Below are 130,092 nucleotides of genomic sequence, written 5' to 3' on the forward strand. Positions count from 1 at the left end.
AGCCAGGCGCAAGCAGAGGCATCATTCTAGGTGGAAATTTACCCGTGTCCATTTTATCAATGGAAGAAGAATATAGCGAGGCACAAAGAATCCCTTTTCAGCAAAATAGGTGCATTCCAAAAGAGATATGGCCAAAAGATTGGGCAAGCTGGAATTATACAAGCAATCATCCTCACTGGGAAAGTGTCCGGGCAGCAGCAAAAGAATATCAAATCCCATACGAAGTCATCCGAGAAAATATCTCTCAAGACATTTCCAGGTTAAGGTTGCGGATTACATCTCTCAATCCAAAAGAGAAAGAGCACCGCGAAGAAGGACCGTCAAATTCCACGCGTTACTACACAAGGTCTTTGAAAAGATGCCTAGAAGACAACCCTAGAATCAATGAAGAATAATTACCTAAATCCCTGCTAATCCCACCATAATCCTAGATTAGCCACTAAAAAACCCTCAAAAATATCCTACCCAAGCCAAGACAAATTTCCACATCTTTCCATATTATCCGGGCCCCACTTCAACTTGTTTTCACATGCTTCCACATGCCTCCACATGATTCATCACATGCAACACCATACTTTCACATGGCGTCACATGCTCCCACATACTTTCACATGCTACACCATGTATATTTCACCCCTTTCACATATTTTCAGGTGTTTTTTAGTTGTTTTGCCTAAAGTCCTTCACATGCTTAGAAGGACCCACTTGTAAGATAAGTTTGCCATGTAAGATAGGTTTATTTTATCATGTAAGTTTGTCTTGTAATAATATCCTAGCCCTATATAAAGGAGGTCTTGTAGTAGTTGGAAGATCATCTTGCAATCATCTTGTAACCTTTGTAAAACTTCTTGTGATATATTACATATGAGTGCTTTCTAAATTTCCCTCTTGTTCTTTCTTTCGAATGGATGGAAAGGCCGGTCCATGTATGAAAATAGAGTAAGAATACTCTAAGAAATCTAGCTTATCGTAGTACGAAAGTTTTCTGAGTTATAAACAGCTAACGTTGGTTATAGTACAAAAGTTTTCTGAGTTGTGTAGCTTGGCAAACCGTCCCTTATGGGTTGTTGAAGCCAGCCCCTTTGTAGGAAAACTTTTGCTACTATAAGCAAATTAACTGTTTGTGTAGCTTGGCAAGCCGTCCCTTATGGGTTGTTGAAGCCAGCCCCTTTGTAGGGAAACTTTCGTATCTATGATTTAGTTTGCTTTCTTGGAGTCTCTTGCTCTGTTCTTTATACTGTGAACATAAATAAGTAAAGATTGGGTTGGCGAATAAAAGAAACCTTGTAAAAGAGATTTGAAATCAAGATGCTCAACTAGTATTTGATAAAATGCTCAAATGAGCTGAAACCATGAATACCTTCCTAATTTGTGTTCAATTTTGTTATGTCTCAAAGTAGATTGGGATTGCTAGAATTTCCGGAACGTTTTAGTAACTTAAGGAAATCTTAGACAAGGTATGTATGGCTAAAACCCCGTCTTTTAGAAATTGAGCTCCGTCGGTGTTTGTGTGAATACGGTAAGATTAAAGTTGAATTGTTAAATTAATTATTGTTCCACATGAATTTGGGGTTGCTACCTTATATTTGTGAAAGATGTATTCCAATGTGATCAATGTATTATTCTTGATAACTTGAAAAGGTGCAAGGAATATGAATCATGTATTGAAATGCTTAGACCTTAAATTGAGATTGAAGCTGTATATTGTGCCATCTATGTGGAGTCTCATCTAAGCTTACAATTTCTATTTGCTCTTGTGTGCACCTACTGTCCTAAATGGCAAGGCTAGTATCGAAATTGGGAATGATGTAAAATGTGGCCTAGTGCCAAGAATGATGTGATAAGTTGTGGCCCCAAGTGCCTATGAAATGATATATGTGAAATGAATTGTTTAATGAGAAGGGAACAATGCCTTGGTAGGTGGCCTAGCCGATCGGGCCGAGATCGGACTCCGCTCTAGATAGCGGTGGTGTTGTTAATGAATTCTGGAAAAAGGGAAAATGAGATTGAGATTGAAATGTATGTCTCAAATGAGGCAACCTAGCCGATCGGGTCGAGATCGGACTCCGCTCAAGGTAGCGGTGGTATTGGAAACAAATGATGAATAATATGGAATGCCCCAAACTAAAAGCTATGGGAGAATGATGTGAAAATTTCATGATTCTTTTATTTGATAATGTTGTGATCATTTAAAGTGTTTGAGTTGTACTTGTGATTTCCTTATTATTGTACGAAAGTTCTTTCTAACTAGATGGTGTTTAGTTATACATACTAGTGCTATTCGATGGCACTAACGTCCCTTTTGCCGGGGGCGCTACGTCTTTAAATGGATGTAGGTGTTTCTATAGCAGGCAGTGTTGGTCGCAGCTAGTGCCGCATCATCCTTTCAGCTGATTTGGTGAGCCCCACTTTGTTTCGGGGTCCTGTCTCATATGTTTATCATATACTTTGTATTTTGAGGTATAGCCGGAGCCTTGTTACCAGCATTTCCCTATTACATTACTCTTCAGTTATGTTTAGAGGCTCCGTAGACAGGTTGTGGGTAGTGTCGGGTATTGGAATTAAAGTAGAAATATTGATGTTTGGCAAAGATTTATAAAAACTTGTAATATTTTGATAATTATGATTTAAGCTGCTAATGGAAATGAAATGGAAGTTGTTCATGAAATACTTAATAAGTATGATTAATGGAGTCCATCTCCTATTTATTCATGAATTAGTTTGGGTAGAATGAGACCTAACAGGCTTGCTCAGTCGGGTTTACTCGATTGAGCGCCGGTCGCGCTCTTCGGATTTTGGGGCGTGACAACAACTATGAAAACCATCTCAAGATATGGAGTCACAAGTACATGAACTTCAAGAGTTTTCTATATATACTGTTTTGAAATAATTATAACATTGTCTGAAATAAAATGAAAGCAGTATAATAGAAGTAAGATGATGACTCAAGGTCCGCGAACGGGATGTAGCTCTACCTCGAATCACTCACCCTGTATATGCTAAGCACCTCTTGGGACACTGCCGGTACCGATATTCGGATCTGCACAAGAAATGTAGAAGTGTAGTATGAGTGCAATCGACCCAATATACTTAGTAAGTGTCGAGTCTAACCTCGACGAGGCTAAGACAAGACACCTATGATAAACATGTGCAGTTATGTACCCAAAGAAACGAAATAATAGATAAAGATTCAAATATAACAACGGGATGGGGACATGAGAAAGGGGTAGCAAACAGAAATATAAAAGTAATGTATCACTAAGTCAGCCTCTTTCGAAAATAAATAGCGAAACCACAATACCAAGTCCACATTCCAAATATCAAGGTAAAGAGCAATAAAATCAATAAATTGCACGGCATCACCCTTCGTGCTTTTACTCTCATCCTCATATGATAATATAAAAGGAAGTGCACGGCATCACCCTTCGTGCTTTTACTCTCTTTCTCACATAGAAACATAAAAGCAAGTGCATGACATCACCCTTCGTGCTTTTACTATCTTCCTCAGACATCATCCTTCGTGCTTTTACTCTCTTCCTTACATAATAATATAAAAGCAATTGCACGGCATCACCCTTCGTACTTTATCCTCACGTTCACTCAAGTAATAATAACAATATGTAATTAAGGTATGGCAACACCCTCCGTGCATTTCATTCTTCCTCACAAAGCCATCACAACAACACAAGACCAAGCAAGGTGAGAAGCAAATTCAACATCAACAATAGTATTTGAACACAACTCATCATATGAGAATCTCCCAACAATTAGTGCCAACAACCGATCAACAATTTCCACGATCTCAACACCTAATATCACAATAATCTCAATATAAGAAACATCATGAAAATATGTAATCAAGGAATTAAAAAATCTATCTAAAGCATGGAAGACATAATACACAAAATAATATGGTACAAGGAAGTCTAATTCTACCTGAATGCTTATCCCATAGCCAACGCATATACACTCGTCACCTTGCATATACGCCGCTCCCAACACATAGTTCACATATCAAGTAGACTCGATTCTACCTTATTTCCCTCAAATCAAGGTTAACCAAGACACTTACCTCTTTTTTGGAGCACAATCAATAATCTTACACGGCTTTATCTTTAGAACAAGCCTCCACACCAATCGGATTTAGCCAAATATTGTTTAAAATATCCAAAACAAGCTTTAGAAACTACCCACGAATAAAAAATGTTCGATCTTTAACATAATTGAAAAAGTCAATAAAAATTAACCTGGCCCCATGCGGTCGAAATCCAAGATTAAGACCAAATACCGATTATTCATTCACCCCCGAACCCAAATATGTAATTTAATTCGAAATCCAACCCCAATTTGAGGTCAAAATCTCAATTATACATGATTCCTAAATTCTACCCAAAACTCCCAATTTCTACTTTGAAATTCATAGATTTGATGATGAAATTCATGAAAAAGTAATTGAAATTGATTAAAAACAAGTTAAAGTTACTAACCTCTGAAATTGGGAAGAAATTGCTCTCCAAAAATTGCCTATATGGAGGCTAGGGTTCAAAATTTTTTGTAAACTGAGATAAGTCCCGAAATCCCCACATTTTACCCAGCTATAGAACTTGTTTGCAATTGCGATGTTTGCAAATGCGAATCACTGACCGCAAATGCGATCGGTGTCTCAGTGCCATAGATGTCGCACATGCGACCCATCCTTCGCATTTGTGAAGCTGCCTTACCCCTGCTCATTATCGCAATTGTGACACACATGTCGTAATGCGATCATCCCTTGCTTGCAAAAGCGACCGACTCTTTGCAAAAGCGAAGCTGCCTGCTCCCAGTCCCCCTTCCCAAATATGATCCTGACATCGCAAATGTGAGGATCGCATTTGCAAATAGGTCTTCACAAATGCGAGACCTGCAGGTTCCCAACATCAGAAGTTTATCAGCAGTTCCAAAACCATGTGCAACCCATCCAAAACTCACCTGAGTCCCTCGAGCTCCAATTCGAACATACACATAAGTGTAATAACGTCATAGATACTCACTCGCTAACTCAAATAATCAATATAACATCAAATATCACCAATCGATCATTAAAACTCAAAATTTTCAACTTCAAAACTCATTTTTCCAACTTTTCACAAAATGCGCCGAAACGGCCTCAATCATCCAGGACCATATCCAAACATGTGTACAAGTCCAAAAATATTATATGAACCTATCGAAATTGTCAAAATGTCGAACCAAGTTCGTTTACCAGAAATGTTGACCATGATCAACTCTAGCCACATTTAAAGTAAAAAATCATATTTTCTTTAAGATTTCACATATAAGCTTTTGAAAATCGATACGGACCACGCACGCAAGTCATAAACCATAAAATTAAGCTATGTAAAGTCTCAAAACGCAGAAAAAGTAGTTAGTATTCAAAATGACCTATCAGATCGTTACATTTTCCACCTCTAAAAAAGCGTTCGTCCTTGAACGGACATAAAAATGTGCCTAGACTGGGTAAAAAGTATGGGTATCTACTCCTTATATCGTACTCGTTCTCCCATGTAGCCTCCTCAATCATCTAACCTTTTCACTGAACTTTAATAGAAGAAAAACTCTTAGATCTCAAATTTCGAATCTGCCGGTCTAGAATAGCTACTAGCTCTTACTCATAGGTCACATTCTCATCAAGATGTACTGTGTTGAAGTCTAACACATGTGACCTCTCTTCATGGTACTTCCGAAGCATGCAAATATGAAATACCGGATGTACTTTTGCTAGGCTAGGAGGTAATGCAAGCCTATAAACAACCTCCCCAACTCTCTATAAGATCTCGAATGGGCCAATAATCATCGGTATCAACTTTCCTTCTTCCCAAATCGTGTCACACCCTTCATAGGAGACACTCGGAGAAGAACCTTCTCACCTTCCATGTAAGACACATCTTGACTTTCTGATCCGCATAACTCTTTTTCCTAGACTGAGCTGTTTGAAGTCGCTCCTAAATCACTTTCACCTTTTTCAAAGCATCACGAACCAAATTTGTGCCCAAAAATCTAGCCTCACCGGGCTCAAACCAACTAACCGGAGAACAACATCGCATCCCATATGAGACCTCGTACGGAGCCATCTGGATGCTCGTCTGATAGCTATTGTTTTAGGCAAATTCTGTCAGAGGTCTAAACTAGCCCTAGTGACCGTCGAAATCTATAGAGCATGCCCGCAATATGTCCTCCAACATCTGAAGAGTATGCTTAGACTGTCCGTTTTTCTAAGGATGAAACGCGATACTCAGCTAGACCCGCATGCACAAGTCACACTGCACAGCTATCCAAAAGTGTGAAGTGAACTGCATGTGTCGTTCTAAAACGATGGAAATAGGCACACCATGCGGGCGGATAATTTTCTGGATGTAAATCTGAGCCAATCGCTCTAAAGAATGGGATGTCATCACCAGAATGAAGTGTGCTGACTTAGTCAACCGGTCCACAATAACCCAAACAGTATTATATTTCCTCAAGGTCTGTGGTAAGCCTACCACAAGTCCATATTGATGCGCTTTGATTTCCATTCCGGCATCTCCAATCTCTAAGTCAACCCACCCCGTTACTAATATTCATACTTCACCTGTTGGAAATTCAAACACCAAGAGACATGTCCAACAATGTCTTTCTTCATCTTCCGCCACTAATAGTGCTGCTTCAGGTCACGATTCATCTTTGTGACACCCGGTGAATGGAATACCGTGAATTATGACTCTTCTCAAGGATCAACTCTCTCAACCCATCAACATTCAAAACACAAATCCGACCCTGGAGCTGTATAACACCACCATCCCCAATCACAACCTCCTTGGAACCACCCTACTATACCGTCTCTTTCAACACAAACAAGTGAGGATCATCAAACTAGCGAGCCTTGATGTACTCCGACAATGATGAATATGCCACAACACAAGCAAGAACCCCACTAGGATTAGAAACATCTAACCTCACAAATGGGTTGGCCAAAGCCTGAACTTCTATGGCAAATGGCTTATCCACTACCGGTAAAAATGTCATATTGCCCATGCTCTCCATCTTTCTACTCAAGACATCAGCCACCATATTGGCCTTTCCCGGATTATATAATATAGTGATATCATAGTCTTTCATTAACTCTAACCATCTCTGATGCCTCAAATTAAGATCTCTTTATTTGAATAGATGCCGAAGACTCTGATGGTCGGTATAGACCTCACATGGAATGTCGTACATATAGTGCATAATGGCTGCCAACTCCAAATTGTGAGCGTGTGAACAATGGATTCCAGCTCCAAATCATGCACGAGGTAATTCTTCTCATGAACCTTTAATTGACGAGACGAGTAGGAAACCACTCTACAATCCTGCATCAATATCACGCCAAGTCCATCACACAATGCATCACAATACACAGTGTAAGATCCCGAACATGTGGAAAACACCAATACTTTAGTGAAGGCAGTCTTGAGCTTTTGAAATCTCTCCTTACATACGTTGGATCATCTGAAAAGAGCACCATTCTGGGTCAACTTGGTCAATGGGGCTAAGATAGATGAAAACTCCTCCACGAACCGGCGATAATAACCCGCCAAACCCAAGAAACTCTGAATCTCTGTAGCGGAAGTAAGTCTAAGACAATTCTTAACTAACTCAATCTTCTTAGGATCTACCTTGATATCCTCAGAAGACACAACATGACCCAAAAATACAACTGAGTCTATCCAGAACTCACACTTCAAAAACTTGGCATATAGCTGAAGATCCTTCTTAGTCTGAAGTAAAATCCGTAAGTGTTGCTCATGCTCTTCTCTTCTTCGAGAGTAAACCAGAATATCATCAATGAAGACAATCATAAAGGAATCTAGATTAGGCTTAAACACTCTGTTCATCAAAGCCATGAAGGTTGTTGGGACATTAGTCAAGCCAAATGACATTACCAAGAACTCGTAGTGATCATATCGAGTCCTAAAAGTTGTCTTAGGGACATCTGATGCCCTAATCTTCACCTGATAGTAGCCAGATCTCAAATCAATCTTGGAAAACACCTTAGCACCCTAAAACTGGTCAAATATATCATTAATCCTAGGCAACGAATACTTGTTCTTGATAGTGACCTTGTTCAACTGTCGATAATTTATGCACATCCTCATCGATCCGTCCTTTTTCATCACAAACAACACCGGTGCACCCCAAGGTGAAATACTTGGTCTAATGAATCACTTGTCAAGTAAATTTTGCAATTGATTCTTCAATTCTTTCAACTCGGCTGGAGCAAATACGGTATGGTGGAATAGAAATAGGTTGTGTGCCCGAACCAAATCAATGCAAAAGTCGATATCCCTGTCAAGTGGCATACCCGACAAGTCTGTAGGAAACACCTCGAAAAACTCACTCACAATCGGTACTAATCCGAAGAAGGAACCTCCGCACTGGAATAACGGAGCCAAATACGCTAGACACCCCTTCTCAATCATACGCTGAGCATTCAGCTATGAAACCACCCTGCTAGTGCAGTGACCGAGAATCCCTCTCCACTCTAATCTAGGGAACTCCAGCATGGCAAAAGTCACAGTCTTGGCATGGCAATCCAAGATAGCGCGATATAGGGACAACCAATCCATACCAAAAATAACCTCAAAATCCACCATATTCAACAACAAAAGATCAACTACAGTATGAAAACCATTGATAGTATCAATACAAGACCTATACACCCGATCAACTACTATGGAATCTCCAACCGGTGTAGACACAGAAATAGGAACATCAAGAGAATCACGAGGCACACTCAAATGCAAAGCAAAATATGAAGACACATAAGAATATGTAGAACCCGGATCAAATAACACGAATGCATTTCTACGACAAACTAAGATAATACATGTAATAACTGCATTGGATGACTCCGCCTCAGGTCTAGCTGGAAATGCATAATAATGGGGTTGAGCCCCACCAACCTGTACTCCACCTCTAGGACGGCCTCTCACTGATTGGCCTCCACCTCTAACTGACTGGCCCCTACCTCGGGGTTCCAAACCCCCGCCTCTGACTGGTTGTGAGGGTGGTGGAGCCGTCGGTGCCAAAACCACGGCATGAGTACCCTGTTGTGGCATACTGCTCTATGACCTAGGAAAAAATTTGAGACGTGCCTCAAATCCCCACATGTGTAACAAGCCTTCAGCTGTCATGACTGTTGATCCTGAAACTTTCCATGTCAACCTAAATAACCACCCCGGTAGCTCTATATCGGAGTTGCACTAACCTGAGTTGGAGGTGCACTGTATGCTAGCTGCTCGGGACGAGATCCATAAGTACTGTGGCTACCTGAAGCACTATGGTCGACCTATAGAGCTGACTGAACCGGCCTAATAAAATGGCCTCTACCGAAGGATCCCCTGCCTCCAGACGAGGAACCATTGAATCCTCCAGCATAATGGGGCATCTTGTTAGATGTTGCCTCCCTAGCCTGGCCTCTGATGCGCTTGATACTCCTGGCGATCTCCACTAACCGAGTAAAAGAAATCTCATCCTCGGTCTCTCTGGCCATTTAAAGTCTAACGTTGTAGGTAAGACCATCTGTAAATCTCTACACCTTCTCCCTCTTAGTGGGGATTAGGATAGCTGGCATGATAGATCCACAAATCTAGTCTCATACTGAGTAACGGTAATGCTACCCTTCTGAAGGCGCTCGAACTGACTGCGAAACTCCTCTCTATGAGTGAAGGGAATGAACTTCTCCAGGAACAACTGTGAGAATTGAGCCCATGTGAGATGAAGTGATCCCGTTGTCCTGCCTTGCACATACACCTGCCACCACCTCTTAGGAGATCGTGCATCTAAAGTACTATGAAATCAACTCCGTTAACTCCACTATACCCATGTTGCGCAAAATCTCATGGCAATGGTCTAAGAAACCCGGGGGGGGTCTCAAAAGGTGTACCACTAGAGTGAGGTGAAAACAACTTGGTGAACTTGTCCAACCTCTTCAGCGCATCAGCTGACATCTCGGGTCTTTCCCCGGGCTGTGTAGTAACAAGCGGCTTAACCACCTCGTTCCCCTATTTATTGCCTTCCTTATGTTATATTATGGTTATGTGACTTGCCGGGGTAGTTTTCTTGGGTGTCAGATGAGTTTTGGAGTGAATTGGGACACTTAGTCCCAAAGTTAGAAGCTTAAGCTGAAAGAGTTGACCGAAGTTTGACTTTTGTGTAGACGAATTTGAAATGGAGTTTGATGATTCTAATAGCTTTTTATGGTGATTTTGGACTTAGGAACATGTTCGGATATTGATTTGGAGGTTTGTATGCCGTTTTGGCTTAAATTGGCAAAAGTTAGAAAGTTACAGGTTTGGAAGGTTGAGAAGATCGACCGAGAGGTGACTTTATTGATATCCGGGTCGGATTCCGATTTCGGAAGTTATAATAGGTCTGTTGTGTCATTTATGACATGCGCAAAATTTGAGTTCAATCGGAGTTGGTATGATGTGTTTCGTTGTTAGTTTTGGAAGTTGGATATTCATGGTTTCAATAGGTTTGAATTGGGTTGCGATTCGTAGAATCGATGTTGTTTGATGTTATTTTAGGCCTCGAGTAGGTTCGTTATGTGTTTTGGAACTTGGTGGTATGTTCGGACGGGGTCCTGGGTGCCCCGGGAGTGAATCGGATTAAAATCGGGTTCATTTGGACTTAGGTTATTGGCTGAAGATATGCTGAGTCTAGTGCAATCACACCTGCGCACTTTGGGCCACAGGTGCGTCATCACAGAAGCATCCTCTGATTCGCAGGTGCGAAGGGGATCTGAGTTGGGTTGGTACCGTGGGTGCAGACACCTGAGCGCAGGTGTGCACCCGCCGAAGCGGTTTTCCTTCCGCATAAGCAGACTTCGGTCAGTTGCTTAAGGACCGCAGATGCGGTCAAGCTTCCGTAGAAGCGGGCTCGTAGAAGCGGGCTCGTAGAAGCGAGCCATGGTCCGCAAAAGTGGAGCCGCAGAAGCGGATTTTGTCCACAGAAGAGGAAAGTTCTGGGCTTAATGAAAATCCGCACATATGATGGATTTTCCGCAGGTGCGGAGCCGCAGAAGTAGCTATTGGTCCGCAGAAGTGGAAACACTGGGCAGAAAAGGGACAGATCGAGGGTTTGTATCACTTTTCATCTTTTGGGTTAGAGACCTCGGTTTTGGGTGATTTTGGGAGAGATTTTCAAATAGTTGATCGGAGTAAGTGGTTTTAACTCAGATTTTACTATTATACATGAATCCATCATTATTTTCATCATTTACTTAGTGTTTTGAGTTGGAAAAATTGGAGAATTTCGTGAAAACTTCCTACACCATAATTTGAGGATTTGAAGGTCGATTTGAAGTCGGAATTGAATAATTTTAGTATGGTTGGACTCGTTATTGAATGAGTGTTCGGATTTTATAAGTTTGTTCGGGTTCCGAGGCGCGAGCCCGGGGTTGAATTTTTGATTTTCTTTAAAGATTGCCACTTTATTATCTGGAATAGCTTCCTATGGCTTGTATCTATGGTAAAAGTTATTTTGGCTAGATTCGAGCCATTCGGAGTTGGATATTCGCGGAAAAGGCTTACTAGTGGATTGAGTTAGCTTGTTTGAGGTAAGTATCTTACCTAACTTTGTTTGGGGAAACTACCCCTTAGGATTTGGATTGACTGTGCTATTTGTGATATGTGAAAGTCGTGTATGCAAGGTGACGAGTGTGTACACGGGCTATATGTGGTATTTGATCGGTTTAGGCTATTTTGACTCTTTTCATTCCTTTAATTGAATTGTCATAGCATGTTATATTTTTCATTGTTAGTCTACCATTTCATGTATTAATCTACCCTCACATGCCTTATTTGACATTGTTAACACTTGTTCCACCTTTTACTTGTTATTTGCTCTTATATGCTTTAGTTGAAGTTATTGTCTTCCTTATTGTATGTTACTTCTTTAACTGTTGAATTGTTTACTTGAAGTTGTTGTTTTCATAGAAATACTTCTTGTTGAGTTATTGGTGTTGAAGTTGTAAAAGCCATGATCACATAGAGGCAAAGTTGTTAATTGTTGAAATACCTTTCTTGTTGAGCTATTCACTTTCAGTTTGCTATTGTTGAGACTCTTGTACACATTGTGGTTGAGCCATGGGCTATGTGTTGCGGAAACATTGATATTGTTGATTCTTTTGACAAGTTATGGCATATGGACACTTGTGGTGCGAATTGTGATTATGTTGTGATATTGATGCGCATGCGGTGGTATAATTGTCACACCTCCTTTTTTACCACCCGAAAGGCTATAAGGGAGTTTTTCCAATTTAAGTGACAATCGAAACGGGATTATTTATATTAAATTCAGAGTCGCCACCTGGGACAATTTATGGTGTCCCAAGTCACCGGTTTAAACTCCCGAATCGAGGAAGTTGACTCTTATTTATGGTCTACAAACACAGAAATCCGGGTAAGGAATTCTGTTAACCAGGGAGAAGGTGTTAGGCATTCCCGAGTTTCGTGGTTTTAGCACGGTCGCTCAACTATTATTATTGGCCTATTTATCTAATTTTAGAACATTTTTTGAAACCTATGTGCATTTTATCCCTTTTAAAACCGCTTTTAATAATCTACGCTTGTCATACAGCTAATTATTTGATTACACATTGTGAATCATGTCACAGGAACCGTACCCACGATCTACAACATATTTATTTATTAACAAGATTAAATTGTGGCCGGGTCACATAAATGTACCCCAGATTTTAGAAATTAAGCATCATAACTACGTCACAGGAACCGTACCCGTAGTCACGATAATTTATTATAAACGCGCCTAAAGCAAGCTACGATGTTTCAACGGTCTAAGTATGCTCCTAGCTATCAAATTCATGAGAGTAAGAATAAGAGAGCAACAGAATTATCTAAGTCCAATTTCCTCACATTTTGAAAGCTAACTCCCACAGATCCGGTATTGTGAAGCCTTAAAGTATGAAGCCTTAAACAATTACCTCTTAATAAAGTGATGAAACATGGAATCAACAACTCAATATTACCATCAGAACCCATCCAGAACAAATTTTCTCTAAACAACGTGCAAACAGAATCATTAACAAAGCAGATATCATTTAGATAACCAAAACCAGAACAATGATATATAGTAACTCATACGATCAACGAATAGAGCGATCGATAAATTAACCAAATGACGAAGGTGCGAGGCTCAGCAAATAAGACGTAGGAGGAAATGAGAAATCAACCTCAAACAAATTTGAAATTAACTGTGCAGCAGCTCTGAAACACAAGCGTTAGAACCACGGATGGAAACTCGAATCAGCGCCGGAAAGCTCGACTCTGCTGCACCTCGACTCCTCATTCTCGATCCGTTCCCTACTCTATTTTTTTTGTTACTCAATCTGTTCTTTATTCTTTTGTGATATGTGTGTTTGTGTTTCTCATTTCTAGCAGTGAGGACGATGGGTGAGGATGATGTGCTCGATCTGGACTGAGGAGGGAGTGTCGCGGCTGTTTTGTGTGTAGGAGATAGGTCGTGTGTGAGGTGAAGCTTCGCCGGAGATGGAAGATGTGTGGGGAACGGAGGTCCGGCGATGGAGTTTTGGTGGTGAGGGTGCGGCTGATGGTCGACTGGTCAGTGTTCTGAAGCTTAGAGGTCTGGAGGAGACGGACTGTAGTCGTTTGGTGTGCGGCTGTTCATGGTCAAGCCATGTTAGGTTCAAGCTCCTAAGGTTTTTCTATGGCTGCTTCTTGGAGTGTGAAGAAGATGGTGGTCTTTGGGTTTTTCTTGGTTCCAGATGATGAGAAACGGCTCACCATCTTTAGGTCTTAGGCATTTTTTTCGGTTGTTTCATGAAGGAGAAAGGTCAAGCTCCATGGAAACAACTGGGGATGGAGCTTTTTTGTTCGTTCTGTTTTTGTCCAAGAAGAGAGAGTTTAGGTGGGGGTTCCCTTATGCTGAAAATGGCTGATTAGAATTCTCTCGGTCTAGGCGTTTTGTCTAGGTCTAGGGTTATTTAAGGGTGAAGGGTTATTTTAGGTTTCAAAATCTGATGGGCTCAGGTATTGGGCTTTAAAACTTGGGCCTTTATAACCAAATTTGCTTAAAATTGACTTAATTAACCAAGAATCTATCCACCCTACATCAACTCTTGCCTATAAAATAAAAAACAAAGATAAAAATACTACCAAAGTATTAATTAGCCCTATTTAAGTAGAAATATCTATTAAAATAAAGCTAACCATTAAAACAAACATATTTTTTGTGATAAAATAAAGTAAAGGAGTCAAAATTAGTTGAAATAGCGATATTAGGCCTAAACTAAATATTTACATGCTAAAATATAAGAAATTTTTGGGAGGGTCAAAAATCATGTCTACAGCTGCCCCTCTTTGACTGGAAACACGAAGAGTTTTCAGACAAAGAACAACGAGCTAGGTTTTTTTTGACCCGACCCTTATTTAGAGAGACCAAAAACTAAAAGAAATGAGAATGTGACCGAGCCCTGGTATCTGAGCTGCATACATATCCTTGGCTATAAAGGAATCAGGCCATATGTAGTTCAGAAGTAGGAATGGTGATGGAGTATACCGAGATGGAGAGCCGATTGAGGTGCCGTTCCGTCGAGATTCCGGTCCGCGATCCTGCTATTACATCAAAATCAAAATCTAAAAGAACTAAACAAATCTATCAGCTATGAGTTACAAGATTTCTATCTATAAGTCTTCTAAAGCTTGATCTTAAGTCTTGAATGGTTCTTCATGCAGACTTTAGATTTGAACCTTAATGCTTGCTAGCTGCAGGCGCTGATTCATTCTTCCATAGCTTCTTCGGATCAAACTCGGACACGCCGTGCTCTTGACTTCAGCCACGTCTTGAGCAGTTCACATCTTTCTCTGCTTCTGCATTTTGGATTCTCTTCTCTTTTTCTTTTTCCTTTTTTTTATTCTGGATTGAGACTACTTCTGTTGGTCATCGTAAACTGTTGACCCGCATTCTTGCCGCGAGTTTCTGCTACTTCTAACTTGAATTGAATTCTGAAATGACTTCCCTTGTTCTCCAGGTGGGCGCCTGCTGCCGATACTTGAAATGAATTCCCTTATTCTCCAGGTGGGCGCCTAATTACCAAAACTTGAACTGTATTCCCTTGTTCTCCAGGGGGCGCCTGATTGCCAAAAACTTGAACTGTATTCCCTTATTGTCCAGGTGGGCGCCTGATTGTCAAAACTTGAACTGTATTCCCTTGTTATCCATGTGGGTACCTGCAATCAAAACAACAAAACAAACAAAATTTTCTGCCCCAGTTTGCACTAGGAAGATTTGTGAGTTGTTAGCAAAACTGTAAACCACTTATACTGTCGATGCAATGATGAGAACTCGACTAGGATGTGCGTCTCCTGTGAGTAAAACCAAGAAACTTCGACTAGCAAATGTGTCTGCTAAACATAAAATCTGAATGACCCAGATTAGGAAGTGCGTCTCCGACGGGTGAAACTTGAATGAACCAAACTAGGGAGTGCGTCTCCTAGGGGTGAAATCTCAATTTAGGAAGTCCGTCTCCTAAACCAAAATATAACTTGAAAGACCTAGACTAGGAAGTGCGTCTCCTAGGGGTGAAATTTCAATGACTCAGACTAGGAAATGCGTCTCCTAAAACAAAAATATAACCTAAAAGACCCAGACTAGGAAGTGCATCTCCTAGGGGTGAAACTTCAATGACTCAGACAAAGAAGTGCGTCTCCTAGGACAAAACTTTAATGACCCAAAACTAGGAAGTGCGTCTCCTAGGGGTAAAATCTCAATTTAGGAAGTGCGTCTCCTCAAAGTATATCCTAAAAGACCCAGACTAGGAAGTGCGTCTCCTAGGGGTGAAACTTCAATGACTCAAACTAGGAAGTGCGTCTCCTAGGAATGAACTTAAATGACCCAAAACTAGGAAGTGCGTCTCCTAGGGGTAAAATCTCAATTTAGGAAGTGTGTCTCCTAAAACAAAATATAACCTGAAAACCCAGACTAGGAAGTGCGTCTCCTAGGGGTGAAACTTCAATGATTCAAACTAGGAAGTGCGTCTCCTAGGAATGAACTTAATTGACCCAAAACTAGTAAGTGCTTCTCCTAGGGGTAAAATCTCAATTTAGGAAGTGTGTCTCCTAAAAGTGTATCCTGAAAGACCCAGACTAGGAAGTGCGTCTCCTAAGGGTGAAACTTCAATGACTCAAACTAGGAAGTGCATCTCCTAGGAATAAACTCTTAATTTAGGAAGTGCATCTCCTAAAGGTATATCCTGAAAAACCCAGACTAGGAAGTGCGTCTCCTAGGGGTGAACCTTGAATGAACCAAACTAGGAAGTGTGTCTCCTAGGGGTGAAATTTCAATTTAGGAAGTGCGTCTCCTACAACAGAATATAACTTGAAAATCCCAGACTAGGAAGTGCTTCTCCTAGGGGTGATTTGTGATCTTCTCACTAGCCTTTGCGTAGGCAGAACTGGGGCATTACACCTGAAAATTCAAGCTTCCAAGCTTTGATATGAACATAGCTTTCATCCCTATTTCAGACAAAGAAAACTTGTGAGTTTAAACATGGTGGTTGGTTTGTGGCCTTGACTTTGCGGGCGATTGCTCCTCACTTGCCATGATAACCTTGATTTCAACTTGAAAGACCTTGCCTGTTTATTGACTAACCACTTTCTCTGTCACCCTTATCACAGAAAATTCCTCTGGTCCGTTCAAACCCAATACCCTTTATCTGTTGCATTGCTCATGAATTGACCTTTACCGAACCTTTGTATTTTACATGAATCTCAAAACACGTTGATTGTTACCAACTCAGTGCGCCTGTTGTTCTTTCCTGACTTATGCCACTTTGATGTGCAAGACAGATTCCGTTTTGCGCAATTGGAAAGCTGGTAGCAAATTTTGAAGTCATTTCTCACTTGTTCTTACCAAACAGACTCAAGAAAAAGAATTAAACAAAACAAAAGGAACAGAGTAAGGGACGATGGAAAGAGATGATACCTAACAAGAAAATTGCAAAGTAGAAACTTATAGATGTGGATACCAACTCTAATGACCATGACATGCACTTTTGGATTAAGTGGCCTAACCTGTCAAGCAAGTCTAATGTTCAACTCTTGTTGTACCTCTGAGCCGTGAAACTGGGCTTCCATGCTCCGATTATCCTATCTGATTCACGGTCCTTATTCGACTTGTAGTGCCCGAAGGGTTTTCACTATCAAGCCTCTCTCATTTTGTTCTTTCTCTTAACTTACCATCGCCTTATGGTGCCTGTGAAGGTTTTCACCGATAAGGCTCTCTCATTTTTGTTTTCCATGTGTAGAACGGAGTGTTGCCCCTGATGTGAATCATACCTCTAACTCGCTTGACTTGGCACTACTCAAAGATTGATCGGAATGTCTTTCTTTGGACCGTAATGTAGGCTTTTGGATAGGATTAGAAAGAAAGGGTATCATAAAGGCTCAAAAACAGCTTAAAAGGGCTCAAAATTACAACTTTTGGAATCAGATCTCTTACAACAACCACAACTTCTGCCCCAGTTTCTTTGCTTGGGGGCTTTTGAATTTTTATTTTGATGGGACCGAACCGTGAGGCTGCTTACGTATCCTTAAAAGGAATCAGGTCAAACGTAGTTGATGAGACTACTTTTTGTTACTATTTTCCGTTTTCTCTTTTTTTCTTTTTCTTTTTATTTTTCCTTCTTTTATTTTTTTTTTTCTTTTTTCCTTTTTTTTCTTTATCTTTATTTTTTCTCTTTTTTTTTGAATTTTCCTTTTGTAATGAACTTTCTAAAATAAGCCTATGGGAACATAAACTTTTTTTTTTTCGTATGACTTTAACTTGATTCCAAAATAGGGGAGGTCAAAGAAATCAGTACAGGCTCAAAAGGGTATCGAATGGTATAAGTGTTTGGGTAGCTGAAAGAGGGCCTCCCAATCCCTGAAAATGCCAAGTACAACGCATGCAACTCGAAAATGAAAAAGGAAGAGCACACACAATATTTCTTTTACAGCTTCGGCATTGATATCACTGATATGCTTTCCACTTTTCTTTAGTGCCTTGTCAAGTACAGAGCTCTTCTTGGGTGTTTTCTTCTTCAAAATGGATGTGCTCCGTCAGTTTGGAGCAAATTCCCTTGGCTTTATGTTGTAGCTTGAGATGCACTTGAACTCAAAGTTGCTTGCTTCAAATTGTCTGGGACGCACTTTCTTGCAACAAATTCGTGTCGTCCCATTAACTTCCCAAATTATCTACCCCAGTTTCACACAATTCGGGCTTTAAATGATCTCAAAATGTCCCAATCTGCACTTATTACCCTCAAATGTCCCTATCATCTTCAAACTTGTTTCATTGCTTCATGATTAAACTAACTTTTAAGACCAGGCCTAGAAGTATGCGTGCATGTCATGTCACTAGAGCTAGCATGAAAAGAACTATAAAATGAGAAGAGAACTAAACAAAAATGACTATAAATAACAGAAAACAGAAAATTGCATTAGACAGACGGTGACAGGGTTTGGACAACAAAGCAAGAAAAATAAACTGGGGTTACAACCCTGGAACAAACCTAGATAACACTAAATGAGTTACTACGACTAAAGGGACTAGGCAAAATAAAAGGATAGAAGAGTTTGAGTCTCAAGACAATATCCGGATTACAACCATGAAATAACCTGGACAACAGAAATGACAACAAAATAAACCACCAAGACTCCTCCCTGGCTAGCCAAGAAAGGAGCGTCTTTCCAATTACCAAGCTCGGCATCTTAGCCACTGAGTTCCGCATCAACAGTACTAGGACCATTACCAATTTCAATATCATTAACTTCAGTCAGCAAGTTCCTCTCATACTCCCTGCCGCCAGGCATCATCCCTACAAAGTGTGCATCATCATGTGCAGGTAAAGGATTCTGCGCGATATTCTGGGTGTCACTGTCCTGGATCACAATTATCCCTTCTTGAATCATTCTTTCTATTTCCCTTTTCAAAGAACATATCTTCAATGCTATGCCCTTGGACATTAGAGTGGTACATGCATCGTACAGTAAGATCAAAACCTTTTGCATATGGGTCTGGAGTATAGCCGAGGAGCGGCTCAATCAGGCCAGAATGCTTTAACTTTTCAAACAAGCTTGTGTAGGACTCCCCGATTGGCGTGAAACTATTTCCTTGCCTTTGTTCCCCTCTCTTCCCCTGTTTTCTAGGGTTGTTGGGTGCTCAAAAATGTTGTGAAGGCAAGAGTGCATTATATGGTGCTGGCGCTTGCCATAAGGAGTGACCCGGTGGTTGGACAGATGACCGGACATTGTTCGGAGGATAACACCGAGGTGGATTATGTGGAGCTCAGGGATAGGTTTGGGGTTGGGGTTGAGGCTGAGTATATTGATGAGGCGGATCCGTCGGACCATGTCGTGATCCTGAGACAACCATGGCAACATCATCATATTCCTTATGACCCAGCAAGCTTCCTGTGTCGTTCTGAATTGCTTAGGTTGTGGCTTTTAAAGCAGAATAGCTTATGATCTTGCTCAACTTCAGCCCATCTTCTACCATTTCTCCCATTTTTACCACATCATTAAAAGGCCTACCCACAGCCGAGATCAGATGCCCAAAGTAAGTTGGCTCTTGAGCTTGAAGAAAGTACTCGACCATCTCGTTTTCTTCCATCGGGGGGTTGACTCTGGCAGCTTGCTCTCTCCATCTGAGCCCGTATTCCTAAAGTTTTCATTGGGCTTATTTTCCATCTTGGTGAGGGACATGCGATCCGGGACAATTTCTATATTGTACTGAAAGTGCCGAGCAAAGGCCTGAGCCATATCGTCCCATGTGTACCACCTGTTAGTGTCTTGGCGGGTGTACCACTCCAGGGCTGCCCCACTCAGAATCTGACTGAAATACGCCATCAATAATTTGTCCTTCCACCGGCGCCTCTCATCTTATTGCAGTAGCCTCTCAGATGGGCCACGGGATCTCCATGTCCGTCATACAAATCAAACTTCGGCATCTTAAACCCAGCAGGCAGTTGGATGTCAGGAAAAAAGCAGAAGTCTTTGTAAGCCACGCTCATCTGGCTCCCTATCCCTTGCATGTTTCTTAAAGACTGCTCTAAGATTTTCACCTTCCTGGATATCTCATCTTGCTCCACTGTCTTAGCAGGCTTTTCAGTTTCATCGGGAGGCTCAAAATGAGGAGCGTGAGAGTATGGATCCGAGACTTTGAAAGTTGGTTCTGGAGCATAGTGTTGGGCATCGGGGACTTTGAACACAGTCTCGTTAGAGGATCGAGGAAAAGTAGCTGGAGGAGGAGCTACAAGAGCATGAGTGGCCAAAGGAGCGGGATATGAGATGGTCTTGGCGGGTAGAGTGTGAAAAGGTTGTGGGGAGATATCAGCAGCAGTGGGAATCTGGATTTGTGATAGTGGTGGGATAGTTGCAGGGTTTTCAGTGTAGTTAGCAGGGAATGAAGGTGGAGGATGCCCCTTGATCCAAGATTGATACATTTCTGCCATCTGTTGTTTCAACATTTGGACCTCCCCTTTCAATTCATACTCCGACTCCACAAACTCCCTCGACGGATCAACGACTCTTGTGTCCAAGTCTTTGCTAGCCATGGCTATCTTGCTCTTTGACCTTGTGTTGTATGGAAGAGTTACCAGTTTAAGAACCACAAACCAACCACCCTTCTGCTATAATGAAGATAACAAAGAGGAACAAAATGAAGTCATCATGTTAGCGTTAGGGCATGCTAAAAATATCACATTGCGTGCAATGCACCTAACAACAATTAACGGTTCAAGAATGACTTCGACGGTCATAAGGTCACTTGGCATCATCCCAATTTGTTCATTTCAATCTCCTCTTTTCTTTTCTTTTCTAGCACTTCTTGGCTTGCTCATTTTGCTTCCCTTTTTTTTCTTTCTGATTATCACTCTTTTCTTTCCTCTCATTTCTCACGTCCCACAACTTCATTCTTTTCTTTTTCTTTTGTTTTTTTATTAATAAAAAAAATAATTCGATCGAACCCTATGTAGGTTGCCTACGTATCATGACGCCACATGAATCAGATCTTTGCGTAGTTCGGGAAAAGTAATGGATAAATTAAACTTAAAAAATAAAATAAAAATCTTTTTTGATCATTCATTACAACTTTTTTTTATTTTCAAATACAAAACAGGAAATATGATAATGAGAGACTCAACTCAACTATACTACGACAAACTCCGACACCAACTAAAAGAATCATTACTACCGGACATGACTATAAAGTACAAGACAACATAAAAAGAAACAGACTCAAAACATAAAAAAGAAATCTCCTTAAGCAACTCCTGGATGCAGCGGGACTGACTGGATGGTCCCGGGGTGTCTATCATGCTCAATCTCCGGTAAATAGATCCACACCTGTATGAAAAACTGAAACCAAATAGAGTTAAAGACTTAGAACACTATGTGAGACAATAACACTCCCTATTGGACACATGCAAGACATGATTGAGGCTACTTTTGCAAAATGGCTTATGTGGCCAAAAGGTGGCTAGAAGTGCAAACTCAACAAAAGACCTTTAAGACATGGAAAAATTACTTTGCAGAAATGACCCATTTTATAGAAATGGTCTATGTGGACAGAAATGGTTAAGCATGCAAATTCAACACAATGGACCTTAAACAGAGAGAACATCTTGTTGTGGACTTAGAACTCTAAAACATGGGTCACTGAACCACTTTTGCGAAAATGACTCCATTTTGCAAGAACGACCGATGTGGCCAAAAGCGTCTAGACATGGAAATTCGACAAGGACAGACCTTAAAGTAAAGAGACACCTAATTGTAGATTGGACAACTCGAGCCGAGGGGGGCTACGTACCGGGAACCAAAAGGCCATCCGGCTTTGTAACTTGTCCGAGCCTATTTCTAAATTAAGGTATGACACTAACAGAAAAGAAGTCAGGACAGCGTGCACTTCCCCGAAGATGAGAAGAGAAGAGCTTTCGCAGTAGTTTATATACAATTCAAATAATATCAAAGTGGTAAAAAGCGGCATTTAGCACATTAGGCCCAAGCATATAATAAAAATCAGACAATAAATAAAAGCCAAATATAATAATTATTCTAAGCTCGAATTCTTGAACCCTGAACCAGAAGTTCTGGGTTCTTTTCCCCAACAGAGTCGCCAGAGCTGTCACACCTCCTTTTTTACCACCCGGAAGGGTATAGGGGAGTTTTTCCAATTTAAGTGACAATCGAAACGGGATTATTTATATTAAATTCAGAGTTGCCACTTGGGATAATTTATGGTGTCCCAAGCCACCGGTTTAAAATCCTGAATCGAGGAAGTTGACTCTTATTTATGGTCTGCGAACACAGAAATCCGGGTAAGGAATTCTGTTTACCCGGGAGAAGGTGTTAGGCATTCTCGAGTTTCGTGGTTTTAGCATGGTTTCTCAACTATTATTATTGGCCTATTTATCTGATTTTAGAACATTTTTTGAAACCTATGTGCATTTTATCCCTTTTAAAACCGCTTTTAATAATCTACGCTTGTCGTACAGCTAATTATTTGATTACACATTGCGAATCATGTCACGGGAACCGTACCCACGATCTACCACATGTTTATTTTAATAACAAGATTAAATTGTGGCCGGGTCACATAAATGTACCCTGGATTTTAGAATTAAGCATCACAACTACGTCACGGGAACCGTACCCGTAGTCACGATGATTTATTATAAACGCGCCTAAAGCAAGCTACGATGTTTATGAATATTAACGGCCTAAGTATGCTCCTAGCTATCAAATTCATGAGAGTAAGAATAAGAGATCATCTAAGTCCAATTTCCTCACGTTTTGAAAGCTAACTCCCACAGATCCGGTATTGTGAAGCCTTAAAGTATGAAGCCTTAAACAATTACCTCTTAATAAAGTGATAAAACATGGAATCAACAACTCAATTTTACCATCAGATACCATCCAGAACAAATTTTCTCTAAACAACGTGCAAACAGAATCATTAACAGAGCAGATATCACTTAGACAACCAAAAACAGAATAATGATATATAGTAACTTGTACGATCAACGAACAGAGCGATCGATAACCAAATGACAAAGGTGCGAGGTTCAGCAAATAAGATGTAGGAGGAAATGAGAAATCAACCTCAAACAAATCTGAAATTAACTGTGCAGCAGCTCTGAAACACAAGCGTTAGAACCGCGGATGGAAACTCGAATCGGTGCCAGAAAGCTCGACTCCGCTGCACCTCGACTCCTCATTCTCGATCCGTTCCCTACTCTATTTTTTTTTTGTTACTCAATTTGTTCTTTATTTTTTTGTGATATGTGTGCGTGTGTGTTTCTCATTTCTAGCAGTGAGGACGATGGGTGAGGATGATGTGCTCGATCTGGACCAAGGAGGGAATGTCGCAACTGTTTTGTGTGGAGGAGATGGGTCGTGTGTGAGGTGAAGCTTCGCCGGAGATGGCAGATGCGTGGTGAACGGAGGTTCAGCGATGGAGTTTTGGTGGTGAGGGTGCGGCTGGTGGTCGACTGGTCAGTGTTCTGAAGCTTAGAGGTCTGGAGGAGACGGACTGTGGTCGTTTGGTGTGCGGCTGTTCATGGTCAAGCCATGTTAGGTTCAAGCTCCTAAGGTTTTTCTATGGTTGCTTCTTGGTGTGTGAAGAAGATGGTGGTCTTTGGGTGGTTTTTCTTGGTTCCAGATGATGTGGAACGGCTCACCATCTTCAGGTCTTAGGCATTCTTTTGGGTTGTTTCATGAAGGAGAAAGCTCAAGCTCCATGGAAATGACTGGGGATGGAGCTTTTTTGTTCGTTCTGTTTTTGTCCAAGAAGAGAGAGTTTAGGTGGGGGGTTCCCTTATGCTGAAAAATGGCTGATTAGAATTCTCTCGGTCTAGGCGTTTTGTCCAGGTCTATGGTTATTTAAGGGTGAAAGGTTATTTTAGGTTTTAAAATCTGATAGGCTCAGGTATTGGGCTTTAAAACTTGGGCCTTTATAACCAAATTTGCTTAAAATTGACTTAATTTACCAAGAATCTATCCACCCTACATCAACTCTTGCCAATAAAATAAAAAACAAAGATAAAAATACTACCAAAGTATTAGTTAGCCCTATTTAAGTAGAAATAACTATTAAAATAAAACTAACCATTAAAACAAACCTATTTTTTGTAATTTTTATTTTTTGTGACAAAATAAAGTAAAGGAGTCAAAATTAGTTGAAATAGCGATATTAGGCCTAAATTAAATATTTACATGCTAAAATATATAAAATCTTGGGGAGGATCAAAAATCACATGTCTACAATAATTCTGGGGGTTAATGTGCATGCGGCTCCATAAGGAGGGATTATGTGCGTGTTGCTAGTAAGGGAATTACTTGAAGCCACGCGGCGACATAAGGTGGGCTAAAGTGTGTGTAGCTATTTGGGGCAAACTGTTTTCAAAACTATCTAAATGTAAGGCTCACGTGGCGGTATAAGGAAAGATTGTGTTTGTGAAATGAGATACAAGGCGGTACCTCGGTTTTGATTATTTTTGCTATCGTTCATTTACCTCACTTGTGTTTGTCTGTGTTGTTCTCTTGGTGTTCTTATTATGTGTTCCTTCTTTGTGCCTTATTTGCCTTAAATTCAGTCGTAGCCTATCTTGTTGTATTTCTTTATTGCCTCACTTCCTTGTTTCTTATTATACTGTACTACACTTGTTCAGCTTATTTTTCTTATCCTAGTAGGTTTCTTGACCTGGCCTCGTTACTACTCTACTGAGGTTAGACTTGATACTTACTGGGTACTGTTGATGGTTCACTCATACTACGCTTCTGTACATCTTTTTGTGCAGATCCAAGTACCTCATACCAGACTAGGCATTAGTGATTTGGTTATACCTCTCAGAGACATCAAGGTATACCTGCTTGGCGTCCGCAGGCCTCGGAGTCACTCTCTATCCTTGTTTCTTTTCTACTGCTCACTCTTTACTTAGACAGTGATGTATTAGGGATGTTTCACTAAATTCGTGTAGAGCTTATGACTCGGTCACATCAGATTTTGGGAGTTATTATCAGCTATATTGTTGGGATCTATTATAATAACTAGATGGTTTAATTTAAAGTTCTATTGTTATTTCTGCTATTTACTTACCTAGTGCTAGAGACTAGGTGTCATCACGACATCCTACGGTGGGAGATTGGAGTCATGACACTTCTCCTCCTCATCTACGCTCTCCACCAGCTTTAAATAAGCCACTTTCTTGGCCTTCACTTTTATTTGGACCTCCCATTCCACCACCAGTCCCTTTTATAACCTCTCGAGTATCCTTTCGCGACCCCTAACACCTCTCTAGTAGCTTCCCAATGCAGTTTGTTGTCTTGGATCATATACCACTTGCATCCCCACTACTCCTCCAGGCTCCCATAGCTAACAACTTCTCTCCCTACTCCTGCGCTTTGTCCTTAGTCAAGGCTCCCCGCTTGATCTTACGTTGACCATAAACCGCTCTCTTCTCCCTCTTTCTCTTGATCTTTAAGTCCATCACCAAGAGCCTATGTTGGGTCGATAGACACTCACTCGGGATAAACCTTGGAATTAGTGCATAGTCATCTATCACACTTCTTGGAGAGAAGGTAATTAATCTGAGTCTTGGCCATCATATTGTGAAAAGTGACCAAGTGATCCTCCATCTTCTGGAAACAGGTGTTAGCTATCACCAAATCAAAAGCCTTAGCGAAGTCCAACGATGAAGTTCCTCCCTCGTCCTAACTCCAAAATCGAACCACCATGCACATCATCATAATCCCTAGCAGTCACCCCAACTTGGCAATTAAAATTACCAAAATCACCTCCTATGAAAAGCTTCTCGGTGTGCGGAATTCCTCGCACCACCTCGTCCAAATTCTCCCAGAAGTACCTTTTGACCTCCTCGTCCAGGCCCATTTGAGGCGCATATGCACTAATCACGTTTAAAGTGAGCCCTCCATTCACTAGCTTAATAGTCATCAACCTATCATTCACCCTTTTAACATCTATCACTAGCTCCTTAAGATTCCTATCAACTAAAATACCTATCTCATTCTTGCCCCAAGCACCTACTGAATACCACAGTTTAAACCCATTTACATCCCGTACCTTGGTACCCACACATCTAGTCTCCTGGACACACAATATTAATCTTCCTCTTCTAGAGAATCGTCCCTGACTCTATAAATTTATCCGTCAATGTCCTTATGTTCCCGGACTCAACTCTCAGCCTAGTGGTTCCCTCAACCCCCCCCCCCCGACTACCCATGCCCCCACCTCGCGCCCCACCCGAGGACATGATCTTACTCTACCATCATTTGCTAAAGCCACTATAGACTAAGGGTAACTAAGATAACACTACTACTATACCAGCAAATAACTAAGATAAGCAAGCAAGCAATATAAACTACGGAACTAAGATAAGAACTAAGGAACATAAACTAAAATTAAACTAAGCCAAATATAGACAAGAAAGCAAAAACAGCTTCAACTAAAGAAACTAAGATAAAAACTAAGGAATATAAATTAAAATGGGCAAGAAATAAGAACGAGAGAAAAATTCAAGAGATGAGCAAACAATACTAATTCAAGAAAGATATAGGCTAGATTCAAGTCGGGGATATCAGACGATGTTGTAGTGCTAAATGGAACTGATTTTCTGTAGTCTACGCGCCATATTCTTCCTCCAGACGGTGGCGCTTTAGTTTCACGTGCCTATGTTTGCCACAAAAATTTGGCCCCGACAGACAAAAATTTGGGAACCGGCGATAGAGGAGTTGTGGGGTCGCAGGGGAAGGGGACGAACAAAAGAGCACCAAAATAACTGAGAAGAAATGGGGAAGGTGAAATAACGAACTTGGAAAGAAAGAGACAATAGGAAAAGAGAGAAAAAGAGGCGTTACCTGTGTTTCTGTTGAATTCGCCGGCGAAGTGCAGAGAGGGTGGTAGGGAAGTACTACCAGAGAGAGAGAGAGGGGGGAGAGAAGGGATGTGTGAAATAGAGGAGAAAGAGGGGACGGACTTACCTTGTTTTCGGGGGGAGGGTTGTCGGTTGGTGGCCGGGGCTAGATTAGTCATAAGGGAGAGCAGACAGTAAAGAAAATATTAAGAGAGAGAGAGAGAGAAAGTAGATCAACTTCTAAAACAAAGACCTTGGTCGCTTTAGATGAAGTTTCAGAGGCTAATAATGACATCAAGCGATGAAGTTATAGAGTTTAAATTAGAGATAATTTTAAAAACATTCCCTCGCGTTTAGCTTCGTTACGCTAACCTCCTTTGTGGTTTACAATATTATGTCTACCTCCCTCATTTTGATTTTCTTGTAACAATTTATAACTTGTTATTTTGGATAATCATATCTTTATAATTTTTCAAAAGTGCCCTTCTCTAGCATTTTTTTTTTTTCAAAAAGGTTTTGCCCAACCTTATTACGTTAAAAGCTTTTATGCTACGTTGCTATTTCAGATCCTTTCTTCTTACCCCTATGTCAGAACCGTTCAACAAAACCTATGATATATAGGATGACTGATGCAGATGAGAGCGCAAGCGATGGTATGGGCTTGTGCCTATCTTGAGGAGATGATTTTCCCTTGACTTAATAGATCTGTTGGATGTAATGAATAAAAGCATGTGTACCCATTAATTATCAAGGCATTTCCTACTAATAAATCCCTCTCAAATAGAAAATTTTCTAAGTGTAATTGGATTATTCATGAACGAAGAGGACAATTTTTTGCTAATCACTATCAGAGAGCTTTCTACATCCAAGTACAGGGAACTTCATAAGAGGACGGGTTTGAAACTGTAGAATTTATAGGGTATACTAATCTATCTTTATTTATACTATATTAAAACCATGAATGCCCTATCGAAATATTCTTCGCTTTTTTTATCCTTTAAAAAAATTGCGTTAGACAAAATAGTCATTCTATTATTATTTCCTAGTATTTAGGATTTTGAAATTAATTTAACGTTGCCTATTAAACATTTCCTTATAACTTGAACTATGTAAAACTCCGAATATTTAGAAATTTAATTCACCTAACCAAGAATTTTTAGATCGTTAATAATTCTAATAAGGTATCCAAATCAATCTAGAACTCTCTTACCTCGAATAAATTTAAGTAGAAGTACATATAACAGAGGCGGATCCAAAATTTAAGGCTTATGGGTTCCTACCGTAATTTCATATTAATATACAATAATAAAGGGGTTCACAGTCAGATATTTACCAATATTTAGTAAATTTTTTAATATAAATACAAGGTCTACGCAAGAGTTACTAGGTTCCCGGGAACCCGTAGCCTATGCACTAGGTCCGCCCCTGCATCTAAGATGTAAATACGTAATAAAAATACTTTTTCTCATCTCTCTTGCTCTTCTTTTATGTACTCTTTTCTTTCTAATAGCTTTTTTATGAGAGGTAAGCTTTTAGTATTTTCCCCCATTATTTAGCTTCTTATTGCAGTTGTTGAACTCGTAATTTTCAATAATTCAAATCCATAAATAATTAATGTGACATTGAGTTATAAATTTAAGTAGAAGAGAATTGGATTCTCGAGGTAGTAAAATCGGTTAGTAATTGATGATACATTCTTTTTACTTTATAGTAGAGATGTAATTTTATTTTTTAATTACTGGATCAAATTTTAATGCAGTCATATATTGACTTCATAATTTTTGGAATATTGTTGATTATTTAATTAGAAATAGAATTCTTATTTCATATTTGTTGTCAAAAATCTTTATTGGAGATAGATTATTTATTTAATGATTAGAAGTTGATTTTCACTTTTGTTTTGGAAGAAATTAACCATAGACCAAGTTGAAGGAGTTTGAGAAGCACTTTGCGTCGGAGCATTAGAGCATTTTATGATAGGTTTTGAAGATTTAGAGAGCCAAAAAAAGCTATAGCCCAAAAACTAGGAAGTTATGAGAGTAATTCCGAATGTCGTAATGTGGTATTTGATGTTTTTCTTCAATTCATTCGTTCCTAATGAAACTTCTCGGTATAACTCAAGGGCGTAATATTTTTTTCTTTAGTCTTAATCGACAAATTATTATTTTTAAATTGATTAGGTATAGGAGGCTCAATAAGTTGGGAATAATTAAACGATCATGTTTTGTATTTGATCAATTTATAAAAATAGTAGTTGGTAAACAATCACTTTAAATTTTTATGCTATGTCCCAGAGGTATATGGTACCTAACAAAGTTTTTGAAAATTTGAATCAGAGTAAAAGTATGTTGTATTTTGATATTTATTTGTTATAGGCATTTTTTGTGCTTGATTTTTTTGTTGTCATTATGTTTTATAATTTGATGGTGTATATATATGTTTGATTAAAATATAGATAATCAATTTTATAAGGAATTTGCAACAATTACAAAAGGATAAAGTCTACAATATACGAGGAAGATTTGATTGATCCTGGGATGTCAAACTCAACGCATATTTTATTTTGAGTGTGTTTATTATTACATCTATTGTATTTTATGCTCGAGCATGTTTACGTGTGTGTATAATAATAAATATGATCGACTTTGTTAATCATTAAAAATATATTTAGTGCTGGTTAAAGTTGTGATTAGCATTAAAAACTCAAATCACCATAGGATTTGTTAATACAAAACATAGGATTTGTAAATCATTTTTTTTTTAATTTTATAGTTCCATCATTATTTTAGAGGAGTTGAGGCGTGACTCCAACCTGTATATATATCAAAAATAATAATTACACCGAGGAGGACATAGGCCTTGGCCTCCAAGACAGTGTGATAGGTGACAACACTCATCCTATGATACACAGTTGAACAAAAGTATTTTGCTTGTATGGGAAGGAAGTTGTGCATCCTAGGGCAATTTGTAGTAACACTCAAGGATGCTATATGCCAAAAGGTGTGAGAAAGAAACTTGCTGCTAGGTGTTGTCATTGATAACGAACTTGTTTTTCTTCTGTCTAAATCTGATGTTAGGGACCCAGTCAACTTATAACTTCATTGAAGCTCTAACATTCAAAGGTAATGATACAGCCTCATTGAAGATAGAATCAATTTTGGATTCTTCGCCCAGGCTAGCAAGCTTGTCAGCAGAGTTGTTTCCTTCTCTCAAGGTGTGACAAAATAGAAAGTTAGCATCCTTGGTCATATTGTGGATTTGTTCAATAGTATCTTTGAATCTCCAGGGAGGCTTCCTAATCCTTTTGATCAAGTTAAGGAGAATCAACGAGTCCGATTCAACTATAACATTTGTAAAGCCCTTTGAAATACACATTTTGATGCCTCGCATCATGGCTTTAGCTTCCGCAATATTACAGCTACACTCTCCATAGAACTCTGCAAAAGCACCAATTAAAACGCCATGGTGATCTCTGATAAGACCACCACCACCTGCCGTACCAGGGTTACCTTTGCTACAGCCATCGACATTAAGTTTAACCCAGCCCACTGAAGGTTTTTGCCAATAAACAGTCTGACAATGAATAGCAGGGGAAAGTTTTTCAATTCTGTTGTACGTGACCTGCCATAGGTGCTGGAGCTGAAGATCTGGGAAACTCGTCTGGATAAGTATATTTGTCATTTTGATCACTTGTTGGATGATGAAATGATGGGACATGCACTTTTCATCAAACCTAGCAGAGCATCTGTTCTTCCAAATTTGCCAGCAAATGATTGAGGGCAGGCACTGAAGAACTGTCTTCTGAACTTTATTTTTGGACATAGTCAACCACCACCTCATAATTCTGTGTCTTACTTGGCCTTGGACCAATCTGATACCACAGGAGTTACAGAAGAAGGACCAGACTAGATTGGCAATATGACTATCACTCAGCAGATGGTTAGTAGATTCCTCAGAATGTTTATTGGGGCAACAGTCACATATAGAAGCAATATTCACCCCAAATCTTTTAATAGCAACATCAGTTGCTACTTTATCCATTAGCACTCTCATCATAAAAAAGGAAATTTTAAAAGGAAGCTTTTTATGCCAAATAGTCATACCTGTTAGAGTAGTTCCTTTCTTTGATCTCAGAGTGTTCCATGCAGATTTGCAAGAGAAATCCCCTGAAGGATCCGGGGTCCATATGGGTCTATCTTCTTTATCAATATTGAAGGTGATGTCTTTGATATAGTTGACCACATGCAAGGGGAGGATTCTCCTCAATTTACTTTGATTCCAAGTATTTTGATAATAGAAATCCCTTACCAATAGTTCTTTTAGGAGTCTTGGTGTTAATCGTCAGGTGAGCCAAGGGCCCAAGTTCTGTCCAAGAATCCCACTAGAAGGAGATCTCCCCTCTTCCAAGGCTCCATGAGATATAAGGTTCCATCTTTTCTTTGATGTCCATCATTCTTCTCCAAGAATGAGATTGGCATTGAGCTTTTCTTCTTGCAATAGGATGAAACCTTTTACAATACTTAGCTTAGAGAAAATCTTTGATAAGGGATTTTTTAGTTCTAAATTTTCACCATATCTTAGCAGAGAAGGCATCACATGTGTCTTTAAGAGATCTGAAGCCAGCTCCCCCTTCCTCGACTGGAAAGCACATGTCTTTCCAAGCAATCCAATGCTTCTTGTTTTTGTTGCCATCCATACCCCAAAAGAAGTTAGAGAAGATCTTTTCAATCTGGGAGAAAGTTGCCTTGGGAGGATGTAACACTGATAGAGTGTGAAGTGGAATAGCCTGCAAAACAGATTTAATAAGAACAGCTTTGCCACCATAGGTTAGAAATTTACCTTGCCATCCTTGGAGTCTTTCGGCTATGTTAGCCACCATGTTGTTAAAATAAACAACCTTTTTCCTTCCTATATAGATAGGACATCCAAGATATTGCATTGGAAAGTGGCAGCGGTTGTATCCAGTAATCTGTTTGATTCGGTTGATTCTTATATCATCATCTTGGAAGTTGACATAAAAATCAGATTTGGCTTTGTTCACTAGTTGTCCTGAGATTTTTTCATAAGTCTCCATCTTTTCCATCATGATCTTCAAGGATTCAGGTTCAGCTGAGGAAAATAAAATTGTGTCGTCAGCATAACATAAATGAGATATAACAGGACCATGACTATCTATAGAGAAAGGGATGAATTCAAGATTATTTAAGGACTCCATTAATTTTGAAAAAAGTTCAGCCCTAATAAGAAAAAGGGAGGGAGATAAAGGATCCCCTTGTCTTAATCCCCTAGAGGAATTGAAAAATCCCTGTCTATTCCCATTGATATTTACAGAATACCAAATATTAGACATAAGTCTCCAAATCATATCAATCCAAGTTTCATTAAAACCAAAATGCCTCATAATATTATAGAGGTATTCCCATGAGACTCGATCATATGCTTTAGCCATGTCCACTTTTAGCACTACATTCCCATGAGTGGAATTTGTAATATTATGGACCATATCCTGAGTCATCATGATATTTTCAGTTATGGATCTTCCTTTGATAAAACCTGTTTGGTAAGGAGAAATAAGTTTGTCCATAAGGGGGCTTAATCTCTGGTTCATTAGACTCGATATGATTTTGCAGGAGAAATTGCCAAGGATGATAGGCCTTAGTTCATTGAAGGCTTGAGGATTATCCACTTTAGGGATGAGGATTAGGCAGGTGTGGGTCATGGCCTTTGGAATTTGGTTACCTGCAAAGAAATCATTGATCATTAGTAAAAGATCATCCTTAATAATATCCCAACAAGAATGATAAAATTTTCCAGAAAGGCCATCTAGTCCAGGTGCACTGGATGGGCTCATGGAAAAAACGACAGCTTTCAGTTCCTCCATAGTAGGTATGGTTGTGAGGCCTGCATTATCCATTTCATTGATAACTTTAGGAATACAATTAAGGATAGAAAAATTGGAGTCTATATGTTCTCTAGTGAATTGCTTTTGAAAGAAGGATATAGCTTCATTTGCAATACGCTCATCTCCTTCAATCCATGTGCCATCACTTAGCCTGATCTTTTTAAGAGCTAACCTCTTTCTTCTACCCTTGACAATGGAGTGGAAGAATTTAGTGTTCACTTCCCCCTCCACAAACCACTTGATCCCAGATTTTTGCTTCCATATAGATTCTTCAGTTTTATAGGCCCTGATAAGAAGAGCATTTATGCGGTTAAGCTCAGCTCTGTTGATATCCGTGTTGTTTGTAATGGTCTTTTGTTCAAGATCATCCATCTTCTTTTCCAGATCCTTGACATTGTCAAAAATATTGCCAATAGATGTCTTAGACCAATGGGATAGGCATCTACATGTGTTTTTTAGTTTCAAGTGGAATTTCCACATAGGGGAACCATGAACCTCTATATCCCAAGCCTGTTTCACCACCTCTTTGAAACCATTTTCGTTAGTCCAGAAATCTAAGAATCTGAAATATTTGATAGTAGGCTGTAAAGTATTCTTAGCAATAGTGAGTAGGGGTGAGTGATCAGAGCATGTTCTAATTAAATGATTGACATTAGTAGAATCATAGTTATTCATCCATTCTTGGTTAACCAGCACCCTATCTAGCCTTTTCCAGACTCTTCTGTTAGGAGACCACCCATTGCACCAGGTAAATTGTGAGCCTGAGAAGCCTGGGTCAATAAGATCACAATCCATGATAAATTGTATCACAGGCATGCTTTTGGACATTCTGTGAAGGTTACCGCCCTGTTTCTCACTTGGATCAATAATACAATTGAAATCTCCTGCAATGTACCAAGGGAGCTTATAATTCTGGGAGATATCCCTTAGGTTATTCCAGAGATGTTCTCTCAAACCAACATCACATTTTGCATAAACAGAAGTAACAAGGATGTTTGTTCCCATCCATTCAATTATACAAGTAACCTGTTAATCTGATTCCTCCACCACATTACAGTTCAGATCATTATTCCAGAAGATCCATAGTTGACTATTCATATTGGCATGAGCATTATCATAGCCTAGCATAGATCTGAACTTATCAAGATGATCTACCTTGTGAAAAGGTTCACTAATAGCAATGAAAGGAAGATTTTGGAGCTAGATAATTTACTTTAGTCTATCAAAAGCACCACTAGAGTTGATGATTTTAATATTCCAATATAAGGATTTAAACATCATGAATCAGTTGGAGAGGTTTTGTTCCTGTGGTATAACCACAGCTTGTTGATAGGTGAATCTTCCACCTCTTCCTCTGGGTTTGTGACTACCCCTCTTGATGTTATTTCTGCCTCTTCCTCTACCTCTAGGTGATAGGTGAGCTCTTTCAACAATCTTATCAATTTCAGAGCTTACATTTATCTCCACTAAAGCATTGGAATTGAAAGTTTCAATTAGTTGTACCGCATGATCATCAGTTGTATGGTTCACAGGTTGATCCTCATTCTGAAAGCTTTCACTGTCAACACTTTCGAAATCATCAGTTTCTTCAATGCTCATATCATCCTCATAGTCACTATCTTCTTCGCTGTCCTCTTCCCCGTCATCCTCAAAGGATGATTCTGCCATTTGAATATTATTGAAGATGTACATATTTTCACTCTCTTTATCCTCTTCTAAGCTGGTACCACTAATAAGTTTAAGATAGGTGTTATGGGCATCTCCTGGATCAATTGCATGGTTGTTTTTGTTGTTGTTTTGTTCTGATCCGCTTCTGCTGTTGCCTTCCTCCTCAATGAGATTGGTGTTGTTCTCACCATTGGTATTATTCTCCTGGAACGAGTGTCTACTGTTTTGATCATTGTCGATGGTAGTGTTGTTGTCTTCTTTGTTGCTAGTATTCTGCTCCGATGGTTTGGTTGTTGTATCAGTTTTCTTGCTACTTGGTTGGCCTTTTCCCAAGGTTGTGTTTTGGAGTTGAGCTTCATTGCTATCGATGATTTGGTTCTTCTTTTTCACTCTGACCCTCTTCTTCTTGTTAATATTTTGATCACTCCTCTGTATGTTGTTTTGTTTGGTTTCTTCCTCCATTTTGTTTTTACCTTTACCAGGTACATCTTCCTCCATGGGAGACATCTGCATCTCGGTAGGCTCATTGATAACTATTCCATTTTTTGCCTTACCTCTCAAATCTTGGTTCACTAATTGATGATTCTGGATTTGCCTTTCATTCGATCTTTGATCTTCCTGGTTATGCTCATTAGGTTTGTTGGCCATCTCGATATGACTACTGTTCTGAAACCTCACTTGGCACTCTTCTTCTTAGAAACCGTTTGAAATTCATCATCTTTTGGCTTATCTCTTTTGTGTTCCTTCTCCTTGTTGAGTTGAGCTTCCTTTTGAGTTTTTGTTCTTTCATCACGGATCTTGTTTCTGCATTGGCTCTCATAGTGACCTTGCATTTTACAATACACACAATAGTTTGGAACCTTTTCATATTCAATGTCAAGCCACTTTCCATCATCGGCTCCATCAACTTATAGCCTAGCCATATTTGATCGAGTCTAGGCTTTAAAAGATCAATTTCGACTTTAACCTTTGCAACATTGCCTTTAGATTTAGAATAGGTTGCCAGGTCCGGAGCCACTGCCACACCAACATCTTGCACTAGTCTAGAAACAATATTCCATTTAAATAGGTGCCAGGGGAGTTGGTGAATTAGGATCCAAACAGGAACAATGGGCGTTTCCTCCTCTGGTTTGAAATCCGGAGTCCACTTGAGAATTTTCATAGGGGCATCGCCAATGTCTATATAGTCCTTAGCAAAGACGTGATTGTAATCAACTTTATTAGCAAAATCGAGGTAAACATGCTTAGGGTCAAAATATGCTATCTTGACCGAGGCAGAGAGTTGGAATTGCCTAATGAAAGTCTTCCTAATTTCCTCCATGGATGGTTTACCTCGATAGAACTTACCAATGATGGTGAATCTGCATTCTTTTGCTAAATTAACAAAGTAATCCTCCGCCTTAAAGAAAACCGCCGGTTTACCAAGATGTGTGCCGTGTTGAATCTCAACCATGGTGTCATTCTCAGGAGATTTGAGGTTGGTTTGGACAGTGGCGGCAAAAGTTGGTTTAGAAACCAGTTGTTTACTTTTGGTGGAAGTGCTCCCTTGAAATCCCTCAGTTTGTTATTTAGGAAGGACGGGGTTGGGTATTTGTTTGCCATTTTGTGTTTGCATGATTTGTTGGGCTCCTTTAGTAAGGTCATTTGTGTGACTGATTTTGGGTTGGGGTTGATCGAAATTAGTAGAGATTTTTGGGTAAGCAGTGTGGTTAGTAATCTGGGTGTGTTTCTGGGTGATGTTATCAGAGGAATTGGGTGTTTGGTTGGTATCAGAAGAATTATGTTGGGTGTTTTCTGGTGGTGTTGTGACTGTGGCTATGATTCCGGTGGTGGTTCCAACGGTGGCCTTGGGGTTATTAGCCGTTGGGCTAGCAGTTAACTGGTCAGAGGGAGTTTTGGAGGGGGGGAGGGGGGTAGGTAGCTGAGTTGTCGATGTCTCCTTTGTTTGGTCAGGAGGTTCAGGTGGATGGGTGGGGTCTTCTTTGGTGTTTGACATTTAGAGAGAAGGGAGAGAAAACTTTTAGAGAGAAGCGTAAGGGTATTCGATGTGTTTGATATTTTGTTTTGCCTACTAAATCATTAAGAGTTCTCATCCTACATAATAGGCTATCAAGTATTTCCAAACCAACCACTATTAGTTGCAAAGTTGTCTTTGTTAGACTTGCTTAAGTATTACTATTGCTAACACGGGACAAACTTGCACGTTCATATTAAATTGTTCACCTTCGCAAGTCCAGAAGATACTTAATTATTTTGAATTCAGCTATTTTGTTAGTTAATATAATAAATAAACATTTTATCTTCTTTAACGTACATTGTTGTTTTACATAATTCCTTCCTCCTATACACAAATTTAATTTTGACACGGCATACACGTGCAACGCACGTACTCTAAAACTAGTATTTATAAGGAGCAACCTAGTCATATTGTAAATATTTTGTATTAATAATAAGTAGTTTAAACTAATTGTTTAAGAAAATCAAATAAGGAAGGTAAGCGTAATATTTATGAGGTTAGTGTGATGAAGTCAAATGCAAGGGGAGGTCTTTGAAATTATTTCTAAATTTAATACCTTAAGAAATAATCAGGCGACTTAAAAGATAACTTTGCAATGTCCCCAGTTAAAAAGCATTTGTTTTTACCAAATACTTACCGTAGTGTTTTCCTATTTCCTTGGATGGTAAAATTGAGGGACAATCTCCTCCTTCTGCTTTGTCAATCTTGATGAATACATACTTGGACATATGAAAGAGACATTATCTTTCGGAATCCATGATATATTCAAGGAGTTCGTACTACACCATTTTTTTAAAAAAAAAATTAAACATCAAAGTAGCCAATACCATTATAGTGATCAAGCATTCATTTGATTATGTGATTACAATATACAAATCTATAGAGCTGAAAATATGTAAAGAACTAGACCAAAACTAGACTCGAGGGAGCTTGGTGCATTCTAAATATTAGAACCAAGCTAACTCTACATTATTAAATGAGCTCACTTATTTACAAGACAAGCTCACAGATATCATAATTTTCTCAGTCAAAATAACGTGTAAACGAGAAGCTTACAGGTTCCCTGTAATTGTTACAAAAGGAACTAATCTTCTATAATCTCTCCGTTTCCCAAGTGGACAACTATCAAGCACCCTCCCTAGCATCAACCGCGTGTTTTGCAATGCTAATTCTCTTGCTGATAAACCCGATTCAGATGCATTAGATTGTCCCCCTGGTGCCGAACCTGCTCCAAACCCGAGGCCCATTGCAAACTGCAATGGTCCACTTCGAGCCTTAAATGAGGTTTGAGGTGCAAGACTCTTCTCTTCGGTGCTAACGAGCCCATACTCAAATTGCCCCAGCTCATTAGGATGTGATCCAGGTAAAGAGCTACAACTGTGTAAAAGCGCTTCCAACACACTAAGTGCCTCCCAACACAAAGGGCTTTCCACCAACTGAGATACAATTGCATATAATTGTGGACTCTGAGCAGCATCCATTGGAGTATGCTGAAGCAATGCCTTCAGCATAAGAAGGATAACACGATGATATTCCACTGGCCCTCTTTCAAGAAGCCGTAGGAGGTGCCCAAATGCCAGAGTTGAGTGCTTGGGGAACCATTCATTGCATAGTAATGGTGAAACACAAGCTAAAAGGTTTTCTATTCTTTTGATCTCACCACGGGAGTAAGCCATAAAAACAGTAGCTAATTCATCCATTGATTTTGATTGACACCACACGGCTATATTGGCTGCAACAGAGCAAGCCTTATGATGTTGCTGCTGTAGTGGTGACATAAACCCCATAACTGCATCCTGGCTGAGCTGTAAGCAGAGCCAGGGAAGCAAGCCTGTAATGTGCATCAAAAGGCGTGTTTCTGCATCACCGAAGATGGAATCGCACGAAGGCACTGTGATCCTCGATAGAAGCTCAACAGAAACACCATGACTGACAGTGGACATAAGGCCTTTAAGAACCAGTGGCTGCACTCCTTCAAAGACTGGGAACTTTGCATTTGACGCTGATGGCTCACAAGCATTCCGTGATTCCAGACGTTGGAAGTCAGAACTGTCAGAAACACTTGAATCAAGCTCATCTCGAGGCATACCTGAAAGAAGCACATTCTCTGTTGTTCGATCTCGGAAAGATAAACGGTCAATAACCCGACGAAAAAGCTCCAGCACTTGACAGTACACATGGACAAAATCTGTATGCATCATGGCCACACAACCCCAGAAAAGCTGGGGATAGAGTATAACCTTCTCTGGTTCCATATTCTCCACCATCACCTGTAATGTCAACAAGATCTCCATAACAAAACCTAAAACAGCTGGTATAGGATTTCCCAAGCACCTGTGAAGACAACGTAGCAAGGATACACATGCATCATTTGTTACACGAGGCCTTAGTGAACGGTAAATCTGGTGAGAGCGGCAGGCCAAATGCCTAGATGTGCACTCCATAGCCCATTTAAGTGCCTCTGCTCCCCAAGTTTCTCGAAGATCTCCTTGAAAGAAGATTGCGTCCACCATACTCTGCACCAGAGCAGACAAGAGTGCTGCACTTGGTAGCTCCGTCCTCACTACCGTGGGGTCCTCATTCTCCCACATCATGCTACCTCGCTTAGATTGAACATACTTTATGAGGCTTACTACTTGCTGCTTGTTCTCTCCATCATTATTTTCAACATCATATAACTCCAAATGACGCCCAGCAAGGGAATACAATAGATTAACAAGCAGATGCTGACAATGCTCCAAGACAATATCCTCCGAACTATCCATTGATACAAAAGTGACATGAAAGAGCAAAGGTAAATGCTCCCGGAAGTCCTCATCGTTCTCATAAGCAATTTCAGCAAGTAGAATCAAAGCTATGTCTGCATGAGAGAGCAAGTGCTGCTGATGTCCTTGCAATGCTGATTGAAGTTCTTTTGCGTTGATACCGTGCATAACAGTCCCAGAATGCAACCCATCATCCCCAGAATTTGGAGTGTCAATGAAATAGTCTCCGCTGTCTCGAGAGCGATGACGACTTCGCATACTTCCGGTTGAACTCCGTACTCCCATTAATGGCCCTGACATGTTGACCAGTGATGGAAGAAGTTGGCCAGACCGACCAGCAGTTATCGGGACAATATTCAACTCAGGAGGCATAGGAGTCAATGGGCCTGAGGCACTTCTCCCTCCAACAGCTGCTGTTCTCCAGCTCAAGCTCCCACTTGTGTTCCTTAGTGGACCATCAAAGGACCCGCGAACTAGTAAAGGTGACATGTGAGGTTGACTCTCTACAACTGATGCGACTTGAGCAACAGAAGGCCCCTGAGAAAATTCCAACACGATGTTTCCATTTCCCTCACCTTGGTTGGCACTAGGCCTCAGAGGTTCTACACTGTCGAGCATTCGCTGAGCCAGTTGATAAACCAAGTGATCAATAGTACGTTGGGGGCATATACGAGCTAAATATAAACTCACTCTTTTGGCAACAGAGAAGTATGTAGCAAATGCGCCACTTATTTCTGCTGATGCATTTGAATCACAATCTTCAATACCTTTTGCAATCAAAAAATCTAAAACTGGACTTATGTTCCTGGGTTTGCTGGCAATTGTACTCCAAAGCTTCTCAATTTCATCAGGAAATTGATCACCATGCCGCCATGTAACGTAATAAAGACTTTTCAAAAGTCTATCACTCCATCCAGAGTCCTTGAGTTTCCAGAAATTGAGGTTCTCAATCCATGGAGCCATGCACGTCAAGACTTGATGCTGTGCAATTATATCGACTGCATCAAGCTGCCTCTGCATGATTTCTTCACAAAGCCACTGACTCAGTTCAGGGTGATCTTTAGCAAGTTTGCAAGAGAGTTTGTACTGGAACTGCTGGTATGAGTCAGGAAGGTTCCCTACAACAGCAGCTCTGTAGCCTCCTGAACCCTCCATGCCATCCTCAGCCCATTCACGGACAGAAAGCGTCTCAAGCATCTGAAGGGCATCATCACGAATTTGTCTAGAAGGATCTACAACCTTGTAGAGGATCAGGCTTAAGAGTCTCTGAATTTCACATTTCGGTATCTCTTGACGCATGTAGACTTCTGCTAGCACACAGAAGTAGCCATCTGCAATTGCAGCATCTGAGTAGTAGCACTGTACCAAATCCAAACTTAAGTGCTTCAGAGGTATAACAACATGAACAACAAAAATCTACCAAGGGCAGAGAAGGTTAAATATAACTTGCTATACGTAACTACAACAAATAAGTTGGTGAATCTTCAATCTAAGCTGTATATCAAGTAGGTAGCAGTAAATGCAACACTGAAAATGCTAAAAGAATGTGATTGAGACACCTAATGGATACAGACACATTTCATTTACTTAATATCAAAAGATAAAGATTAATCAAAATGGCATACCTCATGACAGCATTATGTATGTATACCTCATAACACCAAGTAAAAACCGTCAAACAATAAAGATTAATCCAAAGGGCACACCTCATGACAATCACATTAACAATCACATTTAAGATGCTTAATCCGATCATACAAGTGCAACTTGAACACATATCATTAGTATTAGCATAAGCAAACAAGTGTAGTATATAATAAATGAATAAAATACATGCACAGAGAAGTCCTACAAGACCGACGGAAGAGAAGAGGTGAAAAGGCTATCGACGCAGAATTCTTTTTCTATTTCATAGCGCCGCATAATGGAGGCATTGTAGTGCTAGACCAGATTTACCAGCGAACAGTTGAAAAACAGTAGAAGAAAAGAAAAGGAGAAGAAGGAGCACCTGATCAATGCAAGCAGGAAATAGGTCCAAATTTGTTAGAAGAAGATTTCTTAAAGCTAATTTTGCAAGTGAAACTCGAAGATGACTTCCTCTGTGCCTATCACGACCAGTTGTTCCTCTGCCACTTTCACCAGTGAATCTTGAATAAGATGGAGTTCTTGGATCAGCAGGTGAATAACCAAACGGAGCCCTTGGCGCAGGCTCAATGAATAGGCTATTAATCCAAGATACTACACGCCCGCTCATCTTTCTTGCATTGTCATCAAAGCACGGGCCATACAATAGTGAAGCCATTGCATTTGAGGAAGCCCACTGGATTGCCTCTACCTGTTCACTCAATTCTTTATCAAATGATAATTTGTCCAAGGAGTCTTTTGATCGAGAGTGCTGAGCAGACTTGTATCGCTCCACTTCACGTCGATAATCATTAACACCATCCTGATTCCAAATATTGCTAGCATCATCGCTCCAGGTGAGAAGAAGATCAAAGAGTCGCCTCCTTGTTCTAATATCAAATTTCTCCGATTTGGACTCAACAAATTCAGGGGCCAGGGATCTCAGTACAGAAGCAAGTGCATAACGGAGGGGTTGCATATCTTGGAAACTCTCTGCAGATGCTGTTAATATCTGTCTGGTTGTATCTTCAATGAACTTTAAATAATGTAGGCGGAAAACTGGTTTCCTACTAAGCATTCCAGGCCAGATATTCTCAGCAACTGTGCGGTATATATTTGCAATGTGGATACGAAGTTCTTCTCGACGGGACCTTTGGCTCTGCAACGAAAACATTGAATATCTACTTAAAGATCTGACTGGACATATATGTATACCAAATAAGTGACGTGAAAATGAATACCTATAACTACATACCCAATCAGGCACACAAAAAGTTCAGCACAGCATCTTGAAAGACTGTTGTTGTAATTACAGAGAGTTTCATGCAAAGATTCTATTAGCAAAAATATGGAAATTCTTTTGCCAATATAATAGACTCATTAGTTTACAGAAGATGAATTTAGTGTCAAATTGCAGTTTGCTTAAAATCGATTATTAAAGGTAATCGAGATTAATGAACACATCAAGATTTTCAGATATAACAGAATTGGCTAGAGAAGATCACCAGCAATATTATCTCCTGCCATTAGCATGCAAGAAACGTGTTTTGCAAACCTGGGCATTGTTATAAGGATGACGTTAAACATACACCTGTCAGCTGATGTAAATAAATCGTGTATGGAAAACTCATGATGCTATCTCTTGACTAACAAGTTTGTCTACAACCACTTTGCATTAAATTGGGGGCTGCATCCGCTTGTAATAACTCAAAGGGTTAAGAAGCTCCATGTTCACACTCTTCGCAGAACTCTGTGCCATGAGGTATAGAAACTCATAACATTCCGCCACTCCAAAGAAGGAGAAGAATCCAAGGAAGAATCAACCACTCAATTACAGACATAATAGCAGGCAAGCTGACACAAAGGAGTTAAATGATGGGGAAGTATCAAAAGAAGTACCTTCCATTTTGGTTTCCCTTCTGACTCCAGAGAAACCTCGTCGATGAAAGATGCAAGCTCATTGAACATGACTTCACATATTTCAAGATGTGCATGGCCAAGAGCCATTGTAGCTGCATGCTAAAACAGGCGAAAAGAACAAATTACTTGACACATCGTTAAACATAAAATGAGAACTTTTGATTCTCTTCTACTCTCAGGTGCACGATATACTAATACACACCATAACCCCAGTTTCCTGGGCTCTTATTCTCATAAAAATATTTCAGAGAGTAACAAATCCTTGAACAACTTTTTCAATACGTACAAATATAACAGTATCTCAAGTGCTCCTGATAATAACCAGTGTCATCACATGGGGCTGCTGAAGGATTATTTATCAAACTGAAAATTTTTATCATAACGAGATCAACTCTTGTGCTTTAACAGTTTTTCAAGCTCCAAAGGCATTATATAATTGTCCTAGATAGTGGCAGGAGGAAGTCTGAAGATCAAATTTAGTCAAAGGATTCTAAAAGGTTCTCATGAAAAACACAGTAAGAAAAATCTTGTAGCGCTATCAATTTCTCATTAGATTGTTAATATACTATTCTAAGCTCCAACACTTACATCGAGAAATAGACACATAGAGACAGTATGACAACTGTATTACCCATCTGAAAGGTTTTCTGTAGCCACTACTTACTATATTTGGTTCGGAACCAGACTTTAAGGATGGGAAGATTAGATGGAAAAGTTCTTTTGTAGCTGCTGAACCACCACCTTCTTTACTATCAGGTGGACATGAGCATGCGAACATTCCATACATCAGCCATTGATCTAGCTTGTTATCTGTGTCCTGTGATTGATGGGCCTTTCCGCCCAAATCCGAAGGAGTGATATGAGCAAGCCGCTGAATAACTTCCAATCTGCAATTAGCATTAAAATAAGATGGAAGATTTAGCCATCTTCATAAAATTACTTGAATTTGAAAAATAAGGAGCTGCATCAATGAACAAGAAATGGAACTTGAAATATTTGTTTTCTGAGATAATGACCAAAATACCCCAGCAAAAGGCATATATCAAGGTCGAATTCTTGATATTCATCAAGCAACAAGCAATTCAATGCACAAACATAATGTTCATCGCATCCTAAAATACAGCACATGTTTATTCTAAGTCAAATTAGATGTGTAGATTTTTCTTGCAGAGAAGAGAAACTAATTCATGATTCTAAGGAAAAGTAAGGAAATATGGTAACATGAAAGTGTAGTTGGACGTAAACCATTTTACACATCATTCCACAACAGAATTTTTTTACTTTCCCTAGTATACCCAAGAGGTGCTTATAAGAGATAGATGACACTCTAAAGTAGAAAGCATGGCACACTTTCACGTTTAACATGTCTATATTTCCACAACTGGCTTACTTTGCATCCTGAACAGAACTCGGGCACAGCTCAGCAGCGTACTTGACAAGCTCACTAAGACATCGAGCCCATCTGTGCTTATCGGGGCTATCAAATAGTATAGATTGGAGAGTAACATCAGGGGGTACAGGATCAGACTCGCGCCTCAGATCAAATGGACGCCCCGAATCCCAGTAGCAACTCTGAACTATGTCATCCTGCAAAATAGCGTACCTCCTTACTAGATATATACCTGAATTTCCTAATTAGAAATAACAGAAGTACCCGAATGTTCAGTGTTCAGAATGCACTACATAAAAGAATAACTGGTACCCACCCCATTCTCTTCTAAAACATCAATTATAAATATGGGTTCAGCTTCATTTTTCAAGATATGATCTGATCGCTCAAGCAATGAAAGTTCCCTAATATCATTTCGCAAAGCACGAACACAGCGCAGTAACTCCAGTGCTGTGTGCCGAATCTGACTATCCACGGAGCTAAGGAATATAAGACCAACTGCATCTATCTCTGAAGCATGGAATTCAATTGTCTGGGAATGATGGAAAGAAGACTTCTTGAATCCCTCAGTTCTCTGCACACGCTTTGCATCTGAAACATCATACTCCACCATATCATCCGTTAGGCAAGCTCTCCAAAAACACATGAGCTCCAAAAGGCGCTTCAGAGACGTTTGAATAAGAAGAGGGAACTCATCTGGAAGACGCAAAATAAAGTTTGCCATCCCTCTCATAACTGCGAATCGACGGTGTGGTAGGTATCTTACAATGCGATTGAGTACCTGTACAGCTTCCTCGCGCACACCTGGATCGATACTGATGCCATGTTGAGGTATTATCCCAGTTATTTTATCACTTCGGCCAACTTCTTCAATCAGATATGGTATACACTTCAGAACTGAGCGGAATAGATAACCCTGAGACTTCTCCTTTGTTACAGCATCTGGCGAACAAAAGCATTTATATGTACACTTATTTGGCACAAAATGCACTTCCTCAGACAATTTAGAGAAAAAATTCAAGAGAAGATGTCCAAAGATGAGATAAGAGAAATATTCTCTAGGGGATTAACAGAATGTGAAAAGGCAAGTTTCCTAAGAGGTATGGCTGAAAAGGTGTTGAATTGGTGAATGAACATTCAAAGGCTTGATTTTAAAGCCCAAACTATAAACATTGATTTGGTTTGTGCAATATTTATAATTTAGGTTACAAAATCTCTTTATCAAACAAAGATTTTTGAAACCTGAGCCATAAAAATTAAATTGCAGGATAACTAACAGAAAAGCCAAAAGAATGCCTGTCGATAGTAAAAGGCCATAAAATTGTGAATTTAGAATCTGAACTACAGATAATCAAAGCATAAAGTTTCGCAACTGTTAACTCACGAATAAGATTGATCAAATACTACTGTACATAAACTACTGCAAGACATAACACAAATAAACACACATGCCTCCTCTCCAATAATTTAAGCTTTTAGATGTGGTAGTCACACAATTCAAATATGGTACTAAAGCAGATAGCGGTCTAGAATTCAAGTCTCACCATGACCCATTTTAAAAAGAATTTCCATGTGTTTGGCCCAAGAAAAAAGAGTCAAGCCCGCACATGAGGTGGTGTGTTGCAGACCAATATAAATAAATAAATGTACTGCTCTAATAATTTAAACTTTTTAGATGAGGTAATGACCTGATGAAAAAAGGATGTATAGAGGGTTGTTTGGTCGGTGGAGTAAGGAGACTTAATCTCCAGATAAAATTCAGCATTGTTAGTACAATGTTTGGTTGCTACTTTTCTTTCCCTCATAAATAATACCCACATAAGTCATGCCAGAATCTGTACATTATATTATGCGGGGTAGAATGTGGGTTAAGAATGTGGGTATTATGGATCAAAATATTAAAAGATCAAAACCAAACCTAATAACAGTAAACAAACTTTTGTTTTTGTTTAAGAAGTAAACACATATTTCAATTGTGTACTAATTTGTAATATATCAAAGAAACAAACATCCAACAAGAAATAATCCATGTTACTAATTTTTATATTACTAATCTCAGCATTATAATCCCTGCATTACTAATACATTACTATCGCTGTATAAGTATAACTTCTTTCTAGACCCAAAGACCCCTAAACGTTTTAAGCATTTCCAATTTAAGCTAAGTGAGGAGGCTCTAAAATCTCGAAGGCAACCATTGAGGCTAAAGTCACACGATACTAATTCCTTGATAGGTGAGCCATTTGTCCCGTGCAGACCTTATGGCTCGAGCTGTCCAACAATACACTTTAATTTCTAATAACACATCTTCAATGCTCTGCACCTTCGGAGATCCAACGTTGTGCAACCATAAACACTTTATTCTTAATCTGTTTTAAGTATTTGACTAAAAATTACATATATTCTTTAATTTATTTCTGAATTTGGTGACTTAGTATGTTGTTATGTACAATGTTACTATTCCAAGATGCTTAAACAAATCATTGGACATATTGCTTTTGATATCAATATTTTATTCTCAACATATTTTTATTGGTAATTTATTTTAATATTTTAACTTCTTGTTTTCTTTTTTAAGCTTAATAACAAAAAATGGAGGGGCTTATGAACAGAGCCTTGGAGCTAACACCTCACTGTAAAAGATTGATAAAAAGAAACAGCCATAGCAAAGAGACTGTAAAGGATTGATAAAAAGAAACAGCCTTAGCAAAGAGACAGACTTCGTTACTGAAAATCAGCTTAAGTATTCTCCTGTGAGCCTCATATTTGCACTGCAGCCACACACCTGAAATTAGAAATCATATCTTTGCTCAACATTGTTTTTTAATTATTTTTTTGATAATTATCTTTGGTGAGAATTGTTAGAGGACGAAGAACTGGAAATGGGTTTTACACCCAGACCTGCCTTCTTGTTTGCAAGGATAGGAAGGTTGTACGGCATAGCCACTAGGAGGAAGCAGGGCTTCAGATCAAAACCAAGGTGAAGGGAGCATCGGTTATATCCAATTTCCAGATATTTTAGCATTGTCAGTTGGTTTTTGTTTTTATTTTTAATGAAAGCAACGCCACTTGGTTTTGTCTCAGGCACATCAACCACAATATATTATCATTCTTGAGTAACAGAAAAATAAAGAAACATATATTCAACCTACAATATATTTCTTTTACTTGCATTGCCCATAAGAAGCCATCTGAATCACAAAATCAAATTGACCACAGCCAAATTCAGGGTTCTACCAGTGTGAGGATTACAGAGGCTATGGATTGGTGTATTCTAGTTGAAAAACCACATATGTGATTCACAATTTTTTAATACATGAAACAGACAAGAAGCAAAGAAATCCAAGAGGCTTAACCAAATTAAGTAAATATATGCGGTTTCAAAGATGTATGTCTCTACAGGTGAGTATAACAGCTGACCAACAAACAATACCTTCGGAACAGTAAAAATGTATCTCAAGAAGATTGTAACTAAACCAAAGAATTACATATTTCTTAAACTGAATTCTGAGAAACTGGCTAACCAATTCGACCAAACAAACATGCAAGTTGCCTCATATAAAGGTTCAGGACAATAAGCTATCGTACTTAAGACAATTACCTATGGTTGTCCTTGAAGAAGTAAGAAGAGCCTGGCTGTAGGTCTTGTGACAAGATCTCAAAATTGACTCAATTGAAGCCTTCACTTTTGGGATGTAGTGGCCAATACCACGAGCTACCAATTCATATGATAACAAAATGATGACTTCAGAATAACAGGGCCAAAAAATGAATAAAGAATACCAAAAAACTAAGAATGTCATAATTACCATGAAGAATTTCCAACCCAACATGCTGGCTGGTAGGAGACATGACAATGGCAAGCAAAGCACGAAGACCAATAACTTTGGCTTCGCTTGGACTATCTTGCTTCAGCAATTCCAATATTGTATGGTTCATAGCAAAATCGATGTTGTGTTCAGCTATGGTCACACAGAATTCTACTAGTTTATCATGTTGCACATCCTGTGTAAGCATGCCTTTTCTGAGAACTGTAAGGAGTTGTGACGACACACTGTCTAGGTAATCCCATACACGATTTGGAGGCTGGGAATCACCATGAACGCCCAAGTAAAATCTCAGTACGCGGTGTAAACAGTCTAAGGCCATGAATCGATGGCTCTTGTCCTACAGAAAGAGCAATGTTATATAATGCTATGTTCTTACCTATACCAACTGCATAAGTAGATAACCTGACTCGGTTGATGCAAAAGAAAAGTAAGAAGCGGCTACAGTGAGGTTTTGCTGTGTTCCTAAAGCTTCACAGCTTACCCTCAAATGCTTATAGAGTTGCTCCATGTGAGGACCAAAGTTACTGAGGAAAACATGAGGATCACCAAGACACAGAAGAAGTGTAACTAATGGATATCCAACCTGGGTTGCAGAATATATACAAATTAGATAAAAAAAACAACAATCTAGAAACAGAGAAATATGTGAGAACAACAATCAATGGAGGAAAATAATGAATATTATCTTAGCACTTTGATCTGGACTTTTCACACGCTAAGGAATTATGAACGGAGTCCACTTTTCTATGCCTCTTTTTCTCTTCACTATTTTATTGTTTCTTTTTGGCTTTCCCAGGGGTTTAAAGAATTTGAATCAGTACATCCTAAATCCACATGAAGTTAGGGAAATAAAGTTTAGGATTGGACATCATACATGAGGCTCATTATATTGGAGTTTTCAGCTACATAAAACAAGAAAAGTTGTCTGAATCTTGTGAGTCTTAATTATGACATAATCAGTAAATATTACTCTCCACACATGTCTTAATTATTCTGAATAATATGAGCATTAGGATTTTTCTACTCAATATTGTTAATAATTCTCTAGATACTTAGAAATCCCTTCCAACAATGCGGTGAAACTTGAGTTTGCTTATTTTGCAAAACAACAAACACTAAGAACTCACAAGAATAATAAACCAATGGCTTGAATAATGTAGCCAAAATAGTGTACTATCACCAGTGGCACATTCTAGGAGCCCTCTATATACTCAAGGCTGGAATGGATATCTAAATCACGGACAATATATCATGAGGGCCCAATATTGGGTGAACCAAGAATAGGGATGGGTTTGGCTCTGATTCCATGTTAAGAAAATGGACCTTCAGCCTAACTTACTCAACCCCAAAAACTAGCCTTAATGTGAGGATTCCCCAAAGACCGTTTAAAAATATAAGTCAGTTATGTTGTAGGAATTTGAAGCTACATGACATAAGAAAAGTTTTATAATTCTTGATATTGCTAATTATGAACTAATCACTAAAAACAACATCATATTCTTAATTATTCTCTTGACTAACATAATCAAAAGAATATTCATACACAATACTGTAAATGCATTTTAGAACTTCAACCTGGGATATAAACTTTTGCTGACTTATCGTATCCATTCTCTGGAAGCTAAACTTATTCAGTGCCCATTGAACAGAATAAATGAATCCAAATGAGATCATATACTATCGTTTCATGGATTCAGAGTTTTTCTTGCTAAAAACAGACTACATAAAATAGATGAACCAGTCTATGGTCACCTTGTTTGACATGCTAGACACAATTTGATTTAAAAGTAAATCAATTGTTCATAGTAAACGGCAAGCAATAGAAATTACTAAGTCAAGCCAGAAACGGAAAATGTAAAAAAACCTGCATGCACTATGGACAACAGAATGTGAAAGAAAAAACTTGGCCAAAATGACAGGGACTAGAAACCATCTTACTTTGGTGTAGAACAAACCATTAAATTTGTGCAGACAAAAACTTTTTGAGACTTTTCCACAGATTTGATCTTCTTTTCACCTCATTTATATTTGAACTTAGATGGAAAAACATCAGAGAAGACAGGAGGAAGTTCTCTAAAATGGCCTTTTTAAGATGCTTACAGCAATATGTTTGCTTTGCTTGTCCATCCAATGCATGAGTTGCACCCTTATTCGTGCCACAGCTTCATACCATAAAGTTAGTGCAGGATCTATGCCTGAAGGAGGCCATTGACCTTTTCCACTGTCCGCAAGAGGTGCTAAGATGTTTGATAGCATGTTGCATAAGGCATGATGAAGTTCGCTTTTTCGTTTATGAGGAGCACGATTAAGTGGGTTAGCTTTAGCCACAAAGGAAGCTGAAGCATTCAGTCCACCCTCTGTCTTTACCTGGAAATATCTTTATCACCATAGTACCTCAATGGATATTAATTCAGCAAAATAAAATAAGACATACCCCAAGCTTCAGGTAGCGCATTCCGTTTATAATACTAAGTGTTTCACTTCTAGCAACACTAGTATCTATTCGGCGTGTGTTGAGTTCCATGAAGAAGCGTTCTGTCACTGAACTAAATCTGGTGACAGAGAGGGGAAGCGTTAATACCCACAACAATGAAGCGCGAGGCTGAACTTCAGATTCTCACTTATCAAAATAATTTGGGAAGTACACAAACTCTATGATGTATATAGGGCACACACAAACGACTTTCATGAAACTTGTTATTTTTTCACTTGACACAATCAGGGAAAGTTGCAGAGGTATCATTTCTTTCTTCTCTCTTCATCGCCATTTTTATTCCATCCTCCTTAGAAAGAATTTTCCAATTAAGTTGGTATCAAGTGTGTGAGTTTCAAAAATATCGGACTATAGAAATGTACAATACCATTCACTTACCTGATCCTCGATAGGGCACCAAGGAGTTGGGCAACCAGGTCCAGAAGAAGCCCCCGTAAATCAACCAACGAAGGGTAATCAACTTGGCTAACAACCCTGCAATAAGTAAATGTTGCATTATACCACAAAAACTTCAAAGTCAACAGCTTTATTTCCATTCCAGCAACTGATTCAATAATGAGAATAAGTCAAGGTATATCAGATCATCTCTCTTGGCAATTGTAATGGCAATAAAGATATATTTATAAAGCAGAAAGTAATTGTGAGAATGCACGGGAGAAAATATATTATTGATGTATTGACATATGTTACAATGAGCCCTATATATATACACACACATATCATGTCCTACTCCTAATATATATTGGGTTAGGGTTATTTATTTGCTCCTATTTACATGACTATTCTAACACTCCCCCTCAAGTTGGTGCATATAAATCATATGTACCGAGCTTGTTACATATGTAGTTAATACGAGGACCAGTGAGGGACTTGGTGAAAATATCTGCAAGCTGATCATTCGACTTCACAAACTTTGTAGCAATATCTCCCGAGAGTATCTTTTCTCTAACAAAGTGACAGTCAATCTCAATGTGTTTAGTTCTCTAATGGAACACTGGATTTGACACAATATGAAGAGCAGCTTGATTATCACACACAAGTCCCATCTGACTAATCTCACCAGATTTCAACTCCTTGAGCAACTGTTTGATCCAAATTAGCTCACATGTCGCCATAGCCATCGCTCGATATTCTGCTTCTGCACAAGACCGAGCAACCACATTCTGTTTCTTGCTCTTCCAGGACACCAAATTTCCTCTTACTAAGACACAATATCCAGACGTAGAACGTCTATCAGAAGGTGATCATGCCCAATCAGCATCTGAGTATCCAACGATCTGCTCATGGCCTCGATCCTCAAACAATAAACCTTTGCCTGGAGCTGATTTTATATACCGAAGAATGCGAACAACTGCATCCCAATGACTATCACACGGAGAATCCATAAACTGACTCACAACACTCACAGAAAAGGAAATGTCAGGTCTTGTCACTGCAAGGTAATTTAATTTACCAACCAACCGTCTATATCTTGCAGGATCGCTAAGAGGCTCCTCCTGTCCTGGCAGAAGTTTAGAATTCGGATCCATCGGAGTGTCAACAAGTCTACAACCTTGCATTCTTGTCTCCTCAAGAATATCTAAGGCATAATTTCGTTGTGATATCACAATACATGAGCTAGACTGAGCGACCTCAATACCCATAAAATACTTTAGTTTGCCCAGATCCTTAGTCTGAAAGTGTTGAAAGAGATGTTGCTTCAATTTAGTAATACCATCCTGGTCATTGCCGGTAATAACAATGTCGTCAACATAGACCACCAGATAAATACAGAGACTCGAAGCAGAATGCCGATAGAATACAGAGTGATCAGCTTCACTTCGAATCATGCCAAATTCCTGGATAACTGTGCTGAACTTACCAAACCAGGCTCGAGGAGACTGCTTTAGACCATAAAGTGACCGGCGCAAGCGACATACAAGGCCACGAGACTCCCCCTGAGCAACAAACCCAGGTGGTTGTTCCACATAAACTTCATCCTCAAGATCACCGTGTAAAAAAGCATTCTTAATGTCCAGCTGATGGAGGGGCCAATGGCGAACAGCAGCCATGGATAGAAAAAGGCGGACTGATGTTATCTTAGCCACGGGAGAGAAGGTATCACTGTAATCGAGCCCAAATATCTGAGTATATCCCTTGGCAACAAGACGAGCCTTAAGACGATCAACCTTACCATCCGGACCAACCTTTACTGCATACACCCAACGACAACCAACAGTAGATTTACCTGAAGGAAGAGGGACGAGCTCCCAAGTACCACTCGTATGTAAAAAAGACATCTCGTCAATCATAGCATGTCGCCATCCTGGATGAGACAATGCTTCACTGTAGACTTAGGGATGAAAATAGAGGACAAAGAAGATAGAAAAGCATAATAGGGTGATGACAAACGATGATAACTCAAACCAACATAATGGGGATTAGGATTAAGGGTGGTCCGTATACCTTTCCGAAGTGCAATCGGTGTACTAGGAAGAGACAAGTCCGCAGTAGGAGCAGGGTCAGGTGCAGGACGTGAATCAGCTGGGCCTGATGCTGGGTGCGGACGACGATGATATGTCAAGAGTGGTGTTCCTGTCTGGCAGGGAGTCTAGGAGGAGCCACACTAGACTCCCCAGCGGTTGGAATGTGTATGACTTCTGTAGCGGAAGGTGAAGGAGGAGCTATAGTAGACTCGGGTAAGACTTCTGTGGCGGAAGGTGAAGGAGGAGCTATAGTAGACTCCTTAAAGGTCAGTATAGGTAAGACCTCAGATATATCAAGGTGGTCAGAATGGTCAGAAGAGGTAAAGAAAGGTTTAGACTCAAAAAATGTGACGTCAGAGGACATAAAGTACCTACGAAGATCAGTAAAGTACCTACGAAGATCAGGTGAGTAACAACGATATCCCTTCTGAACACGAGAATAACCAAGGAAGACACACTTGAGAGAACGAGGAGCTAACTTATCTTTCCTAGGGGCTAAGTTATGAACGAAACAAGTGCTCCCAAAAACACGAGGAACAGAGTATAAGGGTGATTGGGGAGACAATACTGCATACGGTATCTGATTCTGAATGGGAGAGAAAGGCATCCGATTAACTAAATAACAAGCTGTGAGAACTGCATCGCCCCAAAAACGCAACGGAACATGAGATTCAATGAGAAGTGTGCAAGCAGTCTCAATGATGTGCCTATTCTTTCTCTCTGCAACCCCATTTTGCTGAGGGGTATAAGGACAAGAGGTCTGATGAATAATTCCTTGAGAAGTCATAAACTGCTCAAATTGAGAGGATAAATATTCTAACGCATTATCACTGCGAAAAGTGCGAATAGAAACACCAAATTGATTTTTAATTTCAGCACAAAAGTTCTGGAATATAGAAAACAACTCAGAACGATATTTCATTAAGAAAATCCAAGTACATCTTGAATGATCATCAATGAAACTAACAAAATAACGAAATCCCAAGGTTGAACTGACTCTACTAGGATCCCATATATCAGAATGAACTAAAGAAAAAATAGACTCTGCATGACTCTCAATACTACGAGGAAAGGAGGCTCGGGTATGTTTCCCGAGCTGACATGACTCACACTCTAATGTAGATAAACTAGACAAACTAGGAACCATCTTCTGAAGCTTGGATAAGCTTGGATGTCCTAAACGTTTGTGAATTAGGTCCGGAGGATCTGTAACTAGACATGCCTTGGAGAAATTGAGTGAGTTAAGGTAGTAAAGGCCTTCTGATTCAAGTCCTGTTCCAATCGTCTTCCCCGTACTGCGGTCCTGCATAATAAAGGAATTATCAATAAAATATATACCACAATGGAGGGCACGAGTCAAACGACTAGCAGATGCAAGATTAAAAGGACAGCCAGGTACATAGAGAATGGAATCTAGAGTGACAGAGGGTAGGGGATTCGCTTGTCCAACTCCTTTTGCTTTGGTTTGAGACCCATTGGCTAAAGTAACAGTGGGAAGAGACTGCGAATACGCAATATTTGACAAAAGTGATTTATTACCAGAGATATGATCAGAAGCGGCTGAGTCCACAACCCATTGTCCAAGAGTACTAGACTAGGAAACACAAGCAAAAGAATTAACAGCAACAGAAGTATCAGTCTGAGCAACAGAGGCTACTTGTGGAGATGTCTTCTTACTTGCTCGATACTGAAGGAACTCATTATACTCCCCTTCAAATAAAGAAAATCCCTGGTTACCTGTAGTGTCAGTCTGAGCAACATAAGCATTCTTGGGTGGGCGACCATGTAAAGAATAGCACACGTCACGAGCGTGTCCAAGTTTATGACAATAAGAGCACTTGGGTCTAGATCTTCCAAAACGACCTCCACCTCGTCTATTCTCCATAGTATGAGATGCCCGATTGTCCACTGACTGGGATACGAGGACAGATGAGTCAAGTGTCTGTGATGAGCTCACTAGGTGACTGGGTGCTGCAGCAAGGCGAAGTAATCGAGAGAATAATTCATCAACTGTGGGGACGGTCGGACTAGCCAAAATCTGGTCACGTACTGAATCAAGGTCATTAGGGAGTCCAGCGAGTGTAAGAACTAGAAACATCTTCTATCGTTGCTCTTGTTGCTTTTCAATACTAGCAGAAACTAGCATCAACGTCTCAAATTCTTCCATGACTGCCTGAACTTGTCCCAAGTAAGTAGACATATCCAATTCCTGTTTCTTCAAGCTTGTCATTCGCGATATTACATCATAGAAACGAGATATGTCATTAGTGTATAAATTACTAGCCTTTTCCCAAACTAAATAACATGTCTGGAATGGACGGAACAAGGGCATCAACTTGGAATCAATAGATCGCCACAGGATACTACATAACTGAGCATCGACCTTCTCCCACAGTGTTTTGGCCTTTTCATCACCTTCGCTAGCCTTTTTTGTTAATGATCTTGAACTCCTTGACCTTTACACCACAACTCGACAGACGAAGCCCAATCTTAGTAGTTTGAACCTCCCATTAAAGGTTCTGACGTAATCATAACACCGGAACTGCCAGAACTCGGGTTTCTAGACCCGAAAGCATCGACTCCCAAAGACATCGTTGAATTATCACCGAATAACAAAAAGAATCAACTGACAACTTGCTGAAACAGATGAAGGAAACACAATTTTTCTTTTTTTATTTTTTTTGCCGGAAAGTTACTGTAGCTGCCGGATTCGCCGGAAAAACTCAAAGTGGTCGGAATCAAACGAAAACAGGATGGGTAGGGTCGGAATTAGCAGCCGAACCAACTGTTCTCAAGAACCGTCGCCAAAAAATGACCGAAAGTGGCCGTTCTCGCCGGCGCGTGGGTTCACGCGCTCGCCAGAACCCTAGCTTCTGACGGCGCGTGAGCGCGAGTGTGGAGGGTTCTGCCGGAGATGTTCAGTGGGGTTTGGTCGCCGGACGATGACGGATCTTGTGGTGGTGTTGGATTTTGCACAACACTGACGGGGAGAGAGATAACGTAAAAGGCTTTGAAACAGTCGCCGGAAAATTGAGGCACGGCTGACTTCTGCTCTGTATTTTAGTTCCCGGATGTATCTCACCACTACGGCTCTGATACCATGTGAGAAAGCACGGGAAAAAATATTGTTGATATTATTGACATATGTTAAACACAATACAATGAGCCCTATATATATATATACACTAGTATCTATGAACGTGCGTTGCACGTTAATAATGACACATACTGATTTAAATATTTATTTATATGAAGGAACAAAAAAATTTAATTAGTGAGTGAATTTTATGAATAATAATGCAACAATCATCTAAATGCCAAAAAATATTATTACATTAGCATAATACATGAATTTAAAAGAAAATGACATCATCAAAACTTACATAAATGATCAATTTTGTTATGTTAGTTAGATAATTATGTATTATATTAAAGTATTTAATGTGATGTTATCTTAACGAACACTTCTTTAATTTGTGGATAAAATTTTTTTGTGTATGTTTCCTCCTAATGCTTTGGTTGCTCTGCCTTAACCAAAACTCTTGTTGTCGATCTTGATATCCCTCTTGAAAGTGCAACATACAGTTGTTCTTGCAAGAAAACATATTGCGGCAAATGTAGTCCAATATTTAGGATGTTGTCCTTGTGCTTTATTTATTGTAATTATATTTGGAAAGCATAAACATACTAAAAATTATTTTCACACAAATTTAAAAGGATATTCCTTAGTTTCGGAAGACGAAAGTTGAATTCAGGGATAAGAATATACTCATAAGCACGTTGACCAATATCATAATTTTTGCATGTATGACGTTATTGTGAAAACTTCTATATACCATCTATGCTATTACATAAGCTATTCGACGTATCTAAGTTTTTCAGTAGCATGGCATGCATATTTTTCTTCAAAATTAACCTATATACACTGGAAGATCAATTTTAACTTAGTCTATTATATATACTGTGACACTAACATATGTAAGAAATAATAAACTTGACAACAAACATGTATAGTAGAAGGCCATCTGGTATTAAAGTATTTAAGTATTTTTCTTGGTAATAATTATTGGTATCATTTTCTCCTGATTCAAAAACAGAAAAACATTTTGTTTTTACCATAAAATTTTGCAATCAACCTTTTATTTAGTTGATCAACATATTTTGCTAGCTAAGATATCTTTTTAATTCTATCATGCGATTTGCATAAATTACATTTTAATCTAATGATAGAAATATTTCTTTTATTAAATGCACCATTACCATTGGATTGATATCCAAATGTTCAGGATGAACCAAATCATCTTTTATTAGATGCTCTTCTTCGTTTCCGACAAGAAGCAAGAAGTCACTGAATACTGGATCTGTTCTTACTTTATATTTCTTGTCAGTTGAATCTTTTTCATTTGAGGCCAAAAGTATACCTTTGACAAGCTAGCTTTTACAGTCTCTGCTTTTGTCGATTTTGGAACTACCGGTAGTACTTGACAGAAATCACCTCCAAAACCATTAGTTTTCCACCAAACGGTTTATTAATATCCAATATATCTCTAGAACAACGGGCAATATTTCGATTGTTTGACACTTAGGCATAGGTGATTCATCCCGTATTATCAATTTTGTTTTCCTTATAAATTTAGGACAATTGCTCTACTTTGATATATTTTATGATGGTTATTTAAGTTTTTTGAAGATGGATATCAAATCTAAAGTGGGTGGCCTCACAATAAAATCGTTGTTGGTACACCACTTGCTACTATTGTTAATAGTGTCATGCCTCTTGATATGATATTTGCAAGTAATTCATGACCTAGAAATATTATTTTGATTCTGCCGAAGGCATCTACAAAGAATAATCCCGTTCTACCAGAGTCGACTCTTTATAATATAGTCTTGAAAGTTTGTTCTTGATTAGGATTTGGCTTTGATTGTGCTTCCCAAGACACTTGTATAGTATTTTAATTCTTAATAATATACTAACAATTTTACTTTGTGTTTTAACGCTCTTTTTATGGAATAAATTTATGTATCCTAAGACTTTTTTTTTAACTTGGATAAGAATTTTACTCATATGATGAATATAATAAATAATTGATTTGAATTCTCTTGCTAAATAATTAATTAAAATATTTAGTTATTTAGTTTTAACATAAAAAATAATTTATTCTATGTTGATTCAGATCTTAATATTAGTTCATCTCTTGTTTTGAATATTTAATCTTAATTATAATTTTATCCGCCATAAATTTTATTTTCAATGAGTAAAAGATTGATATGGCATTTCACTTTTATATTTGTAGAATCATTAGTGGTATTGACTCTTACCAACTATTTTTTTTCTTTCTCACACATTTATATTCTTAAATATTTTCTTAGTTATTGTTTAATAATTGGGTATTTCTTAATATTACACAAAAAATTGATAAAAAAAATATATTATTTGAGTAGGAAATTGGTTCAAATATAATATAAAAAATATATTATCGTGGAGATATTTTTTTTCTCAATTTCAACTCTTCATGCATCCATTTAATATTAATTTTATTTTTTCTTGGTATTGGAAATTATGGAGTGGTGAAGTATTGATAATACGAAGGATTCTTATGAAATTGATTTTAGTACACCTTCCTACATATTTTTAATAATAATTTAATAGACAAAATTTTATTAATTTTAAATATTCAAAATTAGAATAGAAGGTATTGTAGTCCAAAAAATAGGTTATTGCAGTTATGTCATTTCCTTATGAGTTATTCCGCCTAATATTTTAGGGCTATTTTGGTATATTAATATTGTATTTATGCTTTTATAATAATATAGGCTCTCCTTTTTTCTAAATGGGTTTGGACAATATAATACACTCTCAAATTATTTTAGTAATAGGATATTATAATACGTTTTCAAATTAAATTAGTAATATGAATTTTTAAGAAGTATATCCTAAAAGTAATAGGATTACATGACAAATTATATTTACTTGTTCGATTTTATATGAATTAGATAGCCCAAAAATAATTATACTAAAAAGGTTCATAAAGGCAATCATGTAGGATTATTATGAGTAATAAGATTATAAGGCTAATATTTAGAATGCCGGTTGCGTCCTTTTATTATGAGTTATTATGCTTAACATTATAAGGTTATTTTTGTAGACCTACATTGTATTCATGCTTTTATAATAATTCAAACTGTTAATTAATTAATTCAAACTGTTAGTTGCTATTCATTGTCCTTGATAACTTAACAAACACAATTTATAAAAATATGAAACTAACTCAAATCATCTGCTAAAGTAATAAAGTGTAATTAATAGATGTTATCAACTTTTATAATACAACAATATTACCAATTTTGTATTGTTAAGTTAATGTTAGTTGTAGTACGACTGGAGTTTATTTACTTTCAATTTATCCACAAAATTGAATAAATTAGAGTACCGCAATCTCTTACTCTTCCAACCAGATATCAATTGAACATTTTGTTCGTAACATCTCTATTATAATATTTAATTTTCTTTTTAATGTGTGTATTATGGATTTGGACAATATAATACATTCTCAAATTAAATTAGTAATAGGACATTATAATACGTTTTAAAATTAAATTACTAATAGGAATTTTTAAGAAGTATATCCTAAAAGTTATAAGATTACATGACTAAAGATATTTACTTGTTTAATTTTACATGAATTAGACATCCCGAAAGTAATTATACTAATAGGATTCCTAAAGGTAATCACATAGGATTCCTAACGTGTAGTATTATGTCCTAAAACTAATAGGATTATAAGGTTAATATCTAATTCCAGTTATGTCTTTTTATTATGAGTTACTATGCTTAATATTATAAGGTTATTTTTGTAAACCGACATTGTATTCATGCTTTTATAATAATAATAAATAATAATATAGAAGATAATATGTCCTACTCCTAATACATATGGGATTAGGATTATTTACTCCTATTTACATAACTATTCTAACAAAGCAGAGAATGGAGTTATAGTCGTGACTACCAATGAATTATTGTGGTAGAAGCAGTTGCTAGAGGAGTTAGGAGTACACTAACGTCATTCTATGGAAGTCTTTTGTTATAACTAGTTACCCCTGAATATAGCACACAATGTAGTTTTATATAAGAATTAAACACATTGAAATCAACTCACTTTGTTCGAGAGAAGTTACGAACCCATGATGTTTCATAACATCATCTGGTAGTTCCAATGATCAATCGGCTGATATTATTATGAAAACTCTTATAAATCCCCCAGTAAATTACAGTTGTAACAAGTTGCCTACGCACATTGGATACATTATAATAATAATATACATACCGATATGTATGTATGTAGACAACATTCTAGCTTGAGGAGGAGTATTCATGGTAAGATAGCAAACAAAATAGACTCTAACTTTATATATTGGTTCTTTTGTGCTCACTTGTAAATATTACGCATGTATCTCATATATGAGGCGCGTAAAGTTTGGCCAATGGCCTAGCACAGAATTCTCTCCCAATCTAAACGTCTTGACACGTGAATTTTGACATAAGTTGTAATTTAGAAGTTTTAATGCTGGTTGACACATTGTTGATCCGGTTTGCTGACTACATCTTATATGCAATGGTGAAGTTGTTAGCAACTACATTAACAGAAATATAACCAAGATTTACGCACTTACTCAATTTACAGAATCCGCACCTAGCAAGAGCTTATTCTCGTGCCGGCCTTGGCAATCACGCATTCGGTCGAAGCATTGCAGCTTTTCAGAGTCCTGAAAGGGAGGGCTGGTTTCAGGTGAAAAGAGAGAAAAAATCAGTATCAGAGTGTTAACTTTGTGATACTGATATTTTCTAGAGGTATATCGAACCTTATCTTCTCTGTGATTTCTTCAATTCCCAGGGAACTGCTGATGCTATAAGAAGACGTTTGCTGGTATATACTAGAGGAGTATCCAGTGGTGAGTTTTTAGTCCCTCGTGGTTACCATCTTAGTAAAACGGATTTCCAAAAACTCTTAAAAGCCCGCCAAAACAACACAGCCGACACAACTGTTGCAGTTTGAAGCAGAAAATTGTTCAAGCATACAGAAATTGGAACTTTCCTAGTGAATTCTATAATTTAAGTTATGAGTTCAAAGACAAACCAGACAACAGCGTATTTCTTTTTCTTTTTCATTCATATCTTCCTATTCCTTGATAGCATCTTTAGTCTCCTTTTATCTCATCATATCATTTCACACTACTAAGAAAAGTATGAACAAGATTGAGTGTGTAATATCAGGTGCAGAAGTCAGAAAAATTCAATGAAATTGCTCATGAAAATTTCCCCAGCATGGATATCTATGTTGCTAATAGAAATGCCATGATAAAACTTCTGATATAAAACAACCATGGCTGATGACTTCAGAAGAGAAGTGATACCAGGTGCACTTTCCTTAGGATTGAATGTAAGGTCTTCTATTAGATGGCTTTGAGTTTTGGTCAAAATCTTTGAATGAAAATATTTCCTTCCCTTGTTTAAAAGATATCAAAAAATGCTGTTATTTATTTATTTATTTATTTATAAGGTATACTACTTTAGTTTAAAAAAATAGTACCAAGAACGTACCAAAGAGTTTACAAGGGATCCAGGCTTAAACAGCAGCTATACAGACTTCAGCAGGTCCATGATACCAGAAATGCTAATGACAGAATCTCCTCTAAGCTGACAAAACATATTCTGAAATCATCTAAACTTAACAAAGCATTCAACTCTTCTGTTCCTTCAAAGCATCTTTTGTTCCTTTTGAGCCATACAGTCCAGATAATGCATAATGGTATTAATTTCCATATCTTCTTCAGTCTGATCTTCATACTTTGTCCTCGCCAACAAATAAGTACATCTTTGAAGCTTCGCTGAATCACCTAGTTAACACCAATAATATCCAGAAACATGGTCCATATCAACCATGAATGATTACAATGCAGCAGAAAAATGTTGTTTAATCTTACATAAGACCAGCTTTTCCTTGAGACAAACTAGGTATTTGTACACAAAATAGACGGGTATTGAAAGGGCATGAGAAGCATTGAAATACCACCAGGCAAATATGGGAAGCACAACGAATACAAACAAGTTCTCTGCCAGAAATTCAAATACGAGGAAACCTCAAAGAATGAACACATTGAACACCTAGAATAGGTCGCTCAAAAGGTAACACAAAACTTCATTTTTCGTAGCAGCTTTCTATGACAGATTCTCCATTATACGTTTGCCTCGACACCTGCCTCCAATTCTGTTAAATGATGCTATTGTAAGCGACTCTGTCATCGCAGATGCTTTCGTTCTTAATGTATAAAGCTGATCATTCTCTTTCATAGCACAGGAGTTTAGACACTTAATCAGAATCAAGACTATATAAGCAGTCAATGTCATAAACATATGAGATGGTGCAATAATTAAGGATTCCATGAAGCAACTAAGATCTGAGACCTACTAAGTAAGACGCGTGCATACATTTCGTTTGCATTCATTAGATGGTTACCTTAAGTACCTGAAAACCACAACACTACAGTTCATCTATAAGTGAAATTCGGTTGGAGAGATCCCTTCACACTTCGACCAGCTTCGATTGTTATCATCCTGCCACTAGGAATCCTTCAGCTTCTGGGGTAAAGGTCACCTAACTTGAAAATGTGCAGAGTGGTACTGCCTAGGAAATCCACATTCCTATAGGAATTGGAGAAGGCTCAGAAATAACGAGAGCAATATTTGAAAAGAAAGCAGGGATTGGCAAAGATGTTAAGGTACTTCCAATTAGGAGATTCCTGTCATGCTCAAAGAGCACCTTAATTACTTGCTGCATTGGAAATTGTCAGACAACTAAACAAGTTGTTTTGACCTTGATGACTTTCATCTCCTTTCCATTTTATCCTTCGAAACAATGCATTTTCTAATATGGAAAAGCAAAAGCAAAGATTAATCATGTACATGCTCAAGCTACAGTATCAGGCATTACAGAGCAAATCTTTCATTGAATACAGTAAAAATTTTGACATTTCCTTACCAAAATTACCAGCTATACAACTTCAAATATTCTCTGCCTTAAAGGCTGAAACAACCCATACACGTGCATAAATCCTCTCAGCAGGCGCATTTAAAGTAGCTTGTGTGGTGGCTATGTGTGCATGAAACTAACCATGCTAATCTAGAAGTCCTCTCTACTCCAGCATGTGCTTTTACAGCTCTCTGTGTGCTTGTAAACGAAGACATTCTAGATTACATGCTTCGGGTTGGATCAGGGGGGAAAGGTGTTGCAGGTAGGCGGACAATGGCAGGCTTATGTCTGGCTCCTTCAGACATTGGGATTGTTGTACAAAGTTAACAGAAAATGGAAGCTCCAGACTCTCATTTCATTATGAGTAAAGAAATAAAAGTTGAGTAAACTTCTCCTCCAGGAGATAGATCTCTCCTTGTACTTACATGCTACTTAATTTGGTTCTCTTAAAGATTGTTACCATATTACATCTCACATCATACATCAGGACAGAGCATGGTCCATCTTTATTAACCTGGACAATGAAAGAGCTCCATAGCTTGTTTTGGGTGGATATATGTAAATGGTGCCTGTTTAACTCAAGATAATTTGATGAAGAGAGGTTTTTCAATTCAGTAATAGATGTTACCTATGCCAAAGATACATGAACCTTGCAAATTGACTCTTAGCATCAGACTAAGTTAATTTAGGATAAACAATCAAGAAAAGGAGAAAGAAGTAAGAAACTGGCTAGAAATCAAATTGCTTCGGACATCAAGTTAGATGTTGGAGCTACATAAACAGAAACCTAGAGTTTAATTTAAAAGAAATACAAAATAAGCAAACATCAGGCTGCTTACACTATGCTACATGATCCACAATAAGTTTAGAGACCTAAAGTGGAGGCCAAGCATGTCGCATCAACATCAGGGGTGAACCAAATAGGAGCTGGTAGAATCCTTTGTATCTTGTCTACTTCGACAGGGTAGTAACAGGATAAAAAGCTTCCTTCTTTACAGTCATAAATCCCCAAATCATGACCTCCACAATTAGGCTCCTTCCTAAATATGTAAGCATAAGTTAGATCATCTGTAAAGTAAATAGAATTGGGCCTCAATTCCGGGAACATGGTGGTCGACAAAGCAAAGCCGGGATTGGAACCAATGAAGAATGCACGATTGCCAAGGCTGCCAGGCAAGTATTGAAGCTCCACATGATCATGGTCTATAAAATCAAGCTTGAAAACATCAAAAGTTTGAGTCTTGTAGGGACATTCACGCTCAACATTGTCTACAGGCAATACCAAAGTCCCATCTTGGGCAATGCCATGTGCTATGTAGCGTGTAACAATAAAAAGCTCCTGGCTTTGGTGGTCATATACCAAGTAATCAGCGTCCCAACAGTACAATGACTTGCACTCCAGCTCAGCATCATCCGCAGCAGAACAGGGCCAATCATCACTGCAACCTATATCTTCAATCTGAATGAGAAACCTCTTAGTTGGATCATTGTGGAGATCCCAAGCTTCAAGCTCCTTATCTTGGGTGAGAGCAAAAAATAGTTTCTTTCCACTGTGGAACACAACTTGAGTGTACAAACATAAGGGACCGTCGAGTGCAGTCCACGAATTGGCTTCAGCTATGGCAGGCCTCCTGCAGAATGCGAGTCTCTGGAGGGACCCATAAATAACCAACGCTATGCAGTCCTCATCCATAGGATCAGGGGATGAAAGGATCATCTTTTCGACAATGTATGAAGACATACGTTGTGGGGTTAAGGGAATGGATTTGTGGTTAAGAAAGCATTCGACTCTGACACTGTTCCGAAAAACGCCGTTAACACAGGGGAAAGTTTCAATGGATGGAAGCTGGATAGTCTTACCAGAAAGTAGGTTAAACATAAAGAGAAGACAATCTTTAGGCTGTATACAAACAAGCCATCCCTTGGATAATGAACCCAAGCAAACGGAATCAATATCAGGCATCACCACTTGGTCTTCCTGCTGCTCAAGTTGTACTTGTATGACATCCCCTTCTGTCGGTCTGTAGAATTTGAAGACGGTGCTGTCCTCCTTAAACTCCGGCAGTAGCATCAACCAAGGAGCCACACATCTGCTCACCACAGGACCACCACAACTTCTATTGTCGGCATCAATCAGTTCACTAATTAGCCCATTCATTATTTCCTTTGGAACACAGTTCTGACCACCAACGAAGAGCTAGCCATGATTGAATTCTTTGAGCAAGACACAGGAACCTCCCAACCGTATTTATAGAATCAAGAATCTAAGTATCCCTTTAATAGTCAGAATCTTCTATCTATAATTAAAAGCAGAAGAAAAACTCCTACCGTTAAGCCAAGTGGCATCATCCCAAACTGTCACTTGGCACTCTAACACATTGCTCCAACTAATTAGGAACTAAAATTTTATAAAGCTGCCGTACAATTTTATTTGGAATAAAACTGCCGTACAAAATTTAGTACAACTTTCAGAATATTTTAATTTTTTTAAGTATTATTAAATGATTTTACATGTGAAAACCGGTTACTTCATAAATATTAGTTTAAAAACTTTTTACTTTCCACTTACCCTATATTATCTCTGCAAAATCACAATAATCAGAGTGTCCTCAACTATCTAAACCACGATTGAAAGTTACGATTGAAATCCACTATACTGGGTAACAACTGCTCAAAACTGCAAATTTATATTTCTTCCACTAATACACGGTACTTCACTAATCTTCCTACTGCTATCAAGATTTCTAGAAAACTTACGGCTTATGCAGAAGATGGCTACTCACATTGATTTCATCAAGGATATAACAATTTCGAAGATGCAATGGAAGTTGAAAGTTCGGCTGTCCGTCTGTGGGAAGTACCGGATCGTTTTAATCCAGACACTACATTCTCGATTGAATTGGTTCTACAAGATGAAAAGGTATTTTAAATATGTTGTTGCCTTGCAAATTCGTTTTGCTCTCTCTTTCTGAACTTGCTAATTCGTTTTGCTCTTTCTTTCAAAATCAGTAGACAGATCTAATCCTATTTATGTTGTGTTGTAAACTATTAAAGCACACCAAAACCCAACTTCAATATTATCGTGAAAAAGAAAAGACTGGGATTTAGAAACTGTTTTTTAAGTTGCAAAAGATACAAATCCGTTCAAATATATTGTTGAAAAGTAGAAACTGATTCATTTTGTTCTCTGCTTTTTAAACTTGCAAATCTAAATCTATTTTTCTGTATCTTTGACTTACAAATTCGTTCAAATATATTGTTGAAAAGTAGAAACTAACTTTTTTGTTCGCTGCTTCTTACGCTGCTCTATTTCTACTGTTGAAAAGTAGTATTATTCTACTGTTGAAAAGTAGTATTAATATGAATTAAGTTCCCATGTGGAGTTGAAAAGTAGTATTATTCAACTTTACTGTTGAAAAGTAGTATTAATATAAATTTGTTCAAATATTTTATAAAAAGTAGAAACTAATTCCTTTTGTTCTCTGTTTCTTTAGTTGCAAATATGAATTTGTTGCTATGTGTCTTTGACTTGCTAATTCTTTCAAGTCTACTGTTGAAAAGTAGTATTTGAAATGCAACCCAGTTTTAAGAAAATAGTGAACAAATGAATCGTCCTCAAAACAGTTGTAGAAATATAAAGAGGGAACAAAAGGGTTTAAAAAAATGGTTTGGAATTAGCAAAAACAGTTAAAGTTGCAAATCTGAAATTTTTGCTCTATTTCTATCACTTATTAATTTGTTCAACTCTACTGTTGAAAAGTAGAGTTAATATAAATTAGTATTACTATAAAAATTTGTAATCTCTGTTATTTAATGTAATTTCTTTGTAGGGCGATCGGATACATGCTTCTATTGGCAAGTCAGTTTTGCATCTTTTCAAAACACAAATTAATGAGCTTGGATTACATCTTATGGCGAACTTTATCGTTTGCCAAAACAAGGAGAGGTTCAACACCACAAAACATAGATTGAGGCTGACGTTTACTCAATGGACAACAGTGGCCGAAATAATTGATCCACTTTTTCCAATGAATATCTTTGATATGCGACCATATCATCAATTGATAAATAAAGTTGATGTGAACGAGAGTGAATTATTCGGTAATAATAACTTTTACCTTAATAATCTAATTATTAACTTTAATGCTATTTATTTTAACATCTTTTTTTTCTTTAGATGTGATCGGAGAAATTATCAATTTTAGTGAGGTGCACACGCAAGAAAAAGGTAAAATTTCCAGGAAGTGTATGGATATCGAACTAGAAGATGATGAGTAAGAATAAACAGGCATCCATGGATTAAGGATAGATTTGATAATTACATATGCTAAAATTTATATCACTATTTCTATTTGACAGGAGGAACAAGTTATCTACTACATTCTGGGGCGAATTTGTTGATCATGTTTTGCCTCACTTGCTAAGTTCTAACAATCATCCTATATTGTTGTTATGCAGCTCATAAAAGCCCATAAATTTCAAGGTAAAATGTAGCTATTCAATTATACATTACTTTGTGAAAGTTATTTATTACATCTTGCACGTACTTTTTTTTGCAGATTCATATTCTGTGCGCAATACTTTGAATGCATCAAAGTTGTGGATTAATCCTACTTTTCCTCAATCTGACGAGTTTAAAACACGGTTTAATATATTTTTTCCATGTATCTACACTCATATCTATTTTTTCAAGTATAGTTCTAACTCTTTTACTCATTTATAAATATAGATTACTTTCTGTTCGGGATAGTTACTCTGAGAGGCTGACTCAAATCATCTCTCAACAAAGTTATTCTGTTTCGGATGAGATAGAGAAGAGCATTGTTGAAGTTAAAACAATTGGCCAATTAGTGGAGTCCGTGCAAGTGAGTTAACTATTTTTATCTTCTTTCTTTGAAATTTCGAAAGACCATCTTTTCTATTTGTTTTCTTCTAATCTTTCAGCCTTTGTTCTCCTATTTTATGGCATTAAAATGTGATTAAACATTTAGAATATGATAAGTTTTTATATGACACATACTCCATTTGCATAAATATGTAGAGTTTAACTAATGTAATTTGGTATAATATTGGATGGAGGATATGACAGCTCTGTTTATTCACTGAAATCGTCGGGGGCTAATGCTTTTTCTTTATATGTTCACCTCTCATATGACATATTGGTTACTAATGGATGACAACCATAATTTTTCTAATATAAAGTATGCCTAATTTATATCATTCATGATTTGCATACGCTCTCTCTCAACCTCACTATTTAAAGTATCATCATTTTATTAAACAGGAAGGTCCCTGTTGGATTGTCGCAAGTATTGAAAATTTAGAACTTGAAAAAGGATGGTCGTATGTCAGCTGCAAGAAGTGTCAAAAACGTACATTTATTTTTCTTCAGGAACAATGGCTGGAAACGTTATGAAGTCTGCAACAACAATAGTTGGAGAAAATCAATATCAATGGCAGCAGAAGTTGGCAAAATACAAAGACGAGCTCTCCAAGGGAGTTTCGGGTTATTGGAAACTTGGGTCATGGAAACCACTATGCTCGCCATCAAGCTCGCTTAAGCAAAGATGTTCTCCTTGCTGGACAAGATTAGCCATATGATCCAGAGAGAAAGGAGATGAAAGCAAAACAAAAAGGACCCAAGTGTGACAGAATATCATTCTGTCAAGGCTTTCATTCTCCCAGCAACTTTAATGAGGACATACCAATGAAGTTTGAGAATCTGCAATTTGAAAAGTTAACTTTCCAGTAAGTTTGAAGAATATTATGCTATAAAACTATGTTTGATTAACTTATGTACTAACTACTATGTGAACAACCTATAATTCTTTATACAAAGGAAGGACAAAAATACTACATACAAAATAAATAGCATAATTAGATATCAGTTAAATAAGTCATGATTCATATGAGTTCTATTTGGAACAAGACTATGTAGATCGCAAGCTGATTGAAAGGTGAAAGAAGGTGTTTTTTTGCAACATCCTCTACATCTTAAGAATCTGTTTGTTTCTTATATTTAATTCTTTCCTATTTCTTGTGTTTTGACATGCAACCTCGATATGAGTGTCTCTGCATATAATATCAACCAAATGTCCATTGTCATGTCCCCAAGCACCTTAGGAAAGTTGTTGTACTAGAGTATGTACATTGTGGATATCAAGGTTCTGCAAATGGGGAGTAATTATTTTCCCCTAACTGTATGTTATGAAGTCTGATTTTTCTATCTCAAAATACTATGGCTTTGTCGTATTTTTGAATTTTTAAGGCATTAGAAACCGTTGTTTGTGGCAATCTAGCTGGTATACATGACTTGCTTTATTGTGGCTATAAAGAACATTACTGGACTTAAGGAAATAACTGTGTGTTTTTTTTTATTATGTTTCCTTACTACTTTATTATATGAATATCCATTACATTAACATGTTCCAAAAAATAATAGCATTTCCATGTTTTTTGTATATATCATCTTTTCTAAGATATATTTTCTTAGGAAAAAATATATTTATTACTCTCCGCGCAACGTGCGGGTACGGATACTAGTATCATTAATAGAGAAGGAGAGTGAGAGAATAGTAGAGAGATAAAGATGAGAGAGAGAATGAGTTTGTGTATTAAAATTCATCTGTCTATTACAAGACCCGGATCTCCTTTATATAATGGAGGATCCTTACTTAATTAACGGGAAGATAAAACTAGAGTACATCCTATAACAGAGCCGACGATAATGCGGGGTCGTTTCCTTTTTTGCCCCTGGGTCGTCCCCTTATGTCGACTCGTAGGTATTCGGTAGTCGGTCGTGTTGACTTTGGGACGTGATCGATCAAATTCGACCCCATACAGTTAGTCTCTCCGCTCGTCGGGGTCGCAACGAGATGTGTCCTCGATGGGCGGAATCAATGCTTCCGTCAAGGAGAGTTTGACTTGATGAAATATTACGACGTGACCGGTGGGAGACGGTAATCATATCTGTCAGAGCGTTGAGGTAAAACACTCTCCCTAGGTGACGTCAGCGTTCATATGCGTCATCATTACGCGTATTCTCGAGGCAAAAAGGTTGGCGCTATGGCGCTTGGTTTCCCGTGCTGATTTGAAGTCTGCCGCCTCGATTCTGGCGCCACCCAACCCTATAAATAGGGGAAGGGTTCAATTTCGTTGAAGAACTTTGGTCATTTTTGAGAATTTCCCAGCCCTCCTCTATTGATTTTCATATTCCTGCGCTTCCGCTCTTGATCAGGGGTTCTTCTTCTTTTTTATTCTGCTGTGTACGACTTTCTCCGAACAAGATCACGCCTAAATCTTGCCGTACCAACGAAACAGTTCCTGAGGCTGCTCCGTTGAACGCGCCACCCTTCTCCGATGGCGGAGAGGTGGAGGTAGAGGGGGACGTCAGTCCTCTTACGGTGGAAGCATTATTACCGAGGCATTCTTTGTCTCGGTGTGATTTCAATAAGGATTCCCCCACTATTCCGATTCCAGAGCTTTCCAAGACGCAACAGAATCACTTGGATGACCTCCACACTAAATACGGTATCCCTGCCCACGTAGAGATGGTCCTGGCGGGGGGAGACTACGTTGACGTTCATAGGCCGGGGTATTGTGCCTTCTACGAATACCTATTTCTCATAGGTCACGACCTTCCTCTTTTTCCCCTGGCAGAAGAGTTCTGCAGATTCTATAACATCTGCCGGCTCAACTTACGCCATACACGCTTAAAGTGCTTCTGCTGCTGGCCAAGTACGAGTTGGGCGAATGTGACGTCTCTGTTCATCATCTCTTGCATTTGTTTACAGCCGGTTTCCTTAGAGGAACCATGGTGCATTTGAGAATCCGTGGTACGAAGGGGTTAGTGGTCGGAACAGACGGCCGGGCGAGCCGTTGATTCTGGCGCAAGTATTTCTTTATCAGGACCGAGCACGTGGTCTCTAACCCCACTGGATTTCCAGAGAGGTGGAACAGGACACGTAAGTGTTGTAGTTTATTAGGTTCTTCGTTGCATGCTATTACTGCAACTCTAATTTTTGCATTGCAGCCATGGCTCGTCCGCCCTAGCCCGTTGTCGGTCTTAGGAACTGGGTCGCCGGTCTGCTACCTCACGCGGAGGAGACTCGAACTTGGCCTGCCTTTCTGCGACGTTACGGCCCTAAAGTTTCCTCAGGTAAACTTCTGATTATTTTCTCGTCGGGTGTACGACCTTGCTTACCTGTATGATTTTATGACAACAGGTCGAGGTGCTTCTAGGAGGAAAGCGCCAGTCTCTACTTTCATGCGACCCAACGTCGCCTCGGACGCTTAGGATATATTATGCGAGTCTGTCCGAGAGGGTCATCTTCTAACTTCTCAACAGGGGGCCACGTTCACAACTGCGGCTATGGGGGAGCCGACCTCGCTGGCACCGGCCCCGCAACCTGTCGACGAATCTTCCAATAGTGAAGAGCCGTCGGAAAGAAAAAGGAGGAGACTAGAGATGGGAAAGGGGGTGGCCACTGAAGCTGACGGAAGTGGGCACCCCGGACGATGCCAAGGCCAGTGTTCATGGCTGATGCCATTCTATCGGGGAGGTCAGCCCAGGAGAGGAGGGCCGCCCCTGGAGCTAGTTTGGTATGTCCCGCCGAAGGGGGCTCATCAACTAACGTCGGAAGGCCTGGCGTGGAAGCTGATGAGTCGGGTTCCGACGTTGCCCCGGAGGACGTAAACGAATTTTGGATCATTATACCCATGTGGAGATGACGACGGAGGGGTCTGACCGTCGCATAGTGATCCCGGGAGACTACAACTTGCTGTTAAATAGTGAGAAGGTCGCATCGACCCTTACCCTTTTATGTGCCGCTCCTGAGAGTGAGACGCTCAAAACGATGAATGATATGGAGTTGTCTCGGAAGGTCGCCGGCATGGCCTTACAGGTAGGTTTCCTCACCCCCCTTTTTTTGCGTATTGTAGGACCGTCATGGAAATGTGCTTAAGTTCTATTTTTTTTAGACCCTCGTCCTGGAGGTGGAGAGAGATCGTCATGAGCGGAAGAGGACGGACCTCTATAGGAAGATGTTGACGAAGTGTCGAAAGTATCGCACTAAGCACCGAGCGATGGCCGACCTCTACCAACAGGACCCTGAGTTCCAAGTGTTCTGCGAGGGGATTAAGCAGAGGGAAGCCCAGTTGGAACGTAGGGGGGCGAAGCTGGAGGAGACGGATGGGGAGCTTGTGAGGGCCGTTGCTCGTAGCAGCGAGTTGGAGGCCCTCCTTAGGGCGAAGGAGGATGAACTCGAGTTGAGTCGAGGGGTGACTGCGGAGAATGCGGACCTGCAGCAGAAGGTCGCTGGTTTGACCACCGAGCTGGGTGCCAAGATGGCAGAAGTTGATAGACTCAAGGGCGAGCTAAGTGTTAACGCTGATAAATTGGTTGTGTTACAAAGGCAGGTAGCCCCACCGAGGTCAGAAGAAGCATATTGTCATTCTCCGCCCTCCTCATCTCGTCCTCCATCTGGTCGGGGTTCACCTCGTAGCACATATGAGATGTGGGTCTATGCAGAGGCTCGACTTGATTTATATAGAGCTTTTCACGCTGCGGGCCGGGCGACGGAGGTGGAGGTTCGGGCAGCGCATGATGGGGCACGTACCGCTTGCGAATCATGTGGGTATGACCCTAACTCTCCTGATGGGGAGGATGTTACTTCTTAGGACGTCAACCGCCTTGACTCAGATTCATGGTATGAAGATGCTTATCCCGCAGGGGGTAATGAGTAGTTTAAGTTAGTCTGTTTTGTTTTCGCATTTTTTGGCTGTGGGTTGTACTAAGGCCCGTCCGTAGGCACGAATGTAAATGATTTTTGTTGTAATATAAACTCTTGTTTTTGTCGCTTCGTCTATTTGCTACTTTTCCCCCTTTTTTGGGTTTTTTATGACACTTAGTCTCCGCAGAGGTTGTTTTTACTACTGTTAAAAGATTTTATCGTGGTTCGAATGAGGTCGAACTAATGATGGCCTTGGCCATTAGGATGTTGCTTCGACTATCGTCGAAGTAGTATCCGTCGTGGTTCGAACGAGGTCGAACTAATGATGGCCTTGGCCATTAGGATGTTGGTGGTTCGAACGAGGTCGAACTAATGGGCCTTGGCCATTAGGATGTTGCTTCGACTGTCGTCGAAGTAGTATCTGTCGTGGTTCGAACGAGGTCGAACTGATGGTGGCCTTGGCCATTAGGATGTTGCTTTGACTGTCGTCGAAGTAGTGTCCGTCGTGGTTTGAACGAGGTCGAACTGATGGCCTTGGCCATTAGGACGTTGCTTCGACTATCATTGAAGTAGTATCCGTCGTGGTTTGAACGAGGTCGAACGGATGATGGCCTTGGCCATTAGGATGTTGCTTCGACTGTCATCGAAGTAGTATCCGTCATGGTTCGAACGAGGTCGAGCTGATGGCCTTGGCCATTAGGACGTTGCTTCGACTGTCGTCTAAGTAGTATCCGTCGTTGTTCGAACGAGGTCGAACTGATGATGGCCTTGGCCATTAGGATGTTGCTTCAACTGTTGTCGAACTAGTATCCGTCGTGGTTCGAACGAGGCCGAACTGATGATGGCCTTGGCCATTAGGATGTTGCTTCGACTGTCGTCGAAGTAGTATCCGTCGTGGTTCGAACGAGGTCGAACTGATGATGGCCTTGGCCATTAGGATGTTGCTTCGACTATCGTCAAAGTAGTATCTATCGTGGTTCGAACGAGGTCGAACTGATGATGGCCTTGGCCATTAGGATGTTGCTTCGACTGTCGTCGAAGTAGTATCCGTCGTGGTTCGAACGAGGTCGAACTGATGATGGCCTTCGCCATTAGAATGTTGCTTATTTAATAGAGATTCGACTTCCATTCGTATAATGGAGATTTCTGTTTGTACAATGGAGATTCGACTTCCGTTCATATAATGGAGATTTCTGTTTGTACAATGGAGATTCGACTTCCGTTCATATAATGGAGATTTCTGTTTGTACAATGGAGATTTCTATGTATACAATGGAGAATGACTAGTGTAGTCCCTTCATTATTTCGGCCTAGAGACCGTGTCGACGGGCCGAGGTGATGAACTGCGCTGTGATCCACAGGATATCCCCTTCGCCGCCTCATTAAAAGCATCCCCGAGAAAACCCAATTGGGAAAAAATTCAGGTAAGGGAGAAAGAGTACGACTTAGGAGACGCCTTTCAGAAGTGGAAGTACTTGAGGTGGGCGACGTTCTAGTTGTTTTGGAGCGGTTTTCCCTCAATTATTTCCAGTTGGAACGCTCCTTTGTTTGCGGCTGCTATGATTTTATACGGTCCGTCCCAGTTGGTTCCCAGCTTTCCTTCGTTTGGATCTTTTGATGCCAGTGTTTTGGCTTTGAGGACGTAGTCGCCAACTTTGAGTGATCTTACTGTAGACAACAAATTTGGTTTGAGAAATTAAAATCAAGACCGAAAATATCGCAACAATCGTAGTATTTTATTTCGAATATTTGAGTGTTACAATCTCTATGAACCCTCTGATTCTTCTTTCCAATTGTAAATAAATTCAAGGGCCTTTGAGCTTGATCTTGAATTTGTAGTTGTCGCCACGAACGATGATCTTGTTCTTGAGCTTGAGCTTGATTGCTAGAACTTGACCTTGATTTGTTCTTCGTTCTTGAGCTTGAACTTGATTTCTTCAACTTGAACTTGAAGCTTGAAACTTGTGGAGGAATTTGCAGCATTTGATCCACGAGCTCTTTCTTGCTTCTTGTTATAACTTCTGGTGTCTTTTCTGAGTTATGAAGACCTCTATTTATAGTTGTGGAAGGGAAGAGTTGTGATAAGAACAAATTCTTTCCGACCAATCAAATTGAAGTGTGACATGGCTGCATTTGATTGGCTAGAACATGTCACTTGCACACGTGGCGCGATTTTATTGGCCTTTTAGTGTGACTGGGCATGCCTTGTCATTTTGACACGTGGCATGATCCTATTGGCTCTTCCGCTTGACTTGGCGCGCCATGTCATTTGACACGTGGCACCAAACTGGGCCTCTGGGAAGATGTCATCTTGGGCTTAATGAAGTGGGCTCATCACTTTAGCCCAATTAAATGGGCTAGCCCAATAGATTTTAATCCATATATATTGGACTTATATAATTAATTTAATTATATTAGCCCATGTATTTATTTGGACCAATATATCTTGAATTTAAAATATAATCCAAATAATTTTATGGATTTAGTTTTAATAAATTTTATAAGCCTACACTTACCTTTGCCTTCTTGTTGTAATACCTCTCTACTTGCTGCTTCTGGGCTATCATTCTTATGTGGGCCATATCTCTCCCTTCTTCGACCTCATCTAGGTCTTGCAACCTACTCTCATCGTTAACTGCTCCGCTTATATGGGAGTATCTCAGGCTGGGCTCCCCAACTTCGACGGGTATGACTGCGTCGGTCCCGTAGACTAGTGAATATGGCATTTCTCCCGTGCTGGACTTTGGTGTAGTTCGATATGCCCATAATACTTCAGGTAATAATTCAGGCCATAGCCCTTTGGCTTCTTCGAGCTTCTTTTTAAATATGTTCAATACCACTTTGTTGGAGGATTCAGCTTGGCCGTTGGCAGCGGGATGATATGGTGTGTAGAGTATCCGCTTGATATGCCATTTTTCGAAGAACTCAGTCGTCTTTTTTCGGACAAACTGGGGTCCGTTGTTGCAGCTGATTTCTTTGGGGATGCCGAAACGGCATATAACATTCTTCCATATAAAGGCGATGACCTCCTGTTCGCGTATTTGTGCGTACGCACCTGCTTCCACCCACTTAGAGAAATAGTCAGTTAAAACCAAAAGGAAACGTACCTTTCCTCGTCCTGCCGGAAGGGGGCCGACTATGTCCATTCCCCATTTTATGAAAGGCCATGGCGAAGTGACGGAATGGAGCAGTTCACCTGCTTGATGTATCATAGGGGCGTATTTCTGGCACTGCTCGCATCTCCAGACATAGTCTGCTGCTTCTTTTTTCATAGTGGGCCAATAGTATCCAGCGCGGATGAGGCATCGGATGAGGGCGTGGTTCCTTGTGTGGGCTCCGCAGTGACCCTCGTGTACTTCCTCCAGTACTTGCCTTGTTTGGTGCGGCCCCAGACATTTGGCTAGGGGTTCGCCGAATGTTCTCTTGTAGAGGTCGTGATGTATTAGGCTGTATCGAGCCGCTTGTGTCCGGAGTTTCTTGGCTTCCTTTTTGTCTTGCGAGAGTGTTCCGTCCTGTAAGTAGGATATAAAGCGATTATGCCAGTACCAAGTTAGATTCAGATAGAGTACCTCGACATGGTCTAAGGCCGAGTGAAGGAGGGTGACCACGTTCCCTTTATTGATATTCTTGGTGGCCGCAGCCAATTTGGCGAGGCCATATGCTTCAATGTTTTGTGCCCTAGGAATCTGATCGAGGTGGCATTCGTCGAACTCTAGCAATAACTTATGGATCTCGGACTGATATTTCTGCAGCCTTTGCTCTTTGATCTGGAAAGTCCTTTACTTGATTTACGACGAGTTGAGAGTCGCAGTGGAGGATGAGCTGCCGGGCACCGTATATAAGGGCTAACTTCAAACCTGCAATCACAGCTTCATACTCGGCCTCGTTGTTAGTCATCTCGGGGCATCCTATGGACTGGCGAATCACTTCGCCCGTAGGGACTTCGAGGACGAGTCCCAGTCCCGATCCCGAGGCCGTCAGTGTAGAGAGTCTAGAGGTCGGTACATGCGGAAGCGCGAAGCGCTTCTTGTTCCGCCTCTGGCAATATCTCTGCACTGAAGTCGGCGACAAAATCAGCGAGTACCTGCGACTTGATGGCAGTTCGCGGTTGGTAAGTTATATCATGCTCGCTGAGCTCTATTGCCCATTTGGTGAGTCTGCCTGAGAGCTCGGGCTTATGTAGGACACCCCTCAGGGGGAAGGTTGTTATTACGTTTATGGGGTGGCATTGGAAATAAGGTCTAAGCTTGCGTGAAGCTACGACTAGGGCCAGGGCCAGTTTCTCAAGGTGAGGGTACCTTGTCTAGGCGTCTATAAAGTTTTGCTGATATAGTAAATAGGAGATTGCGTACCTTTGTCTTCGCGGACCAGGACCGCACTGACAACGACCTCGGATACTGCCAAATACACGAGCGAACATTCGCCCGGGTTGGCTTTGACGAGTAGGGGTGGTGAAGATAGGTACGCTTTTAGCTTCTTCAGGGCGTCAATGCATTCCTCATTCCATTGTAACCCGTGATCCTTTCTAAGCACGTTGAAGAACTTGTGGCATCTATCTGAGGACCGTGAAATGAATCTCGACAAGGCGGCTATTCGCCCTGTTAACTTCTCTACCTGTTTCTTGCTGGTCAGTACCTCAGGTATTGCATCGATGGCCTTGATCTGATCAGAGTTGACTTCGATTCCTCGTTATGATACGAGGAAGCCCAGGAATTCCCCCTAGGCTATGCCAAAAGGCATTTTTTCGGATTCAATTTCATCTCGTACTTCCTCAATATCTCGAAGGCTTCCTTCAAATGATCAATGTGGTCCTCTTTCTTTGCCGATTTTACCATCATATCATCAATGTAGACCTCCATCGTTTTGCCGAGCTGATCCTTAAACATTTTGGTGACCAACTGCTGGTAAGTGGCCCACGCGTTCTTGAGTCCGAACGGCATAACCTTATAGCAATAAGTCCCTTGATGGGTTATGAAGGTTGTCTTTTCCTGATCCTCTTTGGCCATCAAGATTTGATTGTAACCGGAGTAAGCCTCCAAAAAACTCAGCAGTTCGTGTCCTGCCGTTGCATCGATCAGTTGGTCGATAAAGGGTAACGGGAAGGAGTCATTTGGGCATGCCTTGTTCAGGTCAGTGAAGTCTATGCACATTCGCCCCTTCCCGTTCTTCTTTTTGACCATGACTACATTAGCGACCCACTAGGGATACTTTAATTCTCCGATGGAGCCATTAGCGAGTAATTTGTCCACTTCTTTGCTGACCGCTTCGTTGATTGCGGCATTGAATTTTCTCATTGCCTTCCGTACTGTCGGATAGAGCGGGTCGACATTCAACCTTTGGGTGGATATATCCCTTGGGATGCCCGGCATATCTGAGTGGGAAAAGGCAAACAAATCAGCGTTATTAGTCAGAAATTCATGAAACTTACCTGGTTCTGGGAGGTTGTGCCCGATGTAAGCCTTCTTTGTGCTATCGGTGTCGTCCAGCTGGACCGGGTCGAGGTTTTTTATAGTTGCCTTGCAGGCTTCTACGACGTTAGGGTCTTTGATGACTTCTATTGGGGGGTTGGGTCTAGTTCCCGACATGGCTAATTGCTATGGCTCCTCGCTTGCTCCTTTCAGTTGCTTGGTATGTGTGTAGTCTTGGGCGATCCGATAGCATTCCTGGGCGGTGCGTGGTTCGCCTCGAATGCCGAATACCCCCCACGGTGTGGGAAATTTGATCACCTGATAAAAGCTCGAGGGGACGACTCGCATGGCATGTATCTATAGGCGTCCTATGATGGCATTATAGGCTATTTCTTGGTTCATGACGTGGAATGTGGTTTCCAACGTGACTCCGCCTGCCAAGACTGGCAGCACTACTTCTCCGGACGTCCGCTCTACTGCATTGTTAAAACCCGTTAGTGTTATGCAACGCGATATTATTCTATCCTCGAGCCTCATTTGTACGAGGAATCTCGGGTGGATAATACACACGCCGCTTCCGTCATCTACCATGATCATTTTTACATCTGTATCAGCAATGCGTAAAGTTATAACTAAAGCATCATAACGGGGGAAAGACAAACTGTCGACATCTGACTTTTCAAAGATGATACTGTCTTCGAAGTCGTCATACCGTTCGCGAGCGACCGTCCACTTGAGTTTATGTGTGGCGGTGAATTTCACATGGTTGATCACCGAATCATCGCCGCTGCCAATGATCATCTGTATGGTGCGTGCCGGCGATGGTGGTTTCGGAGGTCCTTGAGAGGGTCTCGTCCTCTGGCGAAGTTGGCCCTTCCTTTATCGCTGAGTAGCTCTTTTAGGTACCCCTGATTCAACATTCTGACTACCTCTTGTTGTAGGCCTATACAATCCTCGGTCTTGTGTCCCCTTTCCTGATGGAATTCACAGATGACGTTTGACCTTCTTGTGCTTGGGTCCGATCTCATTTTGGGCGGCCATTGTACCTTCGTGCCCAACTTCTCTAGTGCGTACACTACCTATGAAGGGTAAACACAAAAGTTATGAGCAGATAATAGTGGAGGCATACCTCTTTCATTTCGGAGGGGTGCGGTGTGTCGTAGCACGACATCTGCATGTCTTGGAGGAGGCGGGTTGGATGTTCTGACATAAGGTTGGTGTCTTTCTCGACTGAAACGCGGGGGCTGATCTCTTCGCCCATCGTTGCATCTATCCCTCCTTGATTCGGTTTGAACCGACGTTAATCGCTGAGTTGGCCCATTAAGATCATCTTTATCTGCCCTTACCTCAGTGCAGTAGGCGTTATGAATTTCTTCCCATGTGGTGGGGGGTACTTCATGAGTCTGCTGAGCAACTTTTTGGTCGCCTTTGATCCGCTCCTATTTAGCCCGTTCTGGAAGGCCGCGACTACCATTCATTCTGACACATTTGGCAGTCCCATTCTCACCCTGTTGAATCGGGCCAGGAAGTCTCGGAGTCCCTCGCCTGCTGTTTACCGGATGACGAAGATGTCGTTGACCCTAGCTTCGGCCTTCTTTGCTCCTGCATGAGCGGTGGCAAATTTATCTGCCATCTCCTCGAACGTCGATATCGACCATGCTGGTAACTGTGAATACCATATTAATGCCCCTCCTATCAGAGTCTCGCCTAACTTTTTCATCAGTACGGATGGCACTTGTTCTTTTGAAAGGCCATTGCCTTTTACCACGGTGACGTAATAGATTAGATGATCTTTTGGATCTGTGGTCCCGTCGTATATTTTCAAGTACGGTGGCATTTTGAAGGTTTTCGGGATGGGGTGGGGAGCAGCTTCCTCACTGTATGGTTGTTCGACAAACTTTCCTACATCGCGTTTTGGCAACAGCTTAGGGGCGCCAGGTATCTTGTCAACCCTTTCCTGGTGCTCTTTCATTTGATCATGAAGCATTTTGTTCTCATTTTCCATCTCTTCCATTTTCTTTAGGATGGTTGCGAGTGTATCATCACTTGTGTCGATGACAGTGCGGGAGTTGCTGGTTCGTACAGTGCTTGGCTCGCCGGTGACAGCAGCGATTCCTGCCGTCGGTGAATCTTCGGTATTTCCTTGAGGGGGTTTTTCGAGCATGTTGCTTAGAGCGCTCGTCAACCACTCCTCGAGCAACTTTTCGACTGCTGGTGGTGCTTCTTTCGCCGTGGACGTAGAAGCTCCTCTTTCACGCAAGATCGTCTGATCCTCGAGTGGAGAGGGTGAGATCTCCCCCTCCGGTGTATCCCTTGGTGTTATATTCTCGGTATCTTCTCTATCAGCCTCGTTGAAAGAGTCCAAGAGGTTATTTGAGACATTTGCTATCATATTTAACCTTGCTTCTTTTTCTTCCATCGTTGGTTTCTATGGAGTGTGAGGAACAGTGATCGTTGTTTTTGATATCCCAGGTGAGAACTATGATTTCAACTGCAGAAATCCCCACAGACGGCGCCAAATTGTTTGACTCAAAAGATATTAACTCTTTTTAAGCAAATCAATCAAAAAGATGAAGGGGTAAATCGTAGTTGAAGATAATAAACCCTAGGATCGCTTTAATAATCGGAATATCAGTAATGGAGAAGGAGAGAGAGAGAGAATAGTAGAGAGATAAAGATGAGAGAGAGAATGAGTTTGTGTATTTAAAACCATCTGTCTATTACAAGACCCGGATCCCCTTTATATAATGGAGGATCCTTACTTAATTAACGGGAAGATAAAACTAGAGTACATTCTATAACAGAGCCGACGATAATGCGGGGTCGTTTCCTTTTTTGCCCCTGGGTCGTCCCCTTATGTCGACTCGTAGGTATTCGGTAGTTGGTCGTGTTGACTTTGGGACGTGATCGATCAAATTCGACCCCATATAACAGGAACCTCCCAATCGTATTTATTGATCAAGAATCTAAGGTGTACTAGGTTTGCTTTTAGATACAGTAATCCAAAGTCTGCTAGGTTTCGGCTTGCTTTTGTTTCTACTTTCTGGAGGATTAAACTCAGGTACTTCTGTTCTGTCGGCTCTCACTTTTACGGGAAAATGTGTTTAAGGGCCGGGCCCCTTTCACCATAAAAAAAGGGGGAAAGTTTCGTAATTACTCATGAATTTATAAATTATTCCATAATCCACAATTGTATTTGAATTACAAATTCTACAGCAAAATAAAAAGTACACTCTAAAAGTATGGTAGATTACCTATTAATGAGAAATCATATTCTAAAACGTATACTTATTTGTCCCAAAAATTCTCCAATTTATTAATATTAATTATCACTATAAACACCCACTAACCTTAATCATCCTTGTATTATGTACCAACCAAACCATATCTTCTTGTATTATGCATCACAATCAAATTATATCCCTTACCAAAAGAAACATACCTTTTTAGTTTTAAATTATTTTGACGAAAATATTTCTCTCTATTAGAACCCCTATGCTATACGCCATCCAAAAATCTCGAAGTATTCCCCAAATTTGATTCTTCTTCATCTCTGTCAAATCAAAATCCCGTTTTCTTCCCCAAGTTCTTTTAAAATACAATAGTGTATATTTCTTAATATACATGATATATATTATACTCTGTGTAGTATATTTATTAATGATATTTTTTCTTCCGGTTCAGTGTTTGTATATTGTGTGTGTATACATATATATATATATATATATATATATATATATATATATATATATATATATATATATATATATATATATATATATATTGTATTTATATATTATTATACAATATATTATTGTATATTTTGATTATATAATATACAGTTTATATAAGAATACATTAATGGAGAAATTAATGTTAGAAAGGTTGTATTGTATGTAAATTCCTCGGTTATTAACCCTATGCATCCACTTAGTTATCATGTAAGCAAAAAATCTTTTAAGAATTAAGAATATGATTTTTCGAATAAAGAAAAAAATTAATAATGAATTAAAATTTTAAAGTGATATAAAACAATAAAAGAAGAAAAAAATTATTGCAGAGAAAAGTAGAGAGAGAATTCTTATTGATTTGGTATGATTTACAATAGAATAGAACCCCTATATTTATAGGAAAAAAGTGACTTAGCCACCAAGTAACAGACCCTAAAATCTCTCTAAAATATAGACATTCACCTTAAATATAATTATATTTATAATACTCCTCCTTGAATATCTATTCAATAAGTAATATGACTCGTTAAAAAATATTAACTAAAATAAAATCCAGCGGGAAAAAAATTCTAGAGAAGGAAAAAGAGTATGTTTAATAATAAGCCTTCTGGTTGCCTCGTTAAAAACCTTACAAGGAAAGCCCGGTGAGAAAAAATCTTGTAAAGAAAAAAGAGTACAACGCGTATTAACTCTCCTTGATGACACAATCAATTCATATCTTCGCTCGCATTTCAATCTTGTGCAACATCTTCAAAAATGCATTGGTAGAGATTTGATAAACAAACCAGCTATATTAACTTGAATGAATATGTTGCGCCTTGAAATCATCATTCTTGATAGAGGTGTATCGTCTTCATATGATCTTGTTGGAATTGTCATTTCAATATCTTCACACAGGGGTAAAGACTCTTACTATCGTTTTATCATGCTTATAGTTATAGTAAGATATAAATGTGCACAAATTGCACTTAGGATGTAGTACTTCATGACCAAGAATTCTATATGCCTTAAGCAATATAAATCCTTCAGTAATTGTCATATAAATTAAGTCATATAAGGCATATAAATAGACTTAAGATGCATATCAAGTTTTGATGTCATGCTAGACATATAAGATAGATAAAATGATTGCACACAGCGCTGACTTTATACTTTTAAGTGTTGGAATCGCATGTCCAAAACAACATGTCTTTCATATGATACCAATTCTATTCGAATTATGTCTCTTCCATTTAGCCAATATTTTTATGTCTATATTCGACAGATTTAAGATCCTCTTCTATACTTAGCGATGTCATAGATATTGTCGACGAACATTTTATATCGGTTCCAACATTTTTCATAAAGACATAACATAGAGATTTCTTCATTCATTTCGGGTACTTTAACTTCTCTTGAGGTTTTATGAAGTGTTATGTCATGTGATCTTGTAGATCATTTGCCTCCTTATTATGATCATTTGATCATTTTTTTTGTCAAGAATTTTATTTGAAACCGATTTGTCTATACGTTTTAAGTATACCATAGACTTTGTCCTTCTAGAACTTATTCTAATAGGAGCATTTGCAATGAGAATATAGTCTACTTTCGTTGGGTCAGCACATGTGATCATGCCCAACTATGCCTTATAAAAAGGACTAAGTGGTCGTTACAAATATAATCCGATTTACAAGTCCAGAGTCGAATCCCATAGAGAAATAAGGCATATCTACAGTTGTTAAATATCACCAAGAAGACAAGCTTGAACAATTCCTAACTTATAGATATTAAGATTATTGTGTTTAACTAATTAACTAACAAATTAAGATAGTAAATTAAAAACTAAAGATACTAAGGGTTATAGACAAGATTAAGGAGGTTAGAGTTATGACTTCCCCTATTGTCGGAATCCCTCCCGCTACATTTTCTATAAATTAGCCTAAGTATTCTCTACCAATCATGAGCGCTCTAACTGTCGTAACTCTCTCCCAAGTAACTACCACAATTTACTAGATATATTCTCCCGAATTACGCTAGCTGACATTAAGTACGACTCACTCGGATCACACCTAAGATTTCGTTATCCCTAATCCCACCTTTAAACCCTTTGTATTGATCACTCATATACGTTAGGAGTGATGTTGTTCAACAACTACCTAAATATGCACTCTCTCTCGAGTAATACATACTAAATAGAAACAGTCGATTGAGGGCCCTTCAATCAACATCAATAATAACGTAGTTGAAAAAATAGAGAAAATACTACAACAAATCTATATTAACGTAACAGGAAAATCATCCTCCAATAAGTTCCATCAAAACCCTAAATAACAAATTAGCTATTCATAATAGTATGCATAACTACAATACTAGAGTTCATAACCAATAATGAAAATAGGCAGAAGGAAGTGAAAAACTCGTAGAAGAATTCTCCGCCTTGCTCCTAGTGTGTTCTTGCCTCCTTAGGTCGAATCCCCGGTCTCCTTAGGTCTAAATTATGTCAAAAGTATGTTCAACTTCTTAAAATAGCATTTTTACATGTATTTATACCAAGTAGGGTCGGGCCCAGACAAAAATACCTTCTCCCGCGCGAAATAAGACTCTAGCTCTGTAAAATTTGCACAGTCAGAGAGTTGTTTTTTGACAGACTATTGGAAAATTGCACAGATGCGGCGCACGCTGCGGCTCACTGTGTGGCGCGTTAGTGGGAATTCGTAAAATGCAAAACAAGAAAGTTGTAGCCCTTTCAAATAGCTTTCCAATGATATATTGTGGAGCCGAAACGAAGTTCTGAGCGAGAAGTTATGTGCATTTTACTAGACAATGCGTTGTATGCCCGCTCGATTCTTCGTTTCGTTCTTAAATATCATCCGCTGATCCCGAACACGATCCCGGATTAATTTCTTGGGTTTTTACTCAGACTTCAAAGCTCCACATCACTTGAATTCATTCCATAATATCTACATAGCTCGAAATCACTCATATAAGGCATATAATACACAATTAGTATAAAATACTAGCGATTAAAGCTCAAATTCAATTAAAGTGCAGTAAATTAGAGTGTAATAAGTGACTAAAATACGCAATTATAGCCTATCATCAGCACCCCACACTTAAAGCATTGCTTGTCCTCGAGCAATCAATCTACATTTTATAAAGACACGACCTTTTTAAACAACTCTCCTAACTCATTACACCAAGAATATTTAAAATAGACTAAGCACAATAGTGTAACATCTTCACCTTAAGAATTGACTCACAAGTACCATGCATTATTCAACAACTTACTCACTTACTCTAACATAGAAGTCCACGATATTGCCTTTCCTTCATGAATCAAGTGTCCTCACACAACAAAAGAGAGTAGTTCCACACAATAAAATTTAAGAACAATTAGGAACTCAAGATAGAAAGAATTCACTCACTCTTAGAAATAACATTCATATGCCATAAAAGATGCACCATAGGCTTGCCCGTCGTGTACTACTCTACTAATCGAGCTCATTCAGTCTAGGATTAATTAGGACTTTATTTGGTTGTAATGTAGGCTGCAGGACGGGTAGGATACATTTAGATATAAGAGTGACTACGCCTCCCTAAGCACTTTAATACATATATTTTAATATTTAAAACCCCACACTTATGTCAAACATGACTCCACCTTCATCAATATACATCAACTCCCAAATTATTTAAGCACAATTACATCAAGAGTTACCACTTGTCAATGAATATTTTCACACAATACAATCATTTTTTTCTTTCTTTTCTTTTTCAATTCAAGTAGCTCTTGCTCTTCCATATCAGTGCACCTTTCTCTTTATTTTATTAGTTCCACTCAAAAATTGAACAAACCACCCCACACTTTAACTTTTATAAAGTTCATAACAATTCAAGTGCTCATGAGAGGTGAACAGGTTCAAATAGATGGTTAATTCAAACAAAGGGGTAAGGCTTGTAATGTTGCTGCCAAAGAAACAAGATTACAGGCTCAAAAGGGTTAACTACGATACATAACAATTAGGCGGGTAAAATATACATATTTGGCTCAACAAAAAAATGCCTATATCACTTTCAAGACTGAATAAAACTACTATTTCGCGTTGCAAACACACGGGGCAAGTTCTAGACATCAAATGCATTGCACAGAATAACACAAAAACCTCACACACATATGGAACATGACTCACTCAAGATTAGACTCATCAAGACACTCTAGTCAAAGTAGTTAAGCAAAGTTAAAATCATGCAATTTAATGTACTTATACAAGAGTTAAAAATTGAGCCTAAGCGTCACAGCCAAAGTACTCACTATTCTCAAGGCATAACAAAGTCAAGAGATATTGCTTCAATTCAAAACACAACACAATGGCTCCTATTTCTAAAAAAATTAAAACTAACTACACCCGGTTCAAACAAAACCCTTAGAAAAGAACCGCGGCACAAAGAAAAATCAAGGGGGAATTACTACACTACCTACAAAAAAATCTTTTTGTCCTTTTTTCTTTAGACTTAAATCCCTCAAGAAAATTGTCTAGGATATCCATCGTTGGGAAAAGTTCAATCTTTTTTTTTAAAACAAAAGCATTATTCAATTAAACTAACACAACTAAAATAGCATAGAAAGTCACCTAGACAATCTCCTCACCCCACACTTAAAATTTTGCATTGTCCCCAATGCACATCATACTAATAAGAGGGTAAATGAAACTCCCTGGTAGGCCAAAGGCCGAAGCACTAGCAGCTCATGGGGTACTCAGACTTCTCTCATGTCTGGTCCTTCGTGCGGGTACCTCACACTTAGTTCCAACCATCTGGTTTGCTGTTGCATCCTTCCAATAGCTTTGCTTTCCATGCTCCTAGAAAATCAAAAATCGACACTACAAACATAATACAATTAAAAAAGTTAAAAAATAAAAGAAAGCAGTAAAGCCGGGTTGCCTCCCAACAAGCGCTTGATTTAACGTCGCGGAACGACGCGAATCACTTTCTGCCTCCACTTTGAACTTATAAATTGGACCCCAAGTTTTGTTTCTGCTCTGTGATCATGCTCCTTGGGTGGTAGAACAAATCTGACTGGCCCAATAAAACAATGTAGTATTCTGCACTTCTTGGACTTTGAATGAGATGTGTATTCCCGACTTTCTGGCACAAAGAATTTCAGAATGCAGGCATCTTGTTCCTTACTCCTTGACTCCTCAAGTGGCTCGTACGACTCTATTTCTATATCATCATCCAAACACAATGTGGAAAAATGCTTGGAGTGTGGACTAATGCATTCAACTACATAAACATGGGATTGTCAACATCCCCAACACTAATGACACTAGAGTCAACTAAATATGTATTCTCAATATCCTTGGTTGACTCTAGTATCTCTTCTACGACATGATCATCCTCAAAATCTATTTCGATTAATTGTTGGTGTTCTACTCTGGCCTTCTCCTCTAGCTCATGCCCGTATTTTTTTTAAATCCTCCAGTATAATGGCAATTTCTGCAGCCAATTCATGCTCATATTGTCTACTATCTACAATTTTAATTTGTTGCGCTTTACAAGGTTTAATTAATTTATTCGCTTGAGCCTCCAAGTTGTGAATAGTTGTCTCTTGCTTTTGTATCTGCCGTGGTTTCTTATCATATAGTTCCATGCAATGCTTTAACATATCTTTGATCTCATTCTGGTCATCATCCCTGGGTTCTTTGTTCCTATTAACTTCACAAGAAAAAGAAGAACCATCAAAGTAATGGGTTGGGGTAAGATAAGAAATATAAACATAACCATGAAAGTGACCATCTTGACCACCACAAATATCGCACACATTCCACACATAAGATTGAGTTGGTGCATATAACTCGCTCTCAGGAAAATATTGACAATTTTGCAATGGATGGTTTCCTTCACAATATGCATGAGGAGCATTAAAAGTAGAGTTACCAAAATTAAAACTCCCATAATTCCAAGATGCCATGTTCTCAAATCAACAAGTAAAAAAAAATCAAATTCAAAAATAAAATAAAAGTTCAAACTTGAAACCTAGCAATATGTATACCTACAGCTACACCGCTAGTTCCACGGAAACGGCGCCAAAATTTGATTACGCCCAACTATGCCTTATAAAAAGAACTAAGCGGTCGTTGCAAATATAATTCGGTTCACAAGCCCAGAGTCGAAACCCACAAAGAACTAAGGCATAGCTACATTTGTTCAATATCACCAAGAAGACAAGCTTGAAAAATTCCTAACTTATAGATATTAAGATTCTTGTGATTAACTAATTAACTAACAAATTAAAATAGTAAATTAACAACTAACGATACTAAGGGTTAGAGACAAGATTAAGGAGGTCTAGAGTTATGATTTTCCCTATTGTCGGAATCCTTCCCGCTACGTTTTTTATAAATTAGCCAAAGTATTCTCTACCGATCATGTGCGCTCTAACTGTCGTAACTCTCTCCCGAGTAATTACCACAATTTACTAGACATATTCTCCCGAATTACGCTAGCTGACCTTGAAAACGGCTCACTCGGATCGCACCCAAGGTTTCTCTATCCATAATCCCACCTTTAAAACCTTCGTATTGATCCCTCATATACTTAGGAGTGATGTTGTTCAACAACTACCTAAATATACACTATCTCCTGAGGAATACATACTAAATAGGCACAGTCGATTGAGGGTCCTTCAATCAACATCAATAATAATGTATAGAGAAAATATTACAGCAAATCTATATTAACGTAACAGGAAAATCATCCTCCAATAGGTTCCATCAAAACCCTAGATAACAAATTAGCTATTCATAATAGTATGTATAACTATAATACTATATTTCATAACCAATAATGAAAATAGGCAGAAGGAAGTGAAAAACTCGTAGAAGAATTTTTCGCCTTGCTCCTAGTGTGTTCTTGCCCCCTTAGGTCGAATCCCCAGTCTCCTTAGGTCTAAATTATGTCAAAACTATGTCCACCTCCTTAAATTAGCATTTTTACATGTATTTATACCAAGTAGGGTCGGGCCCAAACGAAAATGCCTTCTCCCACGGGAAATAAGATATGGCTCTGTAAAATTTGCACAGGCGCGCCGCAGCCTGCGGCGCGGTAGTGGGGAAGTTCAGAGAGGTGTATTCTGACAGACTGTTGGAAAATTGCACAGATGCGGCGCACTGTGCAGCACGGTAGTGGGAATTCCCAAAAATGCAAAACATGAAAGTTGTATCCCTTTCAAATAGATTTCCAACGATATATTGTGGAGTTAAAACGGGGTTCTGAGCGAGAAGATATATGCATTTTACTAGACAATGCATCGTATACCCGCTCGATTCTTTGTTTCGTTCTTAACTATCATCCGCTGATCCCCGGACACGGTCCCGGCTTAATTCCTTGGGCTTTTACTCAGACTTCAAAGCTCCACATCACTTGAATTCATTCCATAATATCTACATAGCTCGAAATCAGTCCTACAAGGCATAAAATACACAATTAGTGCAAAACACTAGTGATTAAAGCTCAAATTCAATTAAAGTGCAGTAAATTAGAGTGTAATAAGCAACTAAAATACGCAATATAGCTTATCATCAAAATGCATATGCCATGCTTTGCAATAGAGTGCGGATGAATTATCTTTATATGAACTTCAAGTTCATATTATCTTCGAGGATCTAGAGGTACAAATGATAATTCATTTCACGTAATTTTTTCTCAATTGTTTATCTTGTCTCCCCCTCATGTTAGAAAAACTAACTTGCTCCCTCAACTTTGGAAACACATCTTTGTGCGTTATGATGTTAATCAAATATACACCGCACATCAATAATAATAATAAGAAAAAATTATCTGATTCTTCACCCTGAACCACTTGTGAGGAGAGAATGTAATATACGTCCGTATATAACGTATATCAAATTGATATATATAACTTTGTTCTTATAAGCAATAATTTAACGATTAAGTGGAGTCACTCAATAAATTATTTTGCTAAACCAACTGTGATGTAAACCAACTTATCAAGATGAATTGTCTTGAATAGAGAATCTGAAAATTATACTCTAAATTAAATTATCGAGCAAGTCAACTCGCAAACACCAGGTTGTGATTATACATCTTTTGTGGTATACATTGAAGGTGAATGAGCACATATTCACCTTTGATATTTCCAGCATTCATGTGATTCAATCCCAATTTTAGTTGGTCTAATTAATGAGAACAAGCAACGTAAGAGAATTCATAAAGAACTTTCTAGTTCTTTAATATTTACACATGTGAATTCTCTTTTATTTTTGCATATCATACTTAAATTAACATGGCTAAACCAATTTTGTCAATTGGATAAATTATCAATATTGATAAGCTTCAACTTTACACCATGACGTGTGCAATTATCAATAAACTCCAAGTTTATATGGTATGACTTTTATATTAATAAACTTCTACTTTATTGTGGCATTCTTTTATTTGTGTAGTACAAATTGGAGAATAAAGTGGATAACTTTTCACATACATATTACCCCGCTCTAGTTGTAGTAATATAAAGATATTAAATCTTCTCATCATTTATAGTCTCAATATAACCAACCGCTTTCGCGAATACTTTAGAAACTTAATAAGTTTCTTTGAGACTTACTACAACACAATGCTTTATTGATAAACAATTTTATTCCTCATAATAATTGGCTCTTCCAGAGCTCTCAATTAATTTTGTACTACCATATATTCATCAACATCTATATGGTGAATATCTCTTTTAAAAAGAAAGTTATACCATTATGGTCATGATCAAAATTATATGCAAGATCTATTTGTTGCATTACTGTTGTCCTTTAATAATCACATTGCTAAAATATTTTGGCGTACGATAGGTACGTGACCAATGACCATTCATGCCATAAAAATGACATTATTTTCTTATATCATCTCAAACCTCCTTCTAGAGGAGTGTGGTACACTAACACGTTCATATTCTTCCAAGAATGAATATGTATTCATAAATCAGATGTTATCACATTCACATCATGAATGTACCATAATCATCAATATGTGCTTTACAAAATCTCATGTCAAATTAATGACAAATATTATTTTCACAAGGTGAAGGATTATTTTGAGAATCCTTGTTATTCTCATTACCATAATGATGACGATTATAATTTCGTCTATTGTCACGTCCACATCAATTGCTACCTTCACGGTAATAATTTTGTCTTCTTTCAGACTTATTACATACTGCTATCACATTCTCTTAAGGGAACGAGAATGAAGCAAATTCAATTGGACGGGTTTCCACTTCTTATGCTCAGAATCATACTTGAATTTGATCATGGCAAGACATAGAAATTTTATCACTTCAGGTGGTTATAATTTCTTACAAACTCTATTAGAGTTATAAACAAAATTTATTGTCTTTACTTGTATTTAAAATCAAATTATAGAATTTCAAGAATTTAAAAGAGAAAAATAAGATAAAATACTTACTTAAATTCAGAATTTATTCCTGAGAAAGTTCATGGAACAATTGACAATCATTATGCTCGATATTATGTATAAGTTGAGCACTATGCACATATCCCAGAGCCTCTAATCAGTTGGTTGGAGTCTCATGCTGATAATGTGTTATAAAAAAATATAGGAAGAAAATAGTATTGCTGAGAAAAGTAGAGCGAAAGAATTGTTATTGATTTGGGATGTGTGTGCAGTAAAATCAGAGGAGTCTATTTCTACGCCATCGAGGTACGTTCGGAGTACCCTAACGGCACGTCGAGGCCATAAGGTCGCGGTCGAGCTCCTTCTCTCGAGCATAACCCGCGGCTCTGTAGTGGCTCGAAAATCAGAGGATCTGTCCGCAACCTAGCAGAAGTCACGCAGATGATAAGCTCCCGAGGGGATAGCCCGAGCCAACAGGTTCTAGTGTCTTGTCCAGACGTCCCATCCCTGTATCTTTACATTTAATGCACCCTGTACTATATCGAGTCCCCTCGCCTATATAAGGGGGACTCACCCTACCTTGTAAACGATTGATGTTGCTCCACTTCTCCACAATGCAATAATATCTCTCTCTCTCTCTATCTCTCTCTCTCTCTTTCTTCTAAGATATCTGTCTTCATCGACCTCGAGGTCGCCCTAGCACTTTGTTGTTTTCTTCGTTTGTTCTTCATTATTTGGCTCAATATTAGTAGTATAAAGCTTTACTTATCTATATCTTTGCTTGTTATCCCCTTCCCGACTATCCCCGATAAGCCCGAGATAGGTTCGAGGCTTAGATCCGAGGTACCCACTGGTCTGCTTTGTGCCCGGGAAACGTCCCCTTACTGGTTCGATTACTGCTTTGGCTAACTCGGCCTTTACCGTCTTACTTCCCATTTTAGCACTAACCACCCTTACAAACTTGCTCGGGAATATATCACGTATTTTTAGAATCCCATTTACAAATCTAATTATTGTTACCATTTTCACGGTAAATAGTTTGGCGCCCACCGTGGGGCTAAAAATAATAGTGATTATTCTCTTGTTAGTTTCGTCACTTAAACGCACGGTATCTTTCACACTTTTTCTTGCCCAAGATCTTCCGATTTCAAGTTAATGATCAGCTCGATAAGGGAAATCGAGGACGATAACCCCAAAAATCGCAAAGAGGACAGTATGGCCATTCTAACGACTGGCGCGACACCGCAGGACCCTGATAACGCATCTAGATCGGTTCGAGTGGACGCGGATCTGTACGCCGCGCAGCGGGGTAGCGAAGTCTCGCGCACCGATGGCGGCACGCAATGGCGGAATTACTCCAGGCTCCTACGTAATTCGTGAAAGTAGGGGGAAGACCTCGGGGAATCCCCAACGTCGGTCCGCAGAAGCTATCAGCTCAACCTCGGCTACAAAATACAAAAAGGCTCCGAAGTCCCGATACTCGGTGCCCTGAAGCAAGAAGAACTATCGGAATAAAGGCTCCTTTCATATATTAACAAATCAGTCGTACATCTTTGCAGTATTCGTTTCCCGGAGGGGGGAACATATGAAACCAAAAAGAAAGAAGAAGGGGCATACAAGAAAGAGAAGGAAGGCTTAGAGACTACTCCTCGCCGCTATACTCTTCGCCCTCGTCGGGAACAACTAAACGCTCCAATGCCTCCTCTGTCACACGGGCCTCGTTCAGGTCAGCAGATAACTCGACGCCCCGGGCCTTGAGTTCTTCCAGGACCTCTCTCCTCCCTTTTTCCTTGGCACGATCAACGGCACAGACCAGTTTCTGCTCAGCCGCCAGGGATATGTCGCGAGCCATCGCATGCGCTGTAGCCGCATCCGCCTTGTAAGTAGCAGCATCTCGTTCGATATCGAGCTTAGCCACGGCCAAAGCAGCAATATCCTTGCGGGCGTCTGAAAGAAGGCTCCGTGATGTCGCCAACTCCCCGGTCGTATTCTCATTCCGCTCCCTCAGGCCGGAGACCTCCGTTTCCAACTCGGCGATCCTCGAGCTTCCCTGATCAACCTTCGTTAAGAAGCAATACGACGAATATGTGAACACAAAACGCATATATAGATACCGAGCGGAGGAGCAGATATATAAGAGAAAGAAGAATACCTGTGCAGCAAGAGTAGTCTTCTCCCGAAGTGCCGCCTCTAAAGAGGCTCGAAGCTCCTTCAACTCTTTATCTCCCCGGACGCCTCGAGACTCCGAGTCTTGCAGTTTCGAAGCAATGGCATCACGCTCCTTCTCGTGGCGTGCAAGTTCCCCATGGAGCCGAGAGATGACGCGTTCGTATATCTCTTTGCACTACGGCATAATAAGGAAATTAAGAAAAACGATGAATAAGCCCGAGGGAAAAAAGAAACACTCAAAGAAAAATTATCACCTGCCCCAGGGATTTCTCCTCTGCATCGATGGCGTCAGATACGTCAATGTCAACTCCGTTAGGTACTCCATCAAGAATGTTGGCAATAAAGCCTTCCCCTCCGAAGGAAGTGCCGACCGTGGCACCAACCATCCTCCTGACATCTCTCAACTCTCCCGATGAGACTGGATAGTTTCGAATGAAGTTGTTCGGGTCATCAACTCCGTCGAATAGCGGCCCATGCCCTTGGAAGGCTCTGAACTCCATCCCATCTGAACTCGTAGCCCTGCTCGCAGAAGCTACATCGAATCTGGCCGAGCGATTCGAAACCACATCGGCGTCCTCATCAACGACCTCCGGCTCTTAGCCTTGCCGGCCCTTGCCGTCCCGGACTCAGCGGCCTCCGACCGGGGCACCTGCGAACCCCTTTCGCTGGGCCTCGACCTCCTCTTCAGCGGACTGCCATCATCATCATCTTTCCCGCCTACACCATGATCCGGATCAGAGCTCAGGACAACAGTCTCGTCAGGTCGGGCAACGACCACTCTTATTTTCCTTTTCTTGCTCGTGCCAAGCCCCAAGGCCTGCTTTTCACCACCAGGGGGTGGCCTCATCAGCATATTTTCTCCAAGGCCTGCACCAACACGATGAATGCACAACGCCATTGATTAGAGCCCAAGGGGAATACAAAATACGAGACACATGTAGAAAGGAAACCTCACCATGGTTCTTGGCCACCCAGCGCTTATCGGCCATGATGGCCCAGGATCGGAGATGATATGGGAACCTCCTGTCCAAGCGCTCGATCCACCTTGCCAAGTCTGAGATCTCCTCGGGATACCAAGGAGAAGCTAGAGAAAGTCGCCAAGAGGTTATCACGGTGCTCGAAAGAAAAATTGAGAAACAATTAGAGGGAAAATATACATATGCCGATGGTTCCACCGTTCAAAAAAGGGCATCCATTGGACCGGGATGATGTCCGAGGTCCGTAAACCTGCTCATCCACCCCCGGTCCTTCCCTTCATCGACGCTTGTAAAGAAAGATTTCTTTGACCGTTGCTGAAGCTTGATTAAGCCTCAGAACAGCCGAGGATGGTATAATCTGATCAGGTGGTTGAGGGTGAAGACTTCACCTGCGATCTCCTCAGTAAAGTGCCTGAGCATCAGCACAGTCCTCCAAAAAGATGGGGAGATCTGGCCAAGGGTCACTTGATACTGAATGCAGAAGTCGAGGATCACTGGATCGATTTCCAATGGAGGAGATCCTACGGATTCTTCGGGACCCAGGGTGAACGGGTAGGTATACACATAAAGAAAGCCCTCCTTGACACTGGTAATATCATCGCCGGAGGCAGGAATTTCCAATGTCACTGCTTCACTCCATCGACAGTCACTCCTCAAATTTTTGACATTGGTCACGACGCTAATGTATCGAGATACATGCTCGCATTGGCCCGGCGTAGACGCAGGAGTCTCGGTGTCAAAATCCTTCGACGTATCAAACTCAAAAGGGGTCCACTGCTCTAAAAAGGGGACCGGCTAATTTCCCCCCCTAGCCGACTGGGACGATGATGCAGTGTCATTCCGACGGGGTACCATCCTGGAAGTCCTAGCCATGGATAATGATGCAACCTTTCCGAAAAAAGAGAGAAAGATGAAAATATGCCAACTAAGTTGAGATTCCGATTCGCGAGCCTGAAAAAAGGGCGAAGATGAGGAGCATCTGGCGATCGAGGCATTTTATAGGAGTCGATTGGGGAAGCAGAAGGGACGAACCTACAGCAGTTTGTGAACTCCTCGATTGCCGCATACGACGGCGGCCCCGCACGGTTCCCGGGACTATGGCATTTAATGCTCTTATATGGATGACGTCATGGTAATAATGGCCTCGAGGCTACGATTTGGCATCGTTTCCTATCACTTCGATATAGGAAATGCGGAGACTATATGTGTGCGGCAAAATCGGAGGAGTCTATTTCCCTCCATCGAGGTACGTTCGAAGTACCCTAACGGCACATCGAGGCCATAAGGTCGCGGTCGAGCTCCTTATCTCGAGCATAACCCGCGGCTCTGTAGTGGCTCGAAGATCAGAGGATCTGTCCGCAACCTAGCAGAAGTCACGCAGATGATAAGCTCCCGAGGGGATAGCCCGAGCCAATAGGTTCTAGTGTCTTGTCTATATGTCCCATCCCTGTATCTTTACATTTAATGCACCCTGTACTATTCGAGTCCCCTCGCCTATATAAGGGGGACTCACCCTACCTTGTAAACGACTGATGTTTCTCCACTTCTCCACAATGCAATAATATCTCTCTCTCTCTATCTCTTTCTTCTAAGATACCTGCTTCATCGACCTCGAGGTCGCCTTAGCACTTTATTGTTTTCTTCGTTTGTTCTTCATTATTTGGCTCAAGATTAGTAGAATAAAGCCTTAGTTATCTATATCTTTGCTTGTTATCCCCTTCCCGACTATCCCCGATAAGCCCGGGATAGGTTCGAGGCTCAGCTCCGAGGTACCCACTGGCCTGCTTTGCGCCCGGGAAACGTCCCCTTACTGGTTCGATTACTGCTTTGGCTAACTCGGTCTTTACCGTCTTACTTCCCATTTTATCACTAACCACCCATACAAACTTGCTCGGGAATAGATCACGTATATTTAGAATCCCATTTACAAATCTAATTGTTGTTACCATTTTCACGGTAAACAGGATGATTTACAATGAAATAAAACTCCTATATTTATAGGGAAAAAATAACTTAGCCGCCAAGTAACAAACGCTAAAATCACTCTAAAATATAGACATTTACCTTAAATATAATTCTATTTACAATATATCCTATTTTAGCATGAAATTCAAGAACATATTTTACTGGTTTTTCTGGGTCCTAATTTGCTCTTAGTTAAATGAGAGAAGATCACTTTTAGCCGGTCGAAAAAAGCAAATAGCATCCAGTAGCCATAAATATCAGCCAGACAACTCATAACCCCAAACTAATTATACCGGCTAGCCCAAACTTACATGTTCCTATTTCCACCGTCAGCGATCAAGTTCAACTTAGAAGCTATTATGATATTTGATGTGAACGCCTGAAATTGTTGTGCCAAAGGTCCAACAAATAGGAATATTTGAGAAAAAGGTTAATTACTTGCTCGATTTCAAAATAAAAATAAGCTGGGATGTTAGTTTTTCTTTATTTTTCAATAAGATAGCAGTTTGAATAGGTCAATAAGTTAGCATTTTTTTCTTTCGTACAACTAAGACTTCGTTTGATGTTATGAAATCTGTTGGAAGTCAGCACCCGAGAAAATTGCAGTAATATAAAGTAAAGAAAAGAGCGTTATTTTATTGCGTGCGTTTGTGTGAAAGAAAGAAAATACAGATTATGGAGAAATTATTTTATGAGAAAAAACTTTCTCATGAACCACATGACGAAAAGTAAAACTATAGTTCTGAATTTATGATATCATAAATATAAAATCTAATTTTTGCCACTTTACTTTTAGTTTCCTGAAAATTTAAAGTTATTTAACCTCTCTGACTGAAGTTAATGGCACAATACTAATACTGGTGCTCATCATGAGTCGATGAATTCGTTTTCATGCAAAGCAATCTTCAACTAATTTATATAGCTTCTTTTTTCCCCAATTTTGAAGCTTGGAAAGAGAAAATAAGATCTTGAAATTTGTGGTCATGAATAAGTCATAATTTTTTTTTTTTTTGATTACAAATTATCTCATCGAGAGTGAAATAAAAATTTAGTATAAATACTCAATATCTATAATCATTTTAATTTTTAACACAATATTAAATTCTAGAAAATCTTTAATATATATATTTTACTACATTACTACGTAGTAAAATGCACGATACACTTTATATATACAAAATTTATACATTGTAGAATAGTCTATGCACTTTGGATACACAAAAGCGCTCGGGATACATTAATGATATATTATGCATACATTGAAAGATGCATGATACACTTTATATACAAATTTTATGCAATGTATATACTAAATAGACTGTTACTATACAAAAAAAATACTAAAATAGACTATCACTATACAATTTATGTACAATAGACTGTCGCTATGTTACAACCCCAATTCACCCTCCGTGGACTATCGTGACGGCACCTAGTCTCTACGACTATGTAAGCCTAACAATTTGCGGAAAATGGAAACAACAGATAAAAACTAGTAGAAACTGCAGATAAACATAATAAAAACGTTTAAGATGCCGCTCGGCATATACAAACACACAGTCTCAACTGAAAAGACCTCCTAAAATCCAGTATTTCACGAAATCATAAGCTATGGATACTACATAGTGCTCTAACTACAAAATGTCTAAATCAAAATAAATACAGAAGGGCTATAACTATAAGAGAGAACGAAGAGGGACTCCTCGGTATGCGGACGCGGAAGATATACCTCGAAGTCTCTAAAGAATCGCCTCGCCTCAAGGATAGTAGGGCTGAGTCGAAGAACCTGGATCTGCACACGAAAAACATGTGCAGGAAAGGGCATGAGTACACCACAGCGGTACCCAGTAAGTGCCAAGCCTAACCTCGGTCGAGTAGTGGCGAGGAAGGTCAGAGCCCTGCCGTTCATATACATATATATAAGGAAATGAAACAGTAAGAAGTAACACAGGATAATAAGAATAACAACAACTATAACAGAGAGAAAAATCACAGAAAGAGTATAACTCCACACAGAGATAGCAATCGGGGATCTCCCAGGATACCGTCCTGTAGTCCCCAAATGTAAATATCCAGTGGATCTCCCGGGTGTCATCCCGTAGTCCAACTAATAGTGCGTGGGGATCTACCGGAATCCTGATCCGTAGTCCCAAATGTAAATACCCAGTACTGGCGAAATCTACCGGGTGCAGTCCCGTAGTTCTAAAATAAATGTGCAGGGGGATCTACCGGAATACAAATCCGTAGTCCCAAAGTAAACATGCAGGGGATCTCCCGGGATATCGTCACGTAGTCCCAAAGTAAACACACAGCAGCAACACGAAGAATATTCAATTAAATCCAAATTTCATACCAAGGTAAAACAGGTATTCCTAATCTTGCATGCTGCACAGAATTCAAATAAAGTAGTTTGAGCAAGTAAAGCAATTAAGTCAATTAGACATGCTCCCCTAAGCTAACAGTAGGTTTAAATTGCAAGTAGTATAAACAGGGAAGAAAACACAGTTATAGTTACTTAATGGAAACATGATTTTCAACAATTAGCACATGTACGCACTCGTCACCTCACGTACAAGGCATTTCATATATCAACAATACCAAATCCTAAGAGGAGTTCTCCCACACAAGGTTAGGCAAGCCACTTATCTCGAACCAGCTCAATCAACTCGATATCACGTTCTTGCCACGAGTATCCAACTCCGGGTGGCCTAAATCTAATCAAATTAATACCAATGCGTAAATACAACTACAAACAACTAATTTAGCTCAAGGAAACGAAGCTAAGACAAGAAATAGGAACATGCCCAAAAATCCTCTCCGGGCCCACGTCTCGAAATCGGGAAAAAATCATAAATTATGAACACTCATTCACTCACGAGTCTAACCATACCAACCCTCAAATGTGATACCAAAACCTCGATCTAAACCCCAAAATTAGGCCTAAGAACTTTTCTCAACTTTTCCCCAATTTTCATCCCAAATCCGAATTTAAATGATAAAACTAAGATTAGATTATAGGAATACAACTAGAAAGGGACTAGGAATCGTTACCCACTGATTTCCTCTTCAAAATCCTCTCAAAATCGCCCTCAACCGAGCTCCAAATGTTTTTCCAAGTTTTGATTTCAAAACCTCGAAATTTCCCTTTTTCTGACCAGCGAAACTGCTTCTGCGACCATGGGACCGCACCTGCAGTCCCACTTCTGCGGAAATAACCCGCACCTGCGACTTTTCATTAAAAGCCACCCTTCCGCACCGGCGACCTCTTTTCCGCAGATGCGGTGCCGCTTCTGCGATAGGTGGGCCGCACTTGCGGCCAATCTCAAAATCGCCTTAGACCGCACCTGAGGTCCTTATACCGCTTCTACGGTGCTGCACCAGCGGTCCCATACACGCAGGTGCGATTATGACAGGTTCAGCCAACTTCGAATTTTCCTAAGTCCAATTCAACTTCCGTTAAGCACCCGTAACTCACCCGAGGCCCCCGGGACCTCAACCAATTATGCCAACTAATCCTAAAACATCATACGAACTTATTCCCACCCTCGAATCACATAAAACAAGGCTAAAACCACAAATCACTCTCCAATCCAAGCCTAAGGATTCCCAAAACTTCCGAATTCCGCTTTCGATCAAAAAGTCTATCAAACCTCGTCTGAATGACTTGAAATTTTGCACACACGTCCCAAATAACATGACGGACCTACTCTAACTTTCAGAATTCCATTCCGACCCCGATATCAAAATCTCACTATCGAACCGGAAACTTCAAAAATTCAACTTTCGGCATTTCAAGCCTAAATAAGCTACGGACCTCCAAAACACAATCCGAACACGCCCCTAAGCCCAAAATCACCCAACGGAGCTAACGGAACCAACAAAATTCCATTCTGAGGCCGTCTTCACACTGCTCCGACTACGGTCCAAATTCTAAAGCTTAAACTCTCATTTAGGGACTAAGTGTCCCAAAACACTCCGAGATCCAAAACGAACCTTCCCGACAACTTACAATAGCAGAACAAACACAGAAAATGCAGTTAATAGGGGATCGGGGCATTAATTCTTAAAAATGACTGGCAAGGGTCGTTACATCCTCCCCCTCTTAAAACATTCGTTCGTCCTTGAACGAGCATAGAGACATACCTGAAGTAGTGAAAAGATGAGGGTAACGGCTGTGCATATTCTGCTCGGTCTCCCAAGTCGCCTCCTCGACCGGCTGACCCCGCCACTGAACCTTCACTGATGCAATGTTCTTTGACCTCAACTTTCGAACCTATCTATCCAATATCACCACCGGTTCCTCAAGATAAGATAGATCCTTGTCCAACTGGACTGAACTGAAATCCAACACGTGCAACGGATCACCGTGATACATCCGGAGCATCGAAACATGAAATACCGGATGAACTCCTGCCAAGATGGGAGGTAAGGCAAGCTCATAAGCAACCTCCCCAACACGGCGCAATATCTCAAAAGGACTAATAAACCTCGGATTCAATTTCCCTTTCTTCCCAAATCTCATAATGCCCTTCATAGGCGAAACCCGAAGCAAGACCCGCTCTCCGGCCATGTAGGAAACATCATGAACCTTCTGGTCCGCATAACTCTTTTGTCTGGACTGGCTGTACGGAGTCTATCCTAAATCACCTTAACCTTCTCCAAAGCATCCTGTACCAAGTCTGTGCCCAATATCTAGTATAACGACCCGACCGGTCGTTTTGCCTTTTTGAACCCTGTTCCCCTAAATAAAGCCTCCCGTACTTGCTTTAACTAATTTATGACTTGCGGGGGAAATTGGTTCAGGGATTGGAAGAGTTTTGAGTAAAAATATGCCCATTTGCTTCTTTAAGATTTCTTAAGAAGACCAAGTTTGACTTGGGTCAACATTTTGGGAAAACGGACCCAGATTTGCGATTTGGCAATTTCTGAGGGTCCGTGGGAAAATATGGGGCCTGGGCGTATGCCCGGAATTGAATTCCGAGGTCCCTAGCCCGAGTAATGAATTTTTATCTAAAATTGTTTAATTGAAGCTTTAAGGAATTAAAGAAAGTAAGTAATCATTTATTCCATAGGTATCGGGCTCGGATTTTGGCTCCGAAGCTTGGTACAGGTCCGTAACTATAAACCAGAGAAAAATTCACCGGTGCAATATCGAAGTGCCGGTGCCGAAGGACTTTTCTAGTTCCGTTAAAGTTTAAGACTTGCCTGTAAAATTTGGTGACAATCCGAGTAGTTTAAGGGTGTTTTGACCCGTTAGAGGAGAATTTAGAACTTAAGGATTCAATAGTTTGATTCATTTGGTTTTAAGGGGTGATTCTAAGATTTAGCGTTGTTTTGGGAGTTTCGAGGATTCGAGTAGGTCCGCCTCGTGATTTCAGACTTGTCGGTATATTCGGGCAGGGCTCGGGAGCCCCGAGCGTCAAATAATCGAGGTTCGAGCGAAGTAGAAAAACTTAGAAAGTGCTGAGTCTACTGCTTCTGTCATAACCGTATCTGCGGTTCTAGGACCGCAGAAGCGGTACCGCAGATGCGGTCCGGAATCCGCAGAAGCGGTCAGAGGCAGCTCAGGCAAAATCGCAGATGCGATCTTGAGACCGCAGAAGCGGTCCCGCTTAAGCGGCTATTTGACCGCAGAAGCGATCCGGCCAATTTGGGCCAAGACCGCAGAAGCGGCCCAAAACCGCAGAAGCGGTCCCCGCAGAAACGGTAAATGCTTCGCAGAAGCGGAAATAACTGGGAGCAGACCCTTCATTTAATACGAACTCAAACCTCATTTTATCATTTTTCACTCTACACTTAGGCGATTTTGGTGGTTCCAAAGAGAGGGTTTCAGCATATTATTGCAAGGTAAGTAATCTCCTTCCATTGTAAGTTAAATTACATGAGCATTAGGTAGATTAAACACTAAAATTTGGTAAAAATCAAGGGTTAGAGCTAGACCTAGGGTTTTAGCAAAAACTAAGATTTAAGCATGAAATTTGTTATGAAATGGACTAGAAATCATATATTATTGATCCTTAGGTTATAGAGAACAATTTCCTTCGAAAATATCGAAATCCGGGCGCGTGGGCCCGGGGTCGGAATTTAGGAAACTTGTGGGAAAGGTTGGAAAATTACTTAAATAGTTAGAATTCGGCCTTTTAAGCCTTTATTGACTAGTTCTTACCTATTTTAACTAGTTTGCGATCGTTCGGCTTCGAATTAGGAGCTTGGGCTTGTTCTTGATATCGGGAGCGCGCTTTGGAGCGAGATGAGTCTCCTTTCTAACCTTGTAAGAGGGAAATGTCCCCATAAGTTTAATAATTGAAGTAGTTGTCATTGTATTCGGGGGCTACGTACGTACTAGGTGACGAGAGTCCGTGCATAGCAACTATTATGCTAAGTCCGGGTAGTTTAGGACCCATGAGCATGCTTTACGTAATTTTCTAGTATAATTGATTATCTTTGATTTATATGAACCCGTGTGACTAAGAAGAAAAGATTGGAAAATGACCTAAATCCATTAGCACTTTAAAAGGGAAATAATTGGCATCTCTTTGTATAGCCACCCTCATATGCGTATTGATTGTTGTTGTTGCTTGACTATGAACTTATTTATATTTGACTGTGTCGCATGGATGATTCGCGAGCGGGGTAATAGATGCATCTATAGGCGCGTCGTCGACCCTCGGCAAGTGCACGGTTTATTTCTGTTGGTTCGGGCCGTCGCCTCGGCATATTTGCGCATGCTTATATAGCTTTGCCTAAGAATGTTAAATGTTGATATTGCCTTCCATAGGCTAAAATGAATTGATAAATGTAACTATAGAACTTGACTTGCCAGGATTTTAGTGAGGTTATGAATTACATATCTGGTATAAACTGTTGTGCATCGAATACTTCTTTATTGCTGAAATCGTACTTAAAATGTTATTTGACCCTAGTGAGTATCAAGTCGACCTCTCGTCTCTACTTCTTCGAGATTAGACGGGATACTCACTGGGTACATATTATTTATGTACTCATGCTACGCTTCTGTACTTAAATGTACAGGGTTTGAGGCAGGTGGATCTGGTCATTTCTCTGGTGCGCAGTCGTGAGCAGGCTTGGGACTTCTACGGTGAGCTGCTTCTCCCTTCATTATCGATCCGCAGCCGAACAAGTCTCTCTTTTGTATTTCTATTTCTGTCTATTTGGACTCAGACAGTAGGATAGATGATATTCTTTTGGTTGTATATTCTACTAGCTGCCCGTAGCTTGTGACACTAGGTTCTGGCACACACATTAGTAGACGATCATTTTTGGGGTTGTGTAATTACTCTATCGTAGTTTTTATCTCTTTTGGGTTTAATTTCCAAGTTGAGCGTTTACTCCCTATAATTCTAATTAAAAGTAACATAAGCAGAATAGTAATATTTCGAAATGGCTTGCCTGGCACGGGTGTCAGGCACCCTCACGACCTATTGCTAGGAAGAAAAAATGGGTCGTGACATCTAGTCTCACCCGGCTTAAACCAACCCACCAGGGATCTACACTGCCTACCATACAAAGCCTCATACAGTGCCATCTGAATGCTGGACTGATAACTAAATAGTGCACTCGGAGTGTCCTTCCGTCTGGGGGTGAAATGATGTACTCAACTCCACCCGAGTACCCAACTCATGCTGTACGTACCTCCAAAACCGTGATGTGAACTGAGTACCTCTATCTGAAAAGATGGAAACTGGAACACCATGTGTCGCGCCCCCTTTTTCCCTCTTCACATCGGAAAATCGGGTTTATGACATTTTGGGTATGAGACAACTCATTCCTTTTGGGAACTAGGTTTGCATTTGAAGAGTCGCCACCTAATGATTTAAGGTGCATTAGGACACCTATAGGGTTCATTTTTTAGTTTGTTTGATAACAAGAGATAGGGTAAGGGCTTGAAATTATCCTAAGGGGAAGGTGTTAGGCACCCCTAGGGATCCACTAGTGTGGTTCCCGGCCAGACAATTTTGTGAATTTGTACAATTAGCAAATAGACAAGTATAGGCTCAAATAGTAGGGGGTTTAAGTTTAAACATATAATCGTTTGAAAACAATTATTAAAAGGCGAATTTTGAAAAGGAGTTGTAGTTTTACAAATACTTGAGAATGTAAAAGGGAGGGGGGTCCTAGGCTTTTTTATAATATGGATCACATCAATGCGATACCCGGTATGACACTCCTCAGAAGAGGGGATACACGTGGTATTAGCGCACCGGTCATCATATCCATATCTACCCTTCCCACCCCATTAAGGTATTAATGCGCGGATTGTTCTCGACCTCTATTGCATGCTATTACCCGTCCCATTCCTATCAGCCCTAGAGGAATTTAGGACTGCTATTCCAATAAGGGGGAGGATTTTAGGCTGACTAGGAGGTCTTAAAGGTAAAAGGCTAAGGCGACATACAAAACACGTAGGACTGCATATTAGGGGAGACATATAAATAATCTAAAGGACTCATATATACCTCCGCAGACAATGCATATAAGTAGCATGACCTAAACACAATTAGGGTCTGAATTTTAAAACACTAAATCAGGGTGTTTAAATTGTTGAAGCAGACCATATTTATTACATAACTCAGATAAGAAGTCCGAATCAGGCCTGCCTGCTGGTTGTAGCAGTGCTAGTTAAACAAAGGCGAGTTCAGTTTTATCATTATTACTTAAGGCTTGCCTACGTGTGATAGTGATGTCCTATGAGCATGATGTCTACTATTGATTATGAATGTAGTAGAGCAGTGGTTAATTTTAAACAGACGATTTGGATCCTATAGGCATGCTTTCTAAACCGTATTAATTAAAAAAGTAGGTTGTTTAAACCGATTCAGAACAGTACGGGTCAAACTTATTTTAACAAAACTGCTTTTAGATCCTATAGGCATGATTTTTATCATAGCTGATTTTAATTCCTATAGGCATGGTATTTAAGTATTAGCAACTGATTTTGATCCTATAAGCATGGTATCTATTTGAACATGAAGTGAAGTAGGAAGGATTTATTTGATCAAAGCGAAATTCCTGTAGGCATGACTTCTATTAGAATTGATTTTAATCCTATAGGCATGATCTCTATTTGTGTGAAAGTAAAGCATGCAGAACTTAAATTAACACAGAGCAGATCCTATAGGCATGTTCTCTACCCTTCTAATAGCTAAAACATGCATAATCACACCATCCCTTTTCACTAGCCAACCCCAATATTTGTTACAAATTATTACAGACCAAATACTAAACTACATCTAAAAAAGTGTAAAATAAGAAGTTAAAACCATAGGAAGCCTGATTCTGACTTCCTCTCTGAGTTATGGAATAAACCACCTCAAATGCCATTGATGTTTCAAAGCCTTTCTCATACCTGGGTGTGTCAAAGTTCCCTAAGGGTATCAAGGGGACCCCGGGCAGTGCTTACACCCAGGTTTGCATAACCAGACAGAAATGAGTGCAGTGTGGAAGGGCCAGCCCTTATGTGTCCAAGTTCAGAGGGAGCTCAAGGGTCCCAAAGCAAGGCTCACACAAGAGGGGCAGAACCTAGGTTCTAAGAATATAGTGGAAGTGCGGAACATAGTTGAAGAATAGTTTGTTTAAAGCTGGGTTGAAAATAGTAAGTGGTAAGGGTGATTTGAAAACAGTAGTAGTAAAACTCAACACAGAATCGGTAGTTACACAAAGGGGTAAAGGGGTTTTGGGAATACATTGTATGAAGCATGTGACCCCAGTAGGGGTCAGGTTTGGTCATGCACAGCAATGGTTGATGCTGGCATACCCACAAACCAGCCAGAGAGCACAAACAAATAGAGGGGATATGGGGGTTTGGGATTCATAAGTCAACAAGTGCACACATAGGGAAACATTAATCTAAAGGGGAAAGGGACATGTTACAGCATGGTAATAATGTAACTTAACTGCAGAAACATAAGCAGAAGCAGGCAAGAGTGAAAGAACTGAAGCAACTAAAGAAACATATTGTTGTTGAGGCTAAAATTAAATAAGACATACCAGTAGAGAAACAAAGTGCAGAAAGGTAAAGCAAGCTAGATTCCACAGTCTAGCCTTGGCTTTCAGCCGGCTAGACAAAGCAGTAGCACAAGTAGTAGTAAAGAAAGAGAGAGTTTTTGAGTGTAAGTGTGTGTTCTGAACTCAGATTGTTCGTGTCTTTGAAAGAAGAGAAGGCATGTATTTATAGTTTTGAAAACGAGTAAAGTCTTAACACAAACATGGAAATAATCACAATCAGAATCAATTAACACAAGTGATTCCTTTTAATTAATGAATCACTGCTTAACTTAACAGATACTAACAGGTTTAATTAGGGAAAGAAATCAGTTTGGGAACAGATTGATTGTTGCCATATAAAGGGCAGTAAAAGCATGAAGTAAATAATCAAGTCTAAATACAAAAACACGCTTAGTTTTGGGAAAGGATTCAACAAGATCAAACATCACAGTAAAGGAAGGGAATCAATTAATTTAAAACCAATGAGTAAAAATTAGGGTTTATAAGGGAACTCTTTGCAATCAGTCGTAAGATTGAGGGAGTCAGAATCAATCAAGAAAGGGTCATGATTCCGCACCTCAACACATAAATAGCAAGGAATGAACAGGCATGCAAGGTCAAACATGTTGACAAAAAGAAGCAATACAAACATACAGTAGCAGTAGGGGTAAGCTAGGGTTCAGCAATAAGAAAAAAATATTCGAAGCACATTAGTCAAGTAGGTCAAGTAGTCACATAGAATCAACAGTTAAGAAGAACATAGTAACAGGTAAGAGAGTCAGAAGCAAGTAAAGGTCTCACAGTAACAAGTGAGGAAAACCCTTTTTTAAATTAGGGCTTCGACAGTAGTCGAGTTTAAGAGATGATAAGAAATCAAATCAGATAAGTCAAATAAGGAAAAGAGATTCAGAAACAAAGAACATAATCGAACAAATACACATTCAAACAAACAAGGACAATTTCAGAACTCGGACAAGACCAAAAGACCTAGGGTTTTCAATATGCTGAATCAAGTAGAGGGAAAGCATAAACAAGTTGTTTGAACATAGTAAAATCATAAAACAACACCAAAAATTAGAGAAGAGATCTTTAAGAAGAAGTTTAAAAGAAACCCTAATCGTTGAAAGATGAAGAGTCACTTTGAAAGAAAATCGGAGAATCTTTGAGAAAAACACTTAAGAAGTTCATAGTAAGCATAGATCTAAGATAGATCTGAAAGAAAATTGAAAGATCTTAAAGCTTAGGGTTTCAGAAAACCCAGAAAAAGTGAGAAAGACTTCGAAAGTTACCGATCTAGCCAGAACAGTCAAAGAACTTACTTGAACGGCCATGGTTGGCCGGAGAAAGACCAGAGATGGCCGGAGAAAGGCCATGAATGGAAGTTGAGAAAGGACTGGACCAGATCTCTTCGAGACCATAAAATCACGGAAACAAACACCCAGGAGCCATAGGAGGCCGATACACATCTCAAATGGCCATGAGAGGCCATTGATTAGGCAGGGATTGAAGTGGATTAGGGTGAAATTAGATGGCGGCGGCTAGGGTTCATGAGAGGTTGCAGAGAGAATTGAGAGGGAAGGCATTCAGAGGCGGCGGGTGGTGGAAAATGAATTAGGTTTAGGGGTCTTTCGGGGTTAAAAATGGAAAAGGTGAATATTGGCCGTTTTTCTGAATAATCAACGGCCTAGATTAAAAAGGGTAGGTAGGGGATCCGGGTTGGGCTGGTTAAATTGGGTTAGGGGTCGGGTTTGAATTTGAATTGGGCCAGGGAAATTGGGTTTAATTTGGGGTTACAATTAGGCTAAAATTGAAATGCAATTGGGCTATTATTTAAATAGCCAATTTTCCCCTTTTTAAAAATATAAAAAATAGTAAATTAATTTCTGAAAATAAATTGAAAGCACTTAAATGATTTATAACATATAATTAACAATTTAAAAATATAAGACTTAATTTTATGAATATAAAACACAATTAAATCTTAAAAGGGCTAATATTGCAATTATATGCAATTTAGCTTAAAAAATACTAAATAAATTTGTAAAAATGTGCAAAAATACCTTAGCTATATTTGGCATAAAGATTAAAATCCAATAGATGAATTACCAAAACTAAAAATTTTGGAAATAATTATTGGGTTTTTATAGATAACAAACGGAAATAAATTGATTTAAAAACCTTTAAAAATTATGAAAAAATAATAAAACACTTGGACATGCTTATATATGCATTATATGCCATATTGAAGGTATTTTGTATATTAAAAAATATATAGGGAAAAATTGGGTATCAACAGCTGCCCCTCTTTATCCGGGAAGGATGAAAGAGTTGTCAGGTAAAGATATGATAGCCAATTTTGACCGAGCGAAACAGTTTGAAGAGGTTTAGGCCTCACCCTGGCTTCTGAGCTGTCTACATAACCCTGGTTTTACAGGAATCATGCCATATGTAGTTCAGGATCCGTCGGCGGAGTATGCCAATGGAGACTTTTCAAGAACGGACACTGATCTAGGGCCGGTAAGTGCACAGTTTACGGAAATGGTTAGGTTTGATACTAGAGCGAGACCGCTCCTACCAGGATGGCCGTTGCTCGCCAGTTTACCTGCAATTAGAAACAACACAAACGTATGTTGTGCATAAATTTAAACATGATGCAACTTCCTGTCGGACCATAAATGTTGTCTTTGGACAGTTAGGATGACGTCCTTAGACCATGATGTCCTGGGCCATGCAGCATATGATAAAGGATTCGCAGGCCATGAAGTTGCTCTCGGGCTATGAGGATGGTGCCTCCGAACCATGATGCCTTTGAATAATGAATAATGATATGCAAAAGATTGAAAGGGATCCTCAGGCCATGACATGGTGTTCTCGGGCTATAAAGATGGTGCCTCCGAACGATGACGCCTTTGGATAATTTTGGCGATCTTTCAGCCCATGAGATGCAGTATGAGGCGATCTTTCATCCCCTGAGATGCAGTAGCATGATGTGGACAAGACAGAGCTTAGTCTTGCGATTTGAAGAGCAGAGCTTAGCCCGTAAGAAAAGCGAAATAAATAGTGCTTGGGATAGTGCTTAGTGTCGGAAAAAAAAGAAGGTAGAACTTAGCCTCGGAAGGCAGAATGATAGCCCTATGCAAAGAAGCGAATGCGGATGGAGGTAGAGCTTAACCTCGGAAGGCAGAATGGTAGCCTTATGCAGAAATGCAGATGGAGACAGCGTTTAGTCTCGGAAGGCTGAATAGTAGCCTTATGCAATGCAGATGCAAATGGAGACAGTGTTTAGTCTCGGAAGGCAGAATAGTAGCCTTATGCAATGCAGATGGAGACAGCGTTTAGTCTCGAAAGACAGAATGGTAGCCTTATGTAGAAATGCAGATGAAGACAGCGTTTAGTCTCGGAAGGCAGAATAGTAGCCTTATGCAATGTAGATGGAGACAACATTTAGTCTCGGAAGGCAGACTTATGCAATGCAGATGGACATAACATTTAGTCTCGGAAGGCAGAATGGTAGCCTTATGCAAGAAATAAAATCACAAATGGTGGTAGAGCTTTCTTAGCTGATAGCAGATTGCGGTGTTTTGATTACTGGGAGCATTGTGACATACAGGACATCATTGGTGTATGCTGATAGCAAATGTTTGCCAATGCAACGGTTTGGAGAGTCGTATTCTTGAACAGTGTTCGTTCTATGAGCGTACAGTATGTTTAATGACTTTGCGATCCTAGTGCCTGCATCCAAAGAAAAATCGTGAGTTTTGTAAAGGGGGAGGTTAGTTCGTATCCCCACTGGCTCTTGACTCATTCGGCTTTGATCTGGCAATACCGTCTGTATTATTGGGGTAGCGTTGCTAAACAAAGTAGTTTCAGTAATAAACATGCATGATTTTGTAGAAATATGAGATAAGTGTATAATTAAAATAGCTTTTTAGATGAACCGATGACTATGACGTAGCTCGGGACATTGCAACCTCTCTCGCTACGGAATTTTGAGGGTCTCCCTCAAAATTCTGCCCCAGTTTAATGGGTTGATGCTTCTGATTGTTGCTTGTGACGATCGGCTAAAATTACTTCGGAATTTTGAGGGTCCTCCACAAAATTCTGGCCCAGTTTCCAATTGCGGGGGAAATGAAATTTTTATTGCATTGTGAATGAACCCATAGGGCTGCCTACGTATCCCCTCTTAAACGGAATCAGGTCAGGCGTAGTTCAATTTACATCATATAAGGAAAGCATAAGGATTACACATAGTAACGCTTGACTGCATCTGAATTTATCGACTTCGGCCAGACTTCTCCGTCCATTTCTGCAAGTATGAGGCTCCTCCTGTCAGAACCCAGGGAACCATGTATGGACCCTGCCTGTTGGGAGAGAACTTCCCCTTGGCTTTATCTTGATGCGGAAAAATTTTCTTTAGCACCAGCTGCCCCGATGTGAGCTGTCTTGGCTTGACTCTTATAGAGTTGACCATGGCAAACTGCATTCATTCTCTTTCTATCTATAAGGGCTAGTTGCTCATAGTGACTTTTCACCCACTCTGCATCAAATTGAGCTCGGCTTCTTATATGATCCTTAGGGAAGGAATTTCTATCTCGGCGGTAATGACTGCCTCTGTACCATAAACCAGCATATAGGGGGTTGTCCCAGTTGATGTGCGGACTGTGGTGCGATACCCCAATAGAGCAAATGATAACTTCTCGTGCCACTACTTATGCTTCTCTATCATTTTCCTCAATATCTTCTTGATATTCTTGTTGGCGGCTTCTACAACTCTATTCATCTAAGGCCTGTAGGTTGTGGAATTCTTGTGTCTGATCTTGAAAGTTTCGCACATAGTTTTCATCAAGTCGTTGTTGAGATTGGAGCCATTATCAGTAATGATTGACTCTGGAATTCCGAATCGACAAACAATACGGTCGCGGAAAAAGTCTGCCACGACTTTCTTAGTCACTGCTTTGTAAGATGCTGCTTCGACCCATTTGGTGAAATAGTCGATGGCTACTAGGATAAACCTGTGCCAGTTGGAAGCGGCAGGCTCGATGGGTCCAATAACATCCATTCCCTAGGCGGCGAACGGCCATGGCGAGCTTGTTGCATTAAGCTCATTTGGAGGTACCTTTATCATGTCTGCATGTATCTGACAGCGGTGGCATTTCCGGACATACTGGATGCAGTCTGTCTCCATAGTCATCCAAAAGTAACCAGCTTAGAGTATCTTCTTTGCTAAGACAAAACCGTTCATATGTGGACCGCAGGTCCTAATGTGAATTTCCTCTAGTAGCCTGGACGCTTCCTTTGTGTCGACACACCTTAGCAATCCCAAATCAGGAGTCCTCCTATACAGGATTCCTCCGCTGTGAAATAAGTTGTTGGACAATCTCCGAAGTGTGCATTTCTGAGTAGGATTTGCAAGCTCTGGGTACTCTCCTTTTTCCAAATATTCCTTGATATCATGAAACCAAGGCTTTCCGTATGCTTCTTCTTTAACATGGGCACAATAAGATGGCTGATCATGGATCTTTACTGGAATGGGATCGATAAAATTTTTGTCTGGATGCTGTATCATAGATGACAGGGTAGCCAGTGCATCGACGAACTCATTCTGGACTCTGGGAACATGTTGGAACTCCGTCTTCGTGAACCTCTTTCTTAATTCCTGTACATGATGTAGATACATGAGTATCTTGGAGTTCTTGGTTGCCCATTCTTCTCGCACCTGGTGTATAAGTAGGTCCAAATCTCCAATGCAGGCTTCATACTCGGCAATGTTGTTGGTGCAGGGGAACTTGAGCTTGGCAGACACCGGATAATGCTGACCGGTTTCTGATACTAGTACTGCTCCTATGACAACTCCTTCAAAATTTGTTGCTCCATCGAAAAACATTCTCCAACCGTCATAGGATTCTGCAATGTCTTCTCCTATGAATGATACCTCTTCATAAGGAAAATACGTTTTCAAGGGTTCGTATTCTCCATCCATGGGATTTTCAGCAAGGTGATCTGCTAGTGCCTGTCCCTTGATTGCTTTCTGAGTTACCTAGACAATGTCAAACTCACTCAACAGGATTTGCCACTTGGACAACTTGCCAGTGGGCATGGGTTTCTGAAAGATGTAATTCAAAGGATCCATCCTCGATATGAGATATGTAGTATAGGCACATAAGTAATGTCTCACCTTCTGGGCTACCCAAGTCAAAGCACAACAGGTGCGCTCTAATAGAGAATACCGCGCCTCTTACGGGGTGAACTTCTTACCGAGGTAATAAATGGCCTGCTCCTTCCTCCCTTTTTCATCATGTTGCCCCAGAACGCAACCGAAAGCTTCATCCAATACTGCAAGGTAGAGTAATAGGGGTCTACCTGGCTCGGGCGGGACTAAAACTTGTGGTGTCGACAGGTACTCCTTGATTTTGTCGAAGGCCTTTTGGCAGTCGTCAATCCATTTGGTAGTGGCGTCCTTCTTCAACATCTTAAAGATTGGCTCACAGATAACTGTAGATTGCGCTATGAATCAGCTGATGTAGTTGAGCATTCCCAAGAAACTCATCACATCCTTCTTGTTCTTTGGCGCTGGTAGTTCCTAAATAGCTTTGACTTTTGATGGATCTAGTTCTATCCCTCGGCAGCTCACAATAAACCCAAGCAATTTCCAGCAGGAACCCCAAATGCGCACTTCGTGGGGTTTTGTTTTAGGTTGTACCTCCGCAGTCTATTGAAGAACTCCCTCTGATCTTCCATGTGGTCGGTGGCCTTCTTGGACTTGATAATAACGTCATCTACATATACCTCTATTTCCTTGTGTATCATATCATGGAAAATCGTAGTCATGGCCCTCATGTAGGTGGCCCCTGCGTTCTTCAGGCCGAATGGCATCATCTTGTAGTAGTACATTCCCCACGGCATAATGAAAGCCGTTTTCTCAGCATCTTCCTCATCCATCCAGATCTGATGATAACCAGCAAAGCAATCTACGAATGACTGTAACTCATGCTTGGCGCAATTGTCAATCAGTATGTGTATATTTGGCAAAGGGAAGTCGTCTTTCGGACTGGCCCGGTTGAGATCCCGGTAGTCGACACAGACTCTGACCTTCCCATACTTCTTTGGCACCGGCACAATGTTTGCTAACCATGTCGGGTATTCTACTACCCTGAGAACTTTAGCTTTGACTTCTTCCTTGATTTTCAGACTCATATCAGGCTTGAACTTTCTGAGCTTTTGCTTTACCGGTGGACACGTTGGATCGGTTGGCAGATTGTGAGCTACAATGGACGTACTCAGACATGTCATGTCATCATACGACCAGGCGAATATGTCCTCATATTCCTTTAGAAATTCTGTGTATTCTTTATTTTCTGATGGCGATAGTGAACATTGTTTCGTGTTTCCTTGACGTTTTCTGCATCTCCCAGGTTAACAATCTCGGTCTCGTCCAGGTTGGACTTAGGTCTGTTCTCAAAGTTCTCAACTTCTTTGACAATCTCGTCAGGTATGTCATCTTCCTCTGAATCTATGTCCGTTTGTTGCGTTGTCTCATTGCATGTCACAGTCATTGGTTCATCAAGATAAGTAATAGTAATGATGTATAAGTAAAGTAATGAGAGAAAACGATAATGAGTGTTGATTCAAAAGTCAAAATGCTTTGATAAATTGCATAACTGTTTTGAACATTGAAGATCTTATTGCGGGAATTGAAAATGCGAAAAGAAAATCATTTATTAAAACAATGTATAATGCTTGTTTTAGCCTTGCTACCCCGAGGCTCGTCGGGCTCTGGTTGTCCTGATGGTCCAGTTATTGAGGTGTGCCCCTTTGCTTACAACATGTATGGAAGGGCCTTCCCCCCTCCTCCCCGAGAACAACACAACAGTCCATGTCATTGTCTTCTAGGAACAAGTTCTTCACCGCTGCCAATGCCTCCTCTTCATCTGACCCATAAATAATATCGGCCGGTTAGAAGGTTTGCTCTAGATGTGGTATTGGCTGCTCTAGTTGATAGTAAGGACCGCGCCATGGTGGGACCAGTTTTTGAACTCTTACCAGGTGTAATCATATCCCAGATCGAAAGTAGTGCCATGCTTCTTGAGTTTTATCTCGTTGACACTTCTCCAAGGCTCAGTATATGTCTCCAACGATCATGCGCACGACTCTGAATGGCTGCCCACCAATCCCTTCCATTAGGGTCTTAGTTACCATAGCCAGCCTGGTATGGATTCTCCCTTTCTTCATTGGAAACACGATCAGCCCCAGGAAACAAAACATGAAGACGAAAACCCTACGATGGATATGCCCCAAGGATGTGATGGCAAACTCGTCAGGGTAGGTACGGTAGGATTTACTGTGACCGTAACTTTCATACAAGTAGTCGAAAGGAATGTATGATTCCTTCAGGCATGTTAGTTCTGTATTCTTCTTCAAACCCATCATTTTGAGGAAACCCCTACCTTTGCAGTTCTCAGGCATTATCAAACCCGGAGTTTCCCATACTAAACCGGCCAATCCTCCTATCTCCTCCAACAAAGGCGTCATTTCAATGTCCCTAAAGCAGAACATGGCCCTTTCACAATCCCAGAATAGAGTAGCAGCTTCTATGATCTTGTTGTTAGGTTGGACCTCCAGGAGGGATGGTAGGTTTCCCAAATATTTTCGGACGAGGGTTTGATCACTAGAGCGTAGATCTTTCCACCAGCTTAGCAATCTTGGGCGGATGTTGGTGACCATGCCGAATCTGGGGACTTCGTGCCTCATATTTCTGCAAGACAAATATGGTTAGGCCCTTGCCCCCACCAGACTCAACTATTTAACATCAATAATTAGCACGAAGCATTTAGTTCTCCAAATAAATGCACAGAACGTGACGACGTCCGTTTGGGTTTAGGAAACACGGTGGACTTTGGACAAGGCTATCTTAAAGGATCATTATGCGGACAACATAACTGATTCGACTAGGTTTGACCATGATGCATGCACAATTTAACAGAGTAAGGTTTCTATGGGGTTTTAGACTGGTACCCTTGAGCGGACAACTCAAGGTGGAAGGCACGGAACTGTCGGCTGCACCGCTGATTGACTACTTTTACCGCAAATATGCCTTTTCGAATAGGGGGTAATAATATGGAAGAGCGCAACCACTCGTTAAAAGTGTTGCTATAGTATTTGTTTGGCACGAGTGGAGTATGATGTTGAGCATGATTATGCAATAATTAAAAGCATGTTGGAATTTATTTGCACGTTATGAAAACGATAAATACAACAGTTTTATAATTTAAAGCGGCAATAAAGGAAAGAAACAAAGAACACATGGCAGTTTCGTAATGGAAGAAGGAATTAAGTGATTAAAGAAATTTAAACAGATAATTGCACATAAGGGGTACAAATTCAAAAAATAATCTAAAATGGTAAAAGCCTAAAAATCCCCAGCAGAGTCGCCATGCTGTCGCGCCCCCTTTTCCCCTCTTCACATTGGAAAATCGAGTTTATGACATTTTGGGTATGGGTCAACTCATTCCTTTTGGGAGCTGGGTTTGCATTTGAAGAGTCGCCACCTAATGATTTAAGGTGCATTAGGACACCTATAGGGTTCATTTCTGAGTTTGTTTGATAACCAGAGATAGGGTAAGGGCTTGAAATTATCCTAAGGGGAAGATGTTAGGCACCCCTCAGGATCCACTAGTGTGGTTCCCGGCCAGACAGTTTTGTGAATATGTACAATTAGCAAATAGACAAGTATAGGCTCAAATAGCAGGGGATTTAAGTTTAAACATATAAGAGTTTGAAAACAATTATTAAAAGGTGAATTTTGAAAAGGAGTTGTAGTTTTACAAATACTTGAGAATGTAAAAGGGAGGGGGGGTCCTAGGCTTCTTTATAATATGGATCACATCAATGCGATACCCGGTATGACACTCCTCAGAAGAGGGGATACACGTGATATTAGCGCACCGGTCATCATATCCATATCTACCCTTCCCACCCCATTAAGGTATTAAAGCACGGATTGGTCTCGACCTCTATTGCACGCTATTACCCGTCCCATTCCTATCAGTCCCGGAGGAATTTAGGACTACTATTCCTATAAGGGGGGAGGATTTTAGGCTGACTCTTAGGTTTTAAAGGTAAAAGGCTAAGGCAACATACAAAGCACGTAGGACTGCATATTAGGGGAAACATATAAACAATCTAAAGGGCTCATATATACCTCCGCAGACAATGCATATAAATAGCATGACTTAAACACAATTAGGGTTTGAATTTTAAAACACTAAAGCGGGGTGTTTAAATTGTTGAAGCAGACCATATTTATTACATAACTCAGATAAGAAGTCTGAATCAGTCTTGCCTGCTGGTTGTAGCAGTTCTAATTAAACAAAAGCGAGTTCAGTTTTATCATTATTACCTAAGGCTTGCCTAGGTGTGATAGTGATGTCCTATGAGCATGATGTCTACTATTGACTATGAATGCAGTAGAGCAGTGGTTAATTTTAAACAGGCGATTTGGATTCTATAGTCATGCTTTCTAAACCGTATAAATTAAAAAATTAGGTTGTTTAAACTGAATTTGTTGAAGAAGAGTTTGTTTAAAACTGGGTTGAAAATAGTAAGTGGTAAGGGTGATTTGAAAACAGTAGTAGCAAAACTCAAACTACACAGACTTAGTAGTTACACAAAGGGGTCAAGGGGTTTTGGGAATACATTGTATGAAGCATGTGACCCCAGTAGGGGTCAGGTTTGGTCTTGCACAGTAATGGCTGTTGCTGGCATGCCCACAAACCAGCCAGAGAACACAAACACATAGAGGAGATATGGGGGTTTGGGATTCATAAGTCAACAAGTGCACACATAGGGAAGCATTAATCTAAAGGGGAAAGGGACATGTTATAGCATGCTAATAATGTAACTTAACTGCAGAAACATAAGCAGAAGCAGGCAAGAGTGAAAGAACTGAAGCAACTAAAGAAACATATTGTTTTTGAGGCTTAAAATTAAATAGGACATACCAGTAGAGAAACAAAGTGCAGAAAGGTAAAGCAAGCAGGATTCCATAGTCTAGCCTTGGCTTTCAGACGGCTAGACAAAGCAGTAGCACAAATAGTAGTAAAGAAAGAGAGAGTTTTTGAGTGTAAGTGTGTGTTCTGAACTCAGATTTTTCGTATCTTTGAAAGAAGAGAGGGCAGGTACTTATAGTTTTGAAAACGAGTAAAGTCTTAACACAAACATGGAAATAATCACAATTAGAATCAATTAACACAAATGATTCCCTATAATTAAGGAATCACTGCTTAACGGATACTAACAGGTTTAATAAGGGAAAGAAATCAGTTTGGGGACAGATTGATTGTTGCCATATAAGGGGCAGTAAATGCATGAAGTAAATAATCAAGTCTAAGTACAAAAACACGCTTAGTTTTGGGAGAGGATTCAGCAAGATCAAACATCATAGTAAAGGAAGGGAATCAATTAATTTAAAACCAATGAGTAAAAAATTAGTGTTTATAAGGGAACCCTTTGCAATCAGTTGCAAGATTGAGGGAGTCAGAATCAATCAAGAAAGGGTCATGATTCTGCACCTCAACACATAAATAGCAAGGAATGAACGTGCATGCAAGGTCACACATGTTGACAAAAAGAAGCAACACAAACATACAATAGCAGTAGGGGTAAGCTAGGGTTCAGCAGTAACAAAAAAAATATTCGAAGCACAGTAGTCAAGTAGGTCAAGTAGTCACATAGAATCAACAATGAAGAAGAACATAGTAACAGGTAAGAGAGTAGAAGCAAGTAAAGGTCTCACAGTAACAAGTGAGGAAAACCCTTTTAATAAATTAGGGCTTCGACAGTAGTCGAGTTTAAGAGATGATAAGAACTCAAATCAGATAAGTCAAATAAGGAAAAGAGAGTCAGAAACAAAGAACTTAATCGAACAAATACACATTCAAACAAACAAGGACAGTTTCAAATCTCGGACAAGACCAAAAGACCTAGGGTTTTCAATATGATGAATCAAGTAGAGGGAAAGCATAAACAAGTTGTTTGAACATAGTAAAATCATAAAACAACACCAAAAATCAGAGAAGAGATCTTTAAAAAGAATTTTAAAAGAAACCCTAATCGTTGAAAGATGAAGAGTCACTTTGAAAGAAAATCGGAGAATCTTTGAGAAAAACACTTAAGAAGTTCATAGTAAGCACAGATCTAAGATAGATCTGAAAGAAAATTGAAAGATCTTAAAGCTTAAGATTTCAGAAAACCCAGAAAAAGTGAGAAAGACTTCGAAAGTTACCGATCTAGCCAGAACAGTCAAAGATCTGACTTGAACGGCCATGGTTGGCCGGAGAAAGACCAAAGATGGACAGAGAAAGGCCATGAATGGAAGTTGAGCAAGGACTGGACCAGATCTCTTCGAGATCTGGCCATGAAATCGCGGAAACAAACACCCAGGAGCCATAGGTGGCCGATACACATCTCAAATGGACATGAGAGGCCATGGATTAGGCAGGGATTGAAGTGGATTAGGGTGAAATTAGATGGCGGCGGCTAGGGTTCATGAGAGGTTGCAGAGAGAATTGAGAGGGAAAGGATTCAGAGGCGGCAGGTGGTGGAAAATGAATTAGGTTTAGGGGTCTTTCAGGGTTAAAAATGGAAAGGGTGAATATTGGCTGTTGATCTGAATGATCAACGGCCTGGATAAAAGAGGGTAGGTAGGGGATCCAGGTTGGGCTGGTTAAATTGGGTTAGAGGCCGGGTTTGAATTAGAATTGGGCCGGGAAAATTGGGTTTAATTTGGGGTTACAATTAGGCTAAAATTGAAATACAATTGGGCTATTATTTAAATAGCCACTTTTTCCCTTTTTAAAAATATAAAAAATAGTAAATTAATTTCTAAAAATAAATTGAAAGCTCTAAAATGATTTATAACATATAATTAACAATTTAAAAATACAGGACTTAATTTTATGAATATAAAACATAATTAAATCTTAAAAGGGCTAATATTGCAATTATATGCAATTTAGCTTAAAAAATACTAAATAAATTTGTAAAATGGGCTAAAATTACCTTAGCTATATTTGGCATAAAGATGAAAATCTAATAGACGAATCACCAAAAAGTAATAAGTTTGGAAATAATTATTGGATTTTTATGGATAAAAAGGGGAAATAAATTAATTTAAAAACCTCTAAAAATTATGGAAAATAAATAAAACATTTGGACATGCTTATATATGCATTATATGACATTTTGAAGGTATTTTGAATATTGAAAAATACATAGGTAAAAATTGGGTATCAACACCATGTAGACGAACAATCTCTCAGATATAAGTCATCGCCAACCGCTCCGAAGAATAGGTAGTACACACAGGAATGAAATGCGCAGACTTGGTCAGCCGATCCACAATCACCCAAATGGCATCGAAATTCCTCAGTCTGTGGTAGTCCAACTACGAAGTCCATGGTGATCCTTGTGAGCACGTGATTTTTGCCCTATATGAATTACTCCCACAAATTCAAAATAAAATATTTTTTCCATTGTTTGCAATTTTGTGGATTTTTGTGGCATTTTCTGTCAAGTATTTGCATTTCTCTGTGCATGCTCATTTCATTTAATTAATGAAAAATACAAAAATATGTTGCATTTGCACTTAGGATTTAACTTTGCATTTTGAGTTAAGTAGTAAATTAGAATTGGAAATCACAAAAATAGTTATTTTTGCACTTTTAATTTTAATTGTTGCACTTTCGTAGTTTTCCTTAAATTTGTTTTTTTTAAATTAATTGTGTTTATTGTTAATTAGAGTTAATTAATTTAATGTGATAGCATAATGGGATTAGGAATTAACTTAGGTTTATTTTTAGTTTTAAACTAAAAGAAATTAGAAAAATTGAAAAGAAAGAAAACAAAAGGGTTTTAGAATCAGATTTTTGAGCCTTATTTAAATGCCCAATTTCCAGGCCCAATCTCCCCACAAACATTAAATCCCAGCCCAGTTCCGCCCCAAATACCTAGTCCAAGCCCCAGCCTCTGAGACCCCTGAAACGACGTAGTATGGGGAGAACAATACGTCGTTTTGAGTTGTTTGGTTCCAACTTAATCCTGGCCTTTCTTTTTACTCCATCCGACGGCCCCAAAGGCTTCCCCCATATCAGATAAAATTGTCTGAAGGCCTCTCAGTTAACCTAAGACCAAATAATTCATCTCTCTTTCGTATCCATCTTAGAGACACCACTCTGAAACCCTAATCCACCATTGGCGATCGACCTCTCAAACCACCACCAAAATATAACCACACAACCACCGTTCATCCTTGAGTCCCAATCCACCACCTCCTCTCCCCAAATCCTCACCAAATCGGGTCAATTCCAGATCTAGAAGAAGAAAAAGAAGAAATGCAAAATCTCCCCAAATCTTCGAGCTTCAGAGAACGATTAGGGCTGAAATTGTTATTGGTCGTTTGTTCTCGACGAGAGCACTCGATTGATAACAATTTCGGGCCAAATCGAAGTCCGTTTGAGGTTTGTCAAGCCCCGTCCACCTGCTTATTTAGGTTTTTCTATTCTCCTCTCGTTCTTCTCCGTTTTTTGTTTCATTTCTCATCACGTCCCCTTCTGTTTCCTTCTTTTCTTACTTAGTTTTAGTGTTTTTAAAAGTTGTTATGTTTGCGTGATTAGGATCGAGTCATTTCAGTGTAATGTTCAGTTTAACTTCGGATTAGTATTTGCTAGTTTTCTTTTTACTTTGTTTCATTTATTTTTCAGTTCTGCTTTTGTGTCTAAAATTGAGAAATGGAGTCATTTTGGTTTCTTTAGTTTTCCTGGGAATTCATCGGCCTAAACTGAACAAAGAGCTATTGAAGCCCAAAGGGCTGTTGAAGCTCATTGTTACAGGGGCCCAAAGGCATCTGGGTAATTTGGTTCAAAGTTGTAGTGTGAAGGTAACTAGTAGGTCTCCTACGGGCATTTGGGAAAATTTAATAAGGGGTATCTGGTCTAACTAACTAGGAAGTTTCTAGGAAATTGGGGAAGGGACTGGTTTAACAAAACAGGGGTTTTACTAGGGGCCTGAATAGAGTTGATAGAAATTGGGGAAGGGTCAATTGGTAAAATCTGAAACCTTACTGCCCTAAACTCCCCTGTATAAATACCCCGTTTGCTGAATTCTTTTGCGAGATCAGAGGGACAAAAAATAAAAAACGGCTGAAATTGGACAAAAGTTTACTGTTCCATTGGTTTTCTGATTTCATCCCTGAAGTTTTCTGTTATCTGTGATTCACTTGGGGTTTATAAATTGGATTCGAGTTTGTTTGGAAGTTTGGTTTAAAGTTGCTGGGTTTTGGTTTATTGTTTTATCGGATTTGAGGCTGATTCTGCTGTTTTGCTACTGCTGCTTGACCTCTGATTATCTTGCTGTGTTTCTTCACATTTTCCAGGTATTTCCCCTGGCTTCTTTTTTTAAGCGACATATGAAGAGCAAGCTTGAAAACATGTAACCAAAGTAGAAGAATCGAGGATGAACTTCAATTTTGTTGAATATCAGTCCATGTTCAGTAGAGTTTTTTCCTTGTTTGGGTTTAATTTCAGCTCTTTCATGGGTTGTTCACATAAACTATATTGATACTCTCATATTTCATCCTCAAAGCATGTTTTAGACTCTTGGTTCATCATGTTGTTTTTACAATTAAGCTGAAGGACTTTGTATTTGAACGTTTTAAGAATGTGAATGGTTTTGTAGTGTAGGCATAAGCCAGTTAGGGAACATTATGATGGTTTGGTTTACATTTGCTTAGGTTAATGATATAATTTCAGTTCATGACTAGTATATGGCATGATTACATTGCCTTAAGTTCTTTTTTTAGGACTTGGTTCTGAGTTTGCATAATGTTGAGGATTATAATTCAAACAGGGAACTAATTACAATTCTATTTNACAATTCTATTTTTAGTAAAACACTTCAAAAGGATATGTAGCCTGTCATTGGGGTGTTAAAGTTTCAGAACCTTGCATTTATTTTATCATAATATGTTGATTTGTCATTAGAACTTTACTCAGGCTTGGCTGATTCATTTGTGCCTAGTTTGAGGCAGGGATTCGATCCCAGGTTCGTGTGTTTGGGCATTTACCCGCCTGTGAAGTTTGGGTTCAATTTGGGCCCAGATTCTGAGTTCTCTTGGAAATAGAATAATGGCATATTAGGGCCCTATATGATTCTGCTTTGAGCAAACTCACTGATGGCCATCATAAGCCCAAACTCGTTGTGTGCCATGTTATACCACTACAGGGATTCGATCCTGGGTCCCCGTTTTCTAATTGCAACACGGTTTTAAATTGGGCCTTCTATTGAGGCCTAGGCTTGAATCGTTTTAAACTCACTGGCCTTGGCATTAAAAAGTTTCAGTAAGTTATTGGGCTTAGGTGTTAAAAGGGAAATGGACTTTTGTTTGTTTATTCCATTTTTTTTAAAGTTTGAACTCTAATATAGAACGCCTTTTGAATTCTTATAGGTTTTTCCCTTAATTAACTTTGACCCTTTTAAGTAGAATAATTTGAGGTGCGCCATGCCGAACAAAAATGACAATTGCGTGGCCCTCGTTTTAATTAGTTTTAACTTAACCTTAGAATTTGAGGCGTGCCATTAGAAAATTTCCATGGCCCTCGCAAAGTTAACAACGCGTAGTTGCTTTTAGGCGCGTACTTTAATAATATTACCTTCCTAAACTCTGGTGTGCATTTCATGTGACCCAAATCCAAATCCTTATAACGTTGAATAAAATGTGTTTTGGATTACGAGTGCATTTCATGTGACGTGATCCAAAGACATGTTTTAGACGACGTTAAATCTTCTTTTAAAAAATGAATTAAGCGGTTAAAAATAAAAATGCACATAGGTTTAAACTGTTCCTAAAATCAGATAATTATGCCGATTATAACAGTTGAGCGACGTGCTAGAACCACGGAACTCGGGAATGCCTAACACCCTCTCCCAGGTTAACAGAATTCCTTACTCGGATTTCTGGTTCGTGGACTGTTAAACAGAGTCAATCCTTTTCTCGATTCGGGATTTGAACCGTTGACTTGGGACACCATAAATCTCCCAAGTGGCGACTCTGAATCTCTTAATAAACAATCCCGTTTCGATTGTCCTTTAATTGGAAAAAACTCCCTTATACTATACTCTTTACGGGGTGTAAGTAAAAAGGAGGTGTGACAGCTCTGGCGACTCTGCTGGGGACAACAACCCAAAACTGCGGTTCAGGGTTCAAGAATTCGAGCTTAGATTAAATTGTTATATTTGGCTTTGTCTGATTTTGTTACATGTTTGGGCCTAATGTGCTAAGGGTTGCTTTTTACTGCTTTAATATTGGTGAATTGTATATAAATTTTTACGAATCCCTCCTCTCTCTGAGTCTTCTAAATCATGAAGGAGTGTGCACTTCGTGTGACTTCTTTTCTGTTAGAGTCATATTCCAAATTTTAGAACGAGGTTCGGATAAGGTACAAAGCCGGCGAAGCTTCTGTATTCCCGGTACGCTGCCCCCCCTCGGCTCGAGTTGTCCGCTCGGGTAAGCCAGGTCTAGTACAATAAACCCAGGTTTTAAACCTAGAATAACTCAGCGTCATGCCGGATCCCTAGTAGGAGCGTTTGTTGCATCACGTGCATTTGACTTAGGGGACTCAACACAGGGGTTGGGTCCGTCTAGGACAGGTGTACCCAAAATAACATACCATCCTGATGCATATTTTACGTGCTATTTGTTGCATTTATTTGCTTCGGGTTTGCATGCTGACCGACTTTTGAGTGATGGGAGAAAATTGGAAAAAAGAAAATAGCAGTGTAAGGGTTAAGTGAGTTAGTCACCTATTTTGAAAGAGAAAAACCAATGTCCAAATGGTACTAAAACTCTGCCGAATTTTTGAGAAAAATGAACAAAAAACAAAGAAGAAAAGCTATTGTTTTCAAAAATAGCCGGTTTTGTTTTATTTGCCCGAACTACGCCAGTTTGATTCTCACAGGGTGTGGGATACGTAGGCAACCCTCATCGGGTCCAACTTTCCTTTTTGAAAAAATAGCCCAAAAGAACAAAAAAAATGTATTATGTAAGGTGATGCCATTCTTGTCAAAGATAGCCGAATGTCCCTAAAAGGGCGCCGAAAGGCTGTTTTTGCAAAAACAGCCACCTTTGGCCATTTTTAAAATTTTGGCCAGTTAGCAAGCACAGCCTTAAATCTTCTTCCCCGAAGTGCTGAAAGGCCGTATTTGCAAAAACTGGGTTTCAGTTTGAAATAAACTTTTTAAAAATTGGTGTTGTTTTTCTTGAGTCAAAATGAGTCATAGTTTTCTTTTAATTAAAATCACCTTAATAAATGTGCAGGATGAGCACAATTCAAAATAAACCTTTCTCAATCCGTGAAGAGATCCCTTTGGAGCTACATATGTGGTGGCGTGATTTGGGGGACGACAGCAGGAAAGTTGTGACAAAAGCGTTGGGTGGTCTTATTGGGCTCTTGAAGGTTAAGCCAAGAAAGGACATAATTGAGGCCTTGATACCATTTTGGGACCCGGCACATAATGTATTCCACTTTGCTAATTTCGAGCTAACTCCTACACACTAGAAGAGATAGCAGGCTACGCCGGTTTTGAGGGAAATCTTAGAAAGAAATACCCGATGGCACCTAGAACAGTAACCCCTCACAAATTTTTGGACTTGTTAAGCATAACTCGGGACGTCAAAGACGGGAATTTGGCCAATGGATTCTGTACCTTCTACTTTCTGTACCGACGTTACGGGAATCCCCGTGGCTTCGAGACACCAGATACCGGTCTTACTCATGCGGGAAACCAAGTCAAGTGGGAAGCTCGGAGAGGATTAGCTTTTATAATGGCATTCTTGGGTATTTTGAATTTCCCCAGAAAAGACGGGAATATAGAGTTGGGACTCGTAGGGATAGCTGACTTTATGATTAAAAAGGCAAATGGGACCAAAGTATCGATGATCTTGGCAAAAATTTACCGAGCTCTGACCCTTTGCCGAGAAGGGGGAAAGTTCTTTGAAGGGTGCAATATGCTGTTACAACTATGGATAGTGGAACATCTTTGCCACCGTTCCGGATACTTGAATTGTGGTATGACTGGCCTCGAGTGCATTGAAAAACATGAAAAGCGGGTAGAGGGTTATGAGTTCCCGGAGGGTACAAAAGCATGGCATGCTCACTTGGGATCCTTGACTGCAGACAAAATCGAATGGACGTTCGGGTGGCTGTTGGTCGGAGAAGTAATCTATATATCGGCTGAGGAGTGTTTTCTGCTGTTGATGGATCTTCGGAGTATCCAACCTTATGCTCCGCACAGAGTCCTACGTCAGTTAGGACGATACCAGACCATCCCACACGATGAAGATTTGAGTCGACAGGTCGTTGAGTTAGAACCCAAAGCTGCCTTCCTAGAAGAAAAAGTGCGTCGGATCTGGCATCAGTGTAGATTCTTAGAGTCTAAAACTCAAGTACGAGATCTATCTAGAGGAGAGTTGGAGTCTGGCTACCTTGCTTGGTATGGTATAAGATCCCGAGTTCATCAGGAGTATGAAAGGCCCGCAAAGAGACCCCATGTCCAACAGTTCACCGACGGAGCGCAGGTGTAATGGGACTGGCTGACCAAAGAAAATGAGTACAGAGCCACCACAAGCAGGCTAGAAAAGCAAGTCATGGACCTTCAGTTTGAAAACGGTTTGTAGGCTGCAGTAGATGAGGGAGAAAATAAAAAACTAATTCAAGAAAATGAAGCCCTCAAAAATCAAATCCTGAAGATGACAATAGCTGCCAGAAACCCCGAAAGAAGCCGGGCGGATGAAAAGCTTATAAGCAGTCTGAAAAAGAAAGTCCTGGATTGTCAGGATGACCTGGAAAAGTCTGAGGCCTGTTTAGAGAAAGTACGGGCATAATGGGCGAAGAAGACGGAAGAGCGGGCAAGGTTTGTGCAACAAATGAAAAGGAACTACGAAGGGACAATCACCAGCTTGAGGAGAAAAGTAACTACTCTTGAGAATGAGGCAGCCAAGCAGGCTAAGGACTTCAAAGCTGATAGGGAACACTGTTATGATTTGATGGCTCAGATGGAGGAAGAAATACAGCAGTTGCAAAATCAACACCTTCACGACTCTCAAGTGTTAGAATCCCGGAGTCAGCAGATAGGGCGATTGCTTCAAGAAAAGGGCAGAATCAGAGAGAGGATCAGAACCATTATTGACTACATTGTTGCGAAATGCCAAGCATGTGAGGATATGACCCGCACCACTTTCTTTGCGGCGGTGATGACATTTGCCCGACGAATCATGAGTGATTTAGAGAGGCTCCAAGGGGATCTTGCATATAGGCCCGCGGCGAGGCCGAATGATGCCCCGCGGGCCCCAGGAGCATTCGAGGCATTAATGTATTCGTGACCTTTGCTTGAGTCTGTACTTTCTTGCTGTTAAAGTTTGTCAGTTTGTTTTGAGTCTGTCAGTCCTTATGAGTCTGTATTTTCATCTTTTCGGAGTCTGTTAGTCCTTTTGAGTCTGTATTTTCATCTTTTCAGGGTCTGTTAGTTTTGAGTCTGTTAGTTTTTAATCAAAGCATTTGTTTTTTATGAAAAATCCCAAAATATTTTATTTATTTTTCATTTATATCCCCAAGAACTACGCTTGGTCTGATTCATGCGGGGTCATGATACGTAGGCAATATACATAGGATTCAACCGTAACCAAATAAGAAAAAGAAAAAAAAAGAGGAAAAACAAGAGATGAAAGGAAAAGAAAAAGAGAGAAAATAAGAAACCGAGAGAAGGAAACAATGGCAAAATAAGAGGGAGAAATGAGAGAATAAGAACAGGAGAAAGAAAGGCAAGAATGAGAAAAGAAATGAAGGAAAAGAAAACGAAAAGAAACAGAAGGTGAAAATGGAAATAGGGAAAGCTGGGATGACGCATGCAACCGATCAAATGCATAGTAAAAACGGTTAACTGCTTAGGTGCATTCATTCCCCAAAATGTGCGGTTACCAATCTGTTAAAACCCTAATCGCTAACAAGTTTGTTGTTGATGTGTTGAGTCTTTAGGCAGGTGGTTAGTTTGTGGCATTCGGGCGAGTCATCCATGTACGCAAGGTCAAACAGCAAGACAGCCATGACTAGTAAGGGATCGGACATAGGTGTTATCGAATCGAAATTTGAGTTGAAAGAAGAGGCCCAAAGTTTGAAACGCCAGATCACGAAGATGTACCAGGCTTGGATTAGTGGGCACCGTCTACCCTCATTCCGCACCAACTACATCGAAAATCTTGCTTCCGTCCCACTACCACCTGTTGACGCCACCTTTTCTCGCGAAATCGGGTTTACGACATTTGATAGGACAACTCTATTCCCGTGTGGGAATTGGGTTTTTGGAATTGAAGAGTCACCACCTAATGATTAAGTGCATTAGGACACTGAGAGTTTTGAATTTGAAAACCAGAGTTCTGGTAAGGGCTAGAAATTATCTCGAGGGGAAGGTGTTAGGCACCCCTCAAGATCCACTAGTGTGGTTCCCGGCCATGCTATGTTGTGACCTTAATGCAAATAAGTATACAAATAACTTCACACATAAGGGTTACAAATAGATACGTAACAAGCATGTTGGAATCAAGGTCTAGATGATCTACAATTTGTTCGAGGGAGGGTCTAAATGCAGAAAATTAATCAAGAAATTGAATAAACAAAGAAGAAAAATTTAGGGGAAAAAGGAATAATGTAGTAAAATTAAAGAGGGTTTTTTGAGTAGTTGAAAAGGCAGAATTTTATTGATATTAAACAAAGTCATAAAGGAAAGGGGGTCCTAGGTTTGTAAAACACATGGATCATCCATACAACACAGGTAATCAATCGTACGCATAGCGTTATCATGTGATCATCATCTCCATGTCTACCCTTCCCGCCCCGTTAAGGTATTTAAGCGCGGAATGGTATCGTTACCTACTGCATGCTATTACCCGTCCCACCTATCAGTCCCGTAGGCATTTAGGACTACTAGTCCTAAAAGGGAGGGAGCTTGGCTTTTCAGGGGTTTTAAAAGGATAAAATTCTAGGGCGACAAACAAAACACATAAAGCAGTTAATGGGGAAATAAGAACAATTAAAGGCTCAAGTAGGCCTCCTCACTTAAAGAAACGAATTGTTTAGCATGTCTTACACATACTGTTTAGGTCATTAATTAAAATTAGCGCAGGAAGAATTGATTTACCACATATTTCCCAGATAAGGAGTCCAAATTAGTCCTGCTTAGATGTAGTTGTCGAAAACTGACAGTTGATTAATTATCTAACTATTTGTATGTTAAACAGGGCCTATAGGCATGATATCTATTAATCCAGGACGGAGGAATAACTGATTGCAGAAAGTCATTAGTCATAAGCTCTACGAGTGTTAAACAAATTGCCATTGATTTTAAACTTAGGAACGAGTGGCGATTCTGATTAAGTTGATAGTTCCTATAGGCATGCTTTCTAGGTGTAACTGATTTGGAGCAGAGATCCTGTATGCAGGTCATCTATATGTAATGAGTTATTTTAACTCCTATAAGCAGGCTTGCCTAATGACAAATGTATATGCAAAGTGCTGGAAGTCCTATAGGCATATTATCTATACATTATGCATAGCTTCATTATCGATTTATTGCCATGGTATTATTACAAAGTGCAGAAAACCTATGGGCATGGTATCTATGTGAAATGCTGAATTTTAAAGGGTAAATATTCTATAGACATGATTTCTACCCCTTTGGCATGCATTCAGTCTCATCCCCTCTCACTATACCCCAGTAGTTATTACAAAGTTATTTTCAAAGCTTATTACAGACCAAGCAAACCAGAAGGAATAATAAAATTACATCAGTGATTACATCTACATCTAATCAGCCTAATCCAGACTCAAAGTCTAATAATATGAGATAAACCAACTTCCAGGATTTGATTTTCAAAGGCTGCCTCTTATTTGGGACGTGTCAATGTTCCAAGGAACTTCAAGAATTCCAGGCAATCCTTACACCCCAAATATCATTGCAGCGTTAAGAACATAGTGCAGTGTGGAAGGGCCAACCCTCAAATGTCCAAGTTCAGAGGGAACTCAAGGTCCCTAGGCAAGGCTCATAGGAGGGGGGCAGAACTTAGAGACTAGGAGTAAGTGTAAGTGCAATGAAAGGGAATTAGGGGGAGCCAGGGCAGGCTGGTGGTCATACCCAACAACTGGAATGCTGGCACACCCCTGACCAGCCGGTCAGCTTAAAAATTAAAGAGTTAGGACCTTTTGAAGGTCAGGTTCAGCCCTGGACAGCAACTTGGATGCTGCCAGGCTATACCTTAGCTCAATACACATAAGGGAATGGGGTTATGGGAAATTGAAAGAGGCTAGGATCCAAAGGACCCAGTTTTAATCCATGACAATAACTTTGTATATTGCCATGTCTTAAACTACAGCCCAAGCACATAAAAGGGGAATGGGGATAGGGATTCATTGCAGCAACAGATAGCAAGACATAAGTATTACTTTAAAGTTAGAACTCTACGAAGACAGTAAAAGTAAGGCAATGGGCGATAAAAAGACTTGTAAATAAACACATTGAGTTGATGCTAGAATCAAAAGTAGGACATAC

At 39.7% G+C, this 130,092-nt stretch overlaps 5 protein-coding genes across 5 annotated transcripts; 1 reads left to right on the forward strand and 4 right to left on the reverse strand.

Moving 5' to 3' along the window:
* Window positions 1–31,514: 31,514 nt before the first annotated feature.
* LOC109209105 lies at window positions 31,515–33,854 on the reverse strand. Its single transcript, XM_019372284.1, has one exon. The coding sequence runs from the start codon at window positions 33,852–33,854 to the stop codon at window positions 31,515–31,517; it is 2,340 nt and encodes a 779-aa protein (XP_019227829.1).
* Window positions 33,855–34,133: 279 nt separating this feature from the next.
* On the reverse strand, window positions 34,134–35,165 carry LOC109209106 (myb-like protein F). Its single transcript, XM_019372285.1, has one exon. The coding sequence runs from the start codon at window positions 35,163–35,165 to the stop codon at window positions 34,134–34,136; it is 1,032 nt and encodes a 343-aa protein (XP_019227830.1).
* A 2,173-nt stretch (window positions 35,166–37,338) lies between these two features.
* LOC109209108 (protein furry homolog) lies at window positions 37,339–51,092 on the reverse strand. The gene is made up of 12 exons (XM_019372286.1): window positions 50,935–51,092; window positions 50,497–50,614; window positions 50,163–50,429; window positions 48,544–48,645; window positions 48,042–48,399; window positions 47,834–47,947; window positions 44,549–45,174; window positions 44,233–44,429; window positions 43,507–43,729; window positions 42,822–42,941; window positions 41,308–42,081; window positions 37,339–40,658 (listed from the first exon to the last, which is right to left on the reverse strand). The coding sequence occupies exons 1-12, from the start codon at window positions 51,090–51,092 to the stop codon at window positions 37,587–37,589; spliced, it is 6,129 nt and encodes a 2,042-aa protein (XP_019227831.1). The 3' UTR covers window positions 37,339–37,586.
* A 12,828-nt stretch (window positions 51,093–63,920) lies between these two features.
* LOC109209109 lies at window positions 63,921–65,213 on the reverse strand. Its single transcript, XM_019372287.1, has one exon. The coding sequence runs from the start codon at window positions 65,211–65,213 to the stop codon at window positions 63,921–63,923; it is 1,293 nt and encodes a 430-aa protein (XP_019227832.1).
* A 663-nt stretch (window positions 65,214–65,876) lies between these two features.
* Window positions 65,877–68,616, forward strand: LOC109209110. Its single transcript, XM_019372288.1, has 7 exons — window positions 65,877–65,975; window positions 66,886–67,156; window positions 67,233–67,329; window positions 67,415–67,479; window positions 67,615–67,699; window positions 67,785–67,920; window positions 68,380–68,616. Exons 1-7 carry the CDS (start codon window positions 65,877–65,879, stop codon window positions 68,614–68,616), a joined length of 990 nt encoding a protein of 329 aa, XP_019227833.1.
* Window positions 68,617–130,092: the final 61,476 nt, after the last annotated feature.

Source organism: Nicotiana attenuata, unplaced genomic scaffold (assembly GCF_001879085.1).
Source record: "Nicotiana attenuata strain UT unplaced genomic scaffold, NIATTr2, whole genome shotgun sequence".
In the NCBI taxonomy this organism is placed as follows: domain Eukaryota; kingdom Viridiplantae; phylum Streptophyta; class Magnoliopsida; order Solanales; family Solanaceae; genus Nicotiana; species Nicotiana attenuata.

What these genes read in the sequence shown, in the direction of transcription:
- LOC109209105 (XM_019372284.1), bottom strand. Translation starts at nt 33,854, where the DNA reads ATGGGAACAAACATCCTTGTTACTTCTGTTTATGCAAAATGTGATGTT.
- LOC109209106 (XM_019372285.1), bottom strand. Translation starts at nt 35,165, where the DNA reads ATGGCCAACAAACCTAATGAGCATAACCAGGAAGATCAAAGATCGAAT.
- LOC109209108 (XM_019372286.1), bottom strand. Translation starts at nt 51,092, where the DNA reads ATGGAAATAAAGCTGTTGACTTTGAAGTTTTTGTGGTATAATGCAACA. An exon ending in GGTGCCCTATCGAGGATCAG is followed by an intron (nt 50,615 to 50,934) that starts GTAAGTGAATGG and finishes CTCTGTCACCAG; the next exon opens with ATTTAGTTCAGTGACAGAAC. An exon ending in AGCAAAGCAAACATATTGCT is followed by an intron (nt 48,646 to 50,162) that starts GTAAGCATCTTA and finishes TCTGCAACCCAG; the next exon opens with GTTGGATATCCATTAGTTAC.
- LOC109209109 (XM_019372287.1), bottom strand. Translation starts at nt 65,213, where the DNA reads ATGAATGGGCTAATTAGTGAACTGATTGATGCCGACAATAGAAGTTGT.
- LOC109209110 (XM_019372288.1), top strand. Translation starts at nt 65,877, where the DNA reads ATGGAAGTTGAAAGTTCGGCTGTCCGTCTGTGGGAAGTACCGGATCGT. An exon ending in GAACGAGAGTGAATTATTCG is followed by an intron (nt 67,157 to 67,232) that starts GTAATAATAACT and finishes TTTTTTCTTTAG; the next exon opens with ATGTGATCGGAGAAATTATC. An exon ending in TCTGACGAGTTTAAAACACG is followed by an intron (nt 67,700 to 67,784) that starts GTTTAATATATT and finishes TTATAAATATAG; the next exon opens with ATTACTTTCTGTTCGGGATA.